The sequence below is a fragment of the Podarcis pityusensis genome, assembly GCF_964106645.2.
Source record: "Podarcis pityusensis genome assembly, chromosome: 6".
Taxonomy (NCBI): domain Eukaryota; kingdom Metazoa; phylum Chordata; class Lepidosauria; order Squamata; family Lacertidae; genus Podarcis; species Podarcis pityusensis.
Genome location: NC_138030.1, coordinates 19,027,899 through 19,159,591, shown reverse-complemented (window position 1 = coordinate 19,159,591; position 131,693 = coordinate 19,027,899). Strand labels below are relative to the sequence as shown.

Sequence of the window (131,693 nt, the reverse complement as noted above, 5' to 3'; positions counted from 1 at the left end):
GGCTTACAGCAACGTAAAAATGCAGCATCAGTTAAATCAATCTATAATCTGAATAATAGGGTGGGGACTAAAATGTATACCTCTGAAGTGTCATAAACCTGGGCAGAGAGTTAGCATATGATGAAAAACAGACAGTCAACTTGCCAGACTTGCTTCCCTAGGGAGGGAACTCCACAGCCAGGAGCTGCCACCTCATATGCCCCTCCCAGGCTGCCACCCCTTGAACCTACCAGGGTGGTGGAACTATGGAGAGCTCCATAATGACAAAAGATTAGGCTCCTAATCAGCACTGTTGGCTTGGAGCCGTAGCAAGGCGCAGTTATTGTCATCTGGCGTTTCTAAACTGTCCATCCATTGATGGTTTGCAGGTGTAAATTGGTACCTAGGACAGCTGGAGTCTCTAAAGCTAAGTGATGGTCCTTTCCACGGCTGATGCCATGAGCAGCCTTAATGGGGTAGGAGAGCTGGGGGTGGGGTGTCACACCTGGCAACCAATGCACCCCTTTGGTATCAGACAATACATGGGTAGACGTTTCTAAAAAGCCTGGTACACAAATTTTCACAGCCCTCTAGTTTCTGTGGTGGCTTATTTACAGGAATTAATGTATTTAGTGTTAACTCTGGTGGTGTGTACTTGATTCTGACCAAACTAAGCCTCCTAGAGCACAATATATAGCAGGAGCCTTAGTCTAGGTTATTGATCAGGCCTTAACTTCAGTGACACTACAGCGTCAGGTGTTCCCAAACCATTCACGAGCACTATAGAACAGCCTTTGCCCACCTGATGCCTGCCAGGTGTTTTGGACTACAAATCCCATCTGCCCAAGCCAGCACAGGCCTGATGGGAGTTATAGTCCAAAACATTGGGTGGGCACCAGGTTGACCAAGACTGCTGTAGGAGGTTGTATACTTGATGGCAAGGCAGCCAGACTTTAGCCCACACTGTCCCTGCCATGAATTGTAAGACCTCCACAAGATCTAAGGTATTTTTTTGCAAAAAATCCTCCTTATGCTTTACTTCAGAGAAAAAGATTGGGCTGCACATATCAGAAGCTGGGAATGGAAACTGGAGACAACTATACCTAACCTGTTTTTGTTACCCTGCACCTTTATGAGCATTGGAGTTTTTAAGGAGAGGTTGGATGGCCATCTGCCATGGATGTCTTAGCTGAGATTTCTGCATTGCAGGGGGTTGGACTAGATGACCCTCAGGGTCCCTTCAGCTCTACAATTCTGATTCTATGAGATCAGCCTTACCCAGCAGAGCTACGTTTCTGATTCTAGAGCTTATTTTATCATAGCTGTAAACATCTGGCCCAAACTAAGGAACTTGCTCCAGCTGCCCATCACCAGATGGTTTCATTTCCTTGTTTGTTTATTAAAAGCCCAGCATCAATTAAGCGATATGCCCAAGCCCGTACTATGTAGTGTCTCCGTGTTTTTCCAGGAAGTTATTTACCCATGCCATAAAGTTGACCTCAAAGCCCTGGGATGGGCTGGTGCTGCAAGTATCAGCAGGCTCCCTGAAAACATTATGTTCTGATAGTGTTAAATTAGCAGTTGACTTTTTAATATTGCCGGAGGCCTAATGCACAAACAAAAAACCCCAGGAAAACCTCTCTCTGCTCAGACTTTGACCTCTGGCCTCACCCACCACTGGAATGTTTCCATCTCACCCAAGTTCGCTCTTCCCTGGGCAGCAAAAGGTTCATCACCGGGCACAAAGAGCCAGGCTATTTTGAAATAAGTCTCCATTCAGGGCTGGATTAGGAGTTACCTTCTACTTCCTCATTGAAGCCAGTCTGTTTTTGAATCTTGTGCATTATAGTAAAGTCAAGGGCAAGTTTACTGGCAAGGCTGCAATGAGCAGCAGAAGGAGATGATGTGAAAGTGGTAACTTTCATCACCTACGGGAACATTGTAGGCATCTGTCTCAAGAGACAATGGAGTGTGCCTCGGGGGGTGAAGTCTGCTGTGTTAGCAGCCCTGAAATGACTTTCCCGGGGTGCAATCCTGGGCAGTGTGCATGGAGGTCCTGGGCTGCCCAGATGACAAGACTCCTCTCTTGGCTGACGTGGTCCAAAGGAAAGTAGAGCAATATCTTTGGCACCAGCTTGGCTGCTGGAGTTGCCAGGAGGCGTACAAGACGCCATCCAACCAATTTAGGGACTCCACGCTAGATTTGTGTAGAGTTTACTCCTTACCCTTTTCTTCTCCCGAAAATTCCCAACAAGGCAGTGGAGGTTTAAGATCAGTTTTCCTTCTCCTAGATGGGCAACTTTCCCAGCTTGATGAGTCCCATCTGTCCCTCACTTCCCTCTACAGCACGTGCAAAATAAAATAATAATAATAATAATAATAATAATAATAATAATAATAATAATAATTTATACCCGCCCTCCCCGGCCAGAGCCAGGCTAACACCAATAAAACCACAGTAAAAACATAATAGGGGAAAAGGGAAGAGAAAAAAACACCCAATTTAAAATACAAGTTAAAATGCAGTTTAAAATGTAGCCTCGTTTTAAAAGTATCCAATAAATCAAGACCATAAGGGGAGGGAAACATAAAGGTCAGATTGAGTCAAAACCAGAAGCCAGGCGGAACAGCTCTGTCTTGCAGGCCCTATGGAAAGATGTCAAATCCCGCAGGGCCCTTGTGACAGAGCGTTCCACCAAGTTGGGGCCAGTACTGAAAAGGCCCTGGCCCTAGTTGAGACCAATCTAACCACCTTGCGACCTGGGACCTCCAAAATGTTGTCATTTGTGGACCTTAAGGTACTCCGCGGGGCATACCAGGAGAGGCGGTCCCGTGGGTACATGGGTCCTAGGCCTCCTTGACAGTTGGATCCACTATTGGTCTCGTCTGCAGAATCCGCTGGAGCCTGTGTTCACATGCAGGGGAAGTCCCTAACTCAACGAGGGCTTGAGACCCATTGGCTACCCTCACCTGGTTTAGCCAGTCAGTCGAAGCTGTTCCCAGGGGCCGTCGCTGACAGTTTCTAGGAGCCACAGGTGAGAGGTGAGTGCAGGCTGGGGACCTAAGGTGGACAAACTATCCCAGAAGGAGCATGGTGGTACTACCCCTCCCCTAACAACCCGTACACCCCAGGTGGACTGTTAAATCCTATTGCTAAAGCCATAATGCCTTCCATGTGTCTCTCTTGCCTCTGGATTGACCACTGGGATCACTTGCTGATCCTCTCAGTGCAGCTTCTGCCAACGTTGCCAAATGTTTTGCCTTCCATTAACTTTTTCTGCTTGATTCAATTTGCACGCTGGAGAACTTTATGACAATGTTGCTTATGTTCCTCTGTTGCTTCCCTACACAGAGATGTGCCGTGCCCTTTCTGTGCAGAAGACTGCGCACGTGGACTGGCATTATTTCATTGCCAGCGTATAATGTATTGCGATGGCTGCAAAGAATAAAAACGTACTGCTCCCATTAGGCATTTCCTTCCCTCATCACGGAATAGTACTCTAATAAAATTTAATGAGTCGATGGCTTGCTAGATATGCGAGCCTGTCAAGACGTATTTCCTCCTCTCTGTTCTATGCATTGAAGTTGTTGTTATTGACAGATGAAATGCACTGCAAGGTTATCTGTTCAGAAATCTTAAAAGGCATCACATGCAACTGGTGGTTTCTTGCTTGCGGTACTCTTTTAAAAGCAAAACGCCAAATCCTGAGACCTTGTTGCTCCAGGATATAAACCAGCCTACAGCAATCTAGTGATCTAGTGATCTTATAACAGGGGTCGGCAACGTGCGGCCCATGGACTGGATGCAGCCCACAAAGACCGTTTTAGCGGCCCATGAGCCGCCCCTGAATCGAGCCGCTTGCTCAGTGAGTCCCCCGCGCACTGCGCTAAACCGGCACAGTGCGGTGCAGGGACTCACTGAGCGGTGCCGGAAATCACATCTGCACATGCGCAGATACTGGAAATTGCTTCTGCGCATGTCCAGATGCCAAAAAACACTTCTGTGCAGGCGCAGTTTCTGGCGTCTGGGCATGCGCAGAAACAATTTCCGGTGCCGCAGACATGCGCAGATGCCATTTCTGGCGTCATGCTGTACCAGTCCGGCCCACGGATGATCTCCGTGGGAGTGATCCAGCCCATGGCCAGTAAACCTTGCTGACCCCTGGCTATTTCCAACCATGGAGGCAGAGCATAGCCAACACAGCTAGCAGCTACCGATAGTCTTACCCTCCATGAATCTGTCTAATCCTCTTTTAAAGCCATCCAAGTAGGTGGCCATTGATGCATCTTGTGGGAGCGAATTTCATAGAATCATAGAGTTGACCCCCATGGCCATTGAGTCCAGCCCCCTGCAATGCAGGAATCTCAGCTAAAACATCCATGACAGATGGCCATCCAATCTCTGCTTAAAAACCTCCAAGGAAGGAGAATCCATAACCTCCCGAGGGAGTCCGTTCTCCTGTCGAACAGCTCTTCATGTCAGAAAGTTCTTCCTGATGTTTAAGCTGGAATCTCTATTCTTGTAACGTGAATCTGTTGGTTCAAATCCTACCCTCCAAAGCAGGAGAAAACAAGCTTGCTCCACCTTCTGTGGGACAGCTCTTGAGATATTTCAAGATGGGTCTCATATATCCTCTTTCCCAGGATAAACATACTCAACTTCCTCAACTATTCCTCATGCGGCTTAGTTTCCAGACCCTTGATCATCGTGGCAGATTAACTATTGGCTATGCAAAGAAGTCCTTTATTTTAGCAGCCTTGAATCCTCCAAAATTCAGTGGCACTGGATGTCCACAAGTTCTAGAGAGGAAGGAAGACAAGAATCTGCCCACTACTCCCGAAGATTGTTATATAAGGAGCAACGTGAAGTATAGCAACTAAAACCTGCAGGTTCAGGGCAACCCTCCAGTTTTAAAATGCCAGAGTGCTGGAATCTCTCCCATCCTGGCAATTTTATAGAGTCAGTGCGTTCAAATGGAGCTCTGTGAATGATTTAGTGAAGGTGACTGAGAGGGCAATGTAGCCCTTAGCATCTTTTCTCTGAATCCAACTCTTGTTGCTCATGAATCACTCACACACCTCTCTGAATTGGACGGCCTCTTGCCAGGATCATGCCCTGTAGCACACACTCTCATCCTAAGAAAAGACACCCACAAGGCACAGTTCTTTGTGGCTCTCTGCCAGTTTACAAATGGGATAATTTGGAACAGTATCATCGCATCTCTCTCTGCTCATTAAGAATGTCACTGTAATTTGCAGCTCTTCCAGTTGTTCTCTCAGAAGACACCAACCTTCTAACGCACTCTGTGGCCACCTGATATTTCAGTCCTGCTTAATCTGGCTTTCTGCAAAAGGTATTTTGACGGCCAGCTGGAGTATACATTGATATGAAAGAAACTCACTTTTAGTTCTCCTTTAAAAAAAAATACATATCAGCCACAGTATCATATGAAAGAAACAAAGTTAATATTTATATCTGATTTCATCCCAAGTTTTTTAACTGAAGCTTGAGTTGATATTAATTGTACTTTAAATAATTCACCTGTAACAATTATATTTTTCTTGGAACTAATTATTTAAATCAAACATTAACATGGACCTCTGAAGAAAAAAAATACTACATTAGCTTATGCTTTGTTTTAAACGTTTCATTAAATGCTTTCAGACTATTCATAGGAGTGGAGAAACGAACTTTCACTTCCTAAAATACTCTATAAAAGGGTTTGTTTTATTTTACTTTCTTTAAAAAATTGCAGTTATGTGTTAAACCATCTGAATGGTCCCCGTTTATTGTTGGGGAAGACTTCTTAGTTTCCTATTTATTAAAGAAAGACATTGTTCTTTTCTTTACCCAAGGTTCTAACATGGACTAACTTGTTCTTTTTATTGTATTGTTTCTTATTTATTAAAGAAATACATTGTTTTCTTCTTTACCCAAGGTTCTAACATGGACTAACATGTTCTTTTCATTGTATTGTATTTTCAAAGGCAAACCTCACCCATAAGGCGTATGAACCTTTAGTTGACAGAAATGTATATTATCTTCTTTTAATAATCATTTAAATAGAGACATCTGATCCTATTTAAACACAGCTGAATCCTGCCAATGACTTATTTTCTCCCCAGTTCCACACCTTACCTTTGTATAAAGGCACAAAGGCACCTAAGTTTCATTTTCCCCCATGCAGATTGGTCATTTCTGCCCTCTGCTGGTAGCTTGTGGGAAAGAGCTCAGGTGATAATTTGTCCCGAAGTCTTTGAAGACTTATTTAACGTACACCTCAGTCAAAGGATGTTTTCAAAGCAGAGTCATGTTCAGATTCCTAGCCTGAAGAATTAGTGTGTAGTTGTTGTTTTTAAAACACATGTAACTGTGTTAAAAGAAACAAAGGCATTAGCATGCCTAACAAACCTCATCCCTCAGTCACACTAAGGAAGCAAAGGGCCAAAAAGTCAGAGGTGAGCAATATAGTCAGCCCAGAAAAAAAGGAGTGGCATTGCAGGAATTAGGAAAGCAGAGGCACATTCTCCAAAAATAAATTAAAGCAAACTCTTATATAAGCAAGCTCATTATTAAGGCCTCTGTGGGTTGTATTCAACCTGCCGCTGAGTTGCTGGTTCCAACAGTGCAAGGATTTCCCTTGGTAAAACAGAATATTCTCCCCCTCTCCTCCCCTTCTGCACCCCCTAAATCCATTCTGGGGGCTCACAGAGCAGATTTGGGGGTGGTGTGGGGTGCATACAGGGGGGAATGTCCCCTTGCTCTAGTGCTAATTCTTGCAGGTGCACAGCTACTTAGTTGAAGACTGCCCTGCCGATCAATTTCCACACAAGTTCCGTCCTTCTGGAAGACATCTTGCTAGCAGGGCCTCAGGAATGGGCCATGTCTGAATAAGTTTGAAGGGAAGCGAAGGCCATCCTCAGGTAAGGGCACACCTGAGGCAGCGGACAGAGGTACACAGAAAGATCGGAAGCTACTTTAAACAGTGAGTCAGATTATTGGTCCATCCAGCTCAATATTTGTGTCACCAGCTGGCCTTAACTATGCCAGATTTCAGACTGGGGGCAGACCCAGCACTGTCCAGAGCTGCTGGGGACTGAACCTATATAGACAATGGCCTGAGCTGAATGGACCAGTAGTCCGACTTGGTATGAGACAGCTTTCTATGCTCCCCCCCCCTTTGAATTTTTTTAAATTAACAATCACAACAACCCCTTTGGTCGGGGTTCAGTCTGACTCCTGGCTTGAGAGCAGTACATGTGAAAAGGATCTAGGAGTCTTGGTTGACCACAAACTTGACATGAGCCAACAGTGTGACGCGGCAGCTAAAAAAGCCAATGCAATTCTGGGCTGCATCAATAGGAGTATAGCATCTAGATCAAGGGAAGTAATAGTGCCACTGTATTCTGCTCTGGTCAGACCTCACCTGGAGTACTGTGTCCAGTTCTGGGCACCACAGTTCAAGAAGGACACTGACAAACTGGAACGTGTCCAGAGGAGGGCAACCAGAATGGTCAAAGGCCTGGAAACGATGCCTTATGAGGAACGGCTAAGAGAGCTGGGCATGTTTAGCCTGGAGAAGAGGAGGTTAAGGGGTGATATGATAGCCATGTTCAAATATATAAAAGGATGTCACATAGAGGAGGGAGAAAGGTTGTTTTCTGCTGCTCCAGAGAAGCGGACATGGAGCAATGGATCCAAACTACAAGAAAGAAGATTCCACCTAAACATTAGGAAGAACTTCCTGACAGTAAGAGCTGTTCGACAGTGGAATTTGCTGCCAAGGAGTGTGGTGGAGTCTCCTTCTTTGGAGGTCTTTAAGCAGAGGCTTGACAACCATATGTCAGGAGTGCTCTGATGGTGTTTCCTGCTTGGCAGGGGGTTGGACTCGATGGCCCTTGTGGTCTCTTCCAACTCTATGATTCTATGATTCTATGATTCTATGACACCCTCTCCCCTTTCATAAGAACTTGCATGAAAGTGGCCTCCCAATTTTTCTCACAGGCCCATATAAGTTCAGCACAAACAGTTGGGCCTTGTGAGCATTTAAGGTCCCCTACCCTAATCTGCGGGGTTGTCATCTGATTGGCTTTTATTCTGATCCTGATCTGATTTGAGGATGTATTTTAATTGATTGTCTGATTTTATGTTAATGTGTTATACATTTGATGTTAGCTGCTCTGAGCCCGGCTTCGGCTGGGGAGGGCGGGATATAAATAAATTATTATTATTATTATTATTATTATTATTATTATTATAGCAAATTATCAAAACAAATCATCTTCCTTATTCCCCCCCCATTTCCCCTCCCACCTCCCCAACAAGCCCTCCCTCCCTTGCCCTTACGACTTCCCTCAGCTCCTTTCTCTGATTTCTCATCCCATGTTAACTTCTGCATATTATAAAACTGTACACATCCTTATATTATCTATCATTTTTGTTGTCCCTCAGTAAATTTGTGTACAGTGGTGCCTCGCAAGACGAAATTAATTCGTTCCGTGAATTTTTTCGTCGAGCGAATTTTTCGTCTTGCGAAGCACGAAATCCCATAGGAATGCATTGAAAATCAATTAATGCGTTCCTAAGGTCAAAAAAAAGTCCAAACAAAGCCAAATTTGGTACAAGAGTTTATTAAGTGCTCTTTAAAGTCACACATACTGTAAAGAGCATTTCAAAATTCAAACCCAGAATTTTTTTTAAAAAACAGCAGAGTTGCCCAATGGTCACAGAAAATCATAAAAATGCAGAAAAAAACACACAAGCTTCCAGATTCTTGCAAACCCCTCCCCAACTGTTCCCCCAGCCACCCAGCACACAGAAATTCAATTCCAGATTTTTTTTTAAAAAAACAGCAGAGTGGCCCAATGGTCACAGAAAATCATAAAAATGCAGAAAAAAAACACACAAGCTTCCAGATTCTTGCAAACCCCTCCCCAACACCAAGTCCTTAAATTCCAAACACCCCAACCCAAAATCCAAAACCCCCCCAAAAAGTTTTAAAAGCTTAACTTACCAAATGGCTGCAAAAGAAGTTTTGGAAAAGCTTCAAAAATCACCAAAGTCTTTAAAAACCTCAAAAAAGGCTACTATGTACACTGCGTTCTATGAGTTGCTCCTCGAAGTCAAGTCGCAACTGTATTAACGGTGTTAAGAAAAAGGAAACAAACTTGCAAGACATTTTCGTCTTGCAAAGCAAGCCCATAGGGAAATTCGTCTTGCGAAGCAGCTCAAAAAACGGAAAACCCTTTCGTCTAGCGAGTTTTCCGTCTTGCGAGGCATTCGTCTTGCGGGGCACCACTGTATGTTTATTCAGAAATTGCCAGGGAGTCCAATTCATTTTGGTTGGTTTTTTTTAGATAATTTGTAAAAGGTTCCCATTCTTCTTTGAAATCACAGTTGTCCATGTCTTGTAGTTTGCATGTCAATTTCACCAGTTCTGCATAGTTCATCAATTTCTCTTGCCACTGTTCTTTTATCAGGGTTTCCTCATTCTTCCATCGTTGTGCAATCAAGACTCTTGCCGCTGTTGTAGCATACCTAAATAAGTTCTTTCTTTTCCTTGGCAGGTCTTTTCCTACAATCCCTAACAAAAATGCTTCTGGGTTTGTTTTTTTTACAAATGTTAATTTAAACATTTTCTTCAACGCATTATATATCATTTCCCAATTTTTTAAAAAAAATCTCTACATTCCCACCACATATGGTAAAAAGACCTTTCTTTTTCTTTACACTTCCAGCATATGCTTTTAAACCTCTGGCTCCAGGCCTCTTTATCTGACTTTTGGAAGTCCTCCTAGGGAACAGTCTTTTCCAGGCCGCACCCATATCCCCAAGCTACACCTCAACGGCCTTGTTCTCCACCCTCCTCAAGTGCCTTTGGCTGGATAAGTGTTCTCAAGATGTGCTAATACCTCTCGCTTGCCATAGGACGGGGAACAGAGAGAGATGCATGAGAGAGATAGAGTAACAGTTGCCGGCATGTGGCTCCTGGAAGATGGCCTCTGAGGGAACGTGAATGGGGTTCCCCATCCCTGCCCTGAATGCCAACAGTTTCCTGTCTGCCAGGGTATTGCAGAAAATCTACGCTGCTGTGTTCGATGCCGCCCTTACGCATCTGACGGGGTCAATCCTTCCCAGCAGCCTCAACAGAGAGACGTTGCTGTCACGGCGTCTTTCAGTTAAAGCAACAGCCTCGCCATTTGGGCCGCTCTGCCGCAGCACTCCTGTTCCTAATGACTGCCATTGCTCAGAAGGTTCCAGTCGATTAGTTAAAAGAACCAGAGCAGCTCCCATTGGTCATTTTTAGCCTTAAGGCCCCTCGGAAAGCGAGCGGCAGGCACTCACACATCCATCTTCCTCAGAGGTGAAGACGCCCTTGGTGATTCTCTTTATAGTTGTGGGCCTATGAGAAATCACACTCCCTCCTGCCAACTTTTTGAAAAGAAGAACAAGTCTTAAGCTTTGTCCTTTTTCTGTTACGAGAGAGAGAGAGAGAGAGAGAGAGAGAGAGAGAGAGAGAAGATCTGCAGGACTGGGCTTAGTGGGACAACTGCAGCTCTTCACAGTACGCAGAGTGGCCATCGAGCTGTCAGAGTAAATTTCATTTGATTAAAAGGTGAGCCTGCTGTAAGTAAAGAGGCTGCTTGTGTGCCCTAATTTAAAGAGGACAGTTGGAGTCTTCTGGTTGAAGGTCTACCCAGCCCAAGGCTAAATTAAAGCAGCGCTGTGTCAAAGTCTGTCCTGTAAAAATATAAGAAAAGCTGGCTGGATCAGGCCAATGGCCCATTTTAGCCCAGCATCTTGTCCTCACAGGGCAACCAGATGCCTGTGCAAAACCCCCTGAGCACGACAGCACTCTCCCCCTTTGTGGTTACCAGAGATGAGTATTCAGAAGCATTAGCTACTCTTCTCCACGAATTTGTCTTATCTTCTTGAAAGGCACAGTGAGTTGGTGGCCTTCACTGCTTCCATATTTAAGTAGGCACTGTGTGAAGAAGGACTTCCTCTGGACAACAGTCCTCAGATGAGGTAAAAATGGGAGGGGTGGCGCTGTGGTCCAAACCACTGAGCCTCTTGGGCTTGCCAGTCAGAAGGTTGGCAGTTCAAATCCCTATGACGGGGTGAGCTCCTGTTGCTCTGTCCCAGCTCCTGCCAACCTAGCAGTTTGAAAGCACACCAGTGCAAGTAGATAAATAGGTACTGCTGCGGCCGGAAGGTAAATGGCATTTCTGTGCACTCTGGCTTCCATTACGGTGTCCCGTTGCTCCAAAAGCAGTTTAGTCATGCTGGCCACATGACCTGGAAAGCTGCCTGTGGACAAATGCTAGCTCCCTTGGCCTGAAAGCGAGATGAGCACCGCAAACCCATAGTCACCTTTGACTGGACTTAACCATCCAGGGGTCCTTTACCTTTACCTTTTTACCTCAGTTGAAAATACGGGCATTCCTCACTTCTCCCCACAACTGACCCTCCTTGACCTCCCATTTTTTGGTGTGTGTGTCCCCCCCCCAGCATTTCCTATCAAGACTCCTTGCACTCCTCTTTGCTCCCCCTTTCTTCCCACCCAGAGGCCTTGGCGGCCCCTGCCTCTCCTCCTCCTTGCCCACTCTCCAGCAACCACTATGAGCTGCCCAAGGCCATGGAGAGGTGACAGGATTCTCCCTCGCCACCGCCGCTCTGGACAAGTACTGGCTCATCCTCTTCCTGGAGCACTGGTGGGGGAAATAGGGACATTCCAGGATCAAATCAGAAGCTTTCGTAATTCCAGGACTATCCCTGGAAAATAGAGACACTTGGAGTGTTAAGTTGTGGGTGAACATATCAGACAACACAGCGATTCTTCAACAGCTCTTGTTTATTCACAGGCCAGAACAGAACTGAACTGAAGGATTCAGCCAGCCTGCTTATATAGAGCTCCACTATAATGCAACAGTAACAACTTTCTGTAACTATCCAATCACTGAATGTCACTTTCAATTCCTTATTTGCATATGTGGACCTGAGTGAAAACTATCTGCAGTATCCCCCTGCTGGCCCAGGGTGAGAACTTCAGTACATAACATGGAGGGTATGGGGTTGGAATGAGTGTTTTTAAAGATCTTCCCTGTCGATTAAATGTTCTGCTGGTGAAATACAAAACTTTATTGCCAAGGCTGACTAGTAGAGTGAACCTGCTGTAGTCAACCTGTTGCAACAAAGGAATGCCTGGCCCTGACCAAAACTCATAAAGGGGAATGCGGAGTCTCTCCCAGCCCTATGTGGAGATGCTGGGAATTGATCCTGTGACGTTCTGCATGCAAAGCAGCAAACTTTCCCTTGAAGGGAGTGACAGCAAGGAGGAACAGCTGCAGGGCCAGGAGGCTCTGGGTGTCAGCCTTTGACTCCCTGCAGAGGGGGAGGGCCTTGGCAGATACCTGATGATGCCAACCCTTGGTGCCTGCTCACAGGCAGGCTGCTTGTGACAATAGCAGGTGCCCGCCCATCTGTCTGTTCCCCTTCCCCTTTACCTTACTCCCATGGAGCTCCTCCACCCACCAATGTAGCAACCACAGGAGAACGCTAAATACACAAAGGCTCCATTGAAAGGCAGCTCAGCATTACCAAACAGCATTCTTGATTTGTTGTGAACTCTTCCAGGAAATCGCTTCTCCAAGAACAAGCAAAGTTTGAAAGCCTGGGATATGTTCTTTTGTCCCATACTGGTTCCCCTGGAGAACAGCCTTCAGGCCTGAAACATACCCAGACCTGTTCCTTACAAACACTGTAGGGTTTCATCTGCAGGGAGGTGGGACCGATTCGGATGGTCCGCCCCCGCCACTTAATGGATCCAAATGGTTTCCAGAGAGCGGTAGGGGATGCTTTATCCCATGTTGATGGCCTTTCAGCTGATTCCCTGGTGGCCCGCTGGAATGTGGAGTTAACCAGGGCTATTGACTGTTTGGCTCCGAAGCGCCCTCTCCGATTGCATGGAGCCCGGACGGCCCCGTGGTTTTCCACGAATCTGAGGGCAATGAAACAATCGTTGAGACGGCTAGAGCGCCGGTGGCGGATGACCCATTCTGAAGCTGACCGGACACAGGTTAGAGCTCAGTGTCGAGCCTACCAAGTGGCGGTAGCGACGGCGAAGAAGGCTTTCTTCGCCGCCTCTATTGCATCTGCAGAAAACAGCAGCAGGAGACTTTTTCAGGTGGTCCGCAATTTAGCGGAACCACCTGCTACATCGGGGCCCAATACGGGCCACATGATCTCCTGCAATGATTTTGCAAAGTTTTTTTGCAGATAAAGTCGCTCAGATTCGGGAAGAGGTAGACGCCACCGTGGGAGCAGGGCCGGGGCAGGGGAGTGCTAGAGTCCTGTCTAGTCAAATTGTGTGGGATCAATTCCAATCTGTTACCTCCGAGGATGTGGACAGGCTGCTTGGACGAGTGAAACCAACCACCTGTCTCCTTGATCCTTGCCCATCCTGGCTTATAAAAGCTAGCCGGGAAGGACTGGGCGATGGGCTTCGTGGGGTGGTGAATGCTTCCCTCCGTGAGGGAGCCTTCCCAGACCCGCTGAAAGAGGCGGTTATTAAACCGCTTCTTAAAAAACCATCTTTAGATGCGGCCACGATGGCCAACTATCGCCCAGTCTCAAATCTTCCATTCTTGGGCAAGGTGATTGAGCGAGTGGTTGCTGAACAACTCCAGGCACGCCTGGAAGAAGCGGACCATTTGGATCCCTTCCAATCGGGATTCAGGCCTCATCACGGGACTGAAACTGCCTTGGTCGCACTGGTTGATGATCTCCGGCGGGCTAGGGACAAAGGTGAGAGCTGTTTCCTAGTTCTGCTGGATCTCTCAGCAGCGTTTGATACCATCGACCATAACATCCTTCTGGACCGTCTTGAGGGGCTGGGAGCTGGGGGCACTGTCATACAGTGGTTCCGCTCCTTCCTCCTGGGCCGTGTTCAGAAAGTGGTGGTGGGGGATGAGTGTTCAGACCCTTGGGCTCTCACTTGTGGGGTGCCTCAGGGTTCTGTCCTCTCCCCCATGCTTTTTAATATCTATATGAAGCCGCTGGGAGAGATCATCAGGGGGTTTGGACTGGGTGTTCATCAGTATGCAGATGACACCCAGCTCTACCTCTCCTTTAAATCAGAACCAGTGAAGGCGGTGAAGGTCCTGTGTGAGTGTCTGGAGGCGGTTGGAGGATGGATGGCGGCAAACAGATTGAGGTTGAATCCTGACAAGACAGAAGTACTGTCTCTGGGGGACAGGAGGCGGGCAGGTGTGGGGGATTCCATGGTCCTGAATGGGGTAACCGTGCCCCTGAAGGACCAGGTGCGCAGCCTGGGAGTCATTTTGGACTCACAGCTGTCCATGGAGGCACAGGTTAAATCCGTGTCCAGGGCAGCTGTGTACCAGCTCCATCTGGTACATAGGTTGAGACCCTATCTGCCCGCGGACTGCCTCGCCAGAGTGGTGCATGCTCTGGTTATCTCCCGCTTGGACTACTGCAATGCGCTCTACGTGGGGCTACCTTTGAAGGTGACCCGGAAACTACAACTAATCCAGAATGCAGCAGCCAGACTGGTGACTGGGAACAGCCGCCGAGACCATATAACACCGGTCTTGAAAGACCTACATTGGCTCCCAGTACGTTTCCGAGCACAATTCAAAGTGTTGGTGCTGACCTTTAAAGCCCTAAACGGCCTCGGTCCAGTATACCTGAAGGAGCGTCTCCACCTCCATCGTTCTACCCGGACACTGAGGTCCAGCACCGAGGGCCTTCTGGCGGTTCCCTCACTGCGAGAAGCCAAGTTACAGGGAACCAGGCAGAGGGCCTTCTCGGTAGTGGCGCCCTCCCTGTGGAACGCCCTCCCACCAGATGTCAAAGAGAACAACAACTACCAGACTTTTAGAAGACATCTGAAGGCAGCCCTGTTTAGGGAAGCTTTTAATGTTTGATGTATCATAGTATTTTAATATTCTTTTGGAAGCCGCCCAGAGTGGCTGGGGAAACCCAGCCAGATGGGCGGGGTATAAATAATAAATTATTATTATTATTATTATTATTATTATTATTATTATTATTATCTTTCTGTTGGGTTCATCTTTCTGTTGTGTTACGTGGACTGGAAACCCATACTGAACTTGAGAACTCCAATATGCGTGTAAGTTAGGTCCGCAGTTGCATTTTAGTCCTTGGGCCAATAGCAATACAGTGGTACCTCGGGTTACAGATGCTTCAGGTTACAGACGCTTCAAGTTACAGACTCTGCTAACCCAGAAATAGTACCTCGGGTTAAGAACTTTGCTTCAGGATGAGAACAGAAATCGTCCTCTGGCAGCATGGCAGCAGCAGGAGGCCCCATTAGCTAAAGTGGTACCTCAGGTTAAGAACAGTTTCAGGTTAAGAACGGACTTCCAGAACGAATTAAGTTCTTAACCTGAGGTACCACTGTATTTGCCTCCTGGTACCACAACTTCGGCCAAATATCTCTATGTCTAGGTCCAGAGACTTAAGTCACACCCATCCATGGCTTCCTCCCAACAATCCTGAGAACTGTAGTTTGTTATGAGTCCTGGGAACTGTAGCTCTCTCAGGGTTAACTATGGTTCCTGGTATTCTTTGGGGGAAGCCATGTGCTTTGACTGTATGGTGCGAATGTGACCTTATATTTAAGGTCCAGTTTAAAGTGGGGATTCCCAAGAAGGAGGGAGGAAGGGTGTGAATGATAACCTTGGGCTATGTTGTTGTCGTGTTTCACAAGATGATGTCAGCCTGGGATTACAGTGGTACCTCAGGCTACATACGCTTCAGGTTACAGACGCTTCAGGTTACAGACTCTGCTAACCCAGAAATAGTACCTCGGGTTAAGAACTTTGCTTCAGGATGAGAACAGAAATCGTCCTCTGGCAGCATGGCAGCAGCAGGAGGCCCCATTAGCTAAAGTGGTGCTTCAGGTTAAGAACAGACCTCCTGAACGAATTAAGTACTTAACCCGAGGTACCACTGTATTTTCTTGGTGTCAACAGAACATCACCCACACTAGTCCTCTGTATGTGTTTGCTTCATTTGCATGAGCAGGCGAAAGCAGGAGCATGATGACATCAACATGCGCCTCTTTACAGCAGTGGTTCCCAATTAGCTAAGTATTGCGGGGCCGCAGTTTTTCAAAAGCCAAGCCATGGACCTCCTGTTTTTGAAAATGTTGACATCTCTGTGGTAGTTTTTGATATGTGAATGGTGCCACCAAACCCTCCAACATGTCCCAGCGCAAAACTGGGAGTGTGTTTCTGGGCTGCACTCATGTGTGAGTCATGTACCTGCGCGAGAGCACAGCACCCCAAAGTGTGTGTTTGGGGGCACCACGATCTTGCACAACATGCGCACCTGGTAGGGTTACCATTTTTCAAATGGTGAAAATAAGGACAGAAGAGTTGTTTATGAGCTATTTTGATGGAAAAACTTCAAAAGTGGCACTGCTGGCATGAGCTACCATGGATTTTCCCGGATATCTGACAAATTTTTGCCCAGACACTGCTGCTGACCACAGTATTCTGGGAAAATTCGGACGTATGGCAGCTCATGTTGTCAGTGCCACTTTTGTAGTTTTTCCATGTGAGAGCAAGGCCCCCCAAAATGGGATGTCTCAGACTCATTGATGGGTATATCCCATGAACCCCCTGGGCGGGTTAAATGGACCCTCTGGGGGTCTGATCTATGGGTCTTCCCACTGGCCAATGCTCTTTTGATGCTGCGCCCCCTGAGCAGATGCTCAGGTGTATTTGGGCATTCTCTGTGCATGGAGGTCAAGCCACATCTGAAAAAGGCTCTGGTCCTATTTTATTAGTTTACTTCGAGTTTGAGTCCCCAGTTTCATCAGTGTTCATCGGCTAATGGACTTACGAGGAGATTTTGAAGAACGGATTGCGCTTCTGCTATTCTTTGCCGCGCTCTCAGCAATAAAGCCCTGTTTGTGTCAGACTCCATTGCGTTACGTACCATTTGATGCTCTTTATGGAGCCATTCTGAACAGATTCAAGGGCTTCTGATAGCCACCTTTTCATGCCCAAATGCTTGAATATAGCACTAACCGGCTCATCAATTGGATTCAACCTGCCCATCTGCTTGTGCATTTAAATCTCTATGAGAATAGACACGGCGGATGGCTTGAGAATTGCAATGTTACAGGTGGATAACAGTGAAGCATCAGTGGTTAAATTTAGCGGGTAACGACATGTCTAAAGCTATAAGTGTACAGACCTGACATTGAGGAGGCCTAGTTAACTGCTGTCCTGCTTCATCCAGGCTGCAAAGCCAGGAGATGCTAAGTAAAGTTTGAAGGGGGTCTAGCACTCAGTGCAGGGGTAGATACCCCAGGGCCTGCAGGAAGCATTCAGCTCCCATAAGAGGCTCTTTGTGGTCCCTCGAGACTACCCCAAATCTGTCATTTATTTATTTTTTTAAAAGAATTAACTGCTCCTATGTGGTGCAATGCTGAAGAAACTGAAATTGACCAATTCTATGAAGACTTACAACACCTTCTGGAAATGACACCAAAGAAGGATGTTCTTCTCATGATAGGGGATTGGAATGCTAAAGTAGAGGGTCAAGAGACAAAAGGAACAACTGGCAAGTTTGGCCTTGGAGTTCAAAACGAAGCAGGGCAAAGGCTAATAGAGTTCTGTCAAGAGAACAAGCTGGTCATCACAAACACTCTTTTCCAACAACACAAGAGACGACTCTACACATGGACATCACCAGATGGGCAGCATCAAAATCAGATTGATTGGAAGTGAGAGCTGGACCATAACGAAGGCTGATCGCCAAAGAATTGATGCTTTTGAATTATGGTTCTGGAGGAGACTCTTGAGAGTCCATTCTGAAGGAAATCAGCCCTGAGTGCTCACTGGAAGGACAGATCCTGAAGCTTAGGCTCCAATACTTTGGCCACCTCATGAGAAGAGAAGACTCCCTGGAAAAGACCCTGATGTTGGGAAAGATGGAGGGCACAAGGAGAAGGGGATGACAGAGGATGAGATGGTTGGACAGTGTTCTCGAAGCTACGAACATGAGTTTGACCAAACTGTGGGAGGCAGTGGAAGACAGGAGTGCCTGGCGTGCTCTGGTCCATGGGGTCACGAAGAGTCAGACACGACTAAACGACTAAACAACAAATGTGGTGCAATCATTCTGAAGGGTATTTTTGGGGTCCCTAAGACACTTCCCCAGACATGTGGCCCCCAGAAAGTTAACTGTGGGTCTATGTGGCTCTCGGCCTGAAAGAGGTCCTCCTCTCCTCCTTTAATGGGCACCATCCACAACAGAGAGCAGGTAGCAGATTCCAAGCCACTGAGAAAGACCAGCAGTGTCCCCCACCAGGCAGGACTTGGGGCCAGCAGACCAGGGAGTCACTCAGAATGAGTAGGAGGGACCCCCAAATACAAGAGAGCTGACATGACACATTTTGATGGGGTCAAAAAAGTACACGCTGCCATCTGAAGGGAAGAGCTGTGAGGCTGGGAAGTCTGGAGTCTGAAATGACTCAGCTGCACCATGGAAACCCAGCCTCTCCCTTTCAGATATTTTTACAAGCCGAGAGCAGCCAACTCCTTAGTTCTTGCGGCGACATGTCACCTCTAGTTTACCTGACAAAAGGAATACTTGCCAGGGCTAGTAAGGTAAACTTCAGACATCTTTCCTGCCTGAACCTCAAAGTTAGATAAACATGATCACAGAGGCTGTGTACATACCAGGGTGTTTTTAATGCATATGTGGGGATCAACCGAGCCATTTTGTGTGTATGTGTGTGTGTGCTTTTGTGTGCTTTCATCCACACACGAGTGCTTTTAGTTATCTTGGTATTACTCATCCATAGTACTGGGCTGTGCTCGCTGGGGTGAATTTGCACCCTGTCCTGTTGTAACTTCCTCTCAAATACTACTTCCCTGCCCTCCAGAAATTCCAGAAACCTGAGGTCTATTGCAGGCAGCACAAGTATTTATTTTATCTGTCCACATGTGCCTGCTTTTTTAAAAAAAATATTTTCTCCTTGGATTAGTGCAATAATGATTTTTTCCCCCTTTTTGGTGAAAGCCAAAGTTTGAAACACGTTTCCCAGTTGGAGGGCGGAGGGCGGGGAGAAATGGCCAATTTTAAAAATATTTTTTTTAACACAGGTTTTTTAATGTAATTGTGCCAAACAGAAGTTTCCAAAATAAATATGCATTTGTGTGCCGTTCTTATCGGGGCAGTGGCTAGGGATGGAGAGGAGGAGGACATAATTTCAGTTTGAAGGATCGCTTTCAGAAGAGGGGATTTTGCTGTATAATTTAATTATTATTTTCACAATAATCTTCATATATCACATAGTTACGTTGTTTCATAAAATGAATTTCCCACCTCCACAGTGTTCTTAATCAAACATTTTCTACTGCATTATATCTTTTTCCATTAGGAAAAGCTACAGTTATTTTATCGTCTTCCGCTGCTCTCATCTCAAGTCCTGCCTGTGATTTCATTTGACTGCAGTGTGTGTGTGTTTAAAAAAACAGTCCATGAAAGGCCCTCCATTCTTATATAAGAAGTTTGTCATTTTGATCTCTTAATTTCACTGTCAGCTTTGCCATTTCTGCGTAGTCCATTACTTTCAAAAGCCGCTCTCAGAAGAAGGGTTTTTAAGGAGGCAAAGCTCAGAGGAACATTGCTCCATCTATTGTCAACACTGGCTGGCAGCAGCTCTCCAGGTTTTCAGACAGAGGTGTTTCCCAGTCCTACCTGGATATGCCACGGGTTGAACCCGTGACCGTGTGCATGTAGAGCCACAGAGGGGCCTACTCCCCCTTTGCCTGGCAAACTGCACCCATGGCACGGTCCCAGGAGAGGTCCAGCCAGGCAGCGTCTCTCCAGACATCCAGCCTCCTTGATGCAAACATATTTCTCCTGACTGGGTGTCCTATTAAAAACTGGAGCTGTATTCCGCTGGCAGCGAGCGTCTCCGTGCCTCGCTGATTGTTTTCTCCAGACCTTCAGTTTAGATTATTAACCACGTCGGAGCCCAAACATTTCCAGTCTGCGGCGGAGTTTTAGCATTCCAGCCTTGCTCCGCCGTGTTCTCGGCAAATTATTCAGGCTTCTAATCCAAATGACACATATGGGGGAAACTACATTTCAATTTAAGCTCAAGTTAATAGAAGCAAAAGTGCAGGCAATGGCAGGCCAAGCCGATCCTGGCTGTTTGGTGCTGTATAGATTTGTTTGCACCGGCTCGGGGTTTTAAATTGCCCTATTTGCATACATAATCGTGGAGCGTTTACTTGCAAATGAGGCCTGTGCTCCCGCGAAGGAGAGCCAAAGTGTCTCTCTTCCAACCGCCATCTGATCACCGGGAGAATTGCAGTCTCTCTGTGTTTTTATTAACACTCACACATCTGGGAAGTTAGCTTTATTGTCACTTTCTTCTTAGCTTGCGTTTTCTTGGCAGGGGGAGGCACTGGGATGTCTTAAATCCCAGAAATACATGGCATGGGATGCTTATAATTCTATACAGCCCTTTATTTCCTTTAGGTACAAGTATCGGTAATCTTGCAAACAGAGGTCCGTATAGTTAAAGCTATGGTTTTCCCAGTAGTGATGTATGGAAGTGAGAGCTGGACCATAAAGAAGGCTGATCGCCGAAGAATTGATGCTTTTGAATTATGGTGCTGGAGGAGACTCTTGAGAGTCCCATGGACTGCAAGAAAATCAAACCTATCCATTCTGAAGGAAATCAGCCCTGAGTGCTCACTGGAAGGACAGATCGTGAAGCTGAGGCTCCAATACTTTGGCCACCTCATGAGAAGAGAAGACTCCCTGGAAAAGACCCTGATGTTGGGAAAGATGGAGGGCACAAGGAGAAGGGGACGACAGAGGACGAGATGGTTGGACGGTGTTTTCGAAGCTACCAGCATGAGTTTGACCAAACTGTGGGAGGCAGTGGAAGACGGGAGTGCCTGGCGTGCTCTGGTCCATGGGGTCACGAAGAGTCGGACACGACTAAATAACTAAACAACAACAACAATCGGTAATCTGACCCAATGTCCACCCAGTGTGCAGCATCTCCTAACAGACCTAGGAAATGATATACAATGAAATGAAGGATGCTTAGTATAACATTTGTAAAAACACACACACCAAGAAGCCTTTATCTTGGGAATTATAGGGTTGAACTACCTAAATTGTATAGAAATTTATTCATGTATGCGACTACAGTGACAAGAATATTACTTGCACCAAAATGGAAAGAAGCAGAAGTCTCAGCAAAGGAAGAATGGATATAAAAACTTATGGAATATGCAGAAATGGCAAAACTTACCGGAAGAATAAGAAATCAAGATAGCAAACTTTTTATAAAAGAATGGAAATGGTTTATTAAATATTTACAGATAAATTATATACAGATAAAAGTACTGGCAAGATTATTGTAGTAACCTGCAGCTACATAAGAGGATATATTTAAAGAAGATAAATAAATAAGTTAATTTGGATATGCAGAAGATATTAAAAATAAATTTATGGAACCGCAGAAAGAGGGGAAAGGAAGTCAAGTTTTAAAATGTCAAAATGATTGTAAAATCAGTGAAATGTACATATCATATCTATATCTATCTATCTATCAATCATCTATCTATCTATCTATCTATCATCTATCTATCTATCTATCATCTATCTATCATCTATCTATATCTATCTATCTATCTATCTATCTATCTATCTATCTATCTATCTATCATCTATGTCTCTGTGTGTGTGTATGTGTGTGTGTGTATATATATATATATATATATGTATGTATGTGCGTGTGTGTGTGTCTGGAAAATTCCATTGTGACAGGTGAGGGGTGACTGGTGAGGGCTGGGCTCCAGCTGTCCTTTTTATTGTGCATCCCTGATGACTTGTGAACATGATGGTATACATAGAACCATGTAATTGTAGAGTTGGAAGGGCCCTGAGGGGGTCCAACCCCCTGCAACGCAGGAATCTTTTGCCCAACGTGGGGCTTGAACTCCCAACCCTGAGATTAAGAGCCTCCTGCTCTACTGACTGAGCTATCCAAGCGGTGTTCCCTCTTACAATGCTGCAAACATTTCTGAGCTAGGGTTGCCAGGAAAGGAGCACCCTGGACCCTGAGATTTCGGGACCCAAGCCTGAGAACTAAGGGTACCCCCAAGTGATATTTCCCCCCTCTCCATCTCTCATAATACTAAAACCAATGAAGCTGAACATTGGGGAGACTTCCCATCCTGGAACTTACCAAAGTGTGGAAAAGTGTAGGCAGGCTATCTCTAGCCAGATAAAGGGGACATGTCAACCAAAGCTGGTTGGAGGTGCTCCTATTATCAGCGACTGCCATTTCTTTGGGGGTCTCTGACCTCATTTGGGACAAACAATCCAAATCCACTCCCCTTTTCTCACTGTTGCATACAGAATTTAGTGCCTTTAGTAATAATGCAAGATGCTAAAGGCTATAACATTAAATGCAAGGGGCATCCATATTAGCCATATTAACTTTGGAAAAGTTGCAAATCCTTCTTAGACTAAGCAGGCTTCCTCAAACTCAGCCCTCCAGATGTTTTGAGACTACAATTCCCACCATTCCTGACCACTGGTTCTGCTAGCTAGGGATGATGGGAGTTGTAGTCCCAAAACATCTGGAGGGCTGAGGTTGAGGAAGCCTGGACTAAGCTGTACCCCCACAACAGTGCCCTGCCTTTGCTTAGACCAGGCATAGCCAAACTTGGCCCTCCAGATGTTTTGGGACTACAACTTCCATCATCCCTAGCTAAAAGGACCAGTGTTCAGGGATGATGGGAATTGTAGTCCCAAAACATCTGGAGGGCCAAGTTTGGCCGTGCCTGGCTTAGACCATTTACTTATTTCCAAGCTATCTAACACCCCTTCCCCGCTCCAATACCTAAGGGCACACAGCCTGTAGCCAAAAATGGGAAATGCAATCTTCTGCCTCCGTTAGGGTCATCCTCACTGTAGCAAGACTCTTCCCTCCTTCCCACTCGGTCCATATTGTGCTAATACCCTTGCAATGTCATATTTACGCGGATGGCGTCATGTGATCCCCAGATGACGTCCTTTGAAACGCAAGCTGCTGCGCCGTATGCAATCTTTTCGACTACCACTAGAGGGCAACCCATGCCCATATTTACATTTCTCTTCCTTTTTAATCAAAAGAGAACTATTGAGCAAAACGATGTTTCCTATAGAGTGGAACCAATGTTTTGCAGGCGAATCCCCTCCCCATCCCACCTTTCGGATTTTTCTTTTCCTCAACTTCACAGAATTTCCCCAAAGAAATTTTCTTTTCCTCATCTTTACAGAATTCCCCCCAAATATTACCCGCTTCTGTTTGGATGGCAGCAACCATGCTACCCCCCCACCCCCCACTGAGTGTCCAAGTCATTGTGAAGGAGGCAAAATGGCTGTGAGGCAGCCAACACAGTTGCTGAAAACGAAAGGGAGAGAGGGAGGGGCTGGGGCAGAGGGGAGAGAAACTGCTACTGGTGAGTTTTTCCCCTGCGAAATGGTTGGAGAGTTTCTCCTTGCCTTGGAGAAACATGGCGAAATGTGCGGCCATTTTGTATGGGCGAAACCATGTGTGCTTTTGTGTTGCTATGGTCCATTAAAAGTTTTCATAGATGCAGAGCATGAAATCTTAAGGTGCTTTTAATGTAAAGGTATTTTGCATGCAGACAGGCTCATTGCAAGCTGCCTGTTTAATGTGAGATTGTTAACTTTGCGTGGCAGCCTTACCTATGTAAAGGTAAAGGGACCCCTGACCATTAGGTCCAGTCGTGACAGACTCTGGGGTTGCAGCGCTCATCTCGCTCTATAGGCCGAGGGATCCGGCGTTTGTCTGCAGACAGCTTCCGGATCATGTGGCCAGCATGACTAAGCCACTTCTGGCGAACCAGAGCAGCACATGGAAACGCCGTTTACCTTCCCGCCAGAGCGGTACCTATTTATCTACTTGCACATTGACGTGCTTTCGAACTGCTAGGTTGGCAGGAGCAGGGACCGAGCAATGGGAACTCACCCGTCATGGGGATTCGAACTGCCGACCTTCCGATCGGCAAGCCCTAGGCTCTGTGGTTTCGACCACAGCGCCACTCGCGTCCCTTTTGACCCACCTTAGGCCTCTGCGTGTCTCTCCCTGTGACCTTCTGCTGGTCATTGAGCGATGGTTCCCTCCCTTTGGATGACAGTGACACATTCCTGTGTGTGTTAGATAAGCTTGTAAGCTTCAAAAAAGCAGTGGGAAGAATATATACGCTCCTTTTTTGTTTCTCAATAAAGTCATCAGCTTTTCCCTCTGCCAGAGCTCCTGCTGCCTTGGCAGAGGGAAAAGCAGAATTTCAACAGGTAAAACATTCTCAATCTCTGCATGTTTATGCTGGGGGAAAGCTTTTGTGGTTGAATTTCAGCTTTGCAGTCCATTATCAAAGGCACAGAAGCCTGCATCCTTGTTCTCATTACATGAATCACCAGTGATGCCATCAAGTTGGGAGTTTAGGGCAGACATCCAGGGTCCTGGTTCAGCAGAATGAACAAAAGGGCCCCCAAGCATAGCTTGGCTGGCCGACCACATTTTGAAGTGGGTGAGGTAATGCCATCTAAGATTCTCTTCCGTAATGCCCTCCCTATTGAGCTGCACTTGTCCCCAACACTATTAACTTTCAGGAGGAATTTGAAAACGTCCCTGTCTACCCAGGCCAGTATACCTGAAGCAGAGACTTCACCCCAATTGTTCAGCCCCCACACTGAGATCCAGCTCTGAGGGTCTTCTGCCAGTTCCCTCACTGTGAGAAGTGAAGCTACAGGGAACCAGGCAGAGGGCCTTCTTGGTAGTGGTGCCCCATCAGATGTTTTCAAAGTTTGACTTTTTATTACGCTTTTATATGTGTTGGAAGCCGCCCAGAGTGGCTGGGGAAAACTCAGACAGATGGGCAGAGTATAAATAATGAAATTATTATTATTATTATTATTATTATTATTATTACTAATATAATAATAATAATAATAATAATAATAATATAAATTTTTATTTATACCCCGCCCTTCCCGGTTCAGAAAACCGGGCTCAGGGCAGCTAACAACAAAATTTAAACACTTAATTGATGCAACAAAAACAGCATAAAATACAGAATAAAATGTGAATAACAATAGATTCAGAATTCAAAATCAATTTAGGGGGGAAATCTATCCAATAAACATTAGATGATCACCAGGGCTAGCTGGCTAAATTAGTCCTATTTGGGCCAGCGAGGAGACCAGGGGAGAATTAGCTGTGGGATCCCAAGTGGGTAATCTTCATAAAAAGGGGAGGGGGAGGGAAGGAAGGGTAATAAAAGATGATGATGATGATGATAATAATAATAATAATAATAATAATAATAATAATAATAATAATTTAGTGTCTGAAAGGTACAGATCCTTGAAATCATTAGATGGAATACTGTTTTTAATTGCAATTGCTTTTATAATGTTTTTAATTTTAACAGTCTTCAATTCAAATGGTTTTTAGAATGCCTTTGCTTTGCTGTTGTTTCTTAACAGGATGTCTGTTTGCTTCCCCAAGTTCCTTGGGGAGGAAGGGTGGGAGAGAAATTCAGTCTCGGATCTGAGAATGACAGCTTTCTTCTCTTTCTCAAGGCTCAAGGAAGGCATTCTTGCCTGAATTCGCTGGCAGTTCCAGCCACCAAGGTATCAATCCCATTTCCCAGATTTTCCTGCCTCTAGTTGTGCAAGGGAAGAGGAGCAGCTGTTGGAAGACAGGGAGCAGATAGGTGCCACCGATGAAGAGTTTCAGCTGCTCACCGCAGTTAGGAAAAAACAAAAACCCTAGATGGCAAAGCAATTCTGGAAGGAACATTCCTGCTGTTGAAATCCAGCGGTCTGATTTTTATCCGCCACCTGCCTGCCTCCAAGGCCGCGTTCCAGGTGATGGGCAGCAGTGGGGCCCAGCGGAGGCAATTGCTTTGAATTGCTCTTCAAGAGCTCTCGAAGCTCATGCGACAGCTCTCTGCAAGGCTTTGACACCTTTCTGGGCTTTTCTGGCTTGCCAGTCAAAGTGAAGCAGGCAGTCGAGAGCAAGGAAGTTAAAAGTCTTCAGAAAGCAAAGGGGGGGGGGGGACGACAAACCTTTGCCGGGAGTGAAGAGTGCCGTATGGAAGTTGGCACTCGGAAGAGGAATGGGGAGGGAGGCTCATGTCAATACTGGATGTAAAAAAGAATGATTTGCAATGCTGGAAAAAAACAACGACGGTCTAAGTCACCTTAGGCTTTTTTCCTCTTAAATATATTGTTATAGGTTTGGGGGGACCCCCTAAACCCTAGAAATTAATACAGTGGTACCTCAGGTTACATATGCTTCAGGTTACATACGCTTCAGGTTACACACTCTGCTAACCCAGAAATAGTGCTTCAGGTTAAGAACTTTGCTTCAGGATGAGAACAGAAATCGTGCGGCAGCAGCAGGAGGCCCCATTAGCTGAAGTGGTGCTTCAGGTTAAGAACAGTTTCAGGTTAAGAACGGACCTCCGGAACGAATTAAGTACTTAACCCGAGGTACCACTGTAAATGGTAGGATTTTGGTTAATTGGGATATGGATGAAGTACAAGCTGCAGAGCTGTGCCAGACAAGGAATCCCTGGGCTGACTTAATGCAAATCAGCCTGGCTGGCCTCACGAAGAACAAATCTGTAAATCTGTTAACATGACAAAATATGTCGATGGACCATCTGAGAGGGATCCTTTGGCCTGGGGAGACAGATGTTGCCAAGGTGATGGGGTGTGTGTTTGATGGGGATAGTTAGTTTTTGAGCAACGTGTTCTGCGAAGAAGTAGGGAGAGAAAAGACTGGGACCCATCTTGGGCAGGCTGGCTGAAGGCTGGCTGCACTGCTGTGGGGGACGTTGTAAGATATGGACTCCCTCCGTGCAGACTGAAGGTGTAAATAGGTGAATAAGCCATATTTCTTAAAGCTAGGACAGTCTCTGTCGTGTCTCAGTTCTCCAAAGGAACACAGACTCTGCGTATCTGGAGTCCCATGGACTCTTGCTACTGCTCAGCAGTGAGAGTGGGTGGCACCCAGCTGCAACAATATTTTGCACTTCTACAAACCTGGGGGGGGGTCCCCTTGAGATGATCTCACCCTCTCCTTCCCCTTGGCACCATCAAAGGAAGTGATTTGGGACAACAGAAGGAGGTAATCCCAAACCAGCCTCACCCTGAGCAGACCATAAGAGAGCAGAGAAAGGCAAGGGATAGAAAAAGTTACATGAATAAAATAAAATCCACCTTGGGGGGGGGGGGAGTTCTTTTAATACCTTGGACACGCCAAGCCATCAAGCAATGGGCAGTGGGCATTTTCCTTGGTATGGCAAAGAATCAAATTAGCAAGAGTCTTGCTATGCAGCATAAGATAAGCTTCAAATGAAGATGTTTGGGAGATAAGCAGTACAAATGCTTGATAAGAAAGCAATTAGAATTAACAAAGAGTTTGCTAATCACTCACCCACCAGTGACGCAGAAGGAAGGTGTGTGTCTCTCTGCGTGTGTCTAAATATATACCTATGTGGACCCCATGAGAAAGATTAAAAACACACACATTTCCTTCCCATCCCGCCCCCCCGCCCCTGCCCCATACTTTCCTGCTGCTTCATGGTAAACAATATCCTCACACTGATCCTGCACTTTTAGTACAGGTCACAGGCTGCAAGAAGCACATTTAAAGTTTGGACCCCTCATCCTACCCATCATGGACTGGCTGGATGCAGAGGGAGGGAGGGAGGAAGCAGTTGGGGGACCCCCCCCCCAAGGGAAGAAGGCTCAGAGCCTGGGGAATGATGGCGAGACAATATGTGGCCACTGAAGATGTAATAGGACTTAGGGAGAGTGGGAGAGTCTGTGGCAGAGAAGTCCAGGATCAGGCAGAAGTCATGGGTGTTTCCCCCTCCTGCTGTGACAAGCTCCCCTCCTCCTTGTTTCCCAGAACCCGAAGAGGCATGAAAAAGGCTCAGGAGAGGTTGGCTTCACAGCTGATAGATCGATTTGTGTGTCGAGGTCCCCAAGCCACCCCTAAATATATTCGCACTTTACACCATAATTTTTGTTTAAGGTTTTTGGCATAATTTTGGCCACCACTTTATTAAAATACAAACAGAATGAATGGTTGCTTAGGCATTGGTTATGACTATCTGTCCCCACCCAGGGACAGAACTGACATCTGCAATCCTGCAAAGTCAGTAAGTGAAAACATTTTATGGGGAGTAAATGGAGCTGGGTACCAGACCCTCACCTCTCTCCAAATGCTCCCAGGGGCTCTTGCGTGGCCCTATCCCCCTTTTCAGGGGTGCGGACAAAAGCACGGTGAGCCCCTGGATTCCTTTAATGGAATTCCCTTGCAGCAACAACATTGTAGGGGTAGGCACAGCCAATCCATACCCCTCCACCAACCCATTTTTCTAAAAACCAATGCCTAACCGCAACCTTACAAGTTGTGACGATTTGCTACGCAGTAGGCAAAAACCAAATGGACAAAATTCCTACCAGGCCCCTGCCCCAAAACCAAGCGACCCCATGACAGGCATAGCAAGGTCAAACGCAACAAACTCCCTAAAATTAAGGGAGGGTGGGTGGGTGATCCGATGCGCGTAGTGAAAAAGAAGAAGCTCAATGCTGCGTGCAGGGAATACCGTATTTTTTGCTCTATAAGACTCACTTTTCCCCTCCTAAAAAGTAAGGGGAAATGTGTGTGCATCTTATGGAGCGAATGCAGGCTGCGCAGCTATCCCAGAAGCCAGAACAGCAAGAGGCATTGCTGCTTTCACTGTGCAGCGATCCCTCTTGCTGTTCTGGCTTCTGAGATTCAGAATATTTTTTTCTTGTTTTCCTCCTCCAAAAACTAGGTGCGTCTTGTGGTCTGGTGTGTCTTATAGAGTGAAATATACGGTGTACATCAACCAAGGCTGTCAATCTATATTAGCAACATCACACTCTCCCCAGCAACCCAAGGAGTCCAGTCACACAGTGGGCCAACCAAACCAACTTGCCCAGCAACAGGGGGTGTCTGGTTAACCCCACTGCAACTCATGCTCTCCATGAAGGAGAACACGCTTAATAAAACAATGAAAAACGGAAGAGCATCTTTGGTAGGTCCTGGCACACATAAGGGAGCTGAGCCCACCCAGGGATGGCTGTGGACAGGATTCCTTTATTGCAGAGGGTTGGACTAGATGACTCTCAAGGTCCCTTCCAACTCTATGATTCTATGATTCTAAATCAGGGCACCCTCTTGCCCAGACTGGCTGTCTAGCCATGATGCTTGCTCGCCAGACACAGCACCTCCCTGACCTTCTCCGCCATTTATTTAAGGCTACAGCTCTTTAAAAATGTATAAAATACAGGAGTCATGGTGGAACACAATCGGCTCCCCAGTTGGGCTGTGGTTCAGTGATATGGATGGAGTGACAAAAGGCAGCCAAGGAGGAGAGACTTTGGCATCTAAGCCTCCCGAGGGAGCCTCATGCATTTATCGGTGTCACCAGAGCTAAAAAGATAGGCAGGGAAGAGACTTCTAGGAAGGTTAAACCTACAGCGTGAATTGTGTTTGGGAGAGCTTTTCTAACATGCCTCGTGCAGTTGAGCACGAAACCCTCCGAATCTGTTCAAAATGCCGTTTGTGATGACAGAGGGGTTAGCTGACAGCATGCACGCTCTGTCTGGATCAAATAAACAAGGCTTTTAGTGGAAATTCAGAGGGATTGGGAGAAGATCTTCTTTTACTGCTAGGGAGTCTAGAAGGCTCAAGGTCACCTTCTCAGGACCTCAAGGTAAAGCACACTTTCAGGCTTGATCTCGCAGCAAGGGTTGCCAGCTTTTCAAGCGGCCCCTGCAGAAGTAGCATGAGCAACGGTTTATAGGGTAGCACCTTGTTGTTGTTGTTTAGTCGTTTAGTCGTGTCCGACTCTTCGTGACCCCATGGACCAGAGCACTCCAGGCACTCCTGTCTTCCACTGCCTCCTGCAGTTTGGTCAAACTCATGCTGGTAGCTTCAAGAACACTTTCCAACCATCTTGTCCTCTGTCGTCCCCTTCTTCTTGTGCCCTCCATCTTTCCCAGCATCACAATCTTTTCCAGGGAGTATTCTCTTCTCATGAGGTGGCCAAAGTATTGGAGCCTCAGCTTTAGGTTCTGTCCTTCCAGTGAGCACTCAGGGCTGATTTCCTGAAGAATGGATACGTTTGATCTTCTTACAGTCCATGGGGCTCTCAAGAGTCTCCTCCAGCACCATAATTCAAAAGCATCAATTCTTCGGCGATCAGCCTTCTTTATGGTCCAGCTTTCACTTCCATACATCACTACTGGGAAAACCATAACTTTAACTATATGGACCTTTGTTGGCAAGGTAATGTCTCTGCTTTTTAAGAAGCTGTCTAGGTTTGTCATTGCTTTTCTCCCAAGAAGCAGGCGTCTTTTAATTTCGTGGCTGCTGTCACCATCTGCAGTGATCATGGAGCCCAAGAAAGTACATCTTGGCAAAAAAGAGGAGGGGCATGACCCCAAAGACAACAGGTACGGGGGGGGGGGAGATTCAATTCCAAAAGGCAAACCCCTTCAGTTTCCCCTTTCCAAAACAATATGTGAACCAAAACACAGCCACCCTTCTTCTAAACTTGCGCTTCTCTGAATTTGGCAATGCGGTTCTTTGACCAAATAATTTTTTTGCAATATTCCATATACTACCGTAAAGTGTGCATAAAGACGCATGGAGAAAATGGCATGGAAAAATAGGAGAAATTCGCTGGTGACTTAAAGAGAAAACTGAACTTAATTAAGACTGGGGAAATGAGAAACCAAAGTTGAAAGATTTGCCCAGCCCTATTGAGAAGACACATATTTCTATCACATATTGCAGCTCAATCACTGAGATCAATGGGGGTGTTTCAGTGCCCCCCCATGCCTTAGATGCACATCCAGAAACATATTTAAGGTAAAGGTAAAAGGACCCCTGACCGTTCGGTCCAGTCGCTGATGACTCTGGGGTTGCGGCGCTCATCTCGCTTTATTGGCCGAGGGAGCCGGCGTACAGCTTCCGGGTCATGTGGCCAGCATGACTAAACCACTTCTTGTGAACCAGAGCAGCGCATGGAAATGCCATTTACCTTCCCGCCAGAGCAGTACCTATTTATCTACTTGCACTTTGACGTGCTTTCGAACTGCTAGGTTGGCAGGAGCAGGGAGTGAGCAACGGGAGCTCACCCCGTCGCGGGGATTTGAACCTCCAACCTTCTGATTGGCAAGTCCTAGGCTCTGTGGTTTAGACCACAGTGCCACCAGCTTCCCCTAGAAATATATTTATGATAGGGCAAATGGGGCGATTTCCCAGGGCAGTGAATTTGAAGGGGCATGGTTTGCAACACCAGCAGAAGGGCCTAGAGTCTTAGCCTTCACTTAAAAGAAGATGAAGAAGCTCCTATTTGCTATATAGGACAAAACTACAAACTTAAATCCTGTGCGTATTTACTCAGAAGTGAGTCTTACAGCAAAAGGGACGCGGGTGGCGCTGTGGGTTAAACCACAGAGCCTAGGACTTGCCGATCAGAAGGTTGGTGGTTCGAATCCCCGTGACGGGGTGAGCTCCTGTTGCTCGGTCCCAGCTCCTGCCAACCTAGCAGTTTGAAAGCACATCAAAGTGCAAGTAGATAAATAGGTACCGCTCTGGCGGGAAGGTAAATGGTGTTTCTGTGCGCTGCTCTGGTTCGCCAAAAGTGGCTTAGTCATGCTGGCTACATGACTCGGAAGTTGTACGCCGGCTCCCTCGGCCAATAAAGCGAGATGAGTGCTGCAACCCCAGAGTTGGTCACGGCTGGACCTAATGGTCAGGGGTCCCTTTACCTTTACCTTTAAGTCTTACAGCATTCAATGATACTTACACTCAAGCAATGTACATAGAATTTCAGCCTCAATCTGGGGAGAGAGGGGCTTGTTCTGTACCCATTGCTGTTAGCTAGGTTCCCTACTGCCCAATTTATCCTCATCACAGCATTGCGAGGTAGGCTAGGCTGAGCAAGAATGATTTGCCCAAGACCATCCAGTGAGCTTCAGGGCTGAGTGGGGATCTGAAGTCTTCTATCCCGGGTCCAGCTTACTTACCCCACATGTCTTGAAAAGAAGATGTAGAACTGAACAAGCTGGAGGGGTGGGAGGAGTGAAGATGCTCTCTCTGCCCCCCCCCCCGCTCCCCAGGGCGCGTTCCCCATTTCCTGCTGTGTAATTAGAATCTTGTATGCCTGTTATCTTCTGCCACAGCTCAACTGCGTCTGTTCGGCTGGTTCTGTCTTGGATATCTTGCAGTTGCATCTGGCTCCCTGGCACAATTGCCTGTATGTTTAGGTAGCTTGCAGCTCTGTCAATTACCACTTTTGGATACTAAAATCCAAGGCTTTATTTCAGTCAGAGCTCACCAGAGCTCAGCTCAGGTGTGCGCCATTGCCATGCTAAGAGGACAAGGGAGAAGTTCATGGTGAACTCCGGCAACTCTTTTTCTAGAAAAATAGCTCTGCTAAAATCTGTCTCAACCATTCATTATACGCCTTTAGGTGAAAGCATTCCTTTATAACCAAACCTCCGACTGAGTCAGGTAGGTAGCCATGTTGGTCTTACGCAGTAGAAATATATTTAAAAAATAAAAAAATTGTCCAGTAGCACCTTAAAAAGGTAAAGGTAAAGGGACCCCTGACCATTAGGTCCAGTAGTCGCCGACTCTGGGGTTGTGGCACTCATCTCGCTTTATTGGCCGAGGGAGCCAGCGTACAGCTTCCGGGTCATGTGGCCAGCATGACTAAGCCGCTTCTGGTGAACCAAAGCAGCGCATGGAAACGTCGTTTACCTTCCCGCCAGAGTGGTACCTATTCATCTACTTGCACTTTGACGTGCTTTCAAACTGCTAGGTTGGCAGGAGCAGGGACCGAGCAACGGGAGCTCACCCCGTCGCGGGGATTTGAACCGCTGACCTTCTGATCGGCAAGCCCTAGGCTCTGTGGTTTAACCCACAGCGCCACCCGTGTCCCTGAGTAGCACCTTAGAGACCAACTAAGTGTGTTCTTGGTATGAGCTTTTGTGTGCATGCACACTTCTTCAGCTACAGTACACTGAAACAGAAGTTATCACCAGACCCTTATATATAGTGGCAGGGTGGGGTGGGGTTTTTCTCAGGAGGGTAGTAGGAGATGGGTGATTGACTCTGCTTTTACACCTCTTAATAAGTATTTCCTAAATCATCTGTGTCATCAATAACTGCTGCTGCTGTTAAAATTCTAAGATTGTTCTTTGGTTCAAAATTTTCAGTGTATCTGAGATTTCAGGGCCAAAATCTGAGACCTAGGGACAGTACCCTGTGATGCCTTGACACAGACCTTGGAAACGGAGGTTAATTAGGAGAGGAGGAGGGCAGATCTCCCAAGTGCCTGTGCTGCGATTTGCAGCCAGCTCCTGCATGCACAGTCTTCTTAATAATAATGTTTTTTATTTTATTATTAAAGCAACTCTCACCCACCAGGACATTCCACCTGGAAGAGGTCAGGCAAACCTGAGGACTACAGGTCAGACTTGGAGGTCTGGCAACCCTAATTTAATTCATGAGGAACCAACTTAATTCAAGAGGAATTTGACTTATGCTAGCTACCCTCCTTGCCAGTTAAGTTCTGCAGGGTTACCAGGTCATGTGACAATTAGGAGATAATAATGTTGATCTCAGGGCTGTAAACAAACAAACAAAACACTGCTGACGTTTGCATGTCAAGCTGCAAACATTTTGTTTTTCTGCTCAGTGAGCATCCCTCGGTGGACAGCCAGTGCAGCTTTCTAGTAATATATATTTTGCTTTTACAGTGGCAGTTTGAAAAACTTTTCACATCTGTAAATTGGAATTCACATCTTTGAATCAGGATTTTGGCCCACAGCTCACTGCTGAGGGTGGACTTGGTGGCACTTAATGTGCGAAATGGTTCTTAAAACCCACAGGACTGGTGATGGCCGCAGAATTCTAAGTTGATCTCTGCAGATTAACTTGACACCTGCAGTTAAACCACGAGGAAAACCAGCTTGCTCCAAAGGCCACACATTTGAAATATGCATAGCCACACTCAACCACCGTCCGCAGGAATAATTGTACCGACACCGGTTCATTATTTAACACCACATATGCATGATTTAAAATTGTCCTAATAAAAAAAATGTTGGGCAGGAAAATTGAAAATGCATACCTAGACTGATTGGAAGTGTATATGTTTTGACACATCTGAAGCACAGAACAAGGAAAACGGGATGGGGGTATAGGAGGTGCAAGGGGAGGAGTTTGGTGAGAGGGGTTGCCAAATTTTCACAACTTGCCCTTGGAAAGAGCAACTCTGCCTGGACTGAGAACAAAGTTCTACCTCAGTTCTGGGACTGCACAAGTGCTTAAGATCCCTAGCCCAGGGCAGACTGAGCAGCAGCAGAGTGGAAATTACTGTTTGGGATTATAAATTTCTGCCACAGGGACTTTACAACCGGATCCCTCCCTCGCTCCACCTCAATAAGCTATAAGAAGGGAGCTGCTAAAATGAGAAGACAAAGAACCCCCATCTTCTGTGCGGTACCTGATGGGCTGAGGCATCGCTGCGCCCATTATGGCTGCAAATTGATTGCCTTGTCTATCATAAAATGAGCCTCTTTAATACACTCAGGCCATTTATGGCCTCTCTTTCTCCAGGCCCAGGAATGAGGCTTCCCGTTACTTGGTCTGCATCTGTCTGAGACGGCCGGAGGACCAGATCAATTGCTTCCTCTGCCGTGGAAAGTTTGCCCTGTAGACTAATACAATCCAAAGTGACACTACGTTTTGGGGAGATGGGTTTTTGTGACTTGGGCTGGGGTGGAAGAGAAAGGATGCAGGGCCAGGCGCCCGTAATGGAAGAGAGGAAGAAGCCAGACCAGGAAAGATGTGGGAAGATTGCTAATGTCGTCCACGAGCACCGGAGCGCATAGGTTTCCAGAGGGGTAGCCTCCGCTCCAAAGCCTTGTGCAATTAACTGCTGTGCAAGAGGTAGAAATCCAACAGGGGCAGATTTCTTCTCAGTGGACCGCTCTTCAGGGCAACACTGCACTTGTAAGTCCTGGCTGTTCCGTAGTTGTTAAAGGTGTAGGATCTCTGTTGGCGAAAGTGGGGAGGAAAACCCTAGGAGTGCCCCACACTTGTTGGGATAAAACGTGGTCATGAATGCAATGCAGGGGTAGCTCCTGACCCATCTCTGTGGAGAAACCGAGGCTCTTCAGTTGTTGTTGGACTCCAGCTCCCATGATGCTGAGCCAGCTCGGCCGACAGCCATGGACGATGGGAATTGTAGTCCAACAAGATCAGGCTCACTACAGGCCCCTAAACCCTGCTGTGGGGCTAATGGGTTTGCAGTTGGGTTGCTGACGGACAAGGCGGCTTCTTCTGCCCACTCCAACTCCTCCTGTTGTTTCCAACACTGCTCCACAGGGGCACTCTCCAGACTGCAGACCAATAACCCCACATCTCTGCTCTGGGATTGAGAATTTTGCAGAGCACCGCAAGCAGGCAGGAGGGGAGGCAGTGGGTGGGGGAAGGAAAAGTGACTCTTATAAGGGAGCAGGGCAGGAGGCCCAGCGCCACCTTGCAGGCTCTTCCAGAGGTAAGCGGAGACTCCACGCTTGTGCCTGACTGGCACGTATAGTTGCATCGCCAACTTTTCACTGGCATTGTTACTGTGCCTTTATCAACAACTCCACAGACAAGAATTTAGCAGCCACAGAGTTTCTTTCTGTGCCAAGGAAAGCTCCTGCTGCCAAATTTCTGCATGCTGGGCTGATGAGTAAAGCTAATACAAACAAATAGTGCTAATAGAAGTTGGCAGGTCTCCTGGGAAGCTGATTTCAGGACTTAAGATGCTCTCCCCAACTTCCTCCTGCCACCCCGCAGTAGAGTTTCTGGACTTTTAACAGAAAAACCTACAAAAATACTCTTCTGTTCACACCATGCTGAAAAGTAAAGGGTCCCTGTGTTTCGCTGTCAATATTCTAGTTGACTTATTTTTTTTTCCAACCCCTAAGTTGAACTCCTAAGTAAATGTTCAAAACTATGACATTTACTTTCTTCCTTTTCTTCCGGTTAGTGTAAACTTTCCTCTACTCTCCAACTGCCCTCTCCTTTTGCCTCATTTTTTTAAAGACTGGGAGTCTGTGGAGAGACCTTAACTTGTGTGTGCTGCTTGCATGTTTCCCTGAGCCACTGGACTGATCCAGGCACAGCACCCAGCATAAAACAAGCATTTTAACAAACAATGATAAATGCGGATGGTGCCCAGGCGTGGCTGGTGCCCACTGGACTGGCAGGGCAAAAGGCAAGGAGACCGACAGCATTTGGCACCAGCATGAATGACAGACAGAACCATTTCCTGACCAGTTGTAAGGAAGAAGGCAGGCAGTTGGGGCATGGAAAAGGGCAGAGTAAGGTTGGTGGGGCAGCACCCTACTTGCGCAAACAGAGTAGCCTCCACGGATGATGGCCAAGGCTGCATCCAGATCCCTCCTCCTTCTTCCTCTTCCAAAGGGCAATCAAATAGTATAATGGAGGACTAATTCCATATACTGTATTTTTTGCTCTATAAGACGCACCAGGCCATAAGACACACCTAGTTTTTGGAGGAGGAAAACAAGAAAAAAAAAATTCTGAATCCCAGAAGCCAGAACAGCAAGAGGGATCTGGCGTCTGAGATAGCCTCATGCTGTCCTGGCTTATGGGATAGCCGTGTGTAGCCTCTCCCGGGCAGGGGGAGCCTTCATCCCCCTGCCCGGGAGAGGCTGCGCGCGGCAAAGGCAGAAGCCAGGACAGCAAGCGGGATCGCTGCGCAGTGATCCCGCTTGCTGTCCTAGCTTATGGGATAGCCCCGTGAAGCCTCTTGAGGGCAGCGGAAGGCTCCTCCAAGAGCCGCACTCCCTTTAAAGAGCTTGTGGAGCGTGTGTGCTCCATGCAAAAAAGAGGACAACAGAGAGCTCTGCATAAAATGTGCATATTCCAATTCATGGGTGTAGGTGCAAATTGAGAAATATTTACCACAATTACAGCAGTGCACCTTATTATATTGGGGAAAGACTGTGTGACAGGTCTGTCTGCTGTCTAGGTTATCCCTACTGACAAGCAGATTCAAGGCTCTCACTCCCCTTCTTATTTATGTTATTATCATACCTTTAGGGATGCGGGTGGAGCTGTGGTCTAAACCACTGAGCCTCTTGGACTTGCCGACTGGAAGGTCGGCAGTTCAAATCCCCATGATGGGGTGAGCTCCCATTGTTCTGTCTCAGCTCTTGCCAACCTAGCAGTTCGAAAGCCCGCCGGTGCAAGTAGATAAATAGGTACCTCTGCGGCGGGAAGGTAAACGGCGTTTCCGTGCGCTCTGGCTTCCATCACGGTGTTTCCGTTGCACCAGAAGCTTTTTAGTCATGCGGGCCACATGGCCCAGAAAGCTGTATGTGCACAAATGCTGGCTCTCTCGGCCTGAAAGCAAGATGAGCGCTGCAACCCCATAGTCGCCTTTGACTGGACTTAACTGTCCAGGGGTCCTTTACCTTTACCTAGTCAACCTTTCCTCCAAAGAACTCTGAGTGGTGTAAGCGGTTCCCCATTTTATCTTCACAACATCCCTGTGAGGTAGGGGTGCGATGTTTGGTTGGGCAAAGTACAGGACGAGTCAGGGGGTGGAGATTGCACACACACACTCATGACATCAAATCCTCCCCGCATTTGGCTTCCCGCCTCCCTCACTACCCTGGCCTGGCCCCACTCTTCCCCTTGACAGGCAGGGGCCAAGGGTAGATGGCTCCCACAGAAGACTTGAGCTGCAGCTCCAGCCTCTCACCGTTGAAAGACACTCAAGCCTGGGTGGGGGGCAGGTCGGGGTGGTGGAGGGGGCCAAGGAGTGGTGGCCCTGCACCTTGCTAGACTGAAGGGTGGCAGTTGAGGAGGAGCACCAGCAAGAGGGAAGGAAGAAGGGGACGAAGGAGGGAGAAGGGAGGTCGCTCCTTCCCCCATCTCTCTATTGTCACTCGCGCTGGGCCAGGCTCCTGGTCAGCTGCACCAACAGCAACACAACTGCCATTTTGGGTTGGGCAAACTGGAATACGGGGGGAAAGGCATTCCATTTTGAAATATACTTGGAGTCAAGAGTGGATTTCATGCTCTTTATTCAGCTCATAGTGGTGAGGAGGAATGGAAGTTCCCCCAGGATGTCTGCTTTATATACATTATTTACACAATGGGCCCCATGTGGTTGGCTAATTCCGGGATTCACCTGTAGGCCAATCAGGTTGCGGATTCACTTCCACCTGGAGCTGGATTGGGTGGCTCCTGTGGACCAATCAGACTGCTGCATTCTGGACCCTATTGTTCTAGGACCAATCAGACTGCTGCATTCTGAATCCCATTGAACTCAGTACATAACACATTTGAAGTCCAAACAGGACACTTTTGTCCAAAAATGGGGCGGTCCTGTTTTTCTAGGGATGGGTGGCAACCCTAATGTGAGGTAAGGTAGGCCGAGAGGCCTTGACTGGCCATCACCCAATGAACGCAGTGTCTGGCTGGGGATTTGAGCCCCGGTCTTCCATGTCTAGACCCCTCAAACAGAGGACTGACCTCTGTACAGTGGAACATGTTGGCAACCCCAATGCTGAGGTAACCAACTGGCAAGGAAGAATATACCTGGCTTGCTCTCCGCCACAACTTTTAGGAGAGGGCTGGTGATAATACAGAGATCAGCAAGCGAACATTTACTTGCTTGGAGCTAAATATGCTCACCTGCTAAATGTAATCACCTGCTAATTGTTGCAGCTCAAACTGCTGCTGGAGAGGCAGCCAGAGGAAGGGAAAGCTGGCAACTTGACTCTGGTTTCAGAACTACTGAGCCTTTGATTTATTAGGCTGGCCAGATGGAAAGGAGGCTGGGGCTTCATCTTGCACCTTTTGATAGTTGCAGAAATGAGGGGGATCTGGCTGGTGCTGCTTGCCAGGTAGATACAGAGAGAAGCCGAAATCCCCTAGTCTATGTAACTGCTAGGAAAACTATTAGCCCAGAGCCCTCACTTTCAGCATAGATAAGTGGGCAGGTAATTTGGGGGCTTTATCCCTTCTTGATTCAGGATAGTGGACCGGTTCTTTCTCTGTCTCCTTCCCAGCATTTGGGAAAGGGACGTGCATCGAAGCCGTCCAAAGCCCTGCCAAGTGTACGCAGAGGCTCCAGGGGCAAGAGAGACGCTGATGATCTCCTATTAAGGTCTGTCGGAGCAGATGGCCTGTTCTGCTTGCTGATTCTGGAGAAAGCAGCAAAACGGCTTGCGCCTTGCCCAAAAGCAAACAGGAGTTGTCAGCTCAGGAGTTTGCTCCCTTGCCTGGTATTCAAGCGGGTTCATTTTAGCAAGGCTCATTGACCGAGGGTAATTACAATGGCCCAGCAGCTGCAGAAGGACCCACACACCCCAGCCGGCCGCTGTTCAGGGAGCCGGCAGAGATGGTGGAGGAGACGCACAGCTCTGCGTGTTATGTGATGAGCTTTTAGCGCATGCGACAGAGCGAGGGTCCCAGGCGGCCGCGGGGGCTGATTTGCACAACCGTTTTGACACGCAGGCGACACGATGGAGCGGCTGCTGTTGCCAAACTCTCACTTTACTGCAGCCGAGGAAATCTTATTATCGCTCTGAAAGGGGCGCTGCGGCTCAGGCAGTCGTTTGCCAAGCCGGGCAATATGTTGCCAGGAATGTCTCTTCCTCCTCGAAGGGGTATGTAAGGGTGAGCAGAGTTGCCAACTGGCCGGAAGCAACAACAAAACACTGCTCCTGTGCCTTTTGCTGAGAGCTGATGGTGCAGAAATCAGCATTAGCTAAGTATAGGGATTTCCTAAGCGCTGCAGAATTAAACTGCTCCCAGAGAGATGGGGACACGCGGTCAAAGCCTGCACTGCTCTCTCATTTACTGTGTACCCAGTACATATCCAGTGCTGGGTTTTTGGTCCATTTTCACATGACCTTGTCTAAAAGTGCATATGTACCTTGTACTGTGTTACAGAATGCTACTGTTTGATGTGTTGTTTCTCAAAGCAGCCTCACTCCAATCAGTGTCTGTATTGAGCCATTCCTAATTCTAGCAAAGGTCTGAACCACCTTTGCGTAGGGGAAAGACGTCCCTGCTCTGTCAGCTTCCTCTGGTGTGCAAACAAACAAAAATAAACCTCACACAGCAATTACAGAATTGTAGAGTTGGAAGGGACCCCAAGTCATGGGTAGGCAAACGATGGTCCAGGGGCCAGATGCGGCCCAATTGCCTTCTCAATCTGGTCCGCGGATGGTCCAGGAATCAGCATGTTTTTACATGAGTAGAATGTGTCCTTTTATTTAAAATGCATCTCTGGGTTATTTGTGGGGCCTGCCTGGTGTTTTTACATGAGTAGAATGTGTCCTTTTATTTAAAATGCATCTCTGGGTTATTTGTGGGGCATAGGAATTCATTCATTCCCCCCCCTTCAAAATATAGTCTGCCCCCCCCCCCCAAGATCTGAGGGACAGTGGACCGGCCCCCTGCTGAAAAATTTGCTGACCACTGATCTAGTGCAACTGCCTGCAATGCAGGAATCTCAACATATGGTCCCCCATCCAAACCATTAGCTTGCACTGATGTGAACAACTGGGGGTGGGGGGGAGAACTGTGAAACTGAAAAAGCAAGACCGTGCCCTAAGAGGGCAACTGAGTTTTTTTTTATAAACACACATGGCCAAGTTTCCAGTCCTCTTGATCACACGGCGAGCAGGGGAAGCTGAGTGTGGAAGCATTGTCTCCTGATGGCTCAGAAACTCATGGGATTCTTGCAGGGGTGTAAAATAGCATGCCTGATGTTATTCCCTCATCTGCACAACTACATATAGGGGCCCTATATGTAGTGGCAAGGCTGATCATTCAGAGACATAGACTTACACCACACTATTATGTTGACTAGTTTATGGCACGTTCTCCTTAGGGAGGCTCATATTTTGGTTTTCTGGCATCTACATTATTGTTTTCCTAGCCATTTGGGCAGTACCAACACTATTACATTGTTAAATCTCTTTTTAATATTTTGTTTCTAGTTTTATTATTGTATTTTATTTTTACTTGTTTGCAAGCATTGCTTTGGTACTTTTAAAAATGCAAACCTCTTAAGGAAATGACCATTTGGATCCCAAAGCATTTTACTGTCTTCCTTTGCATCTGACCATCCTAACCCGACATGAAAATGTGATCTGGGGGCAATCTTGCAGTGTGCAGAAGTATCCCACATCTCCTGGCTTGGTGTTCTAGTTTCACCTTGGATACTTGAGGAGAAGACATTGTCTCAGGATATGCAGACTGAGATGTCTTAAGTCCTACTGCTGAGCTTCACCTATTACATATCAGGCTTCCATTGACGGCGTAGCAGTGGGGCCATTTGTAGGGTGTCGTGGGTTAGCCTTGGTGCTGGATCACAGTTTTGTGGTTGCATTAAGGAATGGTAAAACGCAGAGAGGCAGTAGGGTGCTCTGTTTGTAGGCATCCTTGATTTCAGGTGATGCTAAAGTAGGACTCTAAAGTAGGAATACTGTGAATATGTTGGTCTGAAGTGTTTGTGTAAGGGACGCAGGTGGCACTGTGGGTTAAACCACAGAGCCTAGGACTTGCTGATCAGAAGGTTGGCAGTTCAAATCCCCGCGACGGGGTAAGCTCCCGTTGCTCGGTCCCAGCTCCTGCCAACCTAGCAGTTCAAAAGCACATCAAAGTGCAAGTAGATAAATAGGTACCGCTCCGGCGGGAAGGTAAACAGCGTTTCTGTGTGCTGCTCTGGTTCGCCAGAAGCGGCTTAGTCATGTTGGCCACATGACCTGGAAGCTGCACGCCGGCTCCCTCGGCCAGTAAAGCGAGATGAGCGCCACAACCCCAGAGTCGGTGACTACTGGACCTAATGGTCAGGGGTCCCTTTACCTTTAGCATGTCCCCTACAAGGGAGAAGCAACTTCTCTTTCCCATTCCTTCCCCACCTGCTGCAGCTCAGGGTAAAAAACATGCAAACTTTTTGCTAGCTGGCTTGATCATAGCAGGGTTGCCAACTGACTAGGAAAAAAGCTCTTCGGTCTGCTCTTGCACCATTTAACAGCACCTTGATGTGCAAAAATCAGTGTAACTTTTTTACAGCTCCGGAACGAACATTATCTCCTGCTAGTGGCTGTGTACAACTTCCCATTTACTCCACATCCAATGCACTCCTGCTTCTGGTTCAGGAAGCTGGTGTGTACACACGGCATTAGCCACAATCCGTATCAATCCTGCATCCATCCTGTCCTTTCAAATGCTGCGTTTTGATGCGTTTCTCCCCACCCCACCCAGCTTCAGTCCAAACTGAGACATAGAACAACCCAGCTGTGTTTTAAGCTAGTAATGTGTAAACAGCTTTGTGTTTCAGGCAGCTGTTAAAGGCACAGGGACGGTGGCATGTTAAAAAGTTGACAACCCTCGTCTAAGCAGCTTCCCTCCCCTCTCGATTAGTATTCAGAAGCCCGAGAGGCTGAAAAATAGTCACAGTTCAGCTGGAATGAGAATTTGGCCCGTACTGGGGATGGAGGCAGTAATTTTTGGAGAAAGCAGATTTGTCTGCCAACTTAAAAGCACAGTATTGGTCCCCAGTACCCCTGACAAATGAGCTGTCCTCCCCTCTCCTTGATACGGTGTCATTAACCAAGGAGATTGAAACCTTTCCATATTCTCGTGCCCCGGGGGGACTTGCATTTGCAGTTCTATTAGTTCGGCAGAAGGTGGAGTGCAGCGAGCAACAGAACTCACACTTAATTGAACCACAGCTTAATAGTTTTGCACGAGCAAATTTATTTTTGGGGGGGGGGGAGGGAGGGCAGGGAAGTACAATTTCTGCACAACAATCAAGTTCTTAAGCAGAGAAATAGAGGGTTTGGGTTGGTGGTATGGTTTCTTTTGTTTCCATGTGGCAGGGATGGGTGGTGCTGTGGAATTCACAGCTGTAGCCCTTGGTAGTTCAGTGGTGGCCACTGGGTGGTCAGTCTGGAGTGAGGGATTCAGGTTTTGGGTAGGATTTCCAGCTTTTAAAGGGTGTAAAAAAGATAGGCTCGCAAACAGTTGGAAGTTGTTCTAGTTTGTTTGCTAGCTACCCTGATCTCAAGAGTTTTGCCTCTGCATAGCACCGATAAGGTCTGAAGCCCAGAACATCTCATCTAACCTGGCCAGCTGCTGTTGGAGATCTGTGCTTAAAAATACACAGGCTGCCTGGCTAGATGTTTAAGGTTCCAGTTGTGCAAAGATTTGCGTGTGCGCTTAAAACTTGTTCACATGGACCCAGCACCAGGTTACAGAATAGAGGGGTCATGAGCAAACCATAATCTGGGGTCTCACATCTTGTTACCTTCTCTGTCTAGCCACAAATTTCCTGCCCTGTGATTAGGAAGCTGCCCTCATGGGTTGCAGTGTGGGTAAACCTCACAGAAGCACCTGAAGGCAGAAAGATGCTGTAGCACCACCCACTGAGTTACTGGGTCACAAGTCTGTCATTGCCTATGGACCTTTAAATCTCCTGCTAAATCAGGGCACGGCACAGTAGTGACTTCTCACATTCACTTTGTCCTATCTTTTTGTCTGTTTTTCTCCTGCCCTGTTGCTGTCCTCCTGGTGCCCTACTTGCTTCAGCAGACAAAGGAGAAGGCTACACAAAAGGATCAGGAGACCAGTGGATGAGAAGCATCAAGGCTTCCTGATTGCCTGAATCAGCAGTGGATTTAAAGCCACAAGGGACATTTCTGGGTTGCACAAGAAGGTTGCTGTTTTCTTTGGTGACCCTTCTATAGCCTGACATATTTCCATGCTTCAGGCTATTTAGGTGGCAACTCTAATGCAGAGGCGCTATAACAGAGGGCTAGCTTCCTTTGTGCCGGGACTCTATTCCACAGTGCCCTCAAGCTAGTGGCTAATTATTCTGCACAGATTATTCTGTGGACCCCAATAAGACACATTATGGTAGTAAAGTTGTCGGTGTGCATGCAACTTTGCAGAATCATCTGGGCTTGTTTGCTTATTTGCACGTGCTCATGCTGGCTGTGAGCCTGTTGTCACAAAATCTGGACGCATCCTTTTGCATGGCAGTCCTGGAAATCCGGGACAGATCAGATGTCCCATCCTGTTTCTTGTTTGTTGTTCCCCCTCACACCATAGACAACATGCCAGTTTACAACAGCAGCTTAGCTGAGACCACCAGTGGACCAAGGCATCTGCCACGTTTTGCATGACTCATGCTTTGCCATGCTTGCTACAGCTACGACCAGCATTTTCTCGGCATCAGGGGTAACGAGTATACATATAAAGGAAGCTCCTTCCATCTTGATGGATCCCAAAGTGCTTTACAAGCCTCTGAGCGACGGGCTGGTACATGAAACACGTGCAGCAGTCGCTTTGCAAACGCTGCAGGAGTGTCAACGCTCCCACAGCGAAGTGCAGCAAACTGTCTGACAACTCAGAGAGATGCTACATGCTAGGTTTTTTTCTTTTTTCTTTTCTTTTTAGGGACAGCAAGCGAGGAAGAACACTTTACCCAATGGAAACGGCACAAGGGAATTTCAGGTACAAAGCATCTAAATGGCAGCTTGGGATTCGATGAATTTGCCAGCACGAATACGTGAAGTGTCTGCGTTATTGGTCTTCCTCTTTCAGCCTAAATGAGACTAAAGCACGCGAGAAATACCATGGGAAGAACAGCTCAGAAGGGGGAAAATATCAAGCAATCAAAGCTAGGTAAAGTTTTTGTTCTTTCATCCGATACCTTCTGGGGGTGGCTGAGCCGCACGCTCTACTTGGACGATTGCTGGATGGGCTGCATGCAGCGAGCATATCCAGGTTACATTTGAACTGGGGTTGCCAACTGATCTAGCGAAAAAAATCGCCCAGTGGTCTGCCCCAATAGCAAGTTTGGTCTGCAGCAGAAATCGGCAGATAAGGTTATCCGCAGCATGGAAGATAAACCTTCTGTCACTTGTCGTTCCTGTTGCAGTGCATGGAGCAGAGTGGCTGGCTGAACAGTTGGCAACCCCAGCCACTGGTCTTATTTTAACCACATGCATGCAGGCCCCAGTTAACCCTTAGGTTGCAATCACACTCAGCCCCAATCACGACCCCACAATAGGCAGGCAGGGAGTTGAGAGAAGGAATCTCCATTGCATTTATACTGCCCATGTGGTATCATGGAAGGAAGACTGTGTCCACTTCCTGTCTTGGTTGCCAACCAGAAGACAGCTCACCCCGGTTTCTTTTACAGGGCCTGATGCCCTAATTCGGAAGTGTTTCCTGTCAGTCCATTTGATGCTTCACCAGTGTTATCACTCTGTGGGTGTTCCTTTCCCTCCTTTTTTCTTTTTTTGCATAAGCTAGTTGCATATTTGCATAAATATTTGCTTTGCAAAGAGGGTGCAATAGCATATTAACCTAGCTAAGAACTGAAACGGCTAGCAAATGCCCAATAATATATTGCACAAATAGCTGGCCCTCAGCTGGCCTTGCTTTGAAACATTGACAAGATGGAGGAACCACAGGAGCGGTGTTGCTCCAAACTGTGCCCCTCCACTACAAAGGGCAAGAGAGGAAGGTTCCTATCCTGATCATCTTAGGTTGACGGGTGTCTCATGTGTCTCGTAGACGTGTTCCCAATAGCGAAAGCCACTGGTTTGTGGTTGGTTTTTGTTTTTCCCCTTTGTATCCCTTCATTTGTCTTCCTTGGATGTAGCTATTCTTCTGACATTATCTCCCCTGTGTAGAGAAATGCTTCAATGAAGCAGAGGAGATTACTTGCCAACAGTGACGTGCTTACAGATCTCTTGCTCTGTGCCCCAGTTAAACAAGAGGAAAGCACTTCAGATATTGTCTGGGGTTTCTCTCTCTCTCTTGGCCTGGACTGACTCCCACTGCATAGTTTGTTTTTCGTTTTCTTTTTTTTAAAAAAAGGAATATCCATTTCCTCTTCTCAGCCTTACTCAACACCGCATAAGCACAATGAACTTAATCAAGTGGAAGCAAGGGCAGGTTGTTGTTGTTGTTGTGTGTGTTTTTGTAAAGGGCAGTTGTTCAGTGGGAGAGAACATGCTATGCATGCAGAAAGTTCCAGGTTTGATCCCTGGTGTCTCTGGTTTATAAGGATCTCAGGTTGCAACGGGGCTGAGAGTGATCCCTGCCTGAGACCTTTAAGAGCTGCCACCAGTCAATGTGGACAAGTGCTGGGCTTGGTAGACTAACGGTCTGATGGAGCAAAAGGCAGATTGATAACCTTTGCTGTGACATCCCAAGTTGGCAGCCCGTCTGGCTTCTCTGCCGGTGTCTGGACACAAATCTTTTTGCGTGTTGCATCGTCTCTGGTGCCCTGGTTTCTCCTTTGTTTTTCCTAGCTTTGTAGAAGTGGTCGATTAGCAAGGTCTTTCCTCCAGCCTGTCTGGAATAGAGGGGACTTTTGGAGAGACAAAACTGTGGGCTTATCGCCTAAGTATCTCCCCGACAGCCTGCCTCCCAAATTCTTGTTTGGTGGTCTACACGAAAAAAGGTACAGTTCCAACATTCCTTCTTCTTCTACAGGAGTTCACTTGGAGAATAGCAATGACTGTATCTCCAGAGAAGGAATCCAGCAGAAGGAGATGAGAATCAGATTATAGAATACAGAAAGACAGGTAATTTATCCTACCCTGTGCAAGGAATATAGAGTAAAGTGGTATGGCAGACGCCTAGGCTGTGGGAGAGACTCTGCTCTTGTGGCTCACTACGGAGCAAAACTGTTTCCCAGCTTCTTTCGTTAAGTGCCTTATTCTCCCTCCAGGGCTCTCAGATAAGCTGCACATGTGGAGCAGCACAGCTGCTAATGATACCAGACAATTGATAGGACACACAGTGGCAACAAGCATCTCATTCGCCATCGGGGTGCTGGTGCTGGTGGGAGGCAGGGAGGCGAGCCCAGGCTAATGACCCCTGGAAGGCTCTGGCTTCCTTTCCCCTCATCTCTGGCCCAGACTTCATTGCAGCGATGCTGAGAAAACTGCTGGATCTCCCTGTGCAAACTCTGCTCGCCCACCTTCCCAAAATGGGGAAGGATAATAAGCCCACCCACCTTGCGGCAAAGATGTCAGGACATGTGATGGATTGCTGACTGCAAAGCAATCTTGAGATGGCGAGGATGAAATGAGATGTGCAAAAACTGCAGAGGAGGCTTATTACAACCATGGTAATTGGGGGTGGAGTAGCAAAAGGGGGAAAAAACCACGCAAAACCCACCAAATTTGAGTTTGCAATAATCTTATGGGGAAGGATCATGGGCACTGGGTTTGGGGCAGTAGCTTGGGTCCATGGACCGCTCTTGAGCTGGGTTGAAAGCATCGTCTTGTCCCAGATGTACTCTGACATTTCCCACTGTCAACTCAGAGGTCAATACCAAATCATTGGAGCCACAGCATGGTTTACATGCGGAAGGGCCTAAGTTGACTCCCTGGCTTCTCCATTTCAAAGGATCTGGTAGCAGGGGAAGGGAAAGACTTCCATCTGAAACACTAGCGCAAGGGTTGGGATGGGGAACCTGTGGTCCTCCAAATGCCGCCACAATTCAACTCCCATCAGCCCAGCCAGCTTCACCAGGGTCTGAGGATTATGGGAGTTGCAGTCCATCAATACCTCGAGGGCTCCTCAACCTCTGCTTCAGAGACCTGCGGCCAGTTTGGGTGGCCAAACAGATAAATAGCCTGAATTGGCTTAAAGCTGCTGCTTCCTGTGAAATTGACTGAATGCCTTTCTATCTCCATGGACAGAACTGCTGTGCTAATTTTCATGGGTTGGTGCTAATCCACACTGCAGATGTGGAACAACTCTGCTGACCATGCAGCCCATCTTTTTCCCCTGTCAAAGGAAGGGAAGTGGTATCTGTTGGGGTTTGCAGCTCTTCTTGTGTGCACCCTCTTATTTAAAGCATAATGTTGTTTTTGAAAGAGCTGCTCTGCATTTTATTTTATTTTTGTAAAAAAGAATCTGATTCTCAATACTGTATCTATGTTGGCCCAACTGTACCTTTTCACCAGATGGAGCCTGAGGAGCAGGGCATCGCCGTGCGCTAGCCAGAGAGAAGGTTCTAGGTTTGTCTCTTGCCACAATGACCGCTTCCAAAAGAGTCCTAGCTAGTTTGATAGCTGTGGTGGTTTTTCTTTGAGGTTAGGTTTGTTCATTTGTGCCAGACTAAAATTGACGGGATTGCTCTCATTGACTCACTGAGGGAGGGCAAACGGCCTTGTCACTGAAAACGATTTTTCTCACCCCTCAGTTGTTGGGAATGTCCTGCCTTCTTTTATTGTTAAAACGACGGCAAAAACACTGGGCAAGCTCGTCGTGAAACCCAGACTGCAGTCCGGCCAGAAAGGATGCTGTGTCCTTGGAGTCCAGTATCTTCTATGCCTTGTTTTGGCGTGGACTAATATCCATTGGTCATAATTCTTCCATGTAGAACGAGCCTTTATTTCTGGGCCACAAGCGGTTGTTGCGTTCTACAGTATCGATGGCCTCGGAAAATCAGATGAAGCAATACTGAATGCTGTCGTGTACAAAGCACTGTAAACATGAGGTTGCTTCATCTACTAAACAAGCCTCTCCTATGAGGTAGAGGGATATTGTTATTCCCCCTCAGATGCAAGAGAGGGAAACGAAGCACCTTCGCTGTGTGTTTCCACAACTGAATGGAGACCACAGAAGTCAGGGTGAGAAGTTGGTTGGAATAGCACCTCAGATTTCTTAGCTTCCCACCCTAATGCCTTTAAGAGAGAGTTGTGTTCCTTCAGTTTTTTGTTTTTTTAAAAAAATTAACCATGATAGTGTGCGTAACAACGGAGGGAGAGGGAGAGAAAGATGTTGCAGGACAGTCTTCGTCAACTAGAGGCCCTTCAGATGTTTTGGACTACAACTCCCATCAGCCCCTGTGCCGGCAGGGGATGATGGGAGTTGTAGTCCAAAACATCTGAAGGGCCTCAGGTTCCCTGCTGTAGGGAATTAGATGAGTACGGGCTGTGTCTGCACCTGCAGCTGGATCAGGATGAACTTTTAAAAGGAGAACTGTGGTGCAGAGGAGAACCTAACGGTGACACCACTGTAGACATGAACAACATGACTGTACGAGCCGTTGCACCTGCCTGCCGTTCCAAAGGCATGGGTTGGCTGAACAGATGTTCAACCAATCCACATGGCCTTGCACACCTCTGATGATCTGATCCTCTGCATTTGAGCTGCAGCTGACGCAGCTCGATTGGATTAATCTTTTACAGTCCAATTATGCGAGCGGTTAATTGTACCTGCCTCCAAATAGCAACTGCTTGGATTGACCTGAACGTTAGTTGTGCAAGTGAACGTTAGCATGCTGCAGACTGCACAGGTGTGGAACCAAAACTCAAATTTATGCCTCACATCAATACAGGCGACTCCTCACTTATGCAGGGGTTATGTTCCGGGGCCCTGGGTGCATAAGTGAAATGTGTGTTGTGGGGAGCCCCCTGGAGAGTCCTTGCGGCTTTTGAGAAGACCCTTCTGAGAGCTCAAAGAAGATGTCCTCTTCAGGCTCTGGGGAGGGTCTCCACAGGAGCCAGAGGGACAGCGGGGCTTCGTTGAGGCTGCTCAGCCTCCCCAGCTAACAGCTGATGTGTGAGGTCAGCTGAACTACTGCGTGTCAGCTGAGCAGCCTCAACAAAAGCCCCATTGTGCCTCTGCCTAATGAGGAAACCCTCCCCAGAGTAGAAAGAGAAGTTGTGCGCATGCGCAGTTATGCACAAGGACATCTTGCGCAAGTGGGGAGTTGCCTGTAGTGGCACTGTGACGTCTCAAATGCCAAATGGAACCTATGAAGAGGCAGGATTTATTTTTATTTTTTTTGCTCTGCATTATTGATCTTTTTTTGGGGGGGGTGGAAACAGGTGCAAAATTGTTGGCACAGAGTTGCAGCTGTTTAAAGAAACAATGGAGGGGAATTCTGAGAGGGGCGAGGAATGCTGGTGTAAGATTTGCAGTATCCCCTAGCCTGCAAAGCACACTTTGGAAACAACTATACATATGGAGAAGAAAATGGATTTTGAAACGGCAACCAAACATTCCTGATTGGTCTAGGCAGAAAGGGGGCTCCCCCTGCCTTCGAACCCTCGCTCACATAAGATCTCTGACAATATTTGAAGGCAGAACATCCCCAGCCACACTCCTAGTCCCCATCCCGGTCTTCTTCCTCGTCACGAGCACCATGACCTGCACGGTTCTCTTCAGACTTGGCCGGCAAGTCGTTCCGTCTGCCAGGATCGCCAGCGGCTTGGCCTTGGCGGTCGTGTCCGACTTCGGAGAGAGCCTGTAGCACCGGGGATAGTTACTGAAACATTCAAAAGTGTCCGTGCAGTTCCTGCAGGATCCACGGTGGTCGGTAAAAGCGGTGGAGAACTTCATGGAAGCCCGGCCATCTCGGGTGTGGAAGGACTGGAGGGTGATAACCCTTGGCCGGCTGCAGCAGAAGACGGTGCAGACAGCTTGCAACAGGGAGAGGTCCTTGGAAAGGAACTTCTGGAAGTTGGGCTTGAAGAACAGATAAACCAGAGGGTTGTAGGTGGCCGAAGACTTGGCAAACACAGCAGAGAGGGCAAAGGCCAGGACGGGCACCTGGCTGGCGTCGCCAAATGCTGACCACATGGCAACAATAGCGTAGGGGGTCCAAGCAGCAAGAAATCCAATGCACACAGAAACACTAAGCTGGAAGAGAGAGAGGACAACTGTTAAGTTGTGGGTGAACATATCAGACGACACAGCGATTCTTCAAACAGCTCTTGTTTATTCACAGGCCAGAACAGAACAGAACTGAAGGGTTCAGCCAGCCTGCTTATACAGAGCTCCACTACAACGCAACTGTAACACTTTCTGTAACTATCCAATCACTGAACGTCACTTTCAATCCCTTATTTGCATATGTGGACCTGAGGGAAAACTATCTACAGTATCCCCCTGCTGGCCCAGGGTGAGAACTTCAGTACATAACAACAACCAATTTAAAAATGGTAGAACAGCCTGCAGGCACTTTACCCCATGCCAAGACTGCATGGCTCATCCACTGTCGAATTTGACTCCGGTATGCTCATACACCATTTGCCGCACATGTATTAATCTGGCTCTGCATGTGGAGCGTCATGGCATATTGGTAAGGAGTTACTGTAAGATCTGCAGATATTGCGATGAATCAGTTCAAAGCTCTGCAGCTCACAACGCACACACATAGAGAAATGCACTCCAAACTTATATTAGACACAAAACCATTTAAAACAAAAATGTGTACTTCACCCAGCTCCGCAAAATATAGAGCAAGCAGCCCACTAAGGAACACACTGTGAGGGCAAATAATGTCCAGGCAGACAGAGGCTTATCTGCAGATTGGGAAAATTAAAATTTAAGCAGAGAGGAGGGAGTGCAGACTTCTGCTTAGATGAGGACATAATGTGGATGCAACAACAACAAACCTTGAGATACAAGCAGCTTTGAATCCATGTTAAACTCCTGTGCGGATGAGCACTTAGTTTTAAAGGAATGGGATTTTCCCAGCTTCTGTGAAGAATTCAAGGAACTGTGGTTTGATGAGAGTCCTGAGAGTTCTTTGTTAAACGTTCATAACTTCCTCACAGAACTGCACCCCCCCCATTTCCTCCGGGGAGAGGATGCAGATTAATCCAGTTTTTAGGTAGGTAATATGCCCAAGGAGGTGCTGGTGCGAGATTAATCTGCTGCAGTCCGTATCACGGAAGGGAATTATGCAAGTATCAGCACAATGAAGGAGGGGAGTGAGGGTTTCTCCTTTTTTAAGTGTCGCTTTCATCCAATGTGGGCAAGCGTCCTTCCAGAGGAAAGGACATAATTTTGAAAATCAACTCCTTGAACCCAGCAACCCAGTGAGTCCAATAGGAACATAGGAAGTTGCCATTTACTGAGTCAGGCCACTGATCCATGGAGCTCAGTACTTGTCTACACTGACTGGCAGGGTCTCTCCAGGATTTTAGGCAGGGGACATTCCCAGCCTTGCCTGGAGAAGCCAGGGATTGAATATCTGCATGCATAGCAGACGTTCCAACTCTGAGCTACGACCCTTCCTCGTGTATGATAAACTAGTTTGCTTTTTAATTATCTCACCTTAGAAGCAGGATACCATCAAATAGCACCAGCTGCCTGCAAAAAAAGAAAAGCAAGCCGGCAAACCGACCTCTCTCACCTCTGATGAGGAGCTATACATTGCGGCTGCAAATAATATTCTGTGCATGTGTATATTAATTGCATTAGTCTGTAATTAATGAGTTAATTAACTGAACCTGTGAATTGGTTAGTGCACTCGGCTGGATTATAAACAAGCCCTGGAGCTCCTCTTCTTTTTCAGATAAGCAGCCCTTAATCTACCGATGACAAAACGCTTGCAAATCAGGAGGGTAAGGTGTATGCACAGTTAAATTAAGTTGTCAAGTCGTGACAGACAGCCGTGCAACATGAGTGAGCAAATCATCCTGGTGTGATAGAAGAGCCCGGTTATATTTTACTTTTGCTCACTCCAGAGCATGTATCACTTCCCTGCTCCCCCACCCGCCACCATATGGCATACAGGAAATATGTGTGGGTGAAACTCTTTTTTGAAAAAAGTAATAATACTCTGTGCTGGAGATTTGTTATACTTTGTCCCCAAGGGGTTCTGAGAGAACAAACTGTCGGCACAAGTAAGGACCAAAGGCTGCCTTTCTACCTGTGGTGAGGATGCCATGGAAATCAGATGCACTATTTAGAAGCAAGCAAATGGCTGCCATCGAACATTATGTGCCCATATGGAAGTTTATGCACTCTAGGTCAGGGATGGTGAACCTGGAGCACCTCCAAGTGTTGGACTTCAATTCCCGTCAGCCCCAGCCAGCTCAGTCCATGGTCAGGGATGACCTGTAGTTCAACAAGATCTGGAAAGCCACAGGGTGGACTCCAACTAAAAGCTCCAATTCTTGATTGTTAAACCGCTCTGGGGATTGCATTTCTCTGCGGAGAACAGGGTTCTCCTAGCAACTCTCAGCACCTTCAACAAACAGCAGCTCCCAGAACTCCTTGGGAGAAGCCGGTGTTTTAAAATGTTTGGTGTGAATGTAACCTGAGCCAGCACAAACAGCATAACCCGCCAAGTGTCCTGCAAAAAAAAGGGGGTACATTCTGTTTTATCACATGACAGCACGGCGGCCATTTTGGGTGCCAAAATCTTGTGCAATTTCACCTGGGGAAAAAGCGTTTTGGGGGGGCCACAATCTCATGGAGCTCCCCAAAATGTACATTTTTGTGAGCACGGCCCTGAAAAAGCACATCTTTCTCAGCTCTGTGATCTTGCACAGGTCACATGACTCGTGCAGGAGCTCAGACGGGAAGATGTGTGTCCTGGTTTTGGCACTCAAGTTGTTGATGGGTATGAAACAGGCACTGGCTGCCATTTCGGCGTAGTCAGCTTGGCAAAACTGGCTGGAAAACTCAGGATCCAAGAGGTCAAAAACTTTAAAAAAGAATGGGAAAAACTTGCAAGTTATTTAGGAGACCACTTTAAGCAGATGGAAACGTTGGCAGGATTTTGATTCCACTTGTAGTGTAACAAATACCACGGACCGTATGGATTGATATAAAAGTTAGTGTATGGAAGAATATGCAGTTGCAAATGTTCAAAATGGGACCCCATGGAGGGGGTGAGGGGAAGTTGTGAGATTCGGAGCAATCTCTGTATATGGATATATGTTTGGATTTTTATAACTTTGTATTTGTAAAATCAAATAAAAATTATTTCCAAAAAAAAGAGAGAAAAAGAAACAGGCACTGATTGGAAGGAGAAAGCAGTTTCTCATGCCCTGTGGATTTTCGACATGGTATTTACTGAGACCATTCAGAGGCATTGCAGGAGGTGCTGGCTGGCGTCACACTGGCGACCCCAGCACAAGGGAGTTTTAAGACATCAGGGAAAAACCTGAAGGTTACACTTACACATGGTGATGGTTATAACAATAATGCGCCCATCTATGCCTTTGTTCCCAATCTAGTTCTCTTACCTTAACGATCAGAGTGTGGACGCTGTTGGCTTTGGTCCTTGGGGACATGTGTTGCCTGACGGCTCTTCGGGACACTTTCACAGTCCAAAGGATGAGGGAGTAAGAGATGAGGATCAGGAGGCAAGGAATGATGTAGCAGAAGACAAAGAGGGCCCCAATGTAGAACTTCGTTTCTCTGGTGGACACTTTCCACTTGATGCAGCAAGCTGTCCCGTAGGGCTCTGGCCCATAGCTGCCCCAGTTGGCCAGAGGGGCCACTGCAAAGATGAGGGCGTAAACCCAGACACACGATAGCAGTGCCCCAGCACATGCAGGAGAGAACTTATTGCCTATAAGGACAAACGAGAGAGACGGAAAGTGAGAGCCCATCTGCTCAGAACTTTCCCTGACAGGAGGTTTTCGTTCTTTCAAAAATGATACTGCTGAGATAATGTGCTCCCCCCCCCCCCATCTGCACTATACATTTGAAGCAGCACCATACCACTTCAAACAGCCAGGGCTTCCCAAAAGGACCTTGGGACTTGTAGTTTGCTGAGGGAACTGAGAGTTGTTAAGAAACCCCTGCTCCCTTCTCAGAGCGACAGTTCCAGGAGCCGATTGGTTGTTAAGCCTTTCTGGGAACTGTCACTCCGCAAGATGACTAAGAGCCTCCTTTGTTAAGCACCCTTAACAAACTACAGTTCCCAAGGATCTCTGGGGAAAGCCATGACTGTTTAAAGTGGCACGGCACTGATTTAAATGTTTAGTACAGATGGGGCCTGGAATTCAGAAGCAAGGTGAGTGCAAATGGAACTAGCCATCTAAAATATGGATGGAAACTGGGCTGTCATTAAGCCTCTTGTGCCAGAATTGGTTCACTGGGTGGCGACTAAAAGTCCCTGCCTTCCAACAGCTGCCTAAGTCTCCTCCTCTCTAGGGTTTTCCACAAGCAATCTGAGACTCAGTCCCGCTTCATGCCTCTCCTGGTTCTGGGAGACCAGCATGGAGGGGAGCTTGTTGCAGCAGGAGGGGGACACCCTGGCTTCTTCACCAGCCTGACTTATCTCTGCCTCTTGGCCTCCCTCCTCTCCTGATTCTGGACTTCCCTCTGACACAGAATCTCCCTGCTCACTAACCCCTGTTACCTCTTCAGCTCCCTACTTTGCCTCCTCCCAGTCTTCTCCTGCTTCATCCTCTGACCACTCATTGTCGTCCTTCCTGGCTCTGAGCCTTCTTCCCTTGGCAACTCTCCAGCTGGTTCCTTCCACCATTCCTCTGTGTCCAACCAATCCATGACACATCTGGAAGGCAACAGGTGCCCCACATCTACACTGACCAGCAGTGGCTGTCATCTGGAGTCTTTTCCAGTCCTACCTGGAGGAGCCATGGATTGAACCTGGGATTTTTGGCATGCAAAGCATATCCTCTAACACTCTGCTATGGCTCTTCCTGCAATTGTTGGAAGTTTGGCTATCCTTGATCTTAGGGGGGTGGGGAAGATTCAGAGAAAACAAAGTAGGTATATGAATCATGCCCTACAGAAGTTTGATTTTGCTGAGCAAATGTCACAAAAGAAGGCCGCTGGTTTCATCATGTAGAACAAAGGAGAAAGAAGACCTTGAAGGTGCTCAGCCAACGATAGATTAAGGTCCAGTGCTTTTATTTCCCTGGCTAACAACAGGGTAACTGTTAAAGAGCAACTTTGTGTATTACACATACGTGGTTGAGACCTGTGAGCTTCAGAAGTCATTTGAAGGTTCTTGCAAATTGTTGCCGGTAGGAAGGGCAAATCAATCAAACTTGACTTCCTCCAAGGTGTTCATTGTTGGACCATAAAATAGTACCTGTGGTTATAATATGGGAGGAAGCCATTGCAATGTGGGAGGGCAGTAACTCTACACATAAGGCTGTACATGCACAGGCTCTAGGCAGAGGTTCAGAACAGAACAGCAGTGGCTAAACTTTTTTGACCCAAGGCCACCCTTGGCCGATACTCCATGGGCTGTGTGACTCTGATGGGTGTGGCCAAGATTGAGTGTGGCTGCTCCCACGGTTATTTATTATTTTTTGTTGCATTTATTTGCCGCTCCTTCTTTCAAGGAGCTCAGGGTGGCAAACACATCAGTAATAATACAATTAAAATTTCAAATAATAATAATACAGTGGACCCTCGGGTTGCAAACGTGATCTGTGCGGGATGCACATTTGCAACCCGCGTCTGCGCACACGTGGGTTGCGATTCGGCGCTTCTGCACATGCGCAAGGCACAATTTAGGGCTTCTGCGCATGCGTGACCGCCAAAACCCAAAAGTAACCCGTTCCAATACTTCCGGGTTTCGGTGGTCTGCAACCTGAAAAAATGCAACCTGAAGCAGCTGCAACCTGAGGTATGACTGTAATAATGGGGGGGGGGGGCAGTTTAAAACTTGCACTGTTTTCCATTACAGTCCCAGAAGAATATAACGTTGAACTTAACTGTTAGGGGAAAGTTGTGAAAATGGAATAAATAAACTGCTGAACAGATGGGAAGGAGGTGGTAGAATTCCTTGAGGTGGGGGAAAGAATGGAATGTACTAGTTAAGACTATGGGTTGGGGTGGGGATTCCATTTTTAAATGCTTCCTCTCTCTGTGTGTGTATTGCTTGCTTGCAAGTAAAACAATAGTATAGTAACCAGGAGTTTAAGAGAAAAAATTGTTCTTCAAGTGTTGGATATGTCCTTTTTTTTTTAATTTGCAGGCTGCCTTTTTTGTGGGGTGGGGGGGCTTTAAAATGGCCCCCTCGCCTCTAGTCTGACCCTCGGTAGAGCACGAAACTCTTAATCTCGGCATTGTGGGTTCGAGCCCCTCGCTGGGCAAAAGATTCCTGCATTGTACATAGAGGACCCACGTGGGCTCCTCCAACTCTATGATTCTAGGATGCTACAGGTTCTACCACCTCAGGGCCTCTATCAGCTCCTGCTGAATCTACAGACCAGGTCTCAGGCCAAGTATCAAGGACAAGCCTTGCCAACCTGGTGCCCACCAGATATACTGGACTACCGTTTCCACCATAACCGTAGTGAGGTGGTGTCCCAAACATCTGGAATGTACTAGGTTGGCAAAAGTTAGCCTGGAGAATATAGGTTGTTTTGGAACCAGTGGTGCACCAGGAATCATACCAAGCCCTTGGCTACCAGTTGCCTGTTCTTAGGGCAAACTCACATTTAGATCTCTCCCCACCCCCCAAAAAATACTGTTTGAGATTAGGCTGCTTGCATACAAGAAGTGGTTTGTGTCATGTGCCCAACTTCTTGGTTGAACACACCCACTCCCTTATTGGGAGTGACTATGGCTATTACGGGATGCGGGTGGTGCTGTGAGTTAAACCACAGAGCCTAGGACTTGCCAATCAGAAGGTTGGAGGTTCAAATCCCCGCGACGGGGTGAGCTCCCGTTGCTCGGTCCCTGCTCTTGCCAACCTAGCAGTTTGAAAGCACGTCAAAGTGCAAGTAGATAAATAGGTACTGCTCCGGTGGGAAGGTAAACGGCATTTCCGTGGACAGCTCTGGTTTGCCAGAAGTGGCTTAGTCATGCTGGCCACATGACCCAGAAGCTGTACACCGGCTCCCTCGGCTAATAAAGCGAGATGAGTGCCACAACCCCAGAGTCGGCCACGACTCGACCTAATGATCAGGGGTCTCTTTACCTTCACCTTTATGGCTATTTTATGACTATTCTTAGTTATCAAGGATTATTTGGGTTGGGGGGGGGGAGAGGTGTTAGCAGCCCTATCTGCTTAGGAGTTGTTTCCCCCTTCCCATTCTCAGTTAGGGCCATTATTTGAAATAACTATTATTTTCCATTTTTGTTTCTTGGAGAATTGATCTCGGGGAAACGATAACGAACGTTCCGCTGAGGGAAAAAGATTTACATTTGAAGCCCTGAGATTTATGTAGGCTCTGAATGACCTTTTCCAAAGAACTGCTGAGAGAAAATAGAGCGGGGTAGGGTGGGGGCACCACTATTTGCATTTGTGCCCTCCCTCCTCCCCCCCTTTTTTTGCAGAAAAGCCGCAGCAAACAGCCTGACAAATAGCCCTTTGAGCACGAAACTGCATATTTACACTCACATGCAGAGCTGCACTGGCAAATATTTTCAGAAGCCCTTTCAACACATTACCTTTAATGTCAGGTCTGATAGAAAGCTTCAGATGTGAGGGCTGTATTATCCTCTCAGTATGCAAGAGTAACTCCCATTTGCTTCGAGATGAGCGATCATACAGACACATCAGCGCCTGCCTCACAAAGCAATGCACACCATATTGATGCTGCCCTTGTTAACAAGGAAACATCTGCCCTTCCTTCAGACATGCTTTTATCCCTGCCGTAATCAGAAGCAGTAAATGGACTACTTGGAGTCAAGTTGCCGTGTGGGGACAGATCAGCAGCCCATTGATCAAATTCGCATTTGCTTCCCTTTGACACTAGAGCAGAAGCAGCAGTAGCAGGAAAAGAGAGCTTTTCCTGGTCACTCCACAATCTAGACATATCTGTGCTACTATCTATCTATCTATCTATCTATCTATCTATCTATCTATCTATATCTATCTATCTATCTATCTATCTATCTATCTATCTATCTATCATCTGTCTATCATCTGTCTGTCTATCTATCTATCTATCTATCTATCTATCTATCTATCTATCATCTATCTATCTATCATCTATCTATCTATCTATCTATCTATCTATCTATCTATCATCTATCTATCTATCTATCTACTATCTGTCATCTATCTACCAGCAATCAACCTACCTACCTGCCTACCTACCTACCTACCTATCACTTATTCATCCCGTGTCTGGAGCAGAAAGCAATCCCACAAATGTGATTGGTACTTGCTGCTGCTTTCAGTCTGCAAATGTTATGTAATTGATTATGTTATTCTCCTGCTTTGTTTGCATTGCGTTTCCTTTGCATTGGAATGAACGGGGTGGAATAATGCAACGACAATGTAATTACATATTTTACGCCATGAATTATGTGAAAAATATGCAGGTCACATCGTTTTGCCAACCAGCGAGCCGAATGACATGGCTTTTGGTGGAAGATGAACTGCAGCAGAAGAGAAACAGCACTGCAAACACAGTGTTACATGGGGTGGAATGCATGGGATGAAGGTGGAATGGAAAACAATGTTCTAGTACAGCCACGTGTGCATGAACAGACACACTCTCTCTTAAATTCAGTTCTCCACATTTCAGCAGCAACTTGTGAAACTTCATCAGCATTTCAGTGCAATTCCCCCCCCCCAAAAAAACACACCACAGGACAAGCTTCAGTTAATGAGTCGTATCAGCAGAGCCCTGTAGAAGGACTTCAATGTGGGCAACAGGACTCTCTATCCCCCTGTGCAGCCCCTGAAATAGGCTTGAGGGGTGTCAGGAGAAGCTCCAGAACAGCACACAGGGCAGATGAGGACAAGGGAGATTGTTCCATCTGACAAGCCTGAATAGTTGCTCCAATGGAACGACTGCCTTGGCACAAAGTTGAATCCCTCCCACACATTTCCATATGCAATTTTGAGTAATATACACATTTTTGCAAGCAACTTCCCCCTAGTACACATAAAATTGATACATTAGTTTCCACTAACGTATGCATCTTTCTGTACACTTTCTCCTGATACAGTGGTACCTCTGGATGCGAACAGGATCCGTTCCGGAGCCCCGTTCGCATCCTGAAGCGAACGCAACCCACGTCTGCATGTCTGCCTCCGCGCATGCGCTTGACGTCATTTTGAGCGTCTGTGCATGCACGAGCAGTGAAATCCGTTACTTCCGGGTCGCCACAGAGCGCAACCCAAAAACGCTCAACCTGAAGCATATTCCACCCGAGGTATGACTGTATGTGCATTTGCATACGCATTGGTTGGCTGGCATACTGCACTGCGAAATTTAGCGAATTTCTAAGGAGAGTTGTGTTTTGGTTGGTGCATTGGCTTGAAATTAGAATACATGGGTTTCTAATTAAAATGCAAACAAAACCAAATCCCCTTCCACATCCCTAATACATACACACTTAATATATACTACATACTTGTGTAATGTGTGTGTGTGTGCGCGTACTACAATCCTATAAAGGCCAGGACTAGCCGCCTGAAAAACAGTTTCTACGCTAATGCAATTCTGGTTCTAAACGCAGCATAAGGGGTTTCTGTACTATAGTGTGTTTTAAAATGGGGTTTTAGAGTTTTTAGGGGTTTTTGAATGTTTTATGTAGTTTTTATGTAGTTTTATGTAGTTTTGTGGTAGTTTTATGTAGTTTTTATGTAGTTTTATGTAGTTTTCAATTTCATTGTTCCGCAAGGGACAATGACAATAAAGATATCGTATCGTATCGTATCGTATCGTATCGTATCGTATCGTATCATATCGTATATTGCTGGTGGACTTCAATTCCCATCATCCCTGGCCATTGGCTGTGCTGGCTGGGGTTCATTGGAGCTGAGTTTCAACCACATCTGGAGGGCCACAGGTTCCCCATCCCTGCTATATTGGTTCCAGGCCAGTTTGTTATGTTTCCCCAATGGAAAACCCAAAGGAACCTGGTAACAGTAGTTTGGAGATACCTCCGCAGGCAGTGAACAGGGCAAGTGGGCATTTGATGAATGCTGCTGTGGTAAGGAAACTCCCCTTTCCGTGCAAGGCCCCATGCAGAGGTGTATCTAGAAACAGTGTTAATCCAGCTCTTCCATTCTTCATGAGATGCAGCGTTGGACAAAGTGAAAGCTTAAGTTGTAATAAATTACCTGCAGGAAATTGGTAAGGCTTCCAGACTGAGCAACGGTGAGGACGAGTAGTAAAGAGTAGAAGTTAAATATAGCAAAGGAATAGGCTGGAAATTATACTGGGGTGAAGACGCTAGCCAATGGACATAAAAGCGGTCCATATATTTTATATTATTTTACTTTCAATCATTTTTACTGCTCATGTTTGGCATCAAAGTTCCATTTGTACATTTGGTAAAAACACTTTTTTTAAAAAACCAACGTGGAGAAAGATTTTGCAAAGTGACAGAAGGGCAGCTTATTTTTTTTTTTTTTAATGTAAAATAAAATGTTTGTCTTATCAGAATTCCCCTCCTCTAAAAGGCAGTTTGTGCTAGGCAAGATGGATTTTTCTGAGCGCTCCCTTGCCTCCCTTGCTTAAATCCTAAACTCTCTGATCTTCTAAAGGCTTAATTTTAAAAAACAACAACAACAACCTTCAGACATATGCAAGGCTAACATTTCTTTGAAACCAAGCAATTAAAGATATGCTGAGATTAGTCGTTTCCTAGTGGGGAAATGCAGTAGTGCATTAGAGGAAAGATAAGATTGTGAGGCGGTGGAACCATAGTCCTTGGGAAAACAGAAGCCGTAATCGCAGAGGGGAGGCAAAGCTGCTTGTTGGCTGAAGCTTAGTAGCTAAAGGTAGCCTTTATCTTTCTTCCACCTTCTCCAGTAATCTGTCCAACTAAGAAGAGATGTCCCTTGAGCTCCGTATTGGCTGCACACAAAGCCCATGGGCCTCAATGTATGGGGGGGGGGTGGGGAATCTATAAATGGCATACCTTCCAAGTGTCCCGATTTTCAAGGGACAGTCCCAGAATTACGAAAGCCACCCCAGGTTCTGATTTGATCCCAGAAGGTCCTTATTTCCTCTGCCAGTGCCCCCACTGTTGAGCTGGGGAAGGAGGACGACAGTGGTGGCTGCAAAGGTGCATCCTGTTGTGACTCCCTGGCTGCCACTGCCAGCCTCCTCCTTTGGGCAGCTTGTAATGGCTGATGGAGAGCAGGCAAGGAGGAAGAGAGGCCACCACCGCCAAGGCCCTGCCCCACGTGATGAGGGGCAGGCAGAAGGCAGGACCACTCTGGGCAGGAAGGAAGGAGGAGCAGAGTGGAGTGCAAGGAGTCTTGATATATTTATTTATAATGTTTGTGTGTCTACGTCAAATCTTGCCCTGTTCTAAAATGTATTTATTGGTATGTGTTTTTCTTTTTGTAAATCTACCGAAGAATAAAATAAAAGGCGGATTTTGGGGTTTTTTCAGGACAGTGTGCTATGTAGTTTTGGTGGCAATCACCCCTTTTCTGACTGGAAATGCTCTGCAGCGCCGGGACGATGACAAAAAAATGGGGTTTGAGGAGGGTCAGTTGTGAGGAGTGAGAAATGTCCATGTTTTCACCTGAGGAATGGTGGAGAGTATGGAATGGCAGTAACATGCGCCATCTTTTATATGGGCCTTCCTATTTCCTCTGCGAACAGAGCTGTCAGTAAAAGCATTTAGCATCTAATAGTATCTTGGATGTGGCTGGATTTCAACTTTTTGGGGAGAATCTGGGTTGGAAGAGGAAACAGGCCACAGGTTTGTAGGAGCTGGAGGAGCTGGGAGGAGAAAGAAGGTGCTGCTACTGATCCCTTGCGCTGCAATCTCTGGGCCCCTTCAGACTGATGTGATGTTGCCGGCGCATTCTGCCGTGCGCTTGTGACAAAATAATAACAGTGCATTAGCAGTGGATTTATTCTGCTTTCATGGGGTGCATTCAGACGTAGAGAACATTGCATTAGTTTTCCTGATTATGAGGCTACTGCTTCTCTGCAGTTTTCTAATGTTCCTTTCACACTGCAGTACCTGTTGAATTACCAAACTCTGAGTTTTTGACTGAAATACAAGCAGGTCGTGCTAAATTTTGTTCACGCAAAGTGGGCATGGAGTGGCACGACAACGAATGTCCTACAAACACACACACACACACACACACACACACACACTTCACACACACATTTTACTAGTTTTCAGATGAAACAAAGCTAAGGAAAGGCCTGATTTATATTTACATTTTCTATTTTGTTTGTTGTTTGGTACCCAAAGCCTACATGGTGGCACGCAGATGCTGCCAACAAATACAGTGGTACCTTGGTTTAAGAACAGCTTAGTTTGTGAACAACTTGGTTTAAGAACACTGCAAACCCTGAAGTAGGTGTTTTGGTTTGTGAACTTTGCCTTGGAATAAGAACATGTTTCGCTTCCTGTTGAGTGCGTTGCATTTGTAAATTGAGTCCCCCCACTGCTATGGGAAAGCACATCTTGGTTTAAGAATGCTTTGGTTTAAGAACCGACTTCTGGAATGGATTAAGTTCGTAAACTAAGGTACCACTGTAAATGAATAAAAAGCAAGGCAGTCTTACCCAGCCTGGTGGCCTCCAGATGTTTTGGACTACAACTCCCAACAACCCCAGACCAATAGGGCCAATGGCAAGGGATGATGGGACATGTAGTCCAAAAAATCGGGTGAACTCCAGGTTGGGGGGAGCTGGGCTAAGGGCTAGAATAACCCCACACTGCCCAAAAGGAAGCTTTTTCGTTTTCTTTTGCTCGCTAAGAGAGAAAATGCACTTCTCGGCTGGGTTTAGGGAAGGACAGACCTGTCAATTTCACTTCTTATTTTACACATTTCTGCAAGCAGTTTCCCCCCATATAATGCATATCCGCATGCTGATTTCACCATTTATATGCACACTTTATGCTAGTATACACATTTCTGCACACATTGCTTGGCTGGAGAACTGCACTGGAAAATTTGGAGAAGTGCAAATTTGAAAGAACGACTGTACCTTGGTTCTTGTACTGTTTTGGAAAGTGTGGATTACATCAAGTTCACCTTTAAACAAGAACTGAATCTAATTCTTCTCCCATGCCTAGTTAGGCCAAAGCAGCACTTATGTACTATCTGGTTCAGCTGAGCATATTACACTGATCCAGTCTCATCGGCACTTGCTACCAATGAGTTTCCAGTCCCAGGTTTGGGTTTTGACCTATAAAGCCTTAAACAGCTCAGGACCGCAAAACCTCAAGGACTGCCTCTCTACATGTGAGCCCACTTGGACCCTGAGACCATCATCTGAAGCCCTTCGTTGTGTGCCTCCTCCATGAGAGGTCCAGAGAGTGGCAACACGGGAACGGGTCCTTTCTGCAGTGGCTTCCTGTTTGTGGAATGCTCTCCCCAGGGAGGATTGGCTGGTGCCTTCAGTATGCATCTTTAGATGCTGGACAAAAATGTTTCTCTTTAACCAGGCCTTGGGCTGATTGACATCTGATCCCCTTTTAAAATGTGTTGTGGAATTGGGGGATTATTGGGTTGTCTTTGTTTATGTTTTTATTATGCATTCTGTGTATGTGTGTGTGTGTACTGGTCATGTTGTGTGGATGCCTGATGATCGTCTTCCAAAGCAACTACTCTATTCCGAACTTAAAAATGGAAAGCATAATGCTGGTGGTCAACAAAAGAGGTTTAAAGATTGTCTCAAGGCAAATCTAAAAAAATGTAGTACAGTGGTACCTCAGGTTACATATGCTTCAGGTTACAGACTCCGCTAACCCAGAAATAGTACCTCGGGTTAAGAACTTTGCTTCAGGATGAGAACAGAAATCGTGCTCTGGCAGCGTGGCAGCAGCTGGAGGCCGCATTAGCTAAAGTGGTGCTTCAGGTTAAGAACAGTTTCAGGTTAAGAACGGACCTCCGGAACGAATTAAGTACTTAACCTGAGGTACCACTGTATAAACACTGACAACTGGGAAACACTGGCCTGTGTGCGCTCCAGTTGGAGAACAGCCTTTTCCAAAGGTGTCATGGGCTTTGAAGACACTCAAACTCAGGAAGCAAGGGAGAAATGTGCTAAGAGGAAGGCACGCTTGGCAAATCCACACCGTGATCAGCTCCCGCCCGGAAACCAATGTCCCCACTGTGGAAGGACGTGTGGACCCAGAATTGGCCTCCACAGTCACTTATGGACTCATTGTTAAAACCGTGTTTATGGAAGACAATCTTACTCGGCTACAAGTGATCGCCAAAGAAGAAGAAGAAAGATAGTAATTTTATGTTGTGAACTGTCCTGAGATCTAAGAGGACGGTAGACAAATTTAATTAAGAGAGAGAGAGAGAGAGAGAGAGAAAGAGAGAGTTGTGTTTCTGCACGTGCTGTCGGGGTGTGTATGGATTTGCAGTGGGTGTTATGCATGTTCGGAGACCACCTTTGCTACAAACACCAATTGCATACAGCTGCAATTAAAACATTTCAAGTGTGTTTTAAGCACAATATGCAATGTGATGCTAGATGGCGATGGGGAGCCTTATGGAAAATTCAGTCTATTTTTAAATATGCTTTTAAAAAAAGCATTTTCAGAACTTCTTTTATATGTGTGTAGATTCCACCCCAGTCTACAGAACAAGACGAATAAAAAGAAAAAAAAAACAACCCCAAAAAGGAAAGAAAGAAGATAACTATAAGGCCCTTTATCATATTTATATTATGTATATCCTATCATTTATCCACACAGAGAGAAGTAGACCCTCCCAGCGGCCACCTGAGAGCCTGCTTCTTCTCCAAGTCTCTCACAATGGGAGACTCTTTCTACCCATTCAACCTTGAATGCCCCTCTTGGGCTGAAAAGGATTAGCCAACCCTGCTTTATGATTTCAGATTATGCGATTCTGTCATCAAAATGCTAATTTGCGTGAGCAATTTTTATTTGCCTCTTTCACCATCGTGAGCATTTATGTCCTCCTTTACTGATGTACCAAAAGGTTCTGAATTGTCTGAGTGCAGGAAGGAGACAAATAATAATATGCCCCCATGACTGGCAGCGGTGAAAAATAAGTTGTCTCCCTCCACAATCATATATCTTAGGACTTAGAAGTTGGACACAAAATAGCAGACAGGCTGGTGATTAATCTACATATGCAAATGAAAAGGGGAAAATGGGTAGCTGCTGTATTATTTTTTTGTGCTAATTACTGCAATTTCAAACCTTTGATGAATAGGCTCCCTAATGGACAGTTCTCCTAGGAGAGATGTTGCTAAGAGATTCACGACTTTCCTAACCCTGTGAAAGAGTTGCCAAGCCCTGGGATGGGGAGGGAGGAGAGGAGAGAGAGGAACAGAACAGAGACAGAGATGCTCAGCAAGAGGGAGGATGTTTACGTTGTGTACCCCAGCACCTACCATACGCTGGATAACAGACTTTCATACAGCAAACGGTACTCAGGGCTGTCAGGCTGGTAAGACTGCACAGGCCAAAGAGAACTCCACAAAAGGCATAGAAAGTGCACATAGCATGGTTGAACAGCCACCTGGAAGGGAGAGATAACTAGGGGAAATAAATGATTTTCCCACAAGGCCTTGTGTCCCAGGCAACCCAGTCACAGAAAGAGATGCTTGAGCATCACTGGTCCAAGCAGGACTTTGCACAGCGGCCAATAACAATGATAAAAAAGCATCCTAATCACAGAACCGTGTGTGCTCCATGAGATACCCATCCAGCCATCCTGCAACAGGAAAAGTTGAATTCCGCAACCTGTGTAAAATCAATATTCAACATACAGTCACTTGTTCTTTTCTTGTAATTTCGAAAACACAGAATCAATGATTGCAACTTTGCAAATTTGCACACAAATTATGCAAACGGAACAGCTTTTGCATGATTTAGGCTTCAGTTAGAACCCCGGTTATCTGAGAGTAAGTCACCTCAAATTCAGTAGGACCTGCTTCTGAGTAGACTTGATTAGGATTGCTGATCCTGCCAGCAATTTGTTTCTGCTGGGCTGGGAGAGCTATGGTGCCAAGGCAACAGAACGCCACCCCCAGTCCTCTGACACGAGCCATGTATCGTCCATCCAGTTTTACCCACAAGGATTAGAAATTTGGTTTTACTTCAAAATGAAAGCCAAGATGGCCAGGATGCAGCTTTGCTGAACTTTGACTGGATTTTGCACAGCACTTCCTAAGCACAACAAGCAAAAACCAAACACCTCTTGTCATTAGAAAGTTCCAAAATGCAGAAAATTTCTAGGTGTGGTGGTGTTCAAGCAGTGGTGGGGTCAGAGCTGAACTGTCTTAAACATGGCAGATGGTTCAGATGACCCATTTAGATTCAAGAAACGTATGGTTGGATCCAGTTGTTAGCAGAGTGGTCTTACGAACCATTCCAAAGGGTGGAAAGTGGGTCAAACTATACCACGAAAACTCCAGAAGGGTCCAGTTTGGACTTTGCTCAGTGTGGTGTAGTGGTTAAGAGCGGTAGACTCGTAATCTGGGGAACCGGGTTCGCGTCTCCGCTCCTCCACATGCAGCTGCTGGGTGACCTTGGGCCAGTCACACTTCTTTGAAGTCTCTCAGCCCCACTCACCTCACAGAGTGTTTGTTGTGGGGGAGGAAGGGAAAGGAGATTGTTAGCCGCTTTGAGACTCCTGAAGGGGAGTGAAAGGCGGGATATCAAATCCAAACTCTTCTTCTTCTTCTACAGCATTGCCCTACTTCAAAATCCAGCCTTCCCAAAGTTGCTTATCAACTGCAGAGGGGGAAATACGCAGGCTTAAGAACAGAAATCCATATCTTTTTCATTTTGTGGTTGATAGTACTTTTGGGGTAGGAAATGCAAATTGGGGGGGGGGGGGAGATAGCTAACCCCCTTTTATGCCCTACAGCATCTACCCAAACTGCCTCCCACCTGCTTTTCAAAAATGAAAAAGATGCCGGGAGCGTCAAACGTGGAGCTCTTGCGCCAAATGTAGTTTGGCCCTGATGCAACCTCATCGCTCAAGCTAAGCCAAAGAAGAACCTGATCGTTGCTTGGAGAGGAAGGGCTGTAGCTCCGTGGTACAGACTCTGCTTCACACGCAGAAAGTCACAGGTTCAATCCGTGACGTCACATATTAGGAGCAACTGCTGTCAATTGGTATGGACAAGACTGAGCCAGACTCAGTACCAGGCCTAGCTTATGGCATTCCTGTGTTCTTAGGAAGCCATCAGCTGCTCTGAGCTTTCTAAACAGAAGAGTGGAACCCAACAACATGACCAAATGAGCAAAGCCAGCTACCTGTGTGCAAAGAAGGATGGCGTGGCCAGAGGGAAGAGGGTTGCGGTCATGCCCACATCGCTGATGGCAAGGTTCACGATGAAGAATTCGGCAGGTTTCAGGACGGCTCTCTTTCGATAAGCTACCAGCAGCAGGAGAGAGTTTCCAAAGAGAGAGACTACACCTGTGGGAAAAGGAAAGAGTGAGCCGTACTAAATTCCACGTCCAGTCAGTGAAGGGCTGGAGAAAGAATGGGACAAAGGTGTGTCATAGCTATATCCACTCACAAATACCTAGCTGAGTTGCAATACCCAGTCTGCACATTTGTTCTACATGTTACTGTAATATGCTACTTATTTGTTACCATTATAGGGTGGCGCTGTGGGTTAAACCACAGAGCCTAGGACGTGCCGATCAGAAGGTCGGCGGTTCGAATCCCTGTGACGTGGTGAGCTCCCGTTGCTCGGTCCCTGTTCCTGCCAACCTAGCAGTTCGAAAGCATGTCAAGCTGCAAGTAGATAAATAGGTACCACTCCGACGGGAAGGTAAACGGCGTTTCTGTGCACTGCTCTGGTTCGCCAGAAGCGGCTTAGTCATGCTGGCCACATGACCCGGAAGCTGTACGCTGGCTCCCTTGGCCAATAAAGCAAGATGAGAGCTGCAAACCCAGAGTCGGTCACGACTCGACCTAATGGTCAGGGGTCCCTTTACTTTTACCTTGTTACCATTGCTGCTGCTACTAGTATTATTGAGGGCAGCTTTTCCCCAACCACTGTGGGAGGAGGGTACTGAACTAGATCACAGAACCATGGAATTGTAGAGTTGGAAGGTACCCTGAGGATCATCTAGTCCAGCCCCCCTTGCAATGTAGGAACATGCAGCTATCCCATATGGGGATCGAACCTGCAACCTTGGTGTTACCAGTGCCAAACTCTAACCAACTGAGCTACCCAAATCCTGATCAATGGCTACACTGGTGGGGGCTGGTTAGAGTTGCAGCTTAATATCATTTGTAAGACCACTAAATGCACCTTTGGTTGGATCCAGCAGCACTTTTTTCACATTGTCTCCCCATTAATGTCAGTGATGCATAGGGGTATTTTGAGCCGGAATAATGCCCCGTGTGGTTTAAATGGCAGAACCCGACCTTCATGCTGGCAAAGCAGGAGACGCCGTTTTCAGCTGAGTTTCATCCTACAAGCTTGAGAGCGGCGATGTCCAATTCCTTCTCCTCCCCCCCTCCGCGTCCACCTCCCCCCCCCCAGACCTTCCTGGCAATCTTCCTCACATATAGATCTGCTTTCTACAATAATATATTGTGTGCACAAAATAAACAGGAGAAGGAACATTGTGGAGATTATGCAAAATCCAACGGGGGCTGCAGGGACAAGCTGTTCTTTTGTTTGAACATAGTTGAGACAACAGTGGTAATTAAAATTTAATGCCCTGGATTTTCCTTTTCTATTAAGTCATGCTAATTTCATTTAAAAAGAGTTTTCCTGTGTAACCACCAAAGAGATCCTGATTACTCCAAGGGCAGGCTATGGGCGATTGGAATGACTTCTTGATAGATTAGCTTGCAAATTAAATATTATGATAACAGTAACATGCTGGAGGTGTAGAATGGCCTCAATAGCCAGTTTTCCTGTGCCAAGTCCTCTGTGGCCCTAGTTCAGTGGTAGCCAACATGGTGCCCTCCAGATATTTTGGGGCTCCCACCAGCCAGTAACAGTCAATGGTCAGGGATGATGAGATTTGAAGTCCAGCAACATCTGGAAGGAGCCACATTGGCGATGCCTGCCCCATAGAATCATAGAATCATAGAATCATAGAGTTGGAAGAGACCACAAGGGCCATCGAGTCCAACCCCCTGCCAAGCAGGAACACCATCAGAGCACTCCTGACATATGGTTGTCAAGCCTCTGCTTAAAGACCTCCAAAGAAGGAGACTCCACCACACTCCTTGGCATCAAATTCCACTGTCGAACAGCTCTTACTGTCAGGAAGTTCTTCCTAATGTTTAGGTGGAATCTTCTTTCTTGTAGTTTGGATCCATTGCTCCGTGTCTGCTTCTCTGGAGCAGCAGAAAACAACCTTTCTCCCTCCTCTATGTGACATCCTTTTATATATTTGAACATGGCTATCATATCACCCCTTAACCTCCTCTTCTCCAGGCTAAACATGCCCAGCTCCCTTAGCCATTCCTCATAAGGCATCGTTTCCAGGCCTTTGACCATTTTGGTTGCCCTCCTCTGGACACGTTCCAGTTTGTCAGTGTCCTTCTTGAACTGTGGTGCCCAGAACTGGACACAGTACTCCAGGTGAGGTCTGACCAGAGCAGAATACAGTGGCACTATTACTTCCCTTGATCTAGATGCTATACTCCTATTGATGCAGCCCAGAATTGCATTGGCTTTTTTAGCTGCCGCGTCACACTGTTGGCTCATGTCAAGTTTGTGGTCAACCAAGACTCCTAAATCCTTTTCACATGTACTGCTCTCAAGCCAGGTGTCCCCCATCTTGTATTTGTGCCTCTCATTTTTTTTGCCCAAGTGCAATACTTTACATTTCTCCCTGTTAAAATTCATCTTGTTTGTTTTGGCCCAGTTCTCTAATCTGTCAAGGTCGTTTTGAAGTGTGATCCTGTCCTCTGGGGTGTTAGCCACCCCTCCCAGTTTGGTGTCATCTGCAAATTTGATCAGGATGCCCTTGAGTCCATCATCCAAGTCGTTGATAAAGATGTTGAATAAGACCGGGCCCAAGACAGAACCCTGTGGCACCCCACTAGTCACTCTTCTCCAGGATGAAGAGGAACCATTGATGAGCACCCTTTGGGTTCGGTCAGTCAGCCAGTTACAAATCCACTGAGTGGTAGCATAGTCAAGACCACATTTTACCAGCTTCTTTACAAGAATATCATGGGGCACCTTGTCAAATGCCTTGCTTAAATCAAGGTAGGCTACATCCACTGCGTTCCCTTCATCTACCAGGCTTGTAATTCTGTCAAAAAACAAGATCAGGTTAGTCTGACATGACTTATTTTTCAGAAATCCATGCTGACTATTGGTGATCACAGCATTCCTTTCTAGGTGCTCACAGACTGTTTGCTTAATGATCTGCTCCAGAATCTTCCCTGGTATTGATGTCAGACTGACTGGGCGGTAATTATTTGGGTCCTCTCTTTTCCCCTTTTTGAAAATAGGGACAACATTTGCCCTCCTCCAGTCTGCCGGGACTTCGCCTGTTCTCCAGGAATTCTCAAAGATGACTGCCAGTGGTTCTGAGATCACATCTGCCAGTTCTTTTAATACTCTTGGATGCAGTTCATCTGGCCCTTGAGACTTGAATACATCTAAACTAGCCAAGTATTCTTGTACTATCTCCTTAGTTATTCTGGGCTGTGTTTCCTTTGCTGAATCATTTGCTCCAAATTCTTCAGGTCGGGCATTGTTTTCTTTATCGGCGAAGACTGAGGCAAAGAAGGCATTGAGGAGTTCAGCCCTTTCTGTGTCCCCTGTTTGCATTTCACCATCTTCTCCTCTGAGTGACCCCACTGTTTCTTTGTTCTTCCTTTGCTACGAACATACCCATAAAAGCCTTTTTTGTTGCTTTTAACCTCTCTAGCAAGCCTGAGTTCATTCTGTGCTTTAGCTTTTCTGACTTTGTGTCTACACGTGCTGGCTATTTGTTTGAATTCCTCTTTGGTAGTTTCCCCCCTTTTCCATTTTTTGTACACATCCTTTTTTAATCTTAACTCAGTTAAAAGTTCTTTAGATAGCCACCCTGGCTTCTTTAGGCACCTTCCATGTTTCCGTCTCATTGGTATTGCCTGACGTTGTGCTTTTAGTATCTCCCTCTTAACAAACTCCCAGCCATCATGAACTCCCTTTCCTTTTAGTATTACTGTCCATGGGATCTCACCCAGCACTTCCCTAAGTTTTATGAAGTCGGCTTTCTTAAAGTAAAGAAATTGAGTCCTAGTATGCTTGGCTGCTCCTTTCCGCTGTATAGTAAACTTCAGAAGAGCATGATCACTCGCGCCTAATGATCCTTCCACTTCTACCCCACTAACCAGGTCATCAACATTGGTTAGGACCAGATCTAAAATGGCTGTTCCTCTTGTTGCTTCTCCCACTTTCTGGACAATGAAGTTGTCTGCAAGGCCAGTGAGGAATCTGTTTGACCTTATGCTCTTGGCTGAGTTTGACATCCAACAAATATCCAGGTAATTGAAGTCCCCCATTACTACTATCTCCCTTCCTTTTGCATGCTTGGCCATCTGATCCAGGAAGGCATCATCTATGTCCTCCATTTGGCTTGGGGATCTATAGTAAACTCCCACAATGAGGACACTGTTATTCTTCTCTCTCTTAATTTTGACCCAAATGCTCTCACTTTGGCTTTGAGGTTCTAAATCTTGGATCTCTTCACAGGTATACACATCCCTGACATATAACGCCACTCCTTCTCCTTTCTTGTCTGGTCTGTTTCTCTGAAATAGATTGTATCCCTCCATTATTACATTCCAATCGTGGGACTTATCCCACCAGGTTTCAGTGATGCCTATTATGTCATATTTAGTTTGCTGTACCAAGAGCTCAAGCTCATCTTGTTTATTTCCCATGCTTTGCGCTTTAGTGTACAGACATTGAAGTCCATTAATCATTCCCCCGTGTCTCTTATTTAAGGATTTTTTCCTCCCACCACTAGGTCTGCGTGCTGTTTGCTCCATTTGGTCTATGACATTTGGATGATCATCTTCATCAATTGATAGACTCCTACCTTCAGGAGCACTGTCTCCCTCCCCCACATTAGTCAGTTTAAAGCCCTCCTGATCAGGTTTCTGAGATTTTTGGCAAAAACATTCCTCCCAACCGTTGTGAGGTGCAGCCCATCGCTTGCCAGAAGTCCATCTTCAAGAAACTGCAGTCCGTGATCTAAGAATCCAAACCGTTCCTGTTCACACCATTTGCGAAGCCAGCTGTTCACTTCCACTATTTTTCCCTCTCTCCCTGGGCCATGTCGTTCAACTGGGAGGACAGATGAGATTACAATCTGTGTATTTAATTGCTTCAATTTCCTGCCCAGAGCCTCGTAGTCTCTTTTGATCTTCTGGAGGCTATTGCTTGCAGTGTCATTGGTTCCCACATGAACCAAGAGGAAGGGGTATTTGTCAGTGGGTTTTATGATTCCTTGCAGTCGTTCAGTTACATCTTGGATCTTAGCCCCGGGGAGACAGCACACTTCCCACGACATCTTGTCAGGCCCACAGATCACTGCTTCTGTTCCCCTCAGTAGGGAATCCCCTATCACCACTACACGCCTCCTCTTAGGTCTGGTCGGGGTTCTTCCGTGAGCTGTCCGTTCCAAGGTCGCCTGCACATTCCCTGAGGACTGACTTTGCTGCTCGTCTTCATATACCTGATCGACTGTAATGAGGGAGAGATCCTCAAATGGAGTCTGCTCTTCGTCTTCCATGCTAGGGGAGAGGACCTCAAAGTGATTGTGTATTTCTAAACAATCAGAGTGAACCCTGGGCCTCCTACTTCTTTGAGTCATGTTTCTCCATATATCTGGCTCCTGTGTTGGTGAACTAGCCTCCTTCTCAGGGGAGTCCCCTGTCTCCTCCTTAGTGGAGACGGTGTGCTCTGTTGCTTCCAAGAATAGTTCCAGCTCTCTAATTCTTTGGAGCGTAGCTACACGTTCCTCCAGTTGCTGGACTTTGTCTTCTAAGAGGGCAATCAACATGCAATTGCTGCAGGTAAAGCTGCCTGCAACCTTTGGCAAGATGGCAAACATTGCGCAGGAACCGCAGGCGACTGCAGCTGTTCCCTCACCCTCCATCTTGAGAACGTGTCGTTGGGGGTGGCTGATGGCTGTGTTGGTGGAGTGCTGATTTCCACTGGAGCCTACAAGCCCCTGGAGCTCCACAGCACAGAAGGCAATTGGTCCAGTGAGTCACGCCATGACCTCCAGTTGCAGCACTAATATGTGGACCCCGGCCGTGGTTTTGACATACAAACCCACATTTTCTTCTTTTTTAATTAGAAATGCATGGGATTAATGTGCAGAAAGTGGAATTAAGTAATTAGGCTTCTGGAGAACCTCTGCTTTCGTTTTTAAAAGAGGTAGTGGAATAGAATTCCTAGTAGTTACAGATGGGACTCCAGGACTAATATAGCTCTTTACTCCTCCCAGAACAGATTATACATATAGGACTTGCTTTTTTTTAAAGGCATGTACATTAGACAAAATAAACGAAGTTATGCAGATTTATCCAATTTGCATACTTTATGCAGGTTGCAGAATTTAGCTTTGCTAGCTGCAGAATTTGGAGTTGGAGTTTTCTTTTATTTGAAAGATGAGAAATACACATAGCCTTGATCAGAGGGCATGGGAGCCAACTCCTTTGCCCCCCCCCCCCGGTAAAATATTTGAGGGAGCTGCCCCCCCCCCCCGTTGATGGGCATTGCCATTCAAATGTTGTGCATGCACCATGTTATGTGATCAATTATGTGAGGTAGGGCTTACCTGCTCCTCCCCAATATTTTATTCAAGTTGGCACCCCTGTCAACTGAGTGTATACGAGGAAATTTTCTCCCAGTATGTTCTATATGAAGGTATGTTAACATTCATGAACATTGGTACACTTAAGTATTCTTGTGACTCATGCAGTGAAATGTTTTCCACACCCCATTTTGCAGTCTCCTGGTTTAGGAATAAAAAGTGAGAACGTGAGGGCATGGGACTGATTTGCCTGCATCTCCGAGCTCAGAGCACTTGCCTGATAAGACACCCAGGTTGATCCCTTCATTTTCCAAGTTATTTTTGCCAAGGGACCATCAATCCCCTTTCACTCTGACAGCAGTGATCCCTTTTTCAGTGCATCATTAAGCATCTCCAGGAAGCAGACAGGTCTGACACTGATTAATTTCCCCTGCTGCCTTTGGAAGCCTGAAACAGACAAGTCCCCGGCAAGGCAGATGGCTGGGATAGTGTGTATCGAGTTTCTGTTCTCGTGCCGCGCTGTTAGCCCAGTGCTGAGAGTGGCTGACGTAGAATTACCCCGCCTTTGGAACTGTGACCAGGATCACAGTCTGCGAAAGCTGGGTGAGGGTGTTCACTTACATATCACACACACGCTAAAAAGGAAACGCATCACCAGAAAGAGTGCAAAAGGGGGTGCAGATTTGCATAAAATGTGAATGTTGCCGTTTATATGCATGGATGCAAATTTTGAAATAATTACTATAATTTCAATAGAAATAGAATCCATTTCACCATAGTGGGGGGAACTGCAACCAGGTGTCCTGTGTGTCTGCTCAGTCTGATTTCCAGGTGCAAACAACTTCAAGACCCTGTTCTCCCTTCTTGTGGTTATTTACCCTGTACTGTACATGGTACCTGGCAAAGCATCCTTCTAACAGCCCCCTGTTGTTTCATCATCATCATCATCATCATGATTTATTATTTTATACCCCACCCATCTGGCTGAGTTTCCCCAACCACTCTGGGCGGCTCCCAACAGAATATTAAAAACACAATAAAACATCAAACGTTAAACAGGACTGCCTTCAGATGTCTTCTAAATGTCAGATAGTTGTTTATTTCCTTGACATCTGGTGGGAGGGCTTTCCACAGGGCAGGTGCCACTACCAAGAAGGCCCTCTGCCTGGTTCCCTGTAACCTCACTTCTCACAGTGAGGGAACTGCCAAAAGACCCTTGGAGCTGGACCTCGGTGTCTGGGCTGAACAATAGGGGTGGAGATGCTCCTTCAGGTATACTGGGCTGAGGCCGTTTAGGGATTTAAAGGTCAGCACCAACACTTTGAATTGCGCTTGGAAACGTACTTGGAGCCAATGTGTTATATGGTATTGGTGGTTATATGGTATTGGTGGCCACTCCCAGTCTGGGAAATGAGCCAGATGAGCTGATTTAGTACAGTAGACAATACTACCTTGAAATATAAGGAACACCCAATAGGGCTCCAGTCAAGGAGTAGGAGGTGGGGCTGTATCTCAAGCCCTGGGATAAGAGAGACAGTCAATGGCTGCATAGACCCAATACATTTAAAGCACATTTCCCCCCCCCCCCAAAGAATCCTAGGAATTGTAGTTTTTTTAAGGGTGCTGGGAATTGTACCTCAGTGAGGTGTGAGCTACGGTTCCCAGAATTTGTTGTGGGTGGTAGAGGAATGTGCTTTAAATGTATGGTGTGTATACAGCCTTAGTCTTTCATTCCTTCCGTTTGGGCCAAACTAGTTGTCCTGAAGGAAATCTGTGAACAGGATCTCTTGTGCGTTTTTAAAAGTGTTAACAGCAGCAGCAGCAGAATTCAGATCTGGAACAGCTGGACCTCTGTAATGTGAGGTGCAACTTATAGCGCTCCTCTGGGTGGCCTCTGTGATCGAGCTGAGAAATAAGGACTCAGGCGCTCCCTTAAAGTACCCTGGCCCCAAGTTGTTCAGTGATTTGTACATTAAGACAAGGGCCTTGGTACAACAGTGGGGTTGATGGGGAGTCAGAGTACAGCAGCAGGGACACAGCTTCCCCATCCTTGCTTTGTATGAAAAATAATACCTATATCCAGCGCCAGGATTTTAATTCCCAAGAGGTTTCCAGTTTTGGATTCCTGCCTCGGGTAGCATTTCCCTGACACATGAAGCTGTAGTGGAATCTCGTGCCTAGAGCCAAACAGCAAAGCACTTCCAAGCAATAAAATAACGCTGGTTCAAGCAAACTCCAAGGTCCCCGCAACATCCCCATGCTAGATCTGCTGGTAGCTTGCAGGTTTTCGCACAAAGCTACATCTCTCCCCATCCCTACTCTTACCAAAGAGAGTGTAGAGGGTTCCAAAAACCAGGTCTTCTCCTTCAGATAAGGTTGACAGGAATGCTGAGGAACTGGAGGCATTTTCCATCTACAAAAACAAAAAGGGGAGGGGAGAAAGAAAATGTAAGTCAGGATGAATTTGGGTTAGCCGCTGAGCCATTGGTATGTGTCTCCTTCAGAGAACAGGACGGCTGTCGGGAAAGATGGCATGACTTTGGCCATGTGCCTTTTTCTGCGGGCTGCTGCCAAAGCAAAGTCAACTGCCGGAGCTCTGAGCATGTTGCTATGAAAAAAGGAGCTGACAGTTCCTTTTGCTGGTGCCGATGCAACTTGGACTGTGCGTTGGGTTGATAATAGGATCGGGCTGGTCCGCCAAGCTCCCGGTAATCCCACTTGATTACAGGCTGGCACATTTAATTACAGATCGTGCTGATTAGCTGCTGAGTAATACTTTCTTCTCCTTCTTAAGTTTTTTATTTAGGTACTTTACAGTAAGAAAAGGCCACTTAGCGGGTCCAGCTGTTACGCTTCCATCAATACTATTTGCCGAGGATGTTGTGAGATTCTGATCTCCCCGGCTTGCGGCTCCTCTGGGGACTGCCAGTTTGAGCCTTAATGCTAATTGCAATGGGCTTTGCCAACTTAATCACAACAGGAGCAGCCAAAGATTACATTTTCCGCCAGGTTCCAGGCAGCCTCTGTGTCAGGTCCTGTTTAAATGACAAATTAAAGCAACCTGGCAAATAAGGACCAGCAGCGTACTAGTCCACATTTTTATTGGCCTGCTTACCATTTTCGCTTGCCTGTACATTGGTTATTTGCAATGCAACAACGGCCTAAAAGGAGAATAAAAACAAAACGAAAATACTAGTTCTGTTTTAAATGTTCAACTGTTTCTTAGTTTTGTCAACTGGAGGCCATTTCCCCCTGGCTACTCTTGCTTTTGACACCTGCGATATATATCTGTAGGACCTAACTTATGTGATTGCAAGCTGTTTTAAATTGTTTTTAACATTGTGTTTTAATTGTTGTAACTTGCCCTGGGACCAGTACATTTTTTTCAGGGGGTACTCAAGGGTACGCAGTACAGTGGTACCTTGGTTCTTGAACTTAATCCGTTCCGGGAGTCCATTCGACTCCCGGAAATGTTCAAAAACCAAGGCACAGCTTCTGATTGGCTGCAGGAGTTTTCTGCACTCAAGCGGAAGCCGCGTCGGACTTTCAGCTTCCGAAAAATGTTTGCAAACCAGAACCCTTACTTCTGAGTTTGAAGTGTTCAGGAGCCGATTTGTTCAGCAACTAAGCTGTTCAGGAAACAAGGCTTGACTGTATACCAGCACATCTTTTGTTGTTGTTAAAAAGTGTTGCACTTACTGTAACAACTTCATGATGAGTACTGGCACCCATTTTCAAAAAAAAAAAAAAAAAAAAGCACTGTCTGGAACCTTAGAGTGGAGGGTGAGTAAATAGTAATAAGGAGGTGGAGAAGGAAGAGCAGGGACTGATTACATATATGAAAGAACATTTACAGTTTGGAACCTGGGCATGCAAAGTGGGGGTGGAGAATCTGTGGTCCTCCAGATGTTGTCTAACTGCAGCTCCTATACCAGGGGTCCCCAAACTAAGGCCCGCAGGCTGGATAAGGCCCAAGGGACTCATTTATCCAGCCTGCGGCAACCCCCGCCACCCGCTGCTGCCGCCACCCACTCTTACCGGTGCTGCGCTGTGCAGCAGCCCACTTCCGGGTTGGAGGAGCACCAGAAATAGCTTGTGCGCATGTGCAAGCATTATTTGCACATGCGCAAGCGTTATTTCCGGTGCACATCCTGGTCACAGGAGGCCCGTGCACATGCACACAAGCTATTTCCGGTGTTCCTCCTACCCGGAAGTGCGCCAGAAATAGTGTGTGCGCATGCATACAAGCTCCACCGCCATGCGATTGGCGCTGGAGACACCGGCCCAAGGCATGGTAAGTTTGCTGACCCCTGTCCTATACCTTTGGCTATGCTGGCTGGGGCTGATGGGAGTTGGAGCCCAACGACATCTGCAGGCCACAGATTTCCCATCCCTGATCCAAAGGAGCACCTACTGCCCCATGAACCTGTCCAGATATTAAGGACATCTTCTGAGGTCTTTCTTCAAGTGTCTTCTGAGGTTCAATGAGTGACAACAAGGGAATAGGCCTTTCAGTAGTGGATGGATCCCGTATGTATCTGCTTGGCTACTGAGATCAGCTGGGGAGGCATGACTCCAAGTGGCCTCGTTTTTTGAGGCAAGGGACCAGTGGACAAAGAGCAGCTGTAGACCCAGGGAAAGAATGTGAGGCTGCTGCTTCTCTGCCCTATCTGCAAGTTTCCAGAGCATTTGGTTGGCTACTGTTGCAGATGGACTTTTAGTCTGATCCGGCAAAGATCTGCTTTTAAAGCCCAGTTGAACACTCTGGCATTTGTTTCGGAGTTGACTTGCACAGAATTGAGCTGCCCAAATCTCTTAACTGAATGGGGGGAGGGAAAGGAGGCCTTTGTGATATAACTTTGGTTTTGACAGAACAGGACAGTTTTTGGCTCTGTAAGGTTTCACTGAGGCATCTGATCAAGGCCTGTATTTTAAAATGAGCTTAAAGATATATTTGCAAATGTTTGTATGTTTCATGCCAGGCAGAAACCAGCTGGCTAAGTACTTTGGCAGTTGTTTATCTTCCTGCTCTCCTGAACAAGCCCCCCCCCCCCCCCGATTTATAGCAGTAGCAGGAGACAAGTTTCTCAAAGTTGTAAAAGGGAATTACAGGCTGGGAGCAAATGTTACACTGACCCTACATATTACAGAATACAATCAAGCTGCAAAAAACACTAATTAAGAGTTGGTAAATAGTAAGATTTATTGTTTAACAGAAAATAGTACCATGTGCATCCCATCAGACTCTAGTCATATTTTCCTAAGGTTTAAGGTATACTGAGAGAGTTAAAGGGCAATAAATTTTGGGAAGAGCTAATGGGAAAAGCAGCTGGCTGGGAAAGGGGGGTGTAAACTGAAGAGGCTTCTTTTGAAGCTGTTTTTACTGAGTTCCTTTTTACTTTGCTAAGGCCTTTTCTTCTAAAAAGCTATCTATGTTATGTATGAGATTTGTTGGCTTAATGTAATTATGCAAAGATTTAGAAAGTAAGAAATGTTAGATTCTTATGTTAGATTCTTATTTCATTGATGGTGTGTGAGAATGTGAACCCAAGATCTCTGTTTAGATAGAATTTAATACCATGAGCCATTTGTTTTAGCCATTTGTTTTGGAATGCAGGGGCAACAGGGGCAAAAGGTGATCTGGTAATTAAGGTGCCTTGTCGAGGCAAATGTAAGATATATGGCTACTTGTCTGCCATTTATTGATAGAAGGAAATATAGCTCTTTGTCTCCCATAAAAGGTAATAGGAAATGGGTGTATCTTTTATGATTGGTTCTAGCAAACAGCCAATAGGAATTTCAACCAGGCTGATTGGACAGAGGCAGCCAAAGGAGGAGCAAGGGGGCTGGGCTGAGGAAATATAAGTGCTGGCCATCAGGGCTGGAAGGGGAGGCAGAGCTTTGGTAACCATGTACCACTGTGCCTATCATTTATTTGTCTGACAAATAAATTATTATTTTAATTTCTCTATTGCTGCGTTGAATATTTCATTCCAGCTAAGCGTTAACCACAAGCAGGGTGCTACATCACATCTGTGACACAGAAGTGTTGCACCAAGTCCAGTGGAGGAAAGGTTTACTGTAAAATGTAATCCAAGGCTCAAGAGAATGGAGATGTGAGGGCTCTCACTCTGTTTTTGCTTCCTCCAACCTGGAGCAAACAGCTTATCGAAGGGCTTTCCATTGGTTTGCTTTCATTAAACTGAAAGATGTGAACTAATCTTAGTTGGCTTCCTTAGAACCGAGACAAAATGAGCTTTACTCAGAAAAAACAACTTAACAAGGTAATCCTTAGGTTCTACCCATGCACATCCTCCAACATTACAAAACCATCAACAAATAATAACAATTATGGAAGCTATCCTTAATTGGAAGGATATAACCTAGTGCTGGTCAGCACTCTACATGCAGCGAGTTCGGATAGGGATAATTTTATAATTTCCCTTTTAGTGTAATACTTTTCTATTCCCCCTGTCTCTAGGGATGGATGAACCTGGGAAGTTCAGTTGCTCACTTTCCCAGTCTTAAGTTAAGTTCTGCACATTTCCACATCAGTTTGGAATTATGTTTTTTTTTAAAAAAAAATCCCCTAATTTACACAGTTCTGTACTGTTGCATGCTGCCCCAATTTCTGACTGGTGCAAGATTTCAGGGGCTCCAGGCTCTTAGCCAGGGTTTGTGTTTCCTTTTGTAAATGAGGCACAGCGGAGACCATGGTAAATGCTAAATCGTGTGAATGTTGTGTACAGGGCTTTTTATTTAGTCAGAACTCACCAGAACTCAGTTCCGGCACCTCTCAGGTGGGTGCCATTGCCATTATAAGAGAACAAGGGAGGAGTTTATGAAGAAGAAGAAGAAGAAGGAGGAGGAGGAGGAGGAGGAGGAGGAGGAGGAGAGTTTGGATTTGATATCCCTCTTTATCACTACCGGAAGGAGTCTCAAAGCGGCTAACATCCTCCTTTCCCTTCCTCCCCCACAACAAACACTCTGTGAGGTGAGTGGGGCTGAGAGACTTCAGAGAAGTGTGACTAGCCCAAGGTCACCCAGCAGCTGCATGTGGAGGAGCGGGGAATCGAACCCGGTTCACCAGATTACGAGTCTACCGCTCTTAACCACTACACCACATTGGCTTATGGTGAGTTCTGGCACCTCTTTTCCTAGAAAAAAAAAGTGTCTTCTTTTGCACTTAGTTATAGTAGAACGCTGGAATTGGAAGGGTTGTGCCAAAGTCTTCAGAGAGAAAAAATGTGTATATTGAGGAAGGATTGGAACAAACCCTTATCCCTGACATCTAAGTGTAGATGATGCATGTAATAATGCTGTTTTGCTGATGATGAGGATAAAACAAATAAACAGGAAACTACCAAGCAGAAAACGTATGTCCTGTTATCGCCAATGGCCGAAACAAACCAATGGAGCAGAATCGAACAGCAGATGTTTCTCTGATTGAGAACACTTAAAGTTATTATTCCAGTACAAAACAAAAGAGACCCATCTCTGCAACAGTACATTCCAATTTCCATTTCCATCCCAAACTCCAAAATCAGAAAAGCATGTAGGAAGATAGTCTGCAAGCAACATCCGTGCAAGGATTTACACTTGTGCAGTGGGACTTTCCCTCTTCTCCTCCCCTCGCACGCCTCCCCTACCATCACCAAATCTGCTCTGGAAGGCTGGGGGAGAGGAGGGGGAGAGGAGGAGGAAGGGTGGGGGAAGTACTGCTGTGCAAGCAGGAATGGATGTATTAGTTGCATCCTACCTTGAGTCTTCTATATGTGAGTCTTCTATATGTGAGCCCTTAAGGAAGGCGTCTAATTTTCTATATGCAGGACTGAAAGGTTGTGTGCATGGAGAAGCACTGAATTATAATGTTATTGTGTTGTATTTTGCAGCTTTCTGCTGCTTTTACGGAATGTCACCAGCTGCCTTGCGTTCCTTTGTTGCAGAAAGGTGGGGTAAGTTTATTTCAATAAAAGAGAGGAAGAAAACCTACCTGTGCTTGAAGGCCCTGACACAGTTACAGTGAGAATTCCCATTACAATGGAGCAAGTTAATTGTGACTGTGGCATTTCTCTCAAGGGCCCTGTGGCGGATGTGCAGAATATAAACTGCCTTTGTTTCAACATGACCTTAATTCATTTGCCTTCAACCTGCCCCTATATTCTGCCCAATGCCTTAATGACTCACCAGGCACTTTTGGACTAAAACTCCCATCAGCCCCAGGCAGCATGGCCAATAGTGAGAGATGCTGGGAGTTGGAGTCTGATGCCGTATGAGGCCACTACGTATGTAAGGATATTGAAGGTGCTTCATTTGGTATCAGAGAGCATTAGTCCACATAGCCTAGCACAACCCACTCTGTTGCTTTGATTTAGTGACGTATTTCTATATTCCATGAATAACAACAACAAGGTGGTGTAGGGAAAACAAACAAAAGTTAAATAAAATGACAACTCAGAATGAAACAGCAGCCTTTTGGTCAAACAACTGGAAAAGGAATAAACTGGCATTACTGGATACCAAAAATAAACATTATTTTCCATCTTACTGTAGGTTGTGTTTTGAAAAATAAAAAACTGCAGTTTATTATGTTTATGTTTTGAAACAGATCTATATGGGAGCATTTTAAGTGCTTAGGGCCTGTGAAGATCTTAATCCAGCCCTGGAAGGATCCCTGCCGGTAACCAAAAGTATTATCCATGTATTGCAGACTGCAGTTCTCATCAGTGCAGCCAATGGACAGGGATGATGAGAATTGTAGCCCAGAATAATATGAGACTATCATCAGGTTAGGGAAGGCTGCCTTAGAGAGGTGCTGCCCATCAGTGTAGGCAATACCAAGCTCAATGGACCAACGGTCTGACTCTGGGTAAGGCAATTTTATTCATTCATTCATTCATTCATTCATTCATTCACATTGCATTTCAGTCACTCGCCCTTTTTCCTTCTGCCTCCCTTTTGTCTTCAAGCCTTGCACTTCTGTTTTTGACTGCAAAGCAATTTCTCATTATGGAGTCTGGCAGAGAGGATGGCAAGGAACTCACTCGCTAATGTGTGCGCATAAAAAACAATAAAGTGGAAGTTGGAAAAGTTATGTTCACTTTCTCAGAGTGTGCCTGACAAAAATCATCATGCTTTATTGCCCTAATTAGTTTTCCTGGTATTTCATGCAAAGGTTCCAGGGTGTTTAGAAAGTTAATAGGGGGTAATAGAGTGGAACGTGCCGAGTGTTTTTTCCCCCTTCTTCAAAGTACTCCTTCCCTCTGCTGATAACAAGTAAGTGGGGGAAAATATTTTGCTTGCTTTAGAAGAAGCGGAAGATCACAGAGTGGGGAGGGTGGGTTGGTGACTTCACAGTACATCTTAACGGCTGTTTGCTAGCTTGCAACTGCTATACTTAATGCCCACTTTGCTCCTGTGTGTTTCCTGAACACTTGTGCAGGAGGTGAATCTCTGGTTTAAAAAGAGTCACCCGTGAGTGCTGTATAATAACAACAGCCGGCACGGCACATAGGTCAGAGCTGAAAATGTCTCCATAGTACAGGAGCTCTTTGCAAGCACCTCTGTTTGTTAGCGTCACCCTTGGCGTGGGCATCATTAACCTTGCAGAGTTCCCAATTTCACTGTGGAGAAGGGGAACCTGCATCAGGTAAAGAACAGCAATGATCTCAGTGATCCAGTGATCCAGTGGGGTCATGCCCATAACTGTCAAGCGTCCCTTATTTGGCGGGATAGTCCCTTATCCCAGCACCATGTCCCGCTTATTGATGATGTCCCTTAAATAAGTTACTGAAGGTAATGGGGCCCTTTCTATGTCCTTTGTCAACAACAAATTGTTGCTTTTTTTGTGTTGAATATATGCTATATGGTAATTTATGGACCTAATAGGTATCTAAAGCCATTTGCACGCAACAAAATATGTATTTTATCAAAGTAATTGTTGATCCCTTATTTTGGCTGCTGATCCCTTATTTTCGAGGCTCCTGGTCCCTTATTTTCAAATCTGTAAGGTGACAGCTACGGTCATGCCAGGTGGCCCTTGGAGTCCCTTCCAATTTTACAAGTCTCTGGTTCTATATGAATCCATCATACGTGGAGGAAGCACAGGCTCAAAGTCCCTGTTCACCATTGCCCATGAGTCAACCATTCAAATATCACATTGGCCTGCCGCTTGCAATCATAGGCTGGAATGATCCCAGTCTTGCAAAGCAGCACAGGGCCCTGGGGTGCTTTGGGAGACTAGGATCAGATCAGATCCCAGCCTCGCAAAGTGGCTCAGGGAGGGTGGCATGAGAAGGATGCCATGTACCCTTCGATCCCAGCCCCTCAAAACTGAGGCATCTGTTCCCTGTTTGTGGCTAAGAGTAATAAAGCTGTCCTTCCAGGTTTTCGGTAGCTTTCCATTTGTCAGAATATTATTCATTAGGTCTTTCAGGGGAAGAAATAGTGATTGTTCTAACTTTTTATAGTAATTAGCTGGGAGACCATCTGGGCCTGGTGTCTTTCCTAGTTTTGATCTTTGTATAGCTTGTTGCACCTCCATAGCTGTTAATGGCGAGTTCAAAATTTCAATTTTTTCCTTAGGTATTATTGGTAGTTTATTTTTGCCCAAATAATTTTTCTAGATTCTCTAGACCTTCTTTATATAGATTTCTGAAAAAAACTAGTCAAGTTTTTACTAATTTCCTTCGGTTCTTGAATCCATTTGTCTTCAATTTTAATTTTATTGATAATTCTATTTTCCCTTTTCTTCTTTAGTTGCCAGACAAGGCATCCTTTTCATGCCACCCTCCCTGAGCTGCTTTGTGAGGCTGGAGTCTGATCTGATCCCAGCCTCACAAAGCACCGCAAGACTGGTTCACGACCCCCCCAACAATGCACCCAGGATGATCGCCTCAGCAGCAGCCCACCACACTATGCCCTGCGACTGAGCTATTAAGGCATTCAGTTTCTGAAACCAAAGAGCAGAAAGCTAAGATTTCTGAAAAACCTGAGCAGGGCAGCTGAAATTTTATGCCCCAAAACCACGCTATGAAGGATATCTGTTACTGATTTCCTCACTTAAAAAGAGCCTTAAATGCAGCCGCTGCAGGGCTGCCAATTTGTTTACAGCAGAGACAGAGGGGGGAAATGGGTGTCCAACTTTCCCCCATGCCTTTTCACATTCAAAGCTGATCCTTCCTCAAGCGCTGATATTTGCCCTGCAGAGATTAATGGACCTAAATTAGTCATGCTCATAAATTTTCATGGGCCTGCTTTGAATAGGACTACTTTTGGATGCAACCCTTTGACTGTAAAAGTGGCCCATAAGAGAAAGGGTTGAACCACACACACACACACACACACACACACACACACACAGCTACTCCAATTAATTCAGCAATCCCCGGAGGCTGCATTTCTTTCTTTTTTTTAAAGCCAAGACAAAAGATCAATCATGGATCTCCCCTGTCTCGGCCTTAAGCTGAAAGTGTGGTAATGTCTCAGGATTCATTCTGACATCACTGAAGTTAAGAGGGGTTTAGCTTTGATAGAAGGCTAGGCGAACATTCATTCTTCATTTCTTTGCAGAAAAACGGAAAACCTGTCCCTAATTTTAGGCAAAAAAGGCACCGGGGGAATCTTCAGGCCAGGGAACTGAATGTCAGGTTGGGATTAAACCTGACAAATTCCTGATTCCCAGGGCTGCATTTAGCTCTCTAGGCCATGCTACTAATTATACACTTTGATGGAACTTGTAATAGATGCTAGACTACCTAGAGAATTTCCTGAAGTGTTTCTTTTCATGAAGTGCTGATGACATTGGCTCTCACAAATGGAGCAACCACAAATTGTTATCTTGATTTTCTCTCTTCTTCTTTTTTACAGCCATGCTCACATCCAACACTCTAGTCAGACAGATGGAGCTAATTACTTCAAGTGGCAAGTAAATTGGCTTAGAGAGTAAGTGTATTTTAACGTGCTAATTGGTGCTAAACTGCCAATACACCCTGCCAATAGATTTTAAGTTCCCTGTGAAACTGGACCCCATACACTCTTGAACTGATTAGCCTGACCAGCTACTTGGCTGTGCAATGACACGTTGGCCAGACTTTCGCCTCTGAAGCAAGGAATATTTATAGTTTTGTTGCCTTAGCTGTCCTTCAAGCCATCTTGAGAGCCAACTGGAGCCTGTTGGGAGACTCTGTGTCTGGGGATAGAAAAGGAGTCTATAATCTGAAGAATGCTAAGAATTTTTTTTGTAGATTTTGAACTAGGAAATTTGCAAAGATGATGCCAATTTTGAACTCAAATCAGGTTTGCAAATTTAGGGCAAAATCCAACCATAAATCAATGTTCATGATTTCCTCTTGATTAACAGGAGAGAGTCTATGGTATATGCAAAAACATGAAGATCAATGATACCAAACTGGAAATGAAATTCCTACCATGTTGGATAAATCAGGATATCTCTTTATTTATTTGAACCATTTATATGGCTATAATGTTGACCCAATTAGGGTCTCCAAGCCAACTTCTACTATATTTTGGAAAGTTGTTTGTTTTTTATGCATTCGTACACTCCTAAGATAACATAAGAAATTTTTGCGGGATGGTTGGTTCCTGAGACCAAGAAGCAGGTTTCTGTGTTTGTTTGGATACAACTGGCTGTCATTTTGAATCAAGATGTCAGACTGTACCTTTAAAAACTGCACTGATTTTAAAACTCTGCAGATTTTTTTGGTTTCTTAGACTTCCCAAGACTATGAGGCTGCATAATGTAAAACAATAAGAAACGCCCGAATCAAGGAAGATTTAAAACAATGAATGGCAAGGTAGAATTATATAACTTTACCATCAACAGGTACCACGAGCATAAAATGGTTATAAGCCACTCAAGACTCTGGTAAGCACTGAGGTTTTGAGTTGGCATCAACCCCCCCCCCCCCCAGTCAGCTTCAAGTTTTCGGAGACCCAACACTCTCCATGCCCCCTGTTCTCTCCATCAGTAAGTCTACTTACAGTACATGTGAAAAGGATCTAGGGGTCTTAGTAGACCACAAGCTTAACATGAATCAACAGTGTGATGCAGCTGTTGGGAAATAATGCTCTTTAATTTATTCTGATAATGATTTTAATGGAATTTAATCATTTTGTTAACACTTCTAGCTGAGCTAAGTTTGATGTGGAGTAAAATATGGATTTTGTTTATGATGGATTTTTATGTATGCTGTCCATGCACACTTTATTTTGTAAATTATCTGTTTGTGGTATGACTGGAGGATGTGAGCTTTGCAGTGGTCTCTGTGCAATAAAAGCTTGTGACAGTGTATGAGAGATGGGTTGAACTCTCTGTATAAATGCTATATGTGTAGAGCTGCAGCGGTGCACCAACTGTTCCCATGTTATCTCAGTGGCATCCTGATATAGTACTTGTCAGTTACAATAGGATGATGATGATGATGATAGAATCATAGAATTATAGAGTTGGAATGAACGCCAAGGGTCATCTCGTCCAACCCCCTGGAATGCAAGAATCCTTTGCCCAACATGGGGCTTGAACCCACAATCCTGAAATTAAGAGTCTCATGCTCTACCGACTGAGCTATATATGATGATGATTTTATTACATTAAACTTATACCCCACCCTTCCTCCCAAAGGAGCCAAGGGTGGCAAGCAGCAAGTATAAGGCAATTAAAAAAAGAATTTAAAACATTTAAATCTGTATTCCCCAATACAGATGGGAAATATATCAACTTAGAAGACTTGTTGGAAGAGGAAGGTCATCTGCAGGTACCAAGAAGACAACAGAGATGGCAGCTGTCTAATATTCAAAGAGAGGGCATTCCAACGGGCAGGTGTCTCAACACTAAAGGCCCCATTGCTACAATGTCAAGAATGGGTATATAAGGGGTGAGATGCTCTTTCAGGTATCCTGGCCCCAAGCCATGCAGGGCTTTATGCACCAAAACCAGCACCTTAAACTGAACTTAATTGGCAGCCAGTGCAATTCTTTCAACAGTGGGAAAGTGTGTTGGCAATATCTTGCCCCAGTGTGTCCTTGAGCTGTTGCATTTTGCACCAACTCTCAAGGCCAGCCCCACAGAGAGCTCATTGCACTAGTCTAGCCTGGAGGTTACCAGCACATTGTTGACAGTGGTCAGGCTATCCCAGTCTAGAAATGGTCACAGCTGTCTCTTGCCAGCTGAAGCTGGTAGAAGACACTCCTAGCTACTCTGGTCACTTGAACCTCTAGTGACAAAGATGGATCCTAGAGCACCCCCTCCCCAACTACAAAACTGCTCTTTCAAGGGGAGCATGACCCCATCTAAAGCAGGGACCTGAACAATTATCTAGACTTGGAAATTACCCACCCACAGAGTGGGTTTGCAATGTTCGGGAGCCAAGCCGTTCGGGAACCAAGGTACCACTTTAGATGCTAAATAGCATTGGGGACAAGCTGATGCTTTGTGGCACCCCCATAGCACAATGACCAGGGGGCCAAAAGACAATCACCCCATCTCTGAAACTGACCCTGGAAATAGGATTTGAACCACTGCAAAACAGGGCCTCCAAGACTCATCCCGCTAAATCGGCTCAGAAGGATCCCAGGGTATCAAAAGATCAACAGGGTTGCATAGTCGTCGTCCCCTCCTTCTCTTGAAGGAGGAGGGACAGTAGAGGGGACCAAGGCTGACTCAGTCCTGTAACTTGGCCTGAACCCAAACTGAAAAGGTTTGAGATGATGATAATGGAACACAGGAAACTGTTTCCTGCTGACTGAGAGTGTTGATCTACCTAGTTCAGCCTTCTCTGCACTGAAAGGCAGCAGCTCTCCAAAACTTAGGACCAGAGTCCTTCCCAGCCCTATGTGGAGACGCCAAGGATTGAACCTGGAATCTTTGGTATTCAACGCATGTGCACAACCAATGAAATATGGCCCTTTGCTGAACATTCACTGCCAGTTTTTAGATTTGGGGCATTGTGCTAGTGGAGCTGGAAGTGAAAAAGTGGACAGGCAGGAATGTCTCCACTGTATTTTCAGGTAACATGTTCACGAAAGAGCAAAGTAACCCAGCAAATCTTTATTAGCAATTTTTTTTAAAAAAAAGAAAGGGATCTTATGACACTGATTTGTTTTCTTGCTACATCATGACCTCTTGCTGCTCCAACCTTAAGCTGCATTGATTTTTCCAGAGGGCTTGCTGTCATTCAGTTTGGAAAATAGCATTGCCCCTTATGAGAAGCAAGGGAGGAGCTGCCTCTTTCGATTAACACACATTGTACAAAACAAATAAAAGCAAACAGAACACTGCCACGCAGATCCTGCCTTCAAAGGATAGATCAGCGGGACTCGCCATGTGCCCTTCAGATGAAGCTCCAACTGCCAACGACCCTGACTATTGCCCATGCCGGCTGGGACTGTAAGGGAGTTGGAGTCAACGTCTGAAAGGTACAATGGCTTGCAGATACTTGATATCATCCATTCATCCAAGTCAAATTAGGAGCTACATTTCCCCCCAGAATGGGAACAGAATGGGAACTTTGCTGGATCATATATTTTAAGCTAATCAACAAGGTCTCTTCCTGCAACTTACCTCCATGTGCCTACCTTGCCCAACCACCTCTTGAGGGAGTCTGTTCTGCTGTCAAAAAAGCTCTTACTGTCAGAAAGTTTCCCCCCGCATGTTTAGTTGGAATATCCTTTCTTGTAACATGAAGCCATTGGTTTGGGTCCTACCCTCCAGAGAAGGAGAAAACAAGCTTGTTCCATCTTCCATGTGACAGCCCTTCAGATATTTGAAGATGGCTATCATATCTCCCCTCAGACTTCTCTTTCTCAGGCTAAACATACCCAAGTATCTCAACTGTTCCTTGTAGGCTTGGTTTCCAGACCCTTGATAATCTTGGCTGCCCTCCTCTGCACACATTCCAGCTTGTCAATATCATTCTTAACTTATAGCACCCAGAACTGGACACAGCATTCCAGGTGTGGTCTGACCAAAGCAGAATAAAGTAGGACTATGATTTCCCTTGATCTGGACACTATGCTTCTGTTGATGCAGCCTAGAATAGCATTTGTTGTTGTTTTTTACTGCTGCATCACACTGTTGACTCATGTTCAGCTTGTGGTCCACCAAAACTCCTAGATCCTTTTCACGTGTACTACTGGCAAGTCAGGTGCCCCCCATCTTATATTTGTGTAGCTGGTTCTTCCTTCCCAAGGGCAGAACCTTGCAAATTTGACCCTGTTCAAATTCATTTTGTTCGTTTTGGCCCAGTTCTCCAATCTGTGCAGGTCATCTTGAATCCTGATTCAAGGCTACCCCTCCCAGTTTAGTGCCATCTGCAAATTTCATGAGCCTAATCTCTCAGCCTAATCTACCTCACAGGGTTGTTTTGAGGAATAAAATTGGAAAGGGGGGATCTGTTTGTGCCACTTTGAGCTCCTGGGAGGAGAGGTGGGATATAAATGAAACAAACAAACAAATGCTAGCGTAGTGACTCTGGGTGCATAAAGTGTCCTCCTGTGCAGGTCAGTAGTAACAGTAACAGTAACAGTAATAGTAATAGTAATAGTAATTTATTATTTGTACCCTGCCCATCTGGCTGAGTTTCCCCAGCCACTCTGGGAGGCTTCCAACAAAGATTGAAAATACATTAAAATGTCACACATTAAAAAACTTCCCTGATGTCTTCTAAATGTTAGGTAGTTGTTTATCTCTTTGACATCTGGTGGGAGGGCGTTCCACAGGGCAGATGCCACTACCGAGAAGGCCCTCTGCCTGGTTCCCTGTAGCTTAGCTTCTCGCAGTGAGGGAACCACCAGAAGGCCCTCAGCTCTGGACCTCAGTGTCTGGGCAGAATGATGGGGGTGGAGACGCTCCTTCAGGTATACTGGGCCGAGGCTGTTTAGGGCTTTAAAGGTCAACACCAACACTTTGAATTGTGCTTGGAAACGTACTAGGAGCCAATGTAGGTCTTTCAGGACCAGTGTTATATGGTCTCAGCGACTGCCCCCAGTCACCAGTCTAGCTGCTGCATTCTGGATTAGTTGTGGTTTCCGGGTCACCTTCAAAGGTAGCCCCACGTAGAGTGCATTGCACTGGTCCAAGGGAGAAGACAGGGAGACAGAAAGGGAGACAGACAGACAAACATATGTACCACACAGAGACACACATCTATCTTTTATGACAATACTATTACAGGACATCAATGTCATGATACTATGGGTGACGCTATGTCATCCAGAACATCTGGGGTTTCATTCGCCATCTTCCAAAGTGATATATGCCATCATCTGCCAGCAATACCTTTCTGTATAGGAGAAATGGGACAGTCTCTATGCAAAAGAAAAAACACAAGACTCTGTTGTTGTTTTACTTGAGAGTAAATCCAGTTGAACGAAGCAGGACTTACAAACACACGCACAACTATGCATTACTCACACATGCGTAAGATGCATAATATGACTCATGGCTTGGTAAGAATTGATATGCTGTGTCGGGGACCAGAAGAAATCTACTTTCCAGAGAAATTTCGATTCAGATCTCTGCCTAACCACCAAGTGCTCACAGCAACGGTGGGCATCTCATAATTTCTCAGCCCAGCTGACTTCATAGGCTCGCTGCAAGGATAAAGTGGGATAAGCTATGTCTGTTTCCTTGAAATCTTTGCAGGTCAGGAAGGGTACAAACACGATAAATAATGAAACACAAACAGCTGCAGTTCAGCATTCAAATCAACAGTTTGGCATGTACATGTTCGGCATGCAACCACTTCCAGATACCTTCGCCTGCATCTGTCATTTTGGTGGCCAAGACTTGTAATTATCCTCAACACTAATAAACTGGCATTATAAATGTGCAAAGAACAGAAAACCACAGGTCTCTCTCTGCATCCCACCCAGGAGGGACAATGGGATTAGCCACTACCCAAACAGCCATTTATTCCACTCAACCCCCTCCCCTGCCTGCTTTTTCATGTAATAGGTACTTTACAGTTAATATACATGTAGCTAATATCCTCTTTTACTGCCCTGTTTTATGGCTGCTGTTTTGTTTGTTCAGCTGCAGTTATTTTGGCATTAGGTTACTTGCTAGTGATAATCCATCCCATTGCATTATGCTTGAATATATCCGTTTTGGGACTGGTTGGTTTAACTGTATTGATTTCGAGAATGTTATTAATTTGCAAGGCTTCTCTGAAACTCATCCCTCTGATCTCTGCCCCCTGACCCCCACCACTTTGTCTTAATTGCCTGGAATGCAGTGGAAGATATTCATGCCACAAAGGGGGTATTTCCTTCCCCTCAAATCTTTTCCTAAATGTGTGGGATTTTGTGTGCGTGCCTGTATCCATACTTTCATTATTTAGAAGCCAGTATACCCTCTGCCCACTCAATGACATTTGGTAGTAATGGAGGAAAATTCCTGGCCTTCCTTCAGCAATTGTAAACACAGCATAATTAATTTTTATATAATAAACTGACAGCCTTTGAAAGAGAGCAGAAGTTGAAAAAAAAATCTCTTCGTGAGCTTTGCCCATGTGACAAACGTTGTTTGCACACAAAGAAAATGATCAAACCTCACGTCAGACACATGAATTTGCATATATTGGTTTCTAGCTTTTGCTAAGTAATCAAGGAGAGCTGCGTGCTTTCACACCTACACCAGGCAAAGTGCACTGCGGAATCCTCTGACTCATTCAGATTTCACCTCTGCAATCGAGCGCTTGTTTTCCATAAATGATGCCTGGGTCACGATCCATCAAAGCGTAAGGCAATGTTTGCTATGTCCCCTGATAAGCTGCATTTCTCTTTGTCAGGGTCAGCTCAAAATTTGAGGGGGCCCTCAGCAAAGTGTCCAATGGTGGGCCCCCAGCTGCAGACTTCCCAAGGGGCAGAAGTGTGGGCAGATATCAGCCACCATTTCCCACAATGCTTCTGATGTGGTGACACTCCAGGGCATTGTGGGAACTTTGGGCAGCTTGGGCAGTGACGGTGGGTGGGGCCCAAGTGTTTAAGGTGCTGATCCCTGCGTGCCTGTTATCTACCCAGTAGCTGAGTACAACTCCAGGTCTGTAGTGGTTTCTGCTGCTTGACAGAGAATTTCCATAAAGACCAACTGAACGTTCTGAAAATACCTCTTGCTGACAAGTTATATAAGAGTTTCTTCCACTCCACCATGGATCCCCCAAACCAATCATTTATGCCTTGGCCAAACAGCACATGTCTTTCTTTCCTCTGGTTCCTTTTCCTAAAACTTTCATCAAGGGCTGCACAGTCTTTCCGTACTGAACAGCACTTCTCTCCTATTATAAGAAAACACAACAGCACTGAGCAGATAGCCCTCCTGTAGGAAGGCTGTCGTTGTTCCTGTCCATCTCTTGGAGACACCAGACAGGGTAGTGCATGACTACATGGGATCAGGGCCAGGCCTAAAATAAACAATAATAATCCAGGGAGCTTGTTGCCATTTGGAAAGGCCCTAAAAACAGCTTTTAATCCATAATATATCGCTTCAATCATTGTTATGCGTGGCAGCAAGTGAAGGGGGGGGGGTTGAGAGAGATGGGAAACCTGGCATTCATTCTAATCAATGTCACTTTATTATTCGGCTTAAACATGTGGGGAAGTGGAAAATCTGATGTAAGCATCATTTGCGGAAAACCTGGCAGCAGCAGACCCAAAGAAGGCTGTTCATGTCTCTTTAATGGTTGTGTTGGCAGCGAGGGCTATAGCAATTATTGCTGCTCTCATGAGTAAGACGCAGCTATTAAAAGCACCAATGCACCCTTCCAGACCAAACATTGGCAAGCCTGTTCCATTCAGATGCATGAGGTTTACAAAGACTCCGTGTCCTCTGTTGCAGCATTGGTTATCTTACTCTAAACCATGGGAAACAAATTGTGGAAAATGATGCAGAGACAACACATGTCCACTCTTATAAAAGCCATGTATTCGGTTCCCCCAGCTCAGTGGTTTTCAACCACTGTGCTGTGGCACCCTGGGGTGCCTTGAATGTTGGTGCCATGGGAAACACTGGCCTCTGTCCCTTTTCCCTTTCGTCCCTCCTCTGATACCCTCTTGCGTCTCTGCCTCCCAAAGGCTTGCACAGCTGTTTGTTGCAGCAGCTCTGGCTACAAGCTCCCCAGGCGAAGGGTGCCTCTGGGGCTGGCCAAGGGGTGCTTCCCAGGCCCCTGCGGGGCAGTGTGAGAAGGCACCTCTCTTTTGGGTGGGGGGAGGCAGCTTAGGGACATGCGCTGCCCAGAGGACTCTTAAGGAGAGGGGAGAGGAGAGGAGGCTGAGGGAACACGCCACAAAGGAGGGTGTTCAAAAAAGGGTGAGAGGCTGCCAGCTCTGCAGGGAAGGGGGGGCATAACTGGGCTCCTGAGCCCCACAGGGGTGCCGCAGAAATAATGCAGTTGGTCAAGGGAGCCATCGACTCACAAAGGTTGAAAACCTCTGCCCTTGGTACCGGATGTGGCTCACACATGGGTGCAGAAACTGTTAAGAGTTTGACTGACATTCTGGATTATAAAATAAATCATTGTCATTTGAAGTTTACTCATACATCTGGTGTATCTTTTTTTTTAATTGTGTAATTATTGTTTGCTTATTTGCTAGTTTTCCTTTGAGTACTTGCATTTTCAATGTAAAAAAAAATGCTAGTTTAATTAAAAAAAAAAAAGAAATTGGACGGGCAGTTTGGATAGACACAATCCTCTCTTGACCTAAGAAACCCCCATATTAAGCTTGCCAGATTGCAAACCAGAGAAGCTGCAAGCAGGACTCAGCTTTCGTCCCTCTTGATAGGCATAAGAAGCGGATGGGTAAGAGAACTGGTGAATAAATAACGCTGTAGGTGCTGCTGATTCATAATATACTGCAGCACTGCCATTTTGGGAAGGTAGCACAGGAACTCTGGGTAGCAGCCTGACCACCATATCCCCTGAGGTGCCTGAATTGGGTGCTTTGACTGTGTCAGTCATACCACAAAGCCAGAGCAACACATCGCTTGGCCCAGCCGATTCTTCCGTTTGTGTTTGTGTGTACCTTTGGACAGCACTTAAAGTGCTAGCAGCTAGGCAAATGATAAAGATGCAGGAGTCGAGGTTTTGCTTCTTCCTTGTGTGAACAAGCACGCCACCTCCGACATTCCCCACCAGCCCCTTTGCTGGTGACAGCAAAGCAAACAGTTTAATAGCCGCAGCTTGTTGAGCAACAGACTGGCCCATTTTTCTTCTCTGTTGCCCCCATTTGTCTCCCAAAGAAGCGGATGAAATTGTTCCTGGGCAACAGGTAGGAATGTTTCCATTGTACTTAACCCAGACTCCTGCCTCTGTTGTTTTTAAAAATGAAATTTCATTGTGACACAGACAAGCTATTGACTTTGAGACGTGAGCCAACTGCAAATGAGCCGCCTGCTTTCGCAACAAGTTTGCTTCACGAAGCAATTTGACTCTCTTTCCCCTTGCCCGGCGCTCCATTTTGATTGAAACTGGGCCGGTGCTTTTCCTTTTTGCAGTGTCCATTCCCTCCTGCCCCAAATCAGCCAGAATTGCTGAATGGATCTGTATCCTCCCTTTCCCACGCACCCCAGATCAGCCTGAACACCTTCATCCACCACTTCTCCCTCATGGGGCTCATCTGCTTGTCCCAGTGCTTCCCCCCTGGAAAACCTGATCTTTACCACTGAATTGGAGGAAACGTCATTTAACAACAACCCTACAATTCGGGGTCACCATTGAGGCAACTGTGGGCACAAGGGTGCCTTTGGCATCTTCCCCTGGTACCCACAAAGTGTCAAGAGTGTGTGCAGGAGCCAGGCCCTGAGACCAGTAGGACTTTGCAGGACTGGCACCTTCCTAAGTTTGTTCTGAAGAGGCAAGGCGTGGCCGCACAGGTGAGGCCGATTGGTAACTCACAGCACCTGGTGGCAAGAGCCAGGAAGGGATATAAGGTCAGCATTTCCCTTTGGCTCTTTGCCCCAGCAACGCGTTCCCTGCCTTGCTGCAGTTGGCTCCTTGACTCCTTGCTTCTTGATCCTAGGACCCCTGACTTCATGACTCCTTGCTTCCTGACCCTTGGACCCTTGGCTTCTTGACTCCCGGCTCTCTGACTCTTGGATTCCTGGCTTCCTGACTCTTGGCTTCTGGACTCCCGTTCCTGCTCCCACCCTGCCATCTTGCTCCCGGTCCTGACGTCCCCAGCCCGGACTTCGACTGCTCGTGAACCAGACCGTGACACAAAGGCTCTGAACTACCACCCCATTCGCTGCCCTCCTGGTCGCAAAGCGGTGAGGGTAATTATTTAAGCATGGATCCTGCCTGGAAAGAATGGAGGAGAAAGGTAAGTGTTGATAAGCCCACACAGGAACAGAGTGATTTTATTTTTGGTTAAAAAAAATACTGGCACGTCCATTTGTACCTCAAGCAATCCTGGAGCACACTTCTTGGATTACATAGTGCCATGGGGGGAAACAACAGTCCAAAACAGCTTCTGTTCTGCTGGCATCAAGGCTGGGGACAGCTTCCAACCAGAACTGTCACAAAGGGAACAATTGCTAGGGCCCTTGCACAGATTTTTGGAGGCTGGGAGCTGAATTCAATATGATGTTAAATGCATCTTTGCGTTTGAAGTGCGAGTGATTAAGAATACAGATAGCCTCAATTGGGAGGCAGCTGAGAATTATAAGGATCACAGCATGCATGGATGGAGAGTGTAAGCCTTTTGCCAAGTAACCCTGAAGCTCGTGTTTGCATCAGAAGCAAATCTTCCATTGACACGTCCAAAGCAAATACCTGCTTCAAAAGGAGGGTTTTTCCTCAGAACCACAGCTAAGGAGAAAAGAAGTTCCCTTCCTTGCCTGATGTCATGCCAATTCTTATAAGCCCCCCTCCCCTAGTAATTTTCTGGTGCTATTTGAATTGTTAAAACACCGGCATGTTAAATGCAAAGCTGTGCAGTCTGGCTGTGTTGTTTATTTAAAGTATTGATAACCCACCTGTCCACTATGGGATAGCCAGCCTCATGTAACCAACATGCGTAATATAATTAATGCATGAAGGGGTTAGTACCATAGAGTAAGCTGGCCTGCCAGGCTTAGCTATGTCCACTTCCCTTACCTTGGGAAGAAATGGGTAATCAAGTCTATTGTTTTTCCCAGTGTGAAGAGGCTTACAAGCCTCTCTTGAGTTCCTGTACCAATAATTTAGGATTTTTCACCACATTGCAACAAAGCCAAGATTTACTCCCTATGCAACTTTTCTGAATGATGTAAGAAAATGCACATGAACCTGACCTTTCAAGAGTTTGTAACTAAAATTTTAACTTACCAAATGTGTGGTCTTTTCCTATGCTGGGGGAAGATGGAAGTTTTGGAACTTATAAGGGTATATTTTAAAAGATCTAGAAGCCTATATTTCCACACTTTGCTGCATGTCTTGTGATTTTAAATCTCTGCTGGGATTATCTCACCAAAGGGTACTTTCCCCAAACTTGGATCTTGGTATTCAATATTTCCCCTTCCTATATATTTCTCCCCCCCCCCCACCTTACACCAACATCCACCTGTATTTCCAAGGCAACTTAAGAAGCAGTTTAAATCATACAAAGAACAAACTCCTAAATCAAGCAATCAAGGCATCAGCAGCAGGAGCAGGTAGCAATCAGTGACATTCTTTATGCTTAAAACGCATTAAAAATTTAAAAAACGAAAGCTAAAAAGCCCTAAACTGGGGTGTTCAAGGGCCAGACAAGAGTGGGGTGGAAGGCCACATTCAGTAACAGAGCTGAGGTTTCCCACCCCTATGTTAAACAGAACTGTATTGTCCAGTAGGGCCTCTGTGGTATTGCACCCATATCCGAGAAATGCTTGCATTGTCAGCTCCAGATTTTGGGAGGGAGTGGCCACTGGGTGAGGTGCCACTCCCTCCCTAAGTGGCTCCACCTCCCTAAGCAGATCCCTCCCTAAGTGGATCCACCTCCTCATCACTGCCTATTCACCTGCCCTCTCTTGCACCAAGTCCAAACCACTGCATAGAAGGAAGTCAAGACAAGTGGAGGCTGCTTCTTGCTTCTCCTTACTCTGCTCACTGCTTGTATAAGTGAACAAGAAGGAAGAAAGATGAAGGCTGGAGTGGGGGTTGGGGGGCGCCCACCTGGGGGGAGGGGTGGGTATCAGTAGGTGCCCATTGGTGCCAGGTCATGGAGGATGTGCCAGTGTTGGCGCTCTCTCGTTTTTCTTATCTTAAATTCAGTTCTCCACATTTCTCCAAAAAAAGTGCATTGCCACCTGCTTTGCTGGACGTTTGGGATATGTGATTCCTATTTTTCCCCCCAAAGCATTTGGGCACACTATTATTTATTTATTTATTTATTTATTTATTTATTTGGTGTTTGTTGGTACCCTTAACAAATAAGAAAGCTGCAAAATATCCCTATGACTGCCTCACTTTTTGTCATGTTATATTTTCTTTTTTCTTTTTGCTTTTCTAAACACTTTATCTGAGTGTGTGTGTGTGTGTGTGTGTGTGTGTTTAAAAGGGCAAACTAATATACCCATTTTCCCAAGCAAACTTTCCTAATATAATGCAGTTTTGTATGCTAGTTTAACCAATATGTTCATTGTTTTGTCCACTTTCCCCTAAAGCTTGCTTTTCTTTAAACATTGTTGGGTTGGAGAACAGTAGTGTAAAATTGGGATAAGTGTGAATTGTGAAGAATGGTTGTGTTTTTGTCTCAGAAAGTGTGAATTTGACAGGTTTGGATTCAAATCCTAACTGCAGCGATTTTCTTCATCATCCCTATCTGGGGCCATCCCTGAATATTTCACCCACAACATTAGCTCATAGAATAACAGCATATATATATATATGGTTTCATATAACTGCATATACTGTGTGATCTTGTGCATATATTTTGCAATTCAGAACTGAAAAAGCCAGAGACATTCCCTATGGATGCTGGAAACTCGCAGAGATAAAGTTTCAAGGACCTCTGCTGTCTTAAGAGAAGAAAAGCGAGCACTAACCCATTTGACAAAGGTTTCCTTTCCCCAGAATGGTAATTAATCTTTGGAGGTAAGTGGGTTTCAGGAAAGAACAGCCTATAAGCTTGTGCTTTAAATAGGCTTTCCATACCCATTCAAATAGACCTGAAACAAATAGTTCAGCAGCCCCACCAGATAGATCATATTTACATTTTCTTGATTAATTTCTGGGCACCTACTTTGATATCCTTTATGAATATATCCCTCATTCATTTCTCTCTCTCCCTCAGCTTGCTTCTCTTGCGATATGGTAGCACATGACCTGGTTACGTGATGGAATCAAGTCATTATCATTTATATTTTTCATACCATTGTTCTGCTGGGCTTCACCTTTTAAGCACTTGGGGCATGATCCAGATCTGGTCACGTACAGTTAACAGGCAGTGCAGTGTTGCACTTAGAGTTGTGTTCCTCAGTCTGGAGACCACCCAATGCTGTTGGACAGCAACTTCCATACTCCTTGCCTGTTGGCCATGTTGACTAGGGCTGATGGAAGTAGGAGTCCAATGGCATCTGAAGGCTTGAAGAAGGTTGGGTTAGAGCAGGCATAGGCAAACTCCAGATGTTTGGGACTACACTTCCCATCATCCCTAACTAACACGACCAGTGGTCAGGGATGATGGGAATTGTAGTCCAAAACATCTGGAGGGCCGAAGTTTGCCTATGCTTGGGTTAGAGTGTTTGATTAGAACCTAGGGAACCTTGGTTCAAATCCCCATTCAACTACAAAGTCTACTGACCTTGCGCCAACTGCTCTATTTCAGCCTAGCCAGGAGAAAGCAGCAGGGCAAATGGAAAACCACTTGGACTCTTGCTTAGAAAGCATGGGATCAGCAGAAAGCCTCCCAGACTTGTGCTTTCTAGACACAAGGCAAGCGGAAGTGCGGACAAGCCCTCAGTGTGCCACTGAAGCAAGAAACAGGCATAGCCATGCCCTATTTGTTCCCCTTAATTCTCTCAACAGGCCAGGAAGCAAAGAAGGCAGGCAGATGCAAAAGGGAAAAAAGCAGACTGCCTTCACCTATAATAGTGGCATAGAAGGAGGCCTTTTAGCAGGTGGTAGCTTTGGGGTTTTCCAAAGTATGGAAGTGAAAGCTGGACCATAAAGAAGACTGATTGCCGAAGAATTGATGCTTTTGAATTGCGGTGCTGGAGGAGACTCTTAAGAGTCCCATGGACTGCAAGAAGATCAAACCTCTCCATTCTGAAGGAAATCAGCCCTGAGTGCACACTGGAACGACAGATCCTGAAGCTGAGGCTCCAATACTTTGGCCACCTCATGAGAAGACTCCCTGGAAAAGACCCTGATGCTGAGAAAGATGGAGGGCACAAGGAGAAGGGGACGACAGAGGACGAGATGGTTGGATAGTGTTCTTGGAGCTACCAGCATGAGTTTGACCAAACTGCGGGAGGCAATGGAAGACAGAAGTGCCTGGCATGCTCTGGTCCATGGGGTCATGAAGAGTTGGACATGACTAAACGACTAAACAACAACAGATTTGGGGAAGGGCTGTAGCTCAGTGGTAGACATTCCCAGGTTTCAGAGAGATTCCCTGTTGGAAACCCTGAAGAGTGAGCACCAGTCAGTGTAGACAATGCTGAGCTAGCTGGAGCAATGGTCTGACTCGGTGTAAGTCTGCTTCTTATTTTCCTGGGTGTAGCTTGTCATGCGAGCTACATCTGCTGGAATCCCATCTCATGCACGACTACTAAAAGTCCTTATTTGCATCTAGCCACAAAAGCTCCAGGACAATTGTTATTGTAGCTGGATAATCTATAATATTGGGTCGTTAAATTTGGCTAGTCCATTGAGTTAAATATGACGATAACTTTGCTTGTGAATGTTGTAAAGGGAAGCTGTTATGCAGCCTGGTTTTTATTATCTGAAACCTACCACTTTTATGACCTGAAACAAAAGTTTTTACTGCAAACACTTAACTCTATTTTTCAGCCCTCTCTCTCTGACATTTTTGCATTGCCTGACCTCAAAATGAGAAATACCACAGAACTTTTCCCAGAGGCAAGTGGCAGATCTTTAAAATCTAGTTATATCTAACTTAAGCCAGACTTCCTCACTGCAGGAACTTGCTCGCCTCAAGCCAGAGTCAAACATTTGCTTGTTTTTGAAAGCAACTTCCCCCAGGCCAGGAATGATGGTTTGATTGTAGATGCTTATGTGCAACTACCTATTTGAATTCAGGATCTATCTTGGCATTTTAAAGGCAAACCTATCTAATCTGCACTTTCTGAAAAATACAGAAACACTCATTCTTCAAAATTACACTGTTTTGAATTTTGCAATATCATTCTCAGATTAGATAATGCATGCAAAATTGTGTCTGCATGAAATGCATATTAGTGAAAATAACAAATAAAAATGAATTGCAGTATTAGAAAAAAATGTGAAATTTTTAAAAATAAATTCACGCTTAAATGATGGTGAATTTTCACAAGGATGTTGCATCATGGGCCACTGAACTTGATTGAAAAAAATGAGAAACTGAGACAAACTGAAATGGACAGGTTCACCAGTCCCTACATGTGATGATCACATCTGGCTTCTGTATTTGTATAAACTTTCACCTTCAACAGAACTTTAGCTAGCAGGAACACAGAAAGGGAGGAACAACGAAAATGGTCCTTTGGTCCTCCTTCCTCCTCCCACACGGAGGTCACGCTCAAGGAGGCTCTGGAATGCAAGCTCTTTGTTGCTGCCTTATATTAACTAGCTAGAGCCTCCTAACCGGTGCATGGAAAAAGGCGCTTTCGAGCATCATTCTCTTTTGATGTTTCCATAATTGTCAGGATGAAGAAGCTGCTTTGCAGTGTTTAATTTTACAGCTAATGAAAATCCAGTCTCCGTGTGCTCTATATGATGAATGTCTAAGGGAGCTCACCTCTTGCTTCCTTTTGTGTCTGGCTGATTTAAATTGATGCTAAGTTTAAACTTATTAGACCATCACTAGGTCATTAGATATACCGCACGCTGGAAGCACAAGGGCTCAAACCAAAATAACTGTGCAATCCCGAAGTATGCCAGGTAGGTTTGCTCAAGTTGGTTCAAGCCCTCAAATCCCTAGCAGAGAGAATAATAGAGTTGGAAGGAACCACGGGGGCCATCTAGTCCAGCCCCCTGCAATGCAGGAATCTTGCTCTGAGCTATCCCAAATAAGGACATATTTCGCAGTCTGAGGGTTAATCAATAGTGCACATTCAGCAGGTCCTAAATTTACTCTAGGGTATCCCCAGTTAAATGAAGTCTCTGGATTAAAAAGAAGTCAGGGCTCCTGCACCTTTAATTTCAGCAGGTGTAGGCTTCATATGACCATAGGTTTAAAGCACATGGCCCCTGTGAAAAAGAACCCTGGGAACTATAGTTTACCCCTCACAGAGCTGCGGTTCCCAGCACCTTTAGCAAACTAAAGTTTCCATAAGAAGCATAAGAAGCTGCTTCATACGGAGTCAGACAATAGGTTCAGCTAGCTCAGTACTGGCAGCACTGACTGGCAGTAGTTGCCCCTTCTTTACCTAGTTTTCAGGGAAATTGCAATTTTCACTGACAAATCAGAAATTCTGGACATACGGCAGCCCTGCTATGAATGCTTAGGAGTGAACCTGGGAACTTCTGCATGCAAGGCAGATGATCTACAACTCTTCCCCCAGGATCCTCTGAAGGAAGCCATGTGCTTAAAATGCATAGTGCAAGGGCAGCTGTAGCCTGCCCTGCAACCCGCACCTGCTGAAACCCTCTATTCTACATCCCTGTTAAAGATGCCCTGGCCTCTTTTGCATCTCAGGTAGCAGAACAGAGAAAGAACTCAACCTGAGATCATAAGGAATTTCTGCTGGTTAAGTGGCCAATTCTGGGTTAGATGAACCCATCGTCTAACTCCAAGCAAGGCAATGGTGCAGTTAAGTCACCTTAGACTCTGGACACCAGAGTCTCTTTACATTGCAATGCAGGGGATGTGGCTGAACTACAACTCCCATCATCCCTGGCCACTGACCATGCTTGCTGGGGCAGATGGGAGTTGCCAATCAGCAACATCTGGAGGGCCAAAGGTTCTTGTCCCCCTTTGGTAATGTGCATTACTACAAAAAGGGTGGTCAGCAGAGCAAGCTGCGTTGGTGGGGGCTTTCTAGCCCATTCTCTGAGTTGTGCCCCAAACATCTCCAAAGCCCTGCCCTGCCAGCCCCACTGCAGCTTCACCTGTTCATTTCATGCCCAGTGACCCAGAGACCAAGTCAGAGAAATCAAACTTCCTACAACCATTGAGAACTATAAGGAGAGGAAATTGAGGTTTCCAAGAACTCAACAAAGACTTAGCACCACAAATCCATTAGATCAGGGGTGGGGAACTACAGCAGGGGGCAAATATGGCCCTCCGTTCCTCAGTATCTGGCCCTCAGAACCCTCCCAGGCCCAACCTATGCCTCTGGGCCTTGTTGAACCTGTTGCACACTCCAACTGTTTTTGCCTAGTTTTAATGTACCCCTTACATTAATGCTTCTTGCTCGCCTGGATGAAGGACAGAGAAACGTGTGCGCAAAAAAACAGACCCTACTGTGCAATGGAGACATTTGCATTCCTTTCTCCACCCACTTTGCCCTCTGGCCCCTCCCATCCCTGGCATGTGGCCCTCGGAAGGTTGACCAGAGTGGAATGTTCCCCTTGGGCTGAACATTCCATCCCCTTGGAATGTTCCTGCAAGCTCTCAACAGAGCAAGCTTGTTGGTGGTGGGACAATAGGTATATTACCCCAAGATCCACCAACTGGAACCAGTCACAGAAGGCATCCACTTAGAAGTAAAGAACTCAGAGCCTGGGAGTTTGCTTTGGCGCTAGGTCTAAGCAGAGCTCACAGACCTTTCTACACAAAAACCCCCACTCTTGGGTAACACCTCCCCTCTCCTCCCCTTGCTTTCTTCCTTTAATTGTTTTTATTAAAGATTTTCTTGGTTTACAAAAGTACATACATTGTCTATTTTCAGATCATTATGTCCTTTCTACATATCAGTTATATTCGATGTGATACTTTAATGTTGCATGCAGTATAAGTTTGAGGGAGAAGAGGGGAGAAGAGGTATCCATGATATGCAAAATACTACTCCAGAAACCCACAACCTCTCTCCTCAGTCAAAAGTAATGATGGGAGCTATGAAATAAACCCTACCCAATGGACTAAACTGTGGTCTAAACCAGAGTATCATTTGAGTAGGGGAAGGAAGTTATTTGGTAGCCAGGAATCTTTGAAGACTAACTTCAGATCACCCAGAGATGAGTAGATTCTGATTTACCTTCTTCCCAGCTCTGTTCTACGGGCTGCATTTTTCTTTTGCTTTCACTAGGAGCAACTCTCTGTAGGTGAAGGACCTCAGGTGCAACAGATGTGGAGAGGTGTGTTTTATGCCTCTTGGCAACAAAAGACAAGACTGTGGTCCATCACATTGCTCATTGCTCTCTTATGTTTGTTTCCTGCTTCTCCTCCAGGCAGCTTGACTCAGGTTCCCAGGCAGCCTTCCATATGGAGGCTTTGACCAGACAGCAATCTGCTTAGCTTCATCAGGTTACAGCATCATATGTCTTCAGCCCATGCTGTGCCGCAGGCTCACAATGGAAAGGTGTTCTAAGGACTCGGCCATATTTGCTGCAGACCTCAGTGCAATAAATAAACAAAACCTGCAGCCTCATTACCCTAATTGGACCTAACCTTTATTTAGTTCTACTCTGGTAATTTCCGAGTTCTCCGGTTATTGGGAGCTGTGTTTTATTCTTCCTTGAAACCACGGCACAGAACAGGAGGCAAGTTGTATGTCTGCGCACTAATTCAGAAAACATTTTCTATTTAACAAAGGAGGAAAGGGGCAAAGCAGGGAACTCCCGAGGCAGAAAAATCCAGAATGCCACCTTACCATTCATTCATTCATACGACACACACACAGGCTGAGGGACAATTATTCCAGTGCAAAGGCACATTGAGGAGAAGGGAAACTGCAAGAGCTTTAAAAACTGTCCCTTGCACCGAGTGTTAAAAGGCATTTGATCTGTGGCGATAAACTGCTCTGTGCTGAGAAAAAAAGTCACCTTCTAATGTCTGCAGAACAAGCGGGGGCTTAAAGGAAGAGCACAACAGCCCATTTGAAAAGTTGCCTTCCTGGCGCTGTGGTCTCACTCTTGCTCAGCTCCCAGTCATTTGAGCAGGGCTTACAGAAGACAACATCTTACAGCCTTGTGCCCCATGGGTCAGATCCATCTGTTCTGAAGTATTCTGCTGCCCTCAAGTCTGTCTTTCAAAATCTGCTGCTGGACCACCTCTCTGCCTACCCATCCACTTAGAGCATGAAGAGATGTTTCTTAAAAAGGTAACGGGACCCCTGACCATTAGGTCCAGTCGTGACCGACTCTGGGGTTGCAGTGCTCATCTCGCTTCATTGGCCGAGGGAGCTGGCTGGCGTACAGCTTCCGGGTCATGTGGCCAGCATGACTAAGCTGCTTCTGGCGAGCCAGACCAGCGCATGGAAATGCCGTTTACCTTCCCGCCGGAGTGGTACCTATTTATCTACTTGCGCTTTGACATGCTTTCGAACTGCTAGGTTGGCAGGAGCAGGGACCGAGCAACGGGAGCTCACCCCGTTGTGGGGATTCGAACCGCCGACCTTCTGATCGGCAAGCTCTAGGCTCTGTGGTTTATCCACATAAATTATTGTGAACCCTTGGGATTTTCTTCTAGGTAAATCTCTCTTCCCCCCCCCCCCCTTCCATCCAAGTTGCCATTTAAACCTTTGATTCAAAGCAACAAGTGTTGAAGGGGTTGGGGGCAGGGAGGGAGTAGTATAGCTGTAAAACCAGGCAGGCCAAAAAAGAAATCCAGGAGATGAAGTTTTATTTCTGATAGATTACGTCAGATGTGTCCGTTTTTATGGTTATGCCGAAGCCATTTGTAAGGCGTTCATCTATCACTTCGGCTATTATAATGAAAGGCATGTCTGGATCAGAGTGATAGATGTGCTGCTATCATTAACAGTAAGGTACGCTTACTGCAAGTGGTTGTGCAGAAACAAGGAGATTTGTCAATTTTTGCCATTGAAGGGAGACCATAAACCAGGTCCTTTAAATTCACCTTGCACCGGACACAGGTACACCTAAGGAAGTTACAGTAATATTGCTGGAGAAACGGTTAAAATAAAATAAAAAAGCATTCCCGTATTTAATGTGCCAATTCTGCTGTGTGCTTTGTGGTGGGGGTTTTTTAATATATAATTTTATTTTAATATGGCAGATGCCACAGGGTTTTGCTTTTGAGGGTGGGGAAGGGGGTTGTTGTTGTTGTTTTAAAGAGCTCATCCCACCTTCAGATTCAACTCCTGCGGAAATCTGCCCTGAGAAAGAAAATGGGGCACAGCCCTTTGGATAAACCTGACCTTGATGTTAGCACGAAGTAATGGGAACAGAGGATATGGTCATGAGGTCTTAGGTCAATGGGCCTCCTGACGCCACTGAAGCAGATAGATCCAAATGTCATGGGTTTATTTTCTTCCATAAATAGCACGACATGGTTCTGCTGCTGCTGCAAGCTGTGGTCTATGATACAGCATTGCCTGTGTACCAGGCTCAGAGCTTCAGAGGGAGGTTCTTGGTGGATCCCAGAGTCTTGCGCAATAGTCACAATTGTCTGCTGAGCCAGGGTGTCTAGAGCGTCAGACAGGGGGCTGTGGAAACCAGGGTTCAAATTCCCACTCGGTCATGAAACTCTCTAAGTGAGCTCTTAGGTCAGACACTATCTGTAAGCTTAACCTACCTTACAGGGTTGTGGCGAAGATATCATGGGAATGAAAAAGGACCATGCACACTGACCTGAGCTCCTTGGAGGAAAAGGCGGGGTGAAAAGGTATGACATAAATAAAATTCATCCCAGAGCTATGGTGACATTTCCCTTCATTCTTCTCTTTGAAAGGAGTCTGTGATAATATGTGCAACTACAGGCATAGACAAAATTGGCCCTCCAGATGTTTTGGGGCTACAGCTCCCATCATCTCTGATCACTGGTCCTCTTAGCTAGGGATGATGGGAGTTGTAGTCCCAAAACATCTGGAGGGCCAAGTTCTAGCACATAGAACCAACTGGATTTACAAGATCACAATGAGGCCACAGGCAGGCAACACTTAATATGAGTGCAATTATTTTCCTAAATACTTCATGTAAATTATGTCCCCCCTAGTGGTGTAGCCATAAAATTACTAGCACATTTGCAAAGTTAAGCAGGACTTAGTATGGTTTAAAATTGGATGGGAGGGTGTGTGTTGAGATTTCTGCATTGCAAGGGGGTGGGGGTGGGCTAGGTGATTCCTGAGGGTCCCTTCCAATTCTATGTAGGGAATTTTTTGCAATAGCTTTACGAGCCTGGCTTAGTCCCCTTATGGCAATTTGGGGGAGGGGAAGAGTTAAAAGGTAACAGTTTGTCTAAAGCCACCTTCTGAAATAAACATATAATGCACATACAAGGGCATGACTTGCCACTCAGAGCAAGGGGAGAATGGGGGGGGGGCAAACTTGGCATAACTACGGCCCTCCATTTTGAAATGAATTGAGTAATACATGTTGCTTTTTTAAAGACATAATTTTCTTGTTTGGTAGGCCTGCCCAGACACAGAGGGCTGTATCCAATGCTCGCCCTACTCAGAGTAGACCCACTGAAGTTAATGGACATGACTCACTTAGGTCCTTTCGTTTCAACAGTTCTACTCTGAGTAGCACTGACATTTGGAGGAAGCCCATGATTTGGCCATACCTGCTCTTGAGTTCGTTCTAGATGCTTTCTTGTTTTTTAAAGAATGCTTAAAGCAATTCTAAGTATATTAAATTTTTTTGCATTTTTAATTTGGGGGTGTGTGTGTTTGTTTTATCACAGAAGTGTTTGCCGCCCTGGGTTCCTTTCTCATTCGTCTCCGGACCGCTTTGCTTCAAAAGATAGCCAGGGTGTTAGAGCAAATTGAACTGGACTCACATTCAAATCTCCAGTCATGGACTTGGGAGAATTACATGCTTGCTCAGCCTAGCCTACCTCACAGGGTTGTTGTGAGGACAAAATGGTGGTTGTGTGTGTGGGGGGGGGGTGAATTAGAGGTGCTGGCCTCAGCTCCTTGGAGGAAGGGTGGATACAAATGCCATGCACAAGCTATCTCTCCATGCTCTGGTAGCTGCTACACCATGGGGCCTGCTCACCAATTTGAGGAGGAAATCAGTCTCTGGGCCGTCTTCCTACTGCTCTCATCAGTTCTAAGCTTTTAATGGCATTTTCTTGCCCACCACTGCAATAAGACCTTCTGTGCAGTGTGCCAGCTCATTACAGAGACAGTATGCAGTACTGCTCCTCATGCCAATGCTTCAGTATCAGGGGTGCCTTTTGCAAATATAAAATGCATACTGTACATTTGGAAGCTTGCAAGTACACACACACACACACACACACACACACACACACACACACCTTTAATGCCCTGAGCCTCCAAGGGTAAACTCATTTTGACCTTTCTTCCCTAGCGTGAAACTGTTCCCATTTTAAGCAAAAAATAAAACTGCTTATCCATGGGCTCTGTAGATGTACAAATCTGCTGCTGGATTTGATTTAAGCTCCATTGCTCAAGCCGGTTGCAGGAAAAGATACAGATACACATCTTACCCACTTTAAAAAAAGTTTAAATGTGTCTTTTTAAAAAACATTTTTTTTTTGAAGTTTTTCAAGAAGCCGCAACTGCAGCTACTATGCTGGAGAGGCTATGTATTCTGGGTTTCTGTTTGACTCTCCAAACCTGTATCTTGGAATTCAACACAGATAAGGTACAGATCACCATGAACTTTGAGATGCCATTCTGTGAAATTGCCGGATTCTGCCTTTTCAGCCAAGCTGTCTGTGAACTTAAATTTGCACAATTTTTTACCCCAAGTTTGGATTTCAACCAGCAAGATGTGAGATCTGAAGAACGCCGTTCAGCTTTGAAACATGGCAGATTTTCATCTTAGCTTCTGCTGCTTTGAATGTCTAGTATTTCTGAAGGGGGGGGCGGGGGGAAAGGGTGCCACTGATAAATATGAAGTTCTATATTTAATGGAGAGTGATAGAATGCCCTTAGGCAGGGGAAAGAGGCCATAGTTCAGTGGGAGAGCACGGCTCTCGCATGCAAAACAGCCTACATCCAATTCCCAGCTTCTTTAGCAAGGCTAGGAAAGACCTTTGCGTGAGACCTGTATAGAAAGTCACTGCCAACCCAAATGGACCAGAGGTCTGATTCAGTAAGAGGCAGGTTCATATGCTCATAAGAAGAGGGGATCTGCACTATATGTCGACATAACGACAAGCAATTTCTACGTCAATCACTTCTTCTCAAGTGAATCCACCTGTTCAGCTAATGACAGCTATTCTCTAGAGTGCTTTCTCCCATCAATAAAGTCCGTCTACAATAGACCCACAGCACTAAACAACCTGAACACAAACGTAATGGCTATACGTGCATATTCCACCCACAAAAGAAGAATGCTTCGCTCACAAAAAATATAAGCTGTATGGTGGATCTTGCTGTAAAGAGGTCACCCGAGTTCTAGGAAGGAAGAATAGTGTGGGAAGAAAATGCTAGGTCTGGAAGCTTTCGTCAGCTGATTCCAATCAGCATCACATTTTTAATATATTTTTCCTCCTCCCAACAGCTCGGGGAGGCTTACATTTTACTCTCACAGCAATCCGGTGAAGCTGAGGCTATCTGACCAGTCCAAGGTCACACAGTGAGCTTCATAGCTGGCCAAGAATTTGAACCCAGCTCTCCTCAGTCAAAACCCAGCACTCTATAACCACATTCACCAGATTAATTGGGGTGAACAAATTTCATTCAGTGAGGCAAAATGCTACTCGGATTAAAGATTCACAAGTTCTGGGCTGGGGTGGGGACGACTGTTGGTGATGGCAAAATGAAAAGGGAATGAAAAAGGTAATATTTAGAAGGCACAAACAAATTGACAGAAAGGTCCAATGATTCTGAACTTTGGGTCCAGGTCTGACTTGGATGTAGCAGATAATGAACAAGGAATGGGCCTGTTTTGAAAGAAACATTTGATTTATGCCTCCCTCAAAACTTATCACTGATCATGACCTCCCCCCCCCCATGCAGTCAGATGTCCTAGAGTAAGACCTGCATTGGACAAGGGTGTGGATTGGATGATCTCAAGGATCTTTTCCAGTTCTATGATTCCATGATCACTATTCCTACTATAACTCCCACTGGAGTAACTTGTTCATTCTCATTCTCTCTCTCAGAATACAACATATTTCCCCTTTGAACACTGATTATGTACTGGGGTATAGTAGCAAACTCTTATGCCCACAGTGCAAAACCTGAAGATTTTGCTGGCATATCCCTGCAGAACCATATGTAGATTTTCCATCCTGCCATGATGTTTTCAATATATATTTGTCCAAATCATTGCGTCAGAACTGGCCCTGAGTATGCCTCTTCTGTGTCTCTGTCGCATGAGGAAATAAAGAACAGAGCAGGGTGGAGGGCAAGAGTTTCTCTGACACGCAGCCTTTGCTCTTGCAAAGAAAAAAGAAAAAAGGAAGTGTCTGTCTGAGGAACGTACGTGTGCACACAAAGGCATATCTGCGTACCCCGAAATCGCACACACATGCCACCCACTCAGTCTTTGCTCTGAGATTTCTCCCACTTATAGCTCCTTCTCTGAGGGGGTGTATCGAACATAATAGCAATGTTATGAAGGGTCTTTCTGATACACAGTCACAGCAGGGAGGATTTGCAACTCAAAAGTGGAGAACATCCTTTGCATGCAGAAGGTCAGTCCTCAGCATTGCCAGGTAAGCCCGGGAAACTCTGGAGGCTCCCTGTCTGTCACTGTAGACAATATTGCGCTTGATGGACTAACAGCCTGGCTTAGTATACCAGACGGCTTCCTATGTACCTTCCCAGGGGAGACCCTTTTTCCATCTCCATTTCTTGCCTTTGGGCTAAGATTTCCTAGTCTTATGCATTCCCCCACCCCACCCCTTCTCCCACACAGCTCCAGTGGCAGGGGGAGGTTGTTCTCGTGCAGAAACAAAACCCTCTCAATGTGTTTCCCTCTCAATTCCTAGGCAGAAGGGTTTAGGAGAAGACTTGTGGGTCACAGACTCTTATATGGGTTTCAGAGACATACCAGTCACAGTCAAACTGTACAGTTAAAGTACACCCCCTACCAAAGAATCCTGGGAAATGTAGGTTTTAAGCTAGCATCTCCCGCACTCTTGGCAAACAACAGATCCCAGAATGCTTCAGGTGGGGAGATGTGCTTTGAATGTATGGTGTGGTTGTGACAGTCACAAGAGCTGTTGTCTGTCTCTCTCAGGCATACACAGGAAGTGTATTCCTGAGGTCCAGTTTGGTGCGATGGAGAGAGTAGGCGTGTAACCTGTGGCCACCCAGATGTTGCTGTTCTGCAACTCTCAGCACCCCTGATTATCCCTGGCTGGGGTTGATAAGGGTTTGAGTCCAGCAACATCAGGAGGACCACAGGTTAGCCACTCCTGGGTTAGAGTATTGGACTAGGACAACAGAGACTCAGGTTCAATTCCCCACGCAGCCATGCAGCTCATTGGGTGTTCCTGGACCAGTCAGTATTTCTCAGCTTAACCTACCTCACAAGGTTGTTGTGGGGATAAAACAGAGGTGAGAGAATCAGGTGCGCCACCTTGAACTTCTTATAGGAAAGATTGGGAGGAATGCTATATAAATGCTTCCGAAGAGAAAAGATCTCTCTCACCACACATCTTGGAGATGTCTTTCCACCTTTGTAAAAGGCTGTTAGAACATACTCTGTTGTTGGACTGAGGGTCATACTAAGCTCCCAATTCTGGCTGGGTCAGCTCATGTTGGTGCATAGCTTCTGATCTGGGGAGCTGAGACGGTACAAAGAAATGTATACACACCTCCCGTTGGAGAAAATCTAACCTTTACGCTTGGCACTAAGGACAACATTATTTGCTCTGGTGTGTTTGTGTATGGGCATATATTTGAGAGAGGGAGGAGCTCTTACACACACACACACACACACACACACTACTTCTCCTCCTTGCCTGATTATTTTGGAAGGAATACTGTATCATGCAAATCCTTTTCTAAAGAAATCTCTCGCAGGATTTGGAAGAAAGCCTGTACACACAGCCATGATCTCTGAGCAGGAATCACGCAACACCTACTGTTTGGTATTCCCTCTCCTCCACCTCACAAATGCATACGAGAATTTCAGATTGAGTGTTTGCACATTACAGGAGTGTACCTGTGCACACAAAGAGTTTAGCTGCACACTTGTAGAGTTATTCACCTATAACATCCAATGAATGTGCAATCTGGGTGTGTTTTTTTGGGGGGGGGGCCATAGCTCAGCCAGGGAGCTCCTGCTTTGCATGCAGAAGGTTCCTGGTAAATCCCTGGGGCATTTCCAGGCAGGGCTGGGAGAGACTGAGACCCTGGGGAGCTGCTGCCAGTGTCGCAGACAACCCTGAGCTTGAAAGACCAACATCAGGCACAGAAGCTGGCCGCTTCCTTTGTTCCTATGTGCACCTGAGCTGTACAAATCAACAAGTGTGTACTTTCAAACAAACCCGTGTACCTGCAGCTTGTACCTGTGTCCAGTGCAACATGTGAACATGTCTACAGTCTGAGACATGTTCCTTCACAGGACAGAAAACTTATATGCATACTCCTCCAGCACAGTTTAGCTTTCAGCTTCTGCTTTTAAAATAGTGAGGTGAAAAGCATAGTCCTTGGATGGAGAGTAGTACTTATTTTTATGTATCTATTTATTGTATTACATTTACAGCCTGTGCTTTCTCCAAAGAGCACACGTGGCTTTCCCCTCTACCCCTTGTGAGGGGGGTTAGGCTGAGAGTTACTGATTGGCCCAAAGTCACCCAGTGAGGTTCATTCATGGCTGTGCAGGGATCTGAACCTGGGGTTCCTGAGCCATAGTCCCAATACTCTAACCATTACACCACACTGGCTTTCGATATCCTATCCCTTGGCTGGTGATGCTGCATTGCACACAGCCACTACCATCCAGAGTATTATCCTACCTGCTTCTGTGATGTGTCTGGAAAGATCCCCAACTCACACAAGTCTTCTAACTGGGGGGGCAGAGGAATCTCTAGTGCAGCACCTGCTCTGCAAATTGTCTCCCTCTTTCTTCTCTCTCTCTCTCTCTCTCTCTCACACACACACACACACACACACACAATTGTAATGTAATGATCTTCACAGAATCACAGAGTTGGAAGGGACCAGGAGGGTCATTGAGTCCAGCCCCCTGCAATGTAGGAATATTTTCCCCAATGTGGGGCTCAAACCCGCAACCCTGAGATTATGAGGCTCCTGCTTTACCAACTGAGCCATCCTCAGTTGTTGTGAAGTTGTCACACACACAAACACACAATCCCTGATTAAACTGAGTCATTCATTCATCTAGCTCAGTACTGCCTACTCTGACTGGCAGTTGCTCTCCAGAGTTTCAGGCAGGGGACATTCGCAGCCCTACCTGGAGATGCCAGGGACAGAACCTGGAACCTTCTGCATGCTCTGCTACTGAGCTATGGCTCTTCCATAGCTGTGGATATAGCCCTTAGTCTTGAGAACTAGTTACCATACCTATTCTGGAGGTAGTGGTGGATTTAAAAAGAAAAAAGTATTGGGGGTAGTTGCAAACACACAATCTCAGCTCTGCCAGGGTGTTTCTATTCTACTTGCCCCCTTTCCCAGTACACAGTCTCTCTCTCTCTCTCTCTCTCTCTCCCCCCCCCCCCATGTAATATCCAAACAGTGCGGTGGAACATTACCCGAGGTAATAGCACACAGAACCTTGCCCCTTTATACCCAGCATTTATTAATCCGGATGAGAAGCTACTACTCATCCTGCCTCTGTATGGCGGGCCATCCCTGCGGATCGGAAATCACTCTTTCCCACCCTCAACATGCATTGAAGCGGGTTGCAAAGAAGAAGACGACCCCCCCCCCCCCCCATGACTCCATCAGAGCGAATAACCCAGGAAGTAACTCGGGGCAAGTGATTTGCAATACGACAGCGCTGCCGAGTCTCTCTCCCCGCCGCCCCCTGGCGCTTTCGTGTGGACTGGAGGTCAAGGCACCCCTCTACCCGCGCGTGTCAGGAGCCCGTGGGCGTCCGCACGACTTTGCCTCGACTTCCCTTTCCCCACCCTCCCAAGCTCAGGCAGGACCGAGAGAGCCCCGTTTCCCCTTACCTTCTCCGCGCGGAGAGGCGTGCGGCGTGTGGGCAGGGGGACTCCCGGGCGCTTCCTCCTTCAGCTGGGCTCCGTCCTGTGCACCGGCAAACTTTGGAGAGCTGCCGCGGCGCCCATGGCAGCGCCCTTCTGCCGCCGCCCTCCCTTACCCCGCGGCTGGGCAAGGAGAGCGCGGAGAGGCGCGCTCAAGGGGCTGTTCAGCACCAACAGGGGGCGGACAGCGCTCCTCGACAGCGCGCTCGCACCTTGCTGGCTAGCAGGGCAAGGTTAGCTGGCTGGCTGCTGCTGCTGCCGCCACCACTGCGGCGCCGGACTGTGTGTCTGATGTAGGAGCGGAGTCGCACGCAGCCCTTCCTCTGCCTGCCACCCACGGAGAGCCGCGGGTGAGTGCCGGGACCACGAGGGGGAGGGACGAGGCGCAGAGGGTGGGGGAGAGAGGGGGGAGAAGGAGGGCCGGCCCGCCACGGGGGTGGGGGCAGGCGGGGTGGGATGGGATGGGGGAGAAGAGAGGGGGACAGCTGGGACGTGCAGCGCTTGGGAAACATCTCCATTACAAGACACCGAGAACTTCAATGCCATCACTTGTGGGTTTAACGAGAGAAAGGATTCTTTTTGAAAAATTGCGCTCCTCATGTGTTTGATTGGCTTCCTAATACCAGGAGATCTGGGCTATTGACACTGTTTCTTGCTCAGTCAGTAGTTCGCTGCCCTGCTGCTGTGTGTTCATACAATCATCTCAACAAATACCACCAATCTGTGAAAGGTTATAAAGCTGTGCCAAGCCAACATATGTACACCTAAGATTGCTGGCTGTCATTTTTGCAGCTCCTTGCCATTTGCCCCCACCTTACGACTGTCTCCTTTATGTAACTGAAGAAGTGGCTTTGAGTCCATGGGAGCTTCTGCCACAATAAATGGGTTGGTCTTAAAAGGTGCCAAGGCACTCTGTCGTTCTCTTTGCTGCAAGAGGCCAAAACTCTGTGGCTGTCGGAACTTTGAGTTACTCGAATGAAGATGGATGCGGATTGAATCATTAATTGGCCAAAGAGTCGCACAATTAATCCATCGTAATTGTGTGACTTTTTAGCAGAGGTTTGGTTTTTTCCCATAAATTAACCTGCACTGTACTTGTGCTGCTGGCTACAGTCTATGATGCAGCGTCGACTGTGTACCAAGCGCAGAGCTTCAGGGAAGGTTTTTGATGGGTCCCAGACTCCTGCAAGTGAAGGCACAATAGTCAAAACTGTCTTCTAAGCCTAGATGGCATAGTGGTTAAAGTGACAAACTGAGACTGTGGAGACCAGGGTTCAAATCCCCACTCAGTCACTGGGTGATCAAAGGCCAGTCACTATCTTTCAGCTTAACCTACTCCACAGGGTTGTTGTGAGGATAAAATGGGGAGGGAGAAGATAACACACACTTCTGAGTTCCTAGAAGGAAAGGGTGGGCTGACCATGTAATCAACAAAGAAAATTTAATCCAGAGCAACAGTTTAGCAAAGGTCTATTTCCCTTCAAATCTCCTATTTGAAAGGAGTCTGTGAGCATATGGGCAGCTGGCATACAACTGGATTGACAATATCATGATGGGGCATAGCCAGTGTTTAGTGGGTGCAGTGATTCTCCTAAAAGCAGGAAACACTTCACACAAATTATGTAGGGGATTTTGTGCAACAGCTTTGCAAGGTTGGCCAATTCCCTGTGGTGCAGATTTTGAGGAGGAGAAGGGTTAAAAGCAAATATTTTTTAAACCACCGAGATGAACATTGAAGGCACATACAGCAGTGCTGTCAGGGCATGACTTAGGGATCCCACACAGCAGAACAAGCTTTTGATCAATTAACTAATCAACTGACTCTTTATCCATTGTAATGCAAGCAACTCATAGTTATGGAGAAAGAACACAATTTTTAGATGTGAGGCATTGTCAATCTCCCCTGGCAATATTGGAAGCACTTTTTTGTGAGTACTCATATTAAAAATGATTTTTGGGTAAGGATAGCAGAGACAGTGGTCCTCCAGATATTCCTAGATGACAGCTCCCATCATCCCTGATCATTGGTGATGCTGACTGCATGTGAAGAGACTTGAGAGTCCATCAACATTTGCAGCCTGCTGGATTTTGGACACCCTGAACAGGGGCACCTTTTAAATCCATCCAGTGATGGATGATGTCCTTTGGTACATGAAGAGTGGAAGGCAGGGAGAGGCACAGTGGGTGACAGGCACAGCCAACTAACTGGGGTTCCCCTCCTCTCTTCCCTGCTAAGTTCTAAAAGGGGTGACACAGAGGCTAAGAAGAAGTATTAAGTAAGTGGCAGGCAGGTGAGGGGAGGTGGCTAAGAGCAGGCTGAAGTTGGTGGGGCAATGCCCCCATAGCTCAAATGGACCAGCCTCAACTGTACAAGTCTACTTCTGAATTACTAAACATCAGGGATGCTAACAGAAAATCAGTTAGGTGGCCAGTACAGTTGCATAAGTCAGGCAACATATTAACAATGTTTATTGGTCAGAGGCAACCAGTTATAAGGAACATTAAGGCTAAAAGATAAGCAATCAATTGATATTTTTTCAGTTTTCCTACTGAGATCTGTTGCCAGATCCCCCTAGAGATGTATCTGTGGAGCCCAGTCTACCTTCCACCATGAAGCATAGGCAGAGTACCATTTCCTTTCCAATGAATAACCACAGCTACAAGCTCCCACAGATCTGGGCTTAGGGATAGTGGTGGGGAGGAGGGTTTTACAGAGCAAGCTTTTCAAGCAGCTCCAAGATTGCTCATTTAAGATATAATAAAGCTTCCCCAATTCTCTATTTCACTATCTGACTTGGGGTGGGGGAGAGTCACATGTCTCGTACTTCTGCATCATGTAGAATGCTCTTATCACTCAGTTAGGGTCAGTTTGGAACCTCTGCATTAGAGCATTATTATTATTATTTGCATTTGTATCCCATCTTTTTCTCCAAGGAACTCAAGATAGTATACCTGATTCTCCCCCTCTTCATTTAATCTCCACAACAATCCTGTGTGGTAGGTCAGGCTGAGAGGCAGTGACTGGCCCGAGGTCTGTGAGCTTCGCAGCTGACTGGGGGGGTTGAAATCTGGTCTCCCATGTCCTAGCCTGACACTCTAACCACTACATCGCACTGCCTTAAGAGTCCTCATTTAAAAGGAAGAAGTTTAACAGGCAGTTCTACATGAACTCAGTATTCCACACCAGTACATGGTCCCCCTACCATTACTTTTGTATAAGCTTTCTCGGTGATTTTTATGTTGCTCCTAATTGTACTCTGGAACTATCTTCAGTAGCACTGCTCCATTTTCCCTCTGAACCTGACGCGCTGAGAAAACAAAATTGGCTTCAACAGCCAGCTGAGATGGTTTCATGCTACTGTGATGAGGTGCTAGTTGCAGTCGTCGTTGGGATTTCCTCTGCCACTGTCACAGCTTATGACTTTATGGATTGTTGGGTTTCTCTGTTTTATGCTGCTTAAATTTTAGTGTGCCGATTTGTAAAAATGCTTTACTGCTTAATAGCAACAGGGAGCCTCGGGCATGTGGAGCAAACATGGCCCCCTAGGCCTCTCTTATCTGGCCCCCAGGACTCTCTCCAGGACTTCCAGGCCACCAGTGCTTTTGCCTGGCTAGAAAGTGCTTCTTGTTTGCCTGGATAGAGGCTAGAGAGGGGTGTCTTAGTGTTGCAGAAACCTGTCTACTGCACAAAGGTAAAATTCACATGTAATGCACGGCCCACTTTTGCCTCTGGTGTGCGGCCCCCAGGAGGTTCCCCAGAAAAGACTGTGGCCCTTGGGATGTTCCCAGCCCCTGTTGAATAGGGATGTTGTGAACTATCTTAAGACTCCCCCCGCCCCCCGGAAAGGTGGAGTATAAATTGATCAACCGATTCATTAATAAATGTATCTATCCCATACTTCTTTGCCACGAATAAACAGATGTATGGAAGATGCTGCTGGTCTGAGCACTCTCCACAAAATAGGAATAATGGCTTGGATCCAGGGATGTCTTGCATGAGTGGAAAGGCACTGGCATTTCTGCAAGGTTGGTTGGCACCCCCCAAATATGCTCAGGGAGGGGTTGCAGGAAAGAAACGAAGGTGAAGTCCTGCTGGTACTCTTTGCAGGGATGTCTTGACCAGGGATTCCATAACCACCCATGCTATGCATTTCTGAATCAACTTGTGGGGCTTTTGGGGCCAGGCTAGGTATGACAATAATTGCACCACTCGCAATTGTGCTGGATTTTCTTTCATTTTCTTTTCTTTCTTTTTTATTGTTAGTAGCAGCCATATGTTAGCATGCGGTGGGGGAAGCACCTGAAATGGGAATGTAGCTGGACCAGAGAGTCTATTTTCCTCTCACTCCCCAATCCACTTATTTCTTATCAAACAAACGAAAAGCAAGTGGTGTGACTATTATAATCCATCATTCAGCCCAGACACTGAGGTCCAGCACTGAGGGCCTTCTGGCGGTTCCCTCACTGCGAGAAGTTAGGTTACAGGGAACCAGGCAGAGGGCCTTCTTGGTGGTGGCGCCCACCCTGTGGAATGCCCTCCCATCAGATGTCAAGGAAATAAACAACTATCTGACTTTTAGAAGACATCTGAAGGCCGCCCTGTTTAGGGAAGTTTTTAATGTTTGAAGTTTTATTCTGTTTTTAGTCCTCTGTTGGGAGTCGCCCAGAGTGGCTGGGGAAACCCAGCCAGATGGGCAGGGTATAATTAATAAAGTTATCATCATCATCATCATCATCATCATCATATCTAGTCTGACCTGTAGGATATCAAAATGCAAACAAAATTTTTATTTATTTACTTACTTCATAAAATGTATATGCCACTTGACTGTAGTTTGCAAAAAGTGAAAAATAATAAAACTATCAGTACAAACTGTTAGAACAGCAATTTAAAACATTTAAGTAGTAATTTAAATCAGCAATAAACTAAGCACAGATTAAAACACTTGTACACATTCTACATAAGGAAATAAAATAAAGACCAATAATCAAACAAGGTATAAAGCTTGTGGCAGCATACACACAAACACACACCCTTAAAGCCTTTAAGCAGTTTACAAGAAATATCAAAATTATTATTATTATTATGTTGTTGTTGTTAATTAAATTTATATGCTGCCTTCCATCTGAGGATCACAAGGCATTTTGCAATATAAAAACACAACAATACATAATATAGTGAATAACAAACAAACACAATAATATTAGTATTATTTATCATATTTCTATAATTACCAATAAAGACCAAAAATATGTAGTAAAAACATTATGGAAATAATTAAAATTAACAGTAGACTAAAAAGAGCTGAAAATACATCACTGTCTATAATTCTGGATAGACCTGCCTAAACAAAAATGTTTTAAGCAGGCAATGAAAAGAGTACAACGTAGTCACTTGCCTGGTGTCAATCGGCAGGGAGTTCCAAAGTGTATTTGCTGTCACAGCAATAGGCCTGCTCCCCCTCCCCCAAGTGCAGGACGAGTATTATGCAGCACCTGTAACAGCGCCAGTTCCACAGACCAAAGTGTTTGAGTGGGGCAAGTAAACTGGGCCCAAGCTGTTAAGGGAATTCCCATTAGCAACACCTTGAACTTGGCTCTGTAGCAAGTGGGCCACCAGTGCAGATGTCTGTAGAATTGCAGTACTAGCTTTCTGGGTCAAGTGCAAGGGAAGCCCCCCATAGAATGCATTGCAGTAATCTGGTCTTGAGATCGCCATTGCCTGAACTACTGTGGTTAAGCTCTCCTGGTCTAGACAGATAGACAGATGGACGGACAGACAGACAGACCCTTTTTGCTATGGAGGCCAGGAGCTATGGCTAATGTACATATTCCAGGTATTATTCACACTCATGTAAAGGGAAATGCCACCTCAACCTTTGATGGTAACTAAATAGCCACATTTGTTAAGGGGTTTCCATGCATTCCCTTAGATGTTGATGAACTGCAATTCCAACCATCCCTGATGACTGACCATGCTGACCTTGCACCTGATGAGATTTGGAGTCCCAGAATATCTGGAAAGCCACAGGTTCCCCATCCCTGATGGAAGCTGTTTCCTCTGTTGCAGGCTGCAGGTCCTTGCACTCTGTTTCTGTAAAATGAATATCAGATAGGAAAAGAAGGAATAATAAAACATTCATGATGGGAATGCAGTTACCTCTTTTTCGCTGGTCCCTCTCCTGCAGGGAGACAGGCTATGTGAGGAGCGTTAGTGATGGGCTGTTCTCAGACAATGCAGAAGGCCATTGCAAGTCTCCACTGAAATCTGGCCCTGTTTGTGTTTATTAAATCAAATCAGTCGTTGGCTCTGCCTGGCTTGGCAAGTCTCTAGTCACGACAGTCACTTATGCATCTATTGTTCATTCCCTACACATGAAAATGTTTTATTTGGCTGCCAGCGAAATGTAAGAAGACTGGCTTACACACACATACACACACACACACACACACACGGATGTTGACTTTTTTGAAAGAGCTACTTGCAGTTTAAATAGGCGTGGATATGTATGGCATCTGCTAAAGTAAACCAAGGCAAGACATGCTGTGCAATCTTATACACGTGTGCTCAGAAGTAAGCTTCCATGTATTCACTGTTGGCATTGCCTGTGGGTAATGGGAGAAAGTTCTGCCATGACTCCCAGGTCTAATGCTCGGTTAAGGGTTTGTGTCTACCAGCTTTCAGAAGCAGATTCAGGTCATCTTGTTTGTTGCTGTCTGTAAATGGCAGAGAGGTAGGACCCCAGTTGTCTTACAGGCTTTTAAGGGCTTCTTTGAGTTCCTAAGAAAACACAAGGATTAAGCATTGCGTTTTGGCTATAAATCATGGGATGAATAATACCCCTTTCACAGAAAACAATTGCAGCCTGTTGGAAATGTTACAAAGACAATAGACAATGGGGCAATGGGGCAGATTAAGTTGCAGTTTCGCACCACACCTCCAGTAATGTAAACTGCCAGCTGCTGTCAAGCAGAAAAATCTAAAACAGAAGACTCACCAAGCAGGTTCCAGATAGTTCCTCTTCCAGACAGAAACACACATAGCTCCATACCCTCTCAATGCAAACATTATATTAACCCTTCATACTGTGCTTTCCACACAACTGAGAATGAGTTTGGTCTGAATAGAATCATAGAATCATAGAATCATAGAGTTGGAAGAGACCACAAGGGCCATCGAGTCCAACCCCCTGCCAAGCAGGAAACACCATCAGAGCACTCCTGACATATGGTTGTCAAGCCTCTGCTTAAAGACCTCCAAAGAAGGAGACTCCACCACACTCCTTGGCAGCAAATTCCACTGTCAAACAGCTCTTACTGTCAGGAAGTTCTTCCTAATGTTTAGGTGGAATCTTCTTTCTTGTAGTTTGGATCCATTGCTCCGTGTCCGCTTCTCTGGAGCAGCAGAAAACAACCTTTCTCCCTCCTCTATGTGACATCCTTTTATATATTTGAACATGGCTATCATATCACCCCTTAACCTCCTCTTCTCCAGGCTAAACATGCCCAGCTCTCTTAGCCGTTCCTCATAAGGCATCGTTTCCAGACCTTTGACCATTTTGGTTGCCCTCCTCTGGACACGTTCCAGTTTGTCAGTGTCCTTCTTGAACTGTGGTGCCCAGAACTGGACACAGTACTCCAGGTGAGGTCTGACCAGAGCAGAATACAGTGGCACTATTACTTCCCTTGATCTAGATGCTATACTCCTATTGATGCAGCCCAGAATTGCATTGGCTTTTTTAGCTGCCGCGTCACACTGTTGGCTCATGTCAAGTTTGTGGTCAACCAAGACTCCTAGATCCTTTTCACATGTACTGCTCTCAAGCCAGGTGTCCCCCATCTTGTATTTGTGCCTCTCATTTTTTTTGCCCAAGTGCAATACTTTACATTTCTCCCTGTTAAAATTCATCTTGTTTGTTTTGGCCCAGTTCTCTAATCTGTCTAGGTCGTTTTGAAGTGTGATCCTGTCCCCTGGGGTGTTAGCCACCCCTCCCAATTTGGTGTCATCTGCAAATTTGATCAGGATGAATAGACTCCATTACTTTCCCCTTACATAAGGACATGGAGTGTATGGGATTTTAGGGGAGGGGTAGTTTGTCTACCTTTGGTTCCCCTGCCCTCCTTTCACTCAGCTCTCACCTGTGGCTCCTAGAAGCTGTCAGCACGAGACAGAGGCCACACCCCAGGAATAGCCTCTACAATGGGTCTCAAGCCCTCCATGAGACTTCCCCTGCATGTGAAGACAGGCCGCAGCAGATTAAGCAGGTCATGACCAATAGTGGGTCCCATGGCCAAGAAGGCAGCTTCTGCACGTGCTGTAGAGCAAAGTTTTCCAAACTTGAGTCTCTAGCTGTTTTTGGACTACAAGCCACTCACACCATCCCTAGCTAGCAGGATCAGTGGTCTGGGATAATGGGAATTGCAGTCCCAAAATAGCTGGAGACCCAAGTTTGAGAAGCCCTGCTGTAGAGGGAAGTGAGGGGCAGGTGGGGCTTGTCAACCTGCTGATATAATAATAATAATAATAAATAATACAAATAATAATACAAAACTCTAATGTAGCATTGCACCCTCCAAGCTGTTTGAATTATTATTCTTTAAATGCAAAAGGGGTTGCAAGAGGCAGAGATTACTGCAGCATTGAAATTTTACAATTTGACCCCTTTCATGAGTGTGTGTTTAATTTGGTACCAGACAGAAGAAATTGTTTTCTTCTAATTGAACTTGTTCTTCCAATGTATTTTAGAAGTGAACCATTAATCATGGCATGTGTTCTTTTCCTGCCATGTAATAGAGATACGTGTGGATGTTTAATGTGGGCAAAACTCAGGGCATTTCTGAGCAGCCCAGTTTTGTGAGTTTCCCATTTATTGTGCACAGTCAGCATACCTTCCCTCCAGATTAAGCTTTTGTAGCAGGGATATTGCAATTTCTAAGGGCTCAGTCGGCAATATTTTATACCAGGGAAGATGCAATGCTTCTCCTGGACAGCAGGTTCACGTGTCAGAAGAACCTACTGAATTTCATTGTTAGTTCTGTGGAGATGCCCTGGAGGGGTTGGCTGGATTAGGACAATGGATGGGAGAAGCTTGAAGAGTTGGAGCTTGACGATCCCATGGCAGGAGCCAGTAGATTGGGATGGTAAGTGTCAGGGCTGACTGAAAAGGATGCAGCAGGTGGTGAATCAGATCCCAAGGAGGGACCTAGTCACTGTGCGAGTCCACATCCACTCCACCTTCTGCATCACCAGATATTCCCCTCTTGCCAGCATCTGCTAGAGAAGAGGCTTCAGGTACCAGGTCTGGTTCTGAGCTGGTGCTGTCTCCTGAGAGCCAGTGTGGTGTAGTTGTTAAGAGCAGTAGACTTGTAATCTGGGGAACCGGGTTCGCTTCCCCGCTCCTCCACATGCAGCTGCTGGGTGACCTTGGGCTAGTCACACTTCTCTGAAGTCTCTCAACCTCACTCACCTCACAGAGTGTTTGTTGTCGGGGAGGAAGGGAAAGGAGAATGTTAGCCGCTTTGAGACTCCTTCAGGTAGTGATAAAGCGGGATATCAAATCCAAACTCCTCTTCTTCTTCTTCTTCTTCCTCCATCACCTAGGAAACAGAGATGCCAAGTCCAGCATGAACAGACAGCCTGGGCCCCACCCACTGGGCTTACCTAGTCCAAAGGTGCATCCCATTTGTTGTGCTAAGATCATACCCATCCCACTCCTTTTTAATAGGAATCCGAGTCAACTGTTGAATCAACATCTTAGCTTATTTAGCCATGCATTGCTCTGGCTGTGCCTTTCACCCTTGTTTTGCCTGTGGACCACACTGATTTGAGCATTAAGGAGTTGGGTAGAAACTGCAACCTGTGTTAGAATTCTTCATTCAGCAAGAAGTTATAGGTTGGATCCAGATTTCATTCCCACCAGCAAGAGTATCTCCTGTGTGGAGTCCTGCTCAGCAGGTGCTGCCACTGGAAGAGAAGGCAAATTCTCTCCTTGCAGTCCCCAGAATGACCTCCCACAGTGCTCTAGACAACGAAATCTCTCCACCAGACTATTGATATATTTATGTATTTACACAAATATCCCACCTTGCTCCTTTCGTGTAACCCAAGGCAACATACAATGCTTTCACCAATCTGATACTGTAAAAGTGTGGCCATTTAACATACATTTAAGCTCTAATCATCACTGACTGTAATCTTTTGCATGTCCTTGCCATTCAGCTCCCACCTTTTCTCCTTTATCTACCTGCCAATGAAGGTTTCAGTTCATGCAAATGAAGAAGTCTATGGAAGTCAATGCCATAATAAATGGGTCAGTCTTTAAGGTTGCTGCAAGACACTTTGTTGTCTTTGGTTATTGTTATTTTTAACTTTTTGTTTGGTTTTATATTTTGTCTGGTGCTTTGATGAACTCCTTGTGGGGGGGGGGGAGAAGCACAATATACATTTTTTGTATAAGTAGAATTTATTTTGGAAAAATGATGAGCCAAGCAATAAGGAATGAGAAAGTGGAGCCGCTTTAGCCAATTACCAGCTAGCACACTAGAGACACCATGAAAGAAAATGTATTCTGTAGTTCTGACTTCCAGGAGCTAAAGGTGCACACGATTCCAGTGTCTCTGGTGGCTTTGTAAGCATAGGCCTTTGCAACACTGAGGAAGATCAGCTGAGAGGGCAGTCAATACCTCTCCTTAAGCATTTTTCTTTCAGAGGATCAAAAGGAAGATGGGATTTCTGAATGGCTTCACCTTTCCCACCCCTTAGAGAAAAGGTGCTTCGATTTTAATTTTGTTTGCACCCACTGGTATCCTCCTCTGATGAAATAGCTGGCTTCTCCCTAACCTTTAATACAAACTGGGGCAGTGCAGTGGGCAAGTCGGTTTGTGGTCAGGTGTGGCTATTTGTGTGGCAGGGTCCTGAACCCTCCCCCATTGTAGAATAAAGACACTTGACACCAGAATGTAGGTTAGGTAAAGGTAAAGGGACCCCTGACCATTAGGTCCAGTCGTGGCCGACTCTGGGGTTGTGGCGCTCATCTCGCTTCATTGGCCGAGGGAGCCGGCGTACAGCTTCCAGGTCATGTGGCCAGCATGACTAAGCAGCTTCTGGTGAATCAGAGCTGCACACGGAAATGCAGTTTACCTTCCCGCTGGAGCGGTACCTATTTATCTACTTGTACTGTGTGCTTTCGAACTGCTAGGTTGGCAGGAGCAGGGACTGAGCAACGGGAGCTCACCCCATCATGGGGATTCGAACCGCTGACCTTCTGATCGGCAAGCCCTAGGCTCTGTGGTTTAACCCACAGCGCCACCCGTGTCCCAGAATGTAGGTTAATGGGCTGAAAAAAGGCCACAACTTTATTGGTTACAGAATTAGGATAATTAGGATAATTCCCAAGAGTTATAGAGAAGGCCGGTTGATGCACATCTGCCAACCCACTTTTCACGGTGGGGAATGGGCTTTGCTTCCTAGATTCTACCATACGTTGGTTGTGCTTGAAGGGTGCAGAGGGGGGGTTGCAACTAGGTGCACAAGGGAAGGGCCTTGGCTAGTGGGAGAGCATCTGTTTTGAATGCAGAAGGTCCCAGGGTCAGTCCTCAGCTTCTCCAGGTAGGGCTGGGAGAGAACCCTGTCTGAAATCCCAAAGAGCAGCTGCCAATCAGTGTATGCAATTCTGGGTTAGATAGATATATGGTCTGACTCAGTATAAGGCAGCTTCCTATGTTCCTATATTCCACTTCAACCTACAAGAGTTGTGCATAAATGGATTTCTCAAGGTGGCAAAATATTGTCCTTTATGTAGGGAACAGGTGGGAGACCTTGCTGGACTACATCATTGGTCATGCTGGCAGCATGAAATATTATATTTATATTTGTTTATGTTTATATTTTCTTTTTAAAAAACCTTAAAACCAGTTCAATAAACAGCCATTTTCCATTTTCAGGGCAGTTTAACTGTCAATCCCTCTTCCCAGGGAACTCTGGAAATAGTAGCTCTGGGATTGCAGCTCTGTTAAGCACCCTTAACAGTTCCCAGGATTCCTTGGGGGAAGCCATGACTGTTTGAAGTTGCCTACCTTAGCGGGACCAGTGGTCAGGGATGATGGGAATTGTAGTCCCAAAACAGCTGGAGACTCAAGTTTGGGAAACCCTTGTTTAAAGCAAGGAATGGAAGCAACGTTGGGTAGACAAACTTAGGATAGGCACGTAACACAAAGAAGGATTTTGTATAGTTTTAGTCTAATGCTCAGAAACGCAGGTCCTTATGAACCATTGCATGTTTAGCAGTTGCAAGAGCATCATGATTTGTTATGGGGTTTATTATTATTATTATTATGACCTTGGAACTATTAGCAGCAAATAATAGTGTGCGGTAAAGATCCTCCAGCTTTAAAACAATGCTTGGCTGAGTCCTGGAGAACTGCAGAAATGGCACAGATAATTGAATGAATACATTGGAGAGACTGAGTCATTTCAAAGAGCAGGGTTGCCTTTTATTAATTTTATGAGAAATCAATGCAATTTAGACCTTCATTTGTATAGATTGCTTGCAGCAGTTTAATTGCTGTTGCTTTTGTAACTGCGTATGTATTTCAGAGCAGGATCTTACGTATACTTAATAGGGAGATCGCTTGCACATTGCCAAAAAGGAGAACAAAAAGAAAACACAGACTTGCAAAAAAAAAGGAAGAAAGTGTGTTGGCGGTGGTGGTATCCTTCTGTCTTGAGAGACAATGGAGTCCGCCTCTAGGGATGAAGTCAAAAAGTCGAACTGCTGTGTTAGCAGCATTGAAGTGACCTCCCTGGGGCGCATGCCTGGGCAGTATGTATGGAGGTCCTGGACTGCCCAGATGACAAAACCCTCCTCTTGGCCTCACGGATGTGGTCCAAAGGGAATCAGAGCAATATGTTTGGCACCAGCTTGGCTACAATAGTTGCTAGAAGGATGTACAGTGGTACCTTGGGTTGCATACGCTTCAGATTACATACGCTTCAGGTTACAGACTCCGCTAACCCAGAAATAGTGCTTCAGGTTAAGAACTTTGCTTCAGGATGAGAACAGAAATTGTGCTCCGGCGGCGCAGCAGCAGCGGGAGGCCCCATTAGCTAAAGTGGTGCTTCAGGTTAAGAACAGTTTCAGGTTAAGAACGGACCTCCGGAACGAATTAAGTACATAACCCGAGGTACCACTGTATACGAGGCATCATCTTAGGGACTCCACTCCAGATTTACATAGGTTTACACTGAAGTCCTTCTGAAGATAGATAGATGATAGATAGATAGATAGATAGATAGATAGATAGATAGATAGATAGATGATAGATAGATGCAAATTTTGAAACAATTTGTTGTTGTTTAGTCGTTTAGTCATGTCAGACTCTTCATGACCCCATGGACCAGAGCACGCCAGGCACTCCTGTCTTCCAGTGCCTCCTGCAGCTTGGTCAAACTCAGGCTGGTAGCTTCAAGAACACTATCCAACCATCTCGTCTTCTGTCGTCCCCTTCTCCTTGTGCCCTCCATTTTTCCCAACATCAGGGTCTTTTCCAGGGAGTCTTCTTTTCTCATGAGGTTGCCAAAGTATTGGAGCCTCAGCTTCACGATCTGTCCTTCCAGTGAGCAATCAGGGCTGATTTCCTTCAGAATGGATAGGTTTGATCTTCTTGCAGTCCATGGGACTCTCAAGAGTCTCCTCCAGAACCATAATTCAAAAGCATCAATTCTTCGGCGACCAGCTTCTTTATGGTTTTGAAACAATTAAAACAATTACTTTAATTTAAACTGGAAGAAAATACAACTCACCATACAGTGGTACCTCAGGTTGAGTACCAGACTCTGCAACCCAGTCTCCCTTTTTACAGTTCTTTATATTTACACTGGACTTCAACTGAGAAAACAGAACAAAAAGAGTGTATAATCAGAGAAGCAAGGAACAAGGAGGGTTGGGTCTTTCTTACTTTAGGCCTTGTACTAGCCAGGAGGCAACCAAATATGCAGAGAAACACTTCTTCAGAGATACAGAGCCAATCAGGACACATCCTGCCTCAGCCAACAACATTCTGCTCTGCTCAATCACTAAGCAGCAGCACCCACCTCCCCCCCATCTTGGCTAGTTGACTTCAACAGAGTTAACCCTTAGCTACACACAGAATGGTCTCTGCTGCAGCACTTGCAACATGCTCTTCAGGTAGAATACACCTTCAAGTAGAGCAGGAGCAGGGAATCTTTTTCAGATCCAGAATTGGCCCACCCACCCTTCACAGGCCATTCTTGACAGCTGGGATGTCAAAAGGGATGGAGGAAAGATTTGATTCAGTTTGCACTTAAAGGTGAACTTACCTAATTTATACTTTCTGAAACAATATGCAAACCAAAGCACAGACATCCCCCTAATTTTGCACTTCTCCAAATTTTGCAATGGTGTTTTCCAGCCAATAAATATCAAAATTCATATACTACAGCAAAGTGTGCCTATAAATGCATATATATATATATATATATTTTGGGGGGGACCATATTTATTTAATGTATTTATTTTCCAATGTGTATTTTTTTATTTATTAAAAAAAACCTCAAAGCAGTTCACAAAAAGATTAAAACAATTAAATTATCATATGAAGACATATTATATTAGGGGAAATAGGCTTGCAAAAATGTGTATTGGGAAAAATTATGTGTATATTTGGTGAACTTTGCAGTGAAAGGCTAGTGAATTTTCATGAGGACTTTAACAACAACAACAACAACAACAACAATTCAAATTGTTATAGAAATGGAAAGAACCAAACCTAAGACAGGAAAAATGAGAAACCAGGAGGAACTGAAACTGACATGTTCATCCATCCCTTCTAGTCAATCACCTGACATCCTATGTTATCAGGTCAGCACAGAAGAACTGAACTGTAATTAGAATTATTCTTTGCTAAGAAAATTATGTGTCTATGGTTACTTTTGTAATTTGTGTGTAATTTGGTATTTCGGGGTTTTTTTGTTTTTTCCCCTTGTTGTATAAATAAAAAACTTTTTTAAAAAAAGAATATTATAGTGAGGGGGGAAAGTATTTGATCCCCTGCTAAATTTGCCCGTTTGCCCTCCGACGAAGAAATGACCAGTCCCATAAACCTACCAGTAAAATTATGGACTGGTCATTTCTTCGTCAGAGGGCAAATTTAGCAGGGGATCAAATACTTTTTCCCCCTCAGGAGCCATTCAGGGTGTAACCAAATTTGATACTTCTGATATTGCTCTGTATTTTTAAAGATATGTGAATGAAGGAGGCAGCTTCAGATGGCCTCCTGCATCCCATTTTTCTCAACGGCTGGGCTATTTGAATATCTAAATATATGCTGAACTATCTTAGGCTTTTTTATGTCTATTGGGCTTAATAATTGAGCTGTATTATTGAAGTGTTACTGTATTTTTCCGTGTATAAGACTATCCCCCCCCAAGGGGTCGTCTTATACTTGGAATGTTGCAATTATCATCATCAACCTTTATTATGGTCCAGAGACCCAACAAATCGTTACAAAGCAATACACAATTCATACAGCCTACTTCCAGGTTAAACAAGCATTTTGTTCAGAATATAGGGCTCATTGGTTCTTACAACCACCAATAATTATTTATTTCTTAATTTTGGGCTCAAAAAAATAGGGGTCATCTTATACATGGAGGCATCTTATACACGGAAAAATACAGTATATTATACTATCTGTTGTGCCAATTATATGTTAGACAAAAATTGCTTCTCTCTCCCCCCCCCCCCTTCTTCTTCTTCGGCCTTGACTAATGGAAAAACCAATAAATGTTTATATATAGAATATAAGATTATAATATTAGAAAACGTATCCTCATCCTGTTCTAAGCTTTGCCACAGGGGGGATTTTCCTGTATCAAATGAAGCCAATGAAACAGGGCTAATATCAGTACAGCAGAGCTGTTCAGTGTAACTCACGAACGTTGCACTGTCATAAACCTTTTATCCAGTTTTGGGGCTAGCATATCTCCTGTGCTGTATATTGAGCAAATATATAGACTGGAATGAGAAGTTGCTGAATTGCAACTTATTACCAAACTTAAAACCATGGAGAGACCCGGTCTGAATAGAGCCGTTGGATTCTTATCTCATTATACATGATAAAGCTATTTTTAGCCATCTCACCCCTTGCTGTTTCCTGTAAGACCAATTGTAGTCATTAGCAGTCATCAACAGGTTTACTATCAGCCAATCACCCACTCCCACCACCCTTCTGACTATACCCCTCCCCACCCTTCCACTATATATAAGGGACTGGTGAATTCTCTTTCAGTGTATCTGAAGAAGTGTGCATGCACACGAAAGCTCATACCAATAACAAACTTAGTTGGTCTCTAAGGTGCTACTGGAAGGATTTTTTTTATTTTGTTTTGACTACAGCAGACCAACACGGCTACCTGCCCATATATTGAGCAAAGTTCTTCCTAGTTTCCTAGCAGGCAAACGTCATCAGCTGAACTTGCATATTCCCCCCTCCCCCCAGAATAGAGTTGTGGGCTGAATTCAGCAATGCCAATTGTAAGTGGAAGGAGTCCTTCAGTTAGCATAAGTGACTTATCCAGTGCAGGCTACTGCTGAGAGAAAGGAGTGAGGCCATTTTCAATTATTCCTAACCTGCAGCGCCCCCTGCAGGCAACCTCCCACAGTGCATTTGGAAATAGGCCTTGGGGAGACAAGGGGAAGACCCTGTTAGCATCAAGGATGT

The 131,693-nt window shown here is 45.9% G+C and overlaps 1 protein-coding gene across 2 annotated transcripts; it reads right to left on the bottom strand.

Moving 5' to 3' along the window:
* Positions 1 to 46,797: 46,797 nt before the first annotated feature.
* Positions 46,798 to 115,269, bottom strand: LOC308480088 (opsin-5-like). Of its 2 annotated transcripts, none has more exons than XM_081011402.1 (6): positions 114,921 to 115,269; positions 76,917 to 77,004; positions 68,106 to 68,268; positions 66,233 to 66,360; positions 54,227 to 54,555; positions 46,798 to 50,882 (listed from the first exon to the last, which is right to left on the bottom strand). In XM_081011402.1, the coding sequence occupies exons 2-6, from the start codon at positions 77,002 to 77,004 to the stop codon at positions 50,295 to 50,297; spliced, it is 1,296 nt and encodes a 431-aa protein (XP_080867528.1). In that variant the 5' UTR covers positions 114,921 to 115,269; the 3' UTR covers positions 46,798 to 50,294. The 2 variants fall into 2 exon arrangements, with proteins under 2 accessions (XP_080867528.1, XP_080867527.1); XM_081011401.1 differs by lacking the exon at positions 114,921 to 115,269 and adding an exon at positions 93,245 to 93,496.
* Between the last annotated feature and the right edge of the window lie 16,424 nt (positions 115,270 to 131,693).

What these genes read in the sequence shown, in the direction of transcription:
- LOC308480088 (XM_081011401.1), bottom strand. Translation starts at nt 93,280, where the DNA reads ATGAGTCAGAGGATTCCGCAGTGCACTTTGCCTGGT. An exon ending in CCATCCTTCTTTGCACACAG is followed by an intron (nt 66,361 to 68,105) that starts GTAGCTGGCTTT and finishes TCTCCCTTCCAG; the next exon opens with GTGGCTGTTCAACCATGCTA. An exon ending in AGTCTGTTATCCAGCGTATG is followed by an intron (nt 54,556 to 66,232) that starts GTAGGTGCTGGG and finishes TTGTCCTTATAG; the next exon opens with GCAATAAGTTCTCTCCTGCA.